This window comes from Eleutherodactylus coqui, chromosome 3 (genome assembly GCF_035609145.1).
Source record: "Eleutherodactylus coqui strain aEleCoq1 chromosome 3, aEleCoq1.hap1, whole genome shotgun sequence".
Taxonomy (NCBI): Eukaryota; Metazoa; Chordata; class Amphibia; order Anura; family Eleutherodactylidae; genus Eleutherodactylus; species Eleutherodactylus coqui.
This window is the reverse complement of record NC_089839.1, coordinates 250,499,266-250,643,444: the sequence shown is the minus strand read 5'-3', so window position 1 is coordinate 250,643,444 and position 144,179 is coordinate 250,499,266. Positions and strand designations below refer to the sequence as shown.

The 144,179-nt window shown below is 46.3% G+C and overlaps 1 protein-coding gene across 2 annotated transcripts; it reads right to left on the bottom strand.

The window, feature by feature from the left end:
• Positions 1-36,549: 36,549 nt before the first annotated feature.
• On the bottom strand, positions 36,550-108,743 carry LOC136621636 (flavin-containing monooxygenase 5-like). 2 transcript variants are annotated; one of them, XM_066597271.1, is made up of 9 exons: positions 108,686-108,743; positions 69,639-69,789; positions 67,623-67,811; positions 65,980-66,142; positions 55,303-55,445; positions 52,591-52,787; positions 49,077-49,432; positions 48,918-48,990; positions 36,550-37,034 (listed from the first exon to the last, which is right to left on the bottom strand). In XM_066597271.1, exons 2-9 carry the CDS (start codon positions 69,768-69,770, stop codon positions 36,689-36,691), a joined length of 1,599 nt encoding a protein of 532 aa, XP_066453368.1. In that variant the 5' UTR covers positions 69,771-69,789; positions 108,686-108,743; the 3' UTR covers positions 36,550-36,688. The 2 variants fall into 2 exon arrangements, with proteins under 2 accessions (XP_066453368.1, XP_066453367.1); XM_066597270.1 differs by lacking the exon at positions 108,686-108,743 and adding an exon at positions 81,009-81,112.
• Positions 108,744-144,179: the final 35,436 nt, after the last annotated feature.

The following is a 144,179-nucleotide window of genomic DNA, read 5'->3' as shown; positions in this document are numbered from 1 at the left end:
GGGAGCACTGTAAGAAGATGGTGATGGAGTACGCAGCCGATCGTACCACCGTCCTTCGTGACGCCTCTGCTCCCTACAACTACTGGGTGTCAAAGCAGGACACGTGGCCGGAACTCACGCTGTATGCCCTGGAGGTGTTGGCGTGCCATGCGGCTAGCGTCTTGTCAGAGAGGGTGTTTAGTGCAGCTGGGGGAATCATCACGGACAAGCGTACCCGCCTGTCAACCGACAGTGCCGACAGGCTTACACTCATAAAGATGAACAAAGCCTGGATTTCCCCAGACTTCTCTTCTCCACCAGCGGACAGCAGTGCTACCTAAAGAACTTTGTCAATCTGTGTTTGGTATTCGTCCTCCTTCTGAAGCCTCTCGTAATCATCGCGAATGGGCAATTTTTCTGTGGGCCAAAAGGCTCATATAACTTTTCTAAATAATATTTATCTGTTTCAATTCTCATTAAAGCATTGAAACTTCCACCTGAACCAATTGTTTTTTAGACTGGGCTGCCTCCAGGCCTATTTAAAAAATAAAGCCACAGTACGCTAAGCGATTAATGGGTTTCACCTGCCCTCTGGGTTGGGTATGGGCAATTCTTCTGGGGTACATTTGTACTGTCGGTACAACAATTTTTCGGGCCCTCGCCTACAATGTAATCCAAGTAATTTTTATGGGCTTCGCCTGCACTCATGGTACACCACTGTGTCTGGGGTTGGCCTACACATTTGCTACAGAAATGTAACTCTGTTTTGCCTACCTATACTTCTGCCACAGTAATGCTACAGGGGTCTGACTATACTTCAGCAACAGAAATGTTACTTCGGTCTGCCGATACTTCTGCCCCTGAAATGTTACCTTGGTTGGTGTATACTTTTACTACTGTAATTTTACTAATACTGGGCTCTGCCCATAATGCTTCAGCGAAAAAGTTACTGGGGCAGGTCTATACTGCTATAACAGAAATGTAACTAATAGTGGGCTTTGCCCATACTGCTTCTACGTTACTGTTGCTGGGGCCTGTCTATACTCCTACTACTGAAATCTTACCAATACTACGCTCTCCTTACACTGCTGCCAAGGAAATGTGAATCTGCTGCTTTGTCTCTACTGCTTCTACGTTACTGTTGCTGGGGCCTGTCTATACTGATACTACTGAAATGTTACTGGGGTCTCTGTATACTGCTGCAAATGAAATGTTAGTGGGGTCTGTTCTCACTGCTGCCAATGAAATATTATGGGGGTTTGTGCATACTCTTACCGCTGAAATGTTACTAATTTTCGGCTCTGCCTATACTGCTGCTACTGCAATGTTACAGGGTAGTGGAACCGGAGGCTTCCCAAAGACATGATGGTGGTGAGGCCACGCTAATATGTTCCACAGGCGCGACAACTTTTCAGCGACGAGGTCACTGGGAAGGTACATATAACCACGGACACGGGGACAGGACACGTACTGCCTCAAATCTTCCCCGTCCTCCTCCTACAACAATGAAAACATTCTTGGCCGAAGCCCACCTGCATTTAATCTGGCGTTAGCTCTGCTGTCCAGGGCACTGCAATGGGATATATTTATGTACCGCCAGTGGCTTCCAGGGAGCCACCCATGCTGTCGGTCCACACGGAATTCACATTAGGGAGATGTACCTGCCTGCGTATACTCATAAAAAAATCAAGTCTGACTGAGGCATGCAGTGTGGGCCGAAGCCCACCTGCATTTAATCTGACGTTAGCTCTGCTGTCCAGGGCACTGCAATGGGATATATTTATGTACCGCCGGTGGCTTCCTGGGACCCACCCATGCTGTTGGTCCACACGGAGTAGTAACTGCATGTGTCTACTTATAAAGAACCCCAGTCTGACTGGGGTATGCAGTGTGGGCCGAAGCCCACCTGCATTTAATCTGACGTTACCTCAGCTGTGCTGGGCACTGCAATGGGATTTATTTATGTACCGCCGGTGGGTTCCAGGGAGCCACCCATGCTGTCGGTCCACACGGACTTCACATTAGGGAGATGTACCTGCCTGTGTATACTCATAAAGAACCCCAGTCTGACTGGGGTATGCAGTGTGGGCCGAAGCCCACCTGCATTTAATCTGACGTTACCTCAGCTGTGCTGGGCACTGCAATGGGATATATTTATGTACCGCCGATGGGTTCCAGGGAGCCACCCATGCTGTTGGTCCACAGGGACTTCACATAGGGAATTTGTACCTGCCTGTGTCTATGAATTAAAAACCCCGGTCAGTTTGGGGCATGCAGTGTGGGCCGAAGCCCACCTGCATTTAATCTGACATTACCTCAGCTGTGCTGGGCACTGCAATAGGATTTATTTATGTACCGCCGGTGGGTTCCAGGGAGCCACCCATGCTGTTGGTCCACACGGACTTCACATTACGGAGATGTACCTGCCTGTGTCTACTGATAAAGAACCCCAGTCTGACTGGGGCATGCAGTGTGGGCCGAAGCCCACCTGCATTTAATCTGACGTTACCTCAGCTGTGCTGGGCACTGCAATGGGATGTATTTATGTACCGCCAGTGGGTTCCAGGGAGCCACCCATGTTGTCGGTCCACAGGGACTTCACATAGGGGATTTGTACCTGCCTGTGTCTATGAATTAAAACCCCGGTCAGGTTTGGGCATGCAGTGTGGGCCGTAGCCCACCTGTATTTAATCTGACGTTAGCTCTACTATCCGAGGCACTGCATTGGGACAAACTAGAGGAGCAATACAGTGCTAATGAGACGTGCACAGCTACGCTAGCATAGGAGTTCGCTGTAGGCCCGCGATTGCTGAGGGTTTGTGCAGAGGCCTATGTCCTTGGTGCAGTGAAAGTCCGCTTCCTGTCTAGGATTGCTGAAGCTGTGGGCCGAGGTCTATGTCATAGGTGCGGTGCAAGTCTGCCATGTTTGGCCGCTCAGATCAATTTTTTGTTCATGTCTTGGGCTTCCTAGGACCCCCCTATGCTGCTGGTGCAAACTTAGTTCCCATCGCGGTGTTTGACCTGTCTGGCACAAAGACAGTGACTGACATGGGTAGAGGGCAGAGCGCTGACGGCTTTCCCTTTGCAGTGTGGATTGAGCTATGCGAAACCTTGACAGAATGAATACTGTGTGGCACATGGATTCCCCATTGCTATGCCCAGGTTTAAAGCTCCTGATGGAGGTGGCACAGGATTGGATTTCCCATTGCTTCTGTGAGAAAGAGAGAGAACCATGCAGCATGGAGTGCCTGTTATCCAAATGTGAGTGTTGACTATTGGAGAACTGGAGAGAGTGAAGGAGATTGCCCGGGAACAGAACCCCGCAGATAACGTGGACTGTGGAGTCATCTGTCATCCCGTGAATCCTCCATGTCACACCACTTTGTGTTCTGCACCATTTTACCTGCTGGCATGTATATGACTGTTGAACTGTTATTTTCAAGTAAAGGAGCACTGCCGACCATTCCCAGCTTTCCTTTAAACGTTTCCCTGTGTGTGAACTACTTATTTTTCTCCCATCTGGATTCACCGCAGAGGAAAGAATGGTGGCGTCACGAGTGCCAAAAGGAACCTTCAGGTAATCTACATCTTGGGTTACCCCCATGAAACTCCCCTAGCGGTAACTTGGAAGAGTCCCGTGCTAGCCCCAGGGGAGGAATTGGTAGAGCCCCATGACAAGGTTTTAATCCATTCTGCTAGTTCCTCAGCTGTGGGCCCGCTCCTCGAATGCTGCACTTTATATGCATGCTTAAGTTTTAAAGATATGTGAATGTTATTTGTTTAGGAGTGAATAATCCCCAGAGAACTGAACAGATTTTAACAGGATTTGATAGTATCATAATTAAGAAATTGTTTTGCAACATGTTTTACTGAGTCATTTAAGTTTCACACACAGGTTCTTCTATTTTTGTAAAAGCTGCAGTTTGTGTGGCAGTTTTTCATGATTTTTCTGAAAGCAAAGCCAGAAGTAGATCAAGCAGGTAGAAGTATAAATCCTGCCTTTTATATTTCCAATAATTTTTGAATGCACTTTCGCCTTTTCAAAGCATCTGATTTTCAGATGTGGAAATTACATCCCAAGTGGATGTTCCCATAAAGGAAGTCTTTCACTCAATTTTAGCATTACTATGTAATGTTATCATAAGATGTGTGAGTCAAAGCTTGAAGAGAAGCCATTACCAGCTATGAGCGCCATAAATAAGGTCATGGTGCTAATAGGGCAAGTTCCCTGCAGCCCATGGAGGAATTTTGTAAACTTACCCGCCTTCCATTGCCCGTGCTGCTAGCCTCAAAAGTCAGATCACAGACTGTGCATTAAGTGCTCGAACTATTTCATCAGACTCAAAGCTACAAGCTATGCATGCACAGCCCCATAGTGATCATTGAAAGCATGCGTACACAGCCTGGAGCTTTGAGTCTGATGACACAGTCCCAGGCTGCATGCCAATTTTCAAGGTTGACAATACAGGCATCAGGAGTTGGAAAAGTATAACAAATGCCTTACCTGGCCTTGAGAACCTGCCCTATGGGCACTATAACAGTTTATGCTGCTCATAGCCAGTGACAGGTTCCCTTTAAACTATTTCCCATCCCTTGGCGTGAAGGTGAGTCCAGGTGGTGCTGATCCCCTTAAAGTGTATGCAAAACACCTCAGTCTTATAAGCCACTGCATAATATTTCTCCCCCATCATGATATGCCTACAGAAGAGGGGAGCTGTCGTGACATATATGAGACTGAGAGCTGTCAAATTTCAAAGATGAGTAAATGGGCCATTTGTTACATTACCAGTATACTGAGTGGGGAATCACTGTAAGCAACCAATATGACACCGGGACATGTAAGTGTCATTGGGAATGGCACACAAATCACTAGAGTTGCAGTACATCACCGGAAGTGATGTTGGCAGAATCAGAAGTGGCATAGTAGCAATTACACAGAAAGTTAATTGCTCGAAGTAATGCACAGACTGGAAGTATTAATAAGGTGATCACTAGAGATGAGCGAGCGTACTCGGAAAAGCACTACTCGCTTGAGTAATTTGCTTTATCCGAGTACCGCTGTGCTCGGGGCTAAAGATTCGGGTGCCGCTGCGGCTGACAGGTGAGTCGCAGGGGGGAGCAGGGGAGAGCGGGCGGGAGAGAGGGAGAGAAAGATCTCCCCTCCGTTCCTCCCCGCTCTCCCCTGCAGCTCCCCGCTCCGTGCCGGCACCCGAATCTTCAGGAACGAGCACAGCGATACTCGGATAAAGCAAATTACTCGAGCGAGTAGTGCTTTTCCGAGTACGCTCGCTCATCTCTAGCGATCACATGTAAACTTTGCAACTTTTTAAACAAGTTATACAATTATTTTGAGAAGAGACATTGCTTTACCTGTCCGCTCCCCATCCCTCTTAGTTCTCCTTTGGTATCCGATGGTTACAACCTGTACTATCTTATTGGTCAGGCATGTTCAGCGCCTTCAAATTGTTAATTTAATGACCACACAGTTTGTATAGTCATGAATGCGTACTTGTCAGTAGCTGGCATGTGGCATTGTAGGAAATGCAGTTTTTGCTTTCTCTGGAGTTCATTTTAAATAACAAAACTTTTAAATCTGAAGCTGTCTGGAAAGCAGCAGTGGTGTAGGTCGGCAAAAAAGGACTGGAATTCAATTTGATGTCTTAGATTGGTGTTTGGAAATGTTAGGGAAATTTTGCCAAGTCTCCAGAATACCCCTTTAAGTTGCATTTAACTTCATTCTGCAGTTTCTTATGTAGTTCTTTTTAATTTCTTAGAATGTCTGCTCTTCGTAAAGAAAGTATAAAAAGAACCAGAAAGTCTAAACACAAAAATTGCGATGAGTGTCAGCAACATCCATACAGGTTTGTTCTCACCATGACAAAGCGAAAAGTTTTATTTTCTGGTTTAAAATTCACGTATCAGAGGTCTTTGAAGAAGTAAAAGCTCCTTGGAGACATAAAAAGTGCAAAACAAATTTTCACCTCTCCTCTTTGGCCACATTAGACACTTCAGACTCATCTTCGTCGGAAGGTGGAATATATTCCAATATATCAGATTTGTATGAATCAAAGGAATATTTTATTCTTCACAGAGAAAAAATATATGCTCTGCTAAAGACTGTAAAATCTATAGTAGAGTCAGAGAAAGATTCACCTCATAATTAAAAGAAAGAAAAACTCTTATTTTCCACAAACAGAAGCAAGAATTCTACCAGGGCATCCAATAATACAGGAGTGGATCAAATATAATTTGGACAGATCAGAAAAAAATGTGACCTATTGTAGGCCTTACATTTAAGGCAATCTGTAAAATAGATGACAAAGTATCAATAGATACTAAGAAAGCAGTGAAGGAGAAATCCCTTCTAAAAGATACAATGGACTACAAAGCAGAGTGATTTTGTAAAAGAGCTTCCCCTACAGTCAAGGTGACTATGTCATATGTTCCGGTTGTTAAGACATTAAGAGTCTGGTTGAAGGATTTAAAGGTAGATTTAGATGGGATGAATGTTGGGCAAACAATGCCCGATACTCGTCCCCACACACACTCACTCCCGTGCTATTGCACGGGAGCTAGTATCGCTTGCTCTCCCATAGAGTGGCCAGCAGAGGGGCAGGAGGCTGCAGAAGATTTATCTCCTCATGCTCCCCTGCCCCTCTCCAGTGAGTTAACATAGCAGCCATTCAATACTGAACGGCTGCTATTTACACTGAACAATGACAGTTCAAGTCATTGCCCATCATTTATGCAGCATAAACAATAGACCATGAGCTGAACGATCATCGTTCAGTGTAAATAGCAGCTGTTCAGTACCGAACAGCCGCTATGCTAAGTCAATGAACAGGGGCAGGGGAGAGCAAGGAGAGAAATCTCCTCCAGCCGCCCCACTGTGAGCCAGCAATACTAGCTCCTATGCAGAAACACGAGATCGAGTATGTGCGGGGATGAGTGTCAGGCATCGTTTGCCCGATATTTGTCCTGTCTAAATGGGCCTTAATAAGAGACTTAGAAGAAGGTGTACCCAGAAAGGAAATCCTTCAAAAAGTCCTATGCTAAAGTCAGCTTTGGAATTTCTTTGTGATTCTTCACTAGATCAATGGTGTTGATCAATTATCCTAAAACTCATCTCTGCATAAAACAATGGACAAAAGAAAAATCATCTAAAAATTACATTTGCAGCCTGCCATTCCAGTCACAATATCTGTTTGGCCCTCCATTAGCCCCTTCCCACAATAGGTCATACATTTACGCCCTGCAGCATCAGGGTATGTATGAAAAGAGATTGCAGGTCGATCTTTCTTCATATAATGCGGGTGCCGACTGTTTCTTACAGCCGACACCCCGTGCAAACAGCTCTGATAAGCAGCTCATCTGATTTTTTTATTTTTATTTTACTCCATTTAGAACTTTTTAAAAGTTTTTTAGTACATTATATGGTACATTAATTAGTAGCATTGAAAAATACGACTCATACCGCAGAAAACAAGCCCTCATACAGCTATGTAGATGGATAAATAAGGAGTTCTGATTTTTAAAAGTGGGGAGAAAAAAACGAAAATGGAAAAAAAAAGGGCGCATCATTAAGTGGGTTAGAGAACATCCTCGAGACTCTCAATGAAGCCAAAGGATTAAAGTTTCTGGAAATAAAAAGTAGCAACTACACTCTTTCAAGGCCACATAGGAAATTCCTTAGATTCTCTGTCAGAAGAAAATGTTAGAAATATCAACCAAGACATCTATTTACCGGTCTTTTTTCCTAACCTACAAAATGACGATCAAGAGAAATGACACATGCTATTCTATTCTTGCAGCATCAAGGTCTCAATAATGGACATAAAGTTAGTAAAGCTAAATTAGCAAGATGAATTGGGGAAATAACAATCAAGAAGTGCTATGAACTTCCAGAGTTTCCATCTCCGATGAATATTAGAGTTCACTCCACATGCACTATGGTAACTTCTTGGGCAGAAATTGGGTATATACCTTTGGAGAAAACCCATAGATTGGCTACCTGTGTATCTTTGTTTATCAACCATTACAGATTACACACAAAAAAGAAGTAATGGTCAGCTCACCTGCATACAGCATACAACCAAGTATAGCGTATAGCGAGGTTCCATGTAAGGACACACTCAGGATAAAGCTATGTTGCACTACAGGATTATTTGCCTAATTCCATACAGAGAAGCTCCAATTGTGAAAGGGCTGGTGTCAAAGTAGGAGCACATCTCAAGACATAATTATAATTATGTCCCCTTCCCGCCTCCAAGACTTCTTCAGAGCAGCACCTGTCCTCTGGAACGTGCTACCCTAAACTATCCATGCAATCCCTGACACACATAATTTCAGGCGTGCTCTAAAAATGCACCTCTTCAGGGAGGCATACCATATCTCCTAAGCCAAACTCCTCTGTAGTCGCCCTGATAACATGCTCCCTGTCCTACTGATTGCTACCCTTTGCTAGCCGCCATCAAACGCCCACTGAAGTCATACCAATTGGGCTACTACATGGCTCAATTTGACTATTGTCTGTGTATAGCATCCCTCACTCTCCACCTCGCCATACCGTACACATCTCCAGCCCCTTTACCTTCTGTATCACCCCATTATTTGTAGTATGTAAGCTTGTTGGAGCAGGTCCCTTACCCCTCACTGTCTCCATCAACTGATTACTACATGTAACTGGTTTTGTTTCTGTTCCTCCTGTTTTGTAAGCGCTGTGGAATATGTCAGCGCTATATAAATAAAGATTATTATTATAATGTCAATTAGTTTTTCAAGATTCCTTGTAGAGTCCTATCATGGTGATGAACAGGAACATATTTTTATATTAATAATGTCAGAATATTATAAATTATAGGTTGTGGGAAAAGTTACTTTTCTAGATACAGGAACTCCAGAAATTCTCCAGACCCTTTCAGTAGTTTTATTATTTTGTGGCCTTATGCAAATTAAATAAATAATTTCAGGATTTTCCTAATCATTCTGCACTCAATATACCCCATATTGAGAAATAGCGCTGTGGAATAATTTGGCGCTATACAAATAAAGATTATTATTGTTAAATTGAAAGCAGAATGTTGCATTTACATAGGTATTCAGACTTTTTGACCTGAAAAACTTGATTTTTTTATTTGCACAAGGCCAGAACATAACCAAATATTAAAAACATAAAAGGGTCCAAAAGACTTTCCAGACCCACTGTACATCATGAGAATAATTAGAAATGATTGTTAAGGATATTTTATCTGTAAGTCGGGTATCTCTATTTATGTGTGCAACGATATTTGTTGTTTTGTTTAACATCCAAGTAGGATCATGTCATTTGTTGAGATTATGAAATGCAATTTTAGATTATGTTGTACATAAGTCTCATCCTGTGTGCAATGTTCTTTTTTAAAAACAGAAGTAGCTGTTTTTTTTGTAAAAATTGCTTAGGGAAATTGCCCACACAGAAAGTTGCCTACATGGAAAATCGCCAACATAGACAACATAGCAGTTAATTAAAGAGGTCTAATAACAACGACTCCAGTTTATTGAACAGTCATTGCACACATGAAGAAATACAATTCTTTTCTGCAAGAAAATCTATCTGGTCATTTTCCCCATATAAACACAATATACTGGCATATGTGGAACTTCTTGAGAAATACAACTGTACCTTTATTTGCTGTAACACAGGCAACCATCTAGAGAAATAGCTTGAGAAAGCCTTCCCACGTCATATGCTAATTAGCGGTGGACTGTCCAATTGGGGGTTGAGCTCTCCAAGCAGACGAGGCTGTTTAGTTCCCTCTTCTATTCTCTCCCTCCCTCTTCCATTGATAAACACTGCATGATGTCTCTAGCTCCACCCATTGGTGATGTAAAACAGCGCACGCACAGGACATCATTCCAGAGGAAGACATAGTGCATGCTGCTGCTCCCTCAATGTGGTGCAGGTGACCCATATGGGTGACCCGTAGAATGCATGACATCAGCAGCAGGGACAGAGCTTGAGAAATCATGCAGTGAACAAGGGGGTGTACCAAATCTCCGACACTGCGTCCTGTTTACAGTATTAGTATATCTTGACGCCACCAGGAAGCTAGGGGTTTGACAGGAGGAACGCCCCTGTCAGACCCCTAGATCCCGATTGGCTCAAGAAGCAAAGGTACTGGAAGGAGGTAAGAGCCGGGGACGCTACTTACATTGCGGGGGTGCCGAAGCGGGAGTCATGCAGCAGGAGGAGTGGGACCCGGGGACGGCACTTACAACTATGCCAGCTGCTTTGGGCGCTAGGGGAGCCAAAACGTCTTGCAAGATTTCTATTCCTGCAAGAGTCCTATCCGGGAACAGCAGTGGCAATGCCAGTAGCAGATGCTCTGGCCGCAGGGCCAGTGGCGGCTTAATAGTCTTGTGCAGATGCTGGGTGAGTGACAGGAGGGGACAGCTGCGGAGACACCACTGACACGGCTCCCGCCTGCTTTGGCCACAGGGGGAGCGGCAGCGGAATAGTTCTGTGGCTGTGCTGGGTGCATGACAGCAGGGGACAACTGCGGGGATGCCACTGACACTGCTCCCGTCTACCTCGGCCGCAGGGGGAGCGGTAGCGGGAGCAGACACTGCCGGAGAGTGGGGAGGGGAGCGGGAGACACAACTCATAATGCTGCAGTCTGCTTGGCCCTTTGGTGCACTGCAAAGGAGGAGGCAACTTTGCCGGGAGTGCAGGACTGCCACCCGGGGACACGATCGCCAAGGAGACTTACACCGGTACCGGCTGCTTTGGCCGCGGGCGGAACGGCAGCAGGAGTGGGGCAGAGCAGCGTGCCATCTTTTATTATTTATGTCAGGGATGGAGGGTTAGGGTGAGGAGTAAGCATCACATTAGGCTTATGTTTAAACTATAAGGCTAACTGTGACACTTACCCCTTACCCTAACCCTCCATCCTGGACAACAATTAAAAATGACGCCACGCTGCTCTCTGCCTCCACAGCTGGCCTTAGTGCGCTGCAAACACCAGCAGCACAGGCCGTTGTGGAGCCAATCAGGTACAGGGGGCGTCACCCCCTGTCAATCTTGACCCCACCAGGACTTCCTGGTGGCGTCAAGATACACTAATACCCCTGCATACTGCCCGGCGTTTGTTCGGCAAGAAGCAAATTCAGAGGAAGGAAATTTGAAAACAATACTGCCAGCCTTCAGGGCCGCCCCTTCATAGCTGGATACTCTAGGAACTGGTCCTTTAGAGCCCAGTGGCAAATGTTATCTCACACAGGGATAACTCTATGAGCACAGATAATGTAGCAGATGTTACCTGCAGTCCTCTGTAACACCACAGATAACACAGTGATAACCCTTTGAGTACAAATAATGTAGTACAAGCCTGCACAACTTGGCGGTAGGGAGAGGCCAAAATTAAAATTGGCAAATCTCTTGGGGCCCCAACAATTTAATGATTAAACTATTTTGTAAACTGCTTTGCTAAGCAATACATGTTTTAAAACACATTTTATGGTTTTGCAATTTTAAAGCCAAATTATCTTGTGATTAAGGGGTCAATAAGTGAAAACATACAAAAGGATTTCTAGGTCTTTTTCTGCCATCATGACTTTGTGTTCCTAAGCCCTTCTGTATGAAAAACTAAAAGTTTACATTTAAAACGTACTTTTTAACCTAAAAAAAGCCCAAATGGCATCACATATAACTTTTCTCCCTGCAATACACTTAGTGAAACATATACACCTGGCTTCAAATACTGAAAGATTCTGCCACACCCCCGGTCCTGAGGCTTACAGAACCTTCCATGACTGTCATTCACTGAAGGTCTTTTACCCTGCACAGTCATATCGCTAGCTGCTAGTGGTACATTTTAGGCTTTACTACTAGTGGCTAGCAGTGGTTAGTATGACATGACTGCCACAGACTGTAACATGACTATAATATCAAGCGTCTAGCTACTAACCTCTTGAGATCGTATTAATGTCACGGTCTGTGGGCTGCCAGAAATTCTCTGCTCATCTGCATCTGGTACATGGGCTACATGTTGTGCAAGCCTGATGTAGTAGATGTGACCTGCATTTTTATGTAACCTCAAAGATAACACAGAAAGATAACATTGATACATACCCTTTGGATCAAACTGCTGGCTGCCTTTCCCTGACCTCAGCATGTGCTGCAATGTGTTGGGTTCCAGGAAAGTCAGGCACAAGCAGGAGCAGCCAGTGATTAGACCAGACTGTATGTATCTATTGATTATAATGACAGGCTATTACAAACATCTGTTTGCAAAGCACAGATTCTCATAACTTTTCCGCCAGGACATCCTTACCTTGCACCTCAAATATCACAGATCTTTAATTTTGTGGTGCTGCAATGATGCAAAAACACGAGGGAAGTTTTTCTGTGTGGGCAAATTCTTCTGTGGGCATTCATGGTAGTAAGCTTTTTTTTCTGTGGGCATTTTTCAAAGAACATACTGTTAGACAGTTTTGCTAAATAAAACCTTTTGAGTAGAGATGAACGAGCACCAAAATACTCGGGTGCTCGTTGCTTGAGTCGAACTTCCCACGATGCTCGAGTGCTCGTTTCGCGTAACGAACCCCATTGAAGTCAATGGGCGACTCGAGCATTTTTGTATGTGACTGATGCTCTGCTTAGGTTTTCACTTGTTGAAATCTGGAAAACCTACGAAACTGATGGAAACGCCACAGAAATGGATAGGGCAGGGGCAGCATGCAGGGCTGCATCTCAGGCTCCCAGGTCTCACTATTAAGCCACAATAGCGGCAAAAGTGTGCCCCCCCCATAACAATTTTTACTTCGGACAAACCCTCATTGGCAAGGCACACCTTAGCTAAGCACCACACTACATCCAACCAAGCACATTCACTGCCTGTGGGTCACACCGCTGCCTCTTCTCTAGGGTTACATGCTGCCCAACCCCTGCACACGACCCAGCGTCCACAGCGCACACAAAAGTGTCCCTGCGCAGCCTTCAGCTGCGCTCATGCCACATGCTCGCTTCATAGCCACACCACCCTCATGTCTATTTATAAGTGCATCTGCGATGAGGAGCAACCGAAGACACACACTGCAGAGGGTTGGCAGGGCCAGGTAGCGACCTTCTTTAAAGGGGGGGGGGGGGGGGGCGATAGCCCACAATGCTGTTGAGAATCAATGAGAAATTGACGTTCGATGTTCATTCCAATAAAGTGCCAACCTCCGTCAGGAGCTGCAAACGTGGGCATGAGTTACATAGCTATGGGGAATCCATGTGCCCACACAGTATTCATTCTGTCTAGGTGTCGGATAGCTCAATCGACACCGCAAGGGGAAAGCCATCTGCACTCTGCCCCCTACCCAAGTCAGTCAGTGTATTTGTGCGAGACAGGTCAAAATCCGCGATGGGAAGTCTGTGTGCACCCACAGCATAGGTGGGTCCTAGGCAACCCAAGACATGAACAATACAGAAATCAGAGTGGCCAAACATGGCAGACTTACACTGCGCCGACGACATAGGCCTTGGCCCACAGCTTGAGCAATCGTAGGCATAAAGCGGACTTCGATGCTAGTACACCTGTGAAGGTCTCATTAAATCAGTTATGTTTTCTTTCACCGCTCCAAAGACTGGATTAGCCAGGAAAAAGTTCCACAGGCCCAACCTGGCGCAGTTGCAGTTCCCCCGGGACATAGGCCTCGGCCAACAGCTTCAGCAATCGTAGGCATGAAGCGGACTTCGATGCTAGTACACCTGTGAAGGTCTCATTAAATCAGTTATGTTTTCTTTCACCGCTCCAAAGACTGGATTAGCCAGGAAAAGGTTCCACAGGCCCAACCTGGCGCAGTTGCAGTTCCCCTGGGACATAGGCCTCGGCCCACAGCCTCGGCAATCGCGGGCATGAAGCGGACTCCGACGCTGCTAGTACAGCAGTGAACTTCTCATTAATGCAGTTACGCTCCGTCCTCTCCTTTGGCCCAAACGAGTTTCTCAGATAACTGTGGTAACACGAGAGAAAATACATGATGCACATTGCTGATCCCCTGACACCAAGCAGGAGGAGGGGGTGGCCTTACAAGGCCAAGAAACCATGACCAGGACTCGCTGTAGCCTGTGTGGGAAGGATGTGAGGGGGCCCTTGGCCAGGCTCGGTCCCAGCAAACACCTTGTGAGACCCAAGGTGCCGCGACTGACATAGCAATGGGAAGTCCATGTGCCCACACAGTATTCATTCTGTCTAGGTGGCGGATAGCTCTATAGACACTGCAAGGGGAAAGCCATCTGCACTATGCACTCTACCCAAGTCAGTCAGTGACTTTGTGCCAGACAGGTAAATCACCGGTATGGGAAGTCTTTGTGCACCCACAGCGTAGGCGAGCCGAAGGAACCCAAAAAGAGTAATAAAGATGAAGAAATGATAGTGCTCAAACATGCCAGACTTTCACTGTGCCGAGGGCATAGGCCTCTGCACACACCCTCAGCAATCGTGGGCATAGAGCGGACTCCGATGCTAGTACAGCTGTGAAGGTCTCATCAATGCAGTAACGCACCTCTTCTTTGGCCCAAACCAGTGTCTCAGATAACTGTGGTAACACAGGAGAAAATACATGATGCCCAGTGCTGATCCCCCGACCCCAAGCAGGAGGAGGAGGTGGCATTACAAGGCCAAGACACCATGACCAGGACCCGCTATAGTCTGTGTGGGAAGCACCTTAGCGGGCCCAGGGTCAGGCTCGGTTCCGCGCCTCCACCTTGAATTTTGCCTCCATGGGCAAAATCAAACCTTCAGATATGAATATGAGCCAATGGATAAAAGTAAAGCCACAGAACAAAAGTGGAAGCGACAACAGCTATGTGGAAAAGCTACTATTTTCTGAGACAAGAGGGGCATTTGATAGCAATGAAAAAGGATATTCTAGGTACTAAAAGTCAGAACTCCTCCGCATCTCAATCTGAAATATGGAAAGGCTTCATTCATATGTTTTCTATTAAGCATTTCAAAGTGTTTGCAATGCAAGTTTCTGGCTATACCACTCATCTTTGTCAGGAATTACCAAAGATGATCACAAGTAAAGGCTTCATCAGTCCAGAATCAGTCTGGGAGTATGTGGATCTCATCAGGCCTGCTTCCACCAAGGATATGTGCCTGCTGTAACTCTGTCCCCAGACCTCCAGGGATGCTGTGTTCTATAGTCGGCTCTATTCCTACCTCAGCTGTAAACTAAAATATGTAATTATCAGTACCAACAAGATGGAAGCCTTCATTATTCCACTGGCAGCATGCCAACCATTACTTTCCAAACTTCAATCCTTGGGGGGGGGGGGCAGGTCTTGATGATGATCATCCTAATATTTTATTGGTCCTACTTCTTCCAAACCATCCATGTTGGTCTTCTTGTCCCAGAAAAGTCCACAAGATACAAAGAGAGAAGGAGCTGGATGTTCCCGATGACATATTCTTATCTATATTAGAAGATGTCCAAAGAGAGGAGAACTTGATGGCAGAACAAGGGCTTCCAGCTGTAGGGCAGCAGAGCACTGGGGTGGCAGAAGTGGATATGCCAGAGCAGAAAACCTTCTGTGTTTACTGTCAAATAACCTGCAGGAGATTGCAATCCAGAACAACAATAATTTTCATAGTGTGCCCCCAGCTAACCAGCCAAACCCCACACAAGGAAGAGCCCCTGTTTGGCCATCATATCCTTTGCAACCTAGTTTTCAGGCTCCTGCCTCCTATGACAATAACCCAGCTGCCATGTTTGATCCATTGACCATTTATAATCCATCTGCTTTTAACCCTTATACGTTTTAAAACCAAAATAATTGTACCGTTATGTTCTTAGTGAAGGGTATTCATATCTACAGTGTTAAAAAAGTAATAATAATCCAAAGTTCTTGATTCTAACAGTTGTTTCCCTTTTGCCGGAAGGCACCCATTTAAAATTAACATGAGTACATTTTTAAAGATTGTTTCTATATTTTTTCGTTTGTGTGTTTTTAAATACTGTTCAGTGTTTTTATTGTTTATACGCAGACCCCTCTAACATTTCTGTAGCAGCAGTATAGGCAGACCCCTGTAACATTTATGTAGCAGAAGTATAGACCAACCCCAGTACCATTTTTGTAGGTGCAGTATACGCAGACCCCAGTACCATTTCTGTAGAAGTATAGGCAGACCCCAGTAACATTTCTGTAGCAGCAGTATAGGCAGACCCCTGGAACATTTACATGGCAGAAGTATAGGCAGACCCCAGTAACATTTTTGTAGCAGAAGCATACGCAGGCAGACCCGAGTTACATTTCTGTAGCAAGAGTGTAGGCCAACCCCTGACACATTGGTGTACCATGAGTGTAGGCGAAGGCCAGAAAAATTACTTGGATTACAGTATAGGCAAGGGCCCGAAAAATTAGTGTACCAACAGTACAAATGTACCCCTGAAAAATTGCTCAACCGAGAGGGCAGGTGAAACCCATTAATATTTTAGCTCGCTGTGGCTTACTTTGTGACAGAGCCTGGAGGCAGCCCTGTTAAAAAAAAATTGGTTCACGTTAAAGTTTCAATGCTTTAGTTAGAAACTAAAAAATTGTTTAAAAATAGTTAGATGAGCCTTTTGGGCTGCAGAAAAATTGGCAGTTCAGCGTGATGACATGATGTTTCAGGAGGAAAGCAGGAGGAGGAGGACTAATATCATACTCAGATTGACAAAGGTAAATGTCCCTTTTTTTCCCTGTGATAGAGAAGAATGCTTGTATTCGCGGTAGCAGCGAAAAGAATCTTTAGCTTACGCTACTCTCCACTGGTGGAGAAGAGATTTCACTGGTGGGAAAATCCAGGCTTTGTTTATCTTTATGAGTGTAAGCATGTTGCACTGGCAGTTGACAGGCGGGTACGCTTATCCGTGATGATTCCCCCAGCTTCACTAAACACCCTCTCTGACAAGACACTAGCGGCAGGGCAAGCAAGCACCTCCAGGGCATACAGCGCAAGTTAGTGCCACGTGTCCAGCTTTGACACCTAGTTGTTGTATGGAGCAGAGGCATCACGGAGGATGGTGGTACGATCAGCTACATACTCCCTCACAATCTTTTTACAGTACTCTCTCTGACTCAGCCTTGACTGGGGAGTGGTGACACAGTCTTGCTGGGGAGCCATAAAGCTGGCAAATGCCTTGGGGAGTGTTCCCCTGCCTGCGCTGAACATGCTGCCTGATCTCCGCGCCTCCCCTGCTACTTGGCCCTCGGAACTGCACCTTCTGCCACTAGCACTGTCAGATGGGAAGTTTACCATCAGTTTGTCCACCAGGGCCCTGTGGTATTGCATCACTTTCGAACCCCTTTCCTCTTCGGGAATGAGAGTGGAAAGGTTCTCCTTATACCGTGGGTCGAGGAGGGTGTACACCCAGTAATCCGTAGTGGCCAGAATGCGTCTAACGCAAGGGTCACGAGAAAGGCAGCCTAACATGAAGTCAGCCATGTGTGCCAGGGTACCAGTACGCAACACATCACTGTCCTCACTAGGAAGATCACTTTCAGGATCCTCCTCCTCCACCTCCTCCTTCACAGCCCATACACACTGAACAGATGAGAGGCAAGCAGCATGGGTACCCTCTGCAGTGGGCCCAGCTGTCTCTTTCCCCTCCTCCTCCTCCTCCAAAACGTGCGATATAGACATCAGGGTGGTCTGACTATCAAGCAACATACTCTCTTCCCCCGTCTCCTGTTCCGACTGCAAAGCGTCAGCCTTTATGCTTTGCAGCGAACTTCTCAGCAGGCATAGCAGAGGAATGGTAAGGCTAATGATTGCAGCATCGCCGCTCACCATCTGGGTAGACGCCTCAAAGTTTGCAAGGACCTGGCAGATATCTGCCATTCAGGCCCACTCCTCTGTAAAGAATTGAGGAGGCTGACTCCCACTACGCCGCCCATGTTGGAGTTGGTATTCCACTATTGCTCTACGCTGCTCATACAGCCTGGCCAACATGTGAAGCGTAGAGTTCCACCGTGTGGGCACGTCGCACAGCAGTCGGTGCACTGGCAGATTAAACCGATGTTGCTGGGTCCGCAGGGTGGCTGCGTCCATGGTGGACTTGCGGAAATGTGCACAGACCCGGCGCACCTTGCCGAGGAGGTCTGACAAGTGTGGGTAGTTTTTCAGAAACCGCTGAACTACCAAATTGAAGACGTGGGCCAGGCATGGCACGTGCGTGAGGCTGCCAAGCTGCAGAGCCACCACCAGGTTACGGCCGTTGTCACACACGACCATGCCCGGTTGGAGGCTCAGCGGCGAAAGCCAGAGGCCAGTCTGCTCTGTCAGACCCTGCAACAGTTCGTGGGCCGTGTGCCTCTTCTCTCCTAAGCTGATTAGTTTCAGCATGGCCTGCTGACGCTTGCCCACCGCTGTGCTGCCACGCCACGCGACACCGACTGCTGGCGACGTGCTGCTGACACATCTTGAGAGGTTGCGTAGGAGGAGGAGGGGGAGGGTTTAGTGGAGGTGGCATAAACTGTCGCAGATACCAGCACCGAGCTGGGACCCGCTATTCTGACGGTGGGTAGAACGTGAGCGGTCCCAGCCTCCACTAAATTCACCCAATGTGTCGTCAGGGAGATATAGTGGCCCTGCCTGCCTGTACTTGTCTACATGTCCGTTGTTAAGTGAACCTTCCCAGTAACCGCGTTGGTGAGGGCGCGTATAATGTTGCGGGAGACGTGGTCGTGCAGGGCTAGGACGGCACACCGGGAAAAATAGTGGCGACTGGGGACCGAGTAGCGCGGGACAGCCGCTGCCATCATGTTTTTGAAAGCCTCCATTTCCACAAGCCTGTATGGCAGCATCTCCAGGCTGATTAATTTGGCAATGTGCACGTTTAAAGCTTGAGCGTGCGGGTGCGTGGCGGCGTATTTGCTCTTTTTCACTCCAACGCTTGCGCTAGCGACAGCTGAACGCTGCGCTGAGAGACATTGCTGGATGGGGTCGAGGACAGCGGAGGTGAGGGTGTGGGTTCCGGCTTGGGAGGCGCTCGTGCCTGTGTCCTGAGAGGGGGCGTTGGATCTGAGTGGCAGGTTGGGGCCCAGGGGAAGAGGCAGTGGTGTGACCCGGAGGCGGTGAACGGCCTTCGTCCCACCTTGTGGGGTGCTTGTCCATCATATGCCTGCGCATGCTGGTGGTGGTGAGGCTGGTACTGGTGGCTCCCCGGCTGATCTTGGTGCAACACAGGTTGCACACCACTGTTCGTCGGTCGTCCGGGCTCTCACTGAAAAACATCCACACCTTTGAACACTTAGCTCTCTGCACGGTGGCTTGGTGCGAGGGGGTGCTTTGGGAAACACTTGGGGGATTTTTCGCTCTGGCCCTACCTCTACCCCTGGCCACCCCACTGCCTCTTCCAACCTGTCCTGCTGCTGCACTTGCCCCCCCTCTAAAGACCTGTCGTCAGTAGGCTTAGCAAACCAGGGGGGGTCAGCTGCTCTTCCTCCGAATCCTCTGTGCGCTCCTCCCTCGGACTGACTGCTCTTACTACTACCGCACTGATAGACAACTGCGTCTCATCATCATCATCGTCCTGCTCACCAACTGAAAGCTCTGGAGACAGTTGGCGGAAGTCCCCAGCCTCCTCACCCGCACCCAGGGAACTTTCCAAAGGTTGGGCATCGGTCACGACAAACTTCTCAGGTGAGAGAGGAACCAGGTTTTCCCACTCATGGCAGGGACCCGAGAACAGTTCCTGGGAGTCCGCCTGCTCAGATGATGTCATTGTCATGGAGTGAGGAAGGAGGAGCAGCAGCCAGAGGATTCAGATTTTCAGCAGTGGACTGCGTAGAAGACTGGGTGCCCGATACATTGCTGGATGCATTTTCTGCCATCCACGATAGGACTTGCTACACTGCTCTGTTTGCAATAAAGGTCTACCACGTGGACCCATAAATTGTGATATGAAGCTGGGGACCCCAGAAACTTTCCTCTCTCCTAATCCCGCAGCAGCCGGCTGGGATTCACCTGGACCAGGAACTCGGCCTGTGCCCACACCCTCACTTGGAACTCCGCATCCTCGCCCGCGTCCGCGTCCACGTCCTCGACCCATACCCCTACCCCTCAGCATGGTGGATAGAGCAGACACAGACCGCTGTAAATAATTAAGGAAATATGTGCATACACTTTCAAGCTGAGAGCGGAATTGCAACGCTGACTCCTGGCAGAAAAAAATTGTAAGGAAGGCCGCAAACAGGCCTAGCAGTGCAATATTGATGCACCAAAAATCCCACCAGGCACCCAGTAAAATGCAGATGTTCAGAGGTAGCCCAACGAAGCCGTATTGTAAATCAAACGCCAGGCAGAAAAAAAAAGTAAGGAAGGCCGCAAACAGGCCTAACTGCAATACTGATGGACTAAAACTCCCACCAGACACCCAGTAAAATTTAAATGGTGAAAGGTAGCCCAACGAAGGGGCTTTTTTTTTTTTAATAGAATACAGGCTGTATAGTGTGTATATCACTTTCCCTCTATAAGTGGCTGCGTAGGCCGTATGCTGTGTGTCTCAAATTCACTGCGGACAAAGACCGGTGTAAATAATTATGGAATTGTTTGCATACACTTTGTCACTGAGAGCGGTGTTGTAAGGCAAACTGCAGGCAGAAAAAAATAGTCAGCAAGGCCGCAAACAGGCCTAACTGCCATACTGATGGACTAAAACTCCCACCAGACACCCAGTAAAATTTAAACTGTGAAAGGTAGCCCAACGAAGGGCCTTTTTTTTTTTTTTAATACAATACAGGCTGTATAGTGTGTATATCACTTTCCCTCTATAAGTGGCTGCGTAGGCCGTACGCTGTGCGTCTCAAATTCACTTCGGACACAGACCGGTGTAAATAATTATGGAAATGTTTGCGTACACTTTGTCGCTGAGAGGGGTATTGTAATGCAAACTCCAGGCCGAAAAAAATTAGACGGAAGGCTGCAAACTGGTCTAGCTGTGCTATAATGATGAACTACAACTCCCATCAGTCACCCTGTAAATTTCAGACGGTCAGAGGTAGCCCTAAAAAGGGTTTTTTTTGTGTTTTTTTTTAAAGAATACAGGCTGTATAGTGTGTATATCACTTTCCCTCTATAAGTGGCTGCGTAGGCCGTACGCTGTGCATCTCAAATTCACTTCGGACACAGACCGGTGTAAATAATTATGGAAATGTTTGCGTACACTTTGTCGCTGAGAGCGGTATTGTATTGCAAACTCCAGGCCGAAAAAAATTAGACAGAAGGCTGCAAACAGACCTAGCTGTGCAATAGTGATGGACTACAACTCCCACCAGACACCCTGTAAAATTCAGACGGTCACAGGTAGCCCTAAGAAGGACCATTGGGGTTCTTGTAGACAGGATTCTACACTACCACTGTCCCTATCTCAGCAGCACTTTCAGTATACTCTGTATAATTGACTGCAGACTGAGAACGCTATAGCTGTAATGGCCTGCACAGCCCTAGATTAAAAAAAAAAAAATTTGTGCAAAACTAAGAAGGACCGTTGGGGTTCTTGAGGACAGGAACCTACACTAACACTTTCCCTATAGCAGCAGCAGCACTCTCCCTGATCTCTCCCAGTGTGTGTCTGAGGCGAGCGGGCGGGACCGCTTTAAGTACTCGGCTGTCACTTGATCTCGCCAGCCACTCACTGCAGGGGGGTGGAATAGGGCTGGAACGTCACAGGAGGAAGTTGTTATGCCTTCCCTGCATGTCTATTGGCCAGAAAATGGCGCTAAACATGCAAGGAAGGAAATAGAATTGACTTGAGAACCGCGTGGTGCTCGGCTCGAGTAACGAGCAACTCGAGTACCCTAATACTTGTACGAGCATCAAGCTCGGACGAGTATGCTCGCTCATCACTACTTTTGAGTTTTTGTTTCCATTTATATCAAATTTATGTATCTGTGTGTCAATAACATGAGTTATGAGTAGAGATGAGCGAGCGCACTCATCCGAGCTTGATGCTCATTCGAGTATTAGGGTGTTCGAGATGCTCGTTACTCGAGACGAGCACCACGCGGCACTCGAATCCATTACATTTCCTTCCCTGAGAAATTTACGCCCTTTTCTGGCCATAGAAACACAGGGAAGGCATTACAACTTCCTCCTGTGACGTTCCAGCCCTATCCCACCCCCCTGCAGTAAGTGGCTGGCGAGATCAAGTGACCCCCGCGTATTTAAATTAGCCCCACCCGCGGCTCGCCACAGACACACACTGGGAGAGGTCAGGGAAAGTGCTGCTGATGCTGCTGCTGCTATAGGGACAGTGTTAGCGTCTTCAAGAACCACAACAGCCCTTCTTTGGGCCACAGCTCACCTAGTGCATTACTGTTGTGGCTGCTGTGAGCAGTTTTGCACAATTTTTTTTTTTTTTATGTATATCGGGCGTGCAGGCTGTAGCGTTCTCAGGCTGCAGTCGGTACTTCAGTATAGGGGCAGTATTGGTCAGACAGGGACAGTGGTAGTGTAGAATCCTGTCTACAAGTACCCCAATGGTTCTTCTTAGGGCAACCTGCGACCGTGTGCATTTAACTCCATGGTTGCTGGGAGTTGTAGTACCTGTAGTGGGTGCTGTGATCACTTTTGCACCAATTTTTTTTTTATGTATATCGGGCGTGCAGGCTGTAGCGTTCTCAGGCTGCAGTCTGTACTTCAGTATAGGGGCACTATTGGTCAGGCAGGGACAGTGGTAGTGTAGAATCCTGTCTACAAGTACCCCAACGGTTCTTCTTAGGGCAACCTGCGACCGTGTGCATTTAACTCCGTGGTTGCTGGGAGTTGTAGTACCTCTGAATTGCACAGCATAGCCTGCGTGCAGCCTTCATTTAGAAATATTTTTCTGTCCGCACTTCGCGTAGCCTCACTGCAGTCTGCCTCTAAGTGTACGCCAAGAAACCACACATTTTCTACAACGCTCTGTTATACGTGTGCTGTCTCAGACGTTCACGGTCTGCCCAACGCCCATAGATTGAAAGTGCAATACACACTGACTAGCCTCAGACTGCATTGCAGAGTAAAATAAGGAGATTTAAAAAAAAAATTCCTTTTTACGGCTAACGGTTACCCAGTGCATGTGCCTGCGTTGCCTGTGGGACTTTACGTCCATCCAAACTGCATAGTTCACAGCCTAGCCTGCGTGCAGCCTTCCTTATAATTTAATTCTGGCCTAATTTAGCGTTATATTACCGCTGGCAGCCAGCAACTGCGCGGCAATAATTCACACACATTTTTACACCGCTCTGTCTCGGCTCGATTCTTAATCCAGCATGCTGAGGGATAGGGGTAGGGGCAGAGGACGTGGACACTGTCGCGGTCGAGGACGCGGAGTCCCAAGTGAGGGTGTGGGCATAGGACGAGTTCCTGGTCCAGGTGAATAACAGCCGGCTGCTGCGGGAGTAGGAGAGAGGACAGTTTCTGGGGTCCCCAGCTTCATATCGCAATTTTTGGGTCCACGTAGTAGACCTTTATTAAAAACCGAGCAGTGTGAGCAGGTCCTGTCGTGGATGGCAGAAAGTACATCCAGCAATCTATCGACCACCCAGTCTTCTATGCCGTCCACTGCTGCAACTCTGAATCCTCTGGCTGCTGCTCCTCCTTCCTCCCAGCCTCCTCACTCCATGAAAATGACATTCTGAGGAGCAGGCAGACTCCCAGGAACTGTTCTCGGGCCCCTGCCCAGATTGGGCAACAATGGTTCCTCTCCCACCGGAGGAGTTTGTCGTGACCGATGCTCAACCTTTGGAAAGCTTCCGGGGTCCGGGGGATGAGGCTGGAGACTTCCGGCAACTGTCTCAAGAGCTTTCAGTGGGTGAGGAGGACGATGACGATGAGACACAGTTGTCTATCAGTGAGGTAGTAGTAAGGGCAGTAAGTCCGAGGGAGGAGCGCACAGAGGATTCGGAGGAAGAGCCGCTGGACGATGAGGTGACTGACCCCACCTGGTGTGATAAGCCAACTGAGGACCGGTCTTCAGAGGGGGAGGCAATTGCAGCCGCAGGACAGGTTGGAAGAGGCAGTGGGGTGGCCAGGGGTAGAGGCAGGGCACGAGCGAATAATCCACCAGCTGTTTCCCAAAGCACCCGCTCGCGCCAAGCCACCGTGCAGAGGCCAAGGTGCTCTAAGGTGTGGCAGTTTTTCACGGAGACACCGGACGACCGACGAACAGTGGTGTGCAACCTTTGTCGCGCCAAGATCAGCCGGGGAGCCACCACCACCACCAGCATGCGCAGGCATATGATGGCCAAGCACCCCACAAGGTGGGACGAAGGCCGTTCACCGCCTTCAGCTTGCGCCACTGCCTCTCCCCCTGGGCCCCAACCTGCCACTGAGATCCAACCCCCCTCTCAGGACACAGGCACGACCGTCTCCTGGCCTGGACCCACACCCTCATCTCCGCTGTCCTCGGCCCCATCCAGCAATGTCTCTCAACGCAGCGTCCAGCTGTCGCTAAGAGAATCGTTGGAGCGAAAGCGCAAATACGCCGCCACGCACCCGCACGCTCAAGCTTTAAATGTCCACATAGCGAAATTGATCAGCCTAGAGATGCTCCCCTACAGTCTGGTGGAAACTGAGGCGTTCAAAAACATGATGGCGGCGGCAGCCCCGCGCTACTCTGTCCCCAGTCGCCACTATTTTTCACGGTGTGCCGTCCAGCCCTGCACAACCACGTCTCCCGCAACATCGTACGCGCCCTCACCAACTCGGTTACTGCCAAGGTCCACTTTACAACGGACACGTGGACAAGCACAGGCGGGCAGGGCCACTATATCTCCCTGACGGCACATTGGGTGAATTTAGTAGAGGCTGGGACCGAGTCAGAGCCTGGGACTGCTCATGTACTACCCACCCCCAGAATTGCGGGCCCCAGGTCAGTGCTGGTATCTGCGGCGGTGTATGCCACCTCCACTACATCTTCCTCCTCCAACGCAACCTCTACCCTGCAATCAAGACATGTCACCAGCAGCACGTCGCCAGCAGTCGGTGTCGCGCGGCGCGGCAGCACAGCGGTGGGCAAGCGTCAGCAGGCCGTGCTGAAACTACTCAGCTTAGGAGAGAAGAGGCACACGGCCCACGAACTGTTGCACGGTCTGACAGAGCAGACCGACCGCTAGCTTTCGCCACTGAGCCTCCAACCAAGCATGGTCGTGTGTGACAACGGCCGTAACCTTGTGGCGGCTCTGCAGCTCGGCAGCCTCATGCACGTGCCATGCCTGGCCCACGTCTTTAATTTGGTGGTTCAGCGGTTTCTGAAAGGCTACCCACACTTGTTAGACCTCCTCGGCAAGGTGCGCCGGGTTAGCGCACATTTCCGCAAGTCCAACACGGACGCTGCCACCCTGCGCACCCTGCAACATTTAATCTGCCAGTGCACCGACTGCTTTGCCACGTGCCCACACAGTGGAACTCTACGCTTCACATGTTGTCCCGGCTGTATGAGCAGCGTAGAGCTATAGTGGAATACAAACTCCAACATGGGCGACGAAGTGGGAGTCAGCCTCCTCAATTCTTTACAGAGGAGTGGGCCTGAATGGCAGATATCTGCCAGGTCCTTGGAAACTTTGAGGAGTCCACCCTAATGGTGAGCGGCGATGCTGCAATCATTAGCGTCACCATTCCCCTGCTATACCTGTTGAGAAGTTCCCTGCAAAGCATAAAGGCTGATGCTTTGCGGGCGGAAACGGAGGCGGGGGAAGACAGTATGTCGCTGGATAGTCAGAGCACCCCCATGTCTATATCTCAGCGCGTGGAGGAGGAGGAGGCGGAGGAGCCTGAGGAGGAAGAGACAGCTGGGCCCACTACAGAGGGTGCCCATGCAGTTTGCCTCTCATCCATTCAGCGTGTATGGCCTGAGGAGGAGGAGGATACTCAAAGTGATCTGCCTAGTGAGGACAGCCATATGTTGCGTACAGGTACCCTGGCACACATGGCTGACTTCATGTTAGGATGCCTTTCTCGTGACCCTCGTATTAGACGCATTCTGGCCACTATGGATTACTGGGTGTACACACTGCTTGACCCACGGTATAAGGAGAACCTTTCCACTCTCATTCCCGAAGAGGAAAGGGGTTTGAGAGTGATGCAATACCACAGGGCCCTGGTGGACAAACTGATGGTAAACTTCCCATCTGACAGCGCTAGTGGCAGAAGGCGCAATTCCGAGGGCCACGTAAAAGGGGAGGCACGGAGATCAGGCAGCATGTTCAGCGGAGGAAGGGGAACACTCTCCAAGGCCTTTGCCAGCTTTATGGCTCCCCAGCAAGACTGTCTCTCACCTCCCCAGTCCAGGCTGAGTCGGAGGGAGCACTGTAAGAAGATGGTGAGGGAGTACGCAGCCGATCGTACCGCCGTCCTCCGTGACGCCTCTGCTCCGTATAACTACTGGGTGTCACAGCTGGACACGTGGCCCAAACTCGCGCTGTATGCCCTGGAGGTGTTGGCGTGCCCTGCGGCTAGCGTCTTGTCAGAGAGGGTGTTTAGTGCAGCTGGGGTAATCATCACGGACAAGCATACCCGCCTGTCAACTGACAGCGCCGACAGGCTTACACTCATAAAGATGAACAAAGCATGGATTTCCCCAGACTTCTCTTCTCCACCAGCGGACAGCAGCGCTACCTAAAGAACTTTGTCAATCTGTGTATGGTATTCATCCTCCTCCTCCGGCTCCTCCTCCTGAAACCTCTCGTAATCACCGTGAATGGGCAATTTTTCTGTGGGCCAAAAGGCTCATATAACTTTTCTAAATAATATTTATCTGTTTCAATACTCATTAAAGCATTGAAACTTCCACCTGAACCAATTGTTTTTTAGACTGGGCTGCCTCCAGGCCTAGTTAAAAATTAAGCCACAGTACGCTAAGCGATTAATGGGTTTCACCTGCCCTCTGGGTTGGGCAAGGGCAATTTTTCTTGGGTACATTTGTACTGTCGGTACAACAATCGGGCCCTCGCCTACAATGTAATCCAAGTCATTTTTATGGGCTTCGCCTGCACTCATGGTACACCACTGTGTCTGGGGTTGGCCTACACTTTTGCTACAGGAATGTAACTATGTTCTGCCTACCTATACTTCTGCCACAGTAATGCTACAGGGGTCTGACTATACTTCAGCACCAGAAATGTTACTTCGGTCTGCCGATACTTCTGCTCCTGAAATGTTACCTTGGTTGGTGTATACTGTTACTACTGTAATTTTACTAATACTGGGCTCTGCCCATAATGCTTCAACGGAAATGTTACTGGGGCAGGTCTATACTGCTATAACAGAAATGTAACTAATAGTGGGCTTTGCCCATACTGCTTCTACGTTAATGTTACTGGGGCCTGTCTATACTCCTACTACTGAAATCTTACCAATACTATGCTCTCCCTACACTGCTGCCAGGGAAATGTGAATGTGCTGCTTTGCCCATACTGCTTCTACGTTACTGTTGCTAGGGCCTGTCTATACACCTACTACTGAAATCTTACCAATACTATGCTCTCCCTACACTGCTGCCAGGGAAATGTGAATCTGCTGCTTTGTCCCTACTGCTTCTACATTACTGTTGCTGGGGCCTGACTATACTCCTACTACTGAAATCGTACCAATACTACGCTCTCCCTACACTACTGCCAGGGAAATGTGAATCTGCTGCTTTGTCCCTACTGCTTCTACGTTACTGTTGCTGGGGCCTGACTGTACTCCTACTGCTGAAATCGTACCAAAACTATGCTCTCCCTACACTGCTGCCAGGGAAATGTGAATCTGCTGCTTTGCCCATACTGCTTCTACGTTACTGTTACTGGGGTCTGTCTATACTGATACTACTGAAATGTTACTGGGGTTTGTGTATACTGCTGCAAATGAAATGTTAGTGGGGTCTGTCCTCACTGCTGCCAATGAAATGTTACAGGGGTTTGTGCATACTCTTACTGTTGAAATGTTACTAATTCTCGGCTCTGCCTATACCGCTGCTACTGCAATGTTACAGGGTAGTGGAAACGGAGGCTTCCCAAAGACATGATGGTGGCGAGGCCACGCTACTAGGTTCCACAAGCGCGACAACTTTTCAGCAACACGGTCACTGGGAAGGTACATATAACCACGGACACGGGGACAGGACACGTACTGCCTCAAAAACTTTTCCGTCCTCCTCCTCCAACAGTGAAAACATTCTTGGCCGAAGTCCACCTGCATTTAATCTGACATTAGCTCTGCTGTCCAGGGCACTGCAATGGGATATATTTATGTACCGCCGGTGGCTTCCTGGGACCCACCCATGCTGTCGGTCCACACGGAGTTGTAACTGCATGTGTCTACTTATAAAGAACCCCAGTCTGACTGGGGCATGCAGTGTGGGCCGAAGCCCACCTGCATCTAACCTGACGTTACCTCAGCTGTGCTGGGCACTGCAATGGGATATATTTATGTACCGCCGGTGGGTTCCAGGGAGCCACCCATGCTGTGGGTCCACAGGGACTTCACATAGGGGATTTGTACCTGCCTGTGTCTATGAACTAAAAACCCCGGTCAGGTTGGGGCATGCAGTGTGGGCCGAAGCCCACCTGCATTTAATCTGACGTTACCTCAGCTGTGCTGGGGAATGCAATGGGATTTATATATGTACCGCCAGTGGCTTCCTGGGACCCACCCATGCTGTCGGTCCACACGGACTTCACAATAGGGAGTTGTACCTCCCTGTGTCTACTTATAAAAAACCCCAGTCTGACTGGGGCATGCATTGTGGGCCGAAGCCCACCTGCATTTAATCTGACGTTAGCTCTGCTGTCCAGGGCACTGCAATGGGATATATTAATGTACCGCCGGTGGGTTCCAGGGAGCCACCCATGCTGTGGGTGCACACGGAATTCCCATTGTGGAGTTGTACCTGCCTGTGACTATTTATAAAAAACCCCGGTCAGACTGGGGCATGCAGTGTGGGCTGAAGCCCACCTGTATTTAATCTGACGTTAGCTCAACTATCCGTGGCACTGCAGAAGCAATACAGAAGCAATACAGCGCTAATGAGACGTGCACAGCTATGCTAGCATAGGAGTCCGCTGTAGGCCCGCGATTGCTGAGGGTTTGTGCAGAGGCCTATGGCCTGGGTGCAGTGAAAGTCTGCTTCCTGCCTAGGATTGCTGAAGCTGTGGGCCGAGGCCTATGTCGTGGGCACAGTGCAAGTCTGCCATGTTTGGCTGCTCAGATCAATTTTTTGTTCATGTCTTGGGCTTCCTAGGATCCATCTATGCTGTTGGTGCAAACTTAGTTCCCATCGCGGTGTTTGACCTGTCTGGCACAAAGACACTGACTGACTTGGGTAGAGGGCAGAGCGCTGACGGCTTTCCCCTTGCAGTGTGGATTGAGCTATGCGACACCTTGACAGAATGAATACTGTGTGGCACATGGATTCCCCATTGCTATGCCCACGTTTGCAGCTCCTGACGGAGGTGGCACAGGATTGGATGTCTCATTGCTTCTGTACAGCATTGTGGGCTATGGCCCCGCCCCTTTTAAAGAGGGTCGCTGCCTGGCCCTGCCAACCCTCTGCAGTGTGTGCCTCCGGTTCCTCCTCATGGCTGACGCACTTATAAATAGACATAAGGGTGGTGTGGCTGTGAGGCCAGTGTGTGGCATGAGGGTAGCTGAAGGCTGCGCAGGGACACTTTGGTGTGCGCTGTGGACACTGGGTCCTGCGGGGGGGGGAAGGGGTTGGGCAGCATGTAACCCAGGAGAAGAGGCAGGGGTGTGTCCCAGAGGCAGTGCTTGTGCTTAGTTGGAGGTTGTGTGGTGCTTAGCTAAGGTGTGGCTTATTAATGAGGGTTTGTCCGAAGTAAAAATTGTTAGGGGGGGGGCACTCTTGCCGCTATTGTGGCTGAATAGTGGGACCTGGGAACCTGAAATTCAGCCCAGCATGTTGCCCCTCGCCTGCCCTATCTGTTTCTGTGTCGTTTCCATCACTTTCTTGGGTTTTGCAGATTTTCACCAATGAAAACCGTAGCGGAGCATAGCTGATATACAAAAATGCTCGAGTCACCCATTGACTTCAATGGGGTTCGTTACTCGAAACGAACCCTCGAGCATCGCGGAAAGTTCGACTCGAGCAACGAGCACCCGAGCATTTTGGTGCTCGCTCATCTCTAGTTATATGGGTTTAACCCCTTAATGACATGGCCTGTTTTGGGCTTAAGGACGCAACGATTTTTGGCGCATTTTCATCTCCATTTTTCAAAACCCATAACTTTTTTATTTTTCCGACAACGCGGCCGTATAAGGGCTTGTTTTTTGCATGGCGAGCTGTAGTTTTTATAGGTGCCACTTTTGGGTACATAGACTATATCGTAAAACTTTTATTATTTTTTTATAACAGGGAGAGAATCAATCAATTCTGCCATAGATTTTTTTTTTTACAGCGTTAACCATGCAGCATAAATGACACAATACTTTTTTTCTTCGGGTCGGTACGGTTACAACGATTCCAAAATTCTTATATTTTTTTTAGGTTTTTACACTTTTTTGCAATAAATACCCTTTCTTTTGGAAATCTTTTTTTCTTTCTCTATCGCTGGATTCAAAGTCCTGCAACTTTTTTATTTTTCTATGTACGGAGCTTTATGAGGGCTTATTTTTTGCGAGACGAGCGAGAGCCGGCTGGAGACACAGAGGGAGCGCACTCCCTCTGTGAACTCTTTCCCTGCTGCGATCTTCTTAGATCGTGGCAGGGAAGGGGTTAACAGCGGGGGGGGGGGCATCTCTGATGCCATGATCCCCCCCCCCCCCGCTGTTGCAGCGGGAGGCCGGTTATCATTGACTGCCGGCTCCCACTGCGGGAAAGCGCGAGATCATGACTGATCATGACTATCCCGATGACGTAAGGGTACGTCATTTTGCGGGAAGTACCAGCCCGCCATGACATACCCTTACGTCATAGGGCGGGAAGGGGTTAAAATCTGGAAGATCATTTGAAATAACCCTGTATACATTGGCTAGCATAACCTTTGTTAATAATTCCTTTCTATCTGAAACTTCCTGGAGTTCTTCTCTTCAGGTGGGTCATGTGAACTCATTCTGACCACCTGAGATTTACTTGGCCTTATTTTCTCTACAAAAAGTCATTTTTACACAGATATAATGAAGGTGATAGTTCTGCATCCTAACTGTATAATTATGGTCTGTAGCTTATTTAGGTGAATATACAGAGAGGTGATAATCACATTGTCCTCCCAGCAGGCAGAGAGGGTACAGGCTCTAGTTGGTCATCTGATGTTGTGCTGATGCATCATGGAATTGATAGCACAGGCTAGTGAAAAGGAAGGAAGAGAGATATTTCAACATAGTACCTGAAAAGCATCAGACAGGAGGCTGCACTGCATTGAAGTGACTGCATTATATATAGGAGATTTCTAGAATGTGATAGAAAATCAGGTGAGGGGTACAGGGATGGAAACGTGTTTTTGCTGGAGTGGCCCTTTAAGGTTATCAAGATAGTGGCATGTCCTGTGCACACAAGCTATCCCAAAAATATTGATGACTGCAACAGATTTGAAGGGGGCAATGATCCAAAATTTCTACTCAATATTGTGCAAATCATATTTGCAGCTACAGGAAATGTTTGTTGAGATAATTGCTGCTTAAGTGGGATTTATAGGTAAATAAATTAAATTGTCACATTTCCTCCCTGCAATGTGGATGTTTACTCAATGTGCTCAGTAAAAGACATGAACAGTACAATTCTTTGTGTGTTATTCGATTAGGGCCCTTTTACATGGGTCAATAAGTCATAACGATTCCCACATCCAGCATACCCCGACTAAATGACAAACAAGAATTAGTTTGCTTCTCGTTTCTTGTTCAGTTTCTTTGCTGGATCTGATCGGCCTGTATAAACAGGCAGTCCTCAATCCATGAATGATTACTGTGTACTGTCAATGGAGGCCGGTGGGCTGGAATTATCCCCTTAAAGTAAAGAGTTTAAAGCTCACAATTCATTAGCAGTTTATTTTTAATTAAACACTGAAAAATGCTGCTTGTATAATTAGAGCCTTGCACGTATATGACACAGAGCTGCTGCAAAGTCAGTTACCACATTCTGCATAGATCAGGCGTAGCGAAAAGTCAGAGTTTATTAAATGTGCCTTACTGGGAGAAATTGTGAAGTGATGTCTGGTGTATAATGCTGGATATTGTAAATAACCGTTTGGATTTCAGCAAAGATTTGGTTACTGTTGCTTTAAGAAGTGCAAAGTTTGGATGCAACGTTCACATACATTCACCCTCCTATGGACCGTTAATGCAAATGAGCTCTCTGTTTAGAAAAATGTATTTTGCTCCAACAAGCTGCCACGCTCTCCATTTGTCACCAGCATGCCATCACATACCATCACCCTAATCATTTGCATTAGTTTTCAGCCCCTTCAGACCCAATAGAACTGAATAGATAGAACCACCGTTGCCTTCAATAACCACTCATTCTTCATAGCAGATTTGCTGAAGCTTAGTTAAATGTAGCTTGTGGACTGCAATTTTCAATTTGTGGCACAGACTCTCAGTTGGATTGTGATTTGGACTTTGACTTGGCCATAGTAGTACATTCACCTCTATGTAATTCACTTCACCCATTCCTATGTTACTTTGGCCTTGTGCTTCAGATGATAAGAGGTGTCCTGATGATAGGTGAACTTTCCCCTAAATGTTTGTTTTGTCGAGCTACAGCAAATATTCCAGTAAAGTACTCTTGATGACCTACTATTTCCTCAGGACAGGTTACCCGCTCAGTACCTCGGCCAATCAGCTGACTGGATACTTGCTGTCAGCCTCACAATACAAAGGGGTACAAAGTGGAAGCTGCTACAACCCCTGTGTAGTGGCCAGCGCTTGTAACTGCAGGAGCAACTCCCATTGATATTAAAGAGAACTGTGTCTGCAATAGCAAGTGTCAAATACATAGGGGTTGGAGCAGCAACTTCCACTCTGTAGCCCTGTGTGTAATGGTGCTGACCGTGGATATCCAATCAGCTGATTGTCTGGGGCTCGCAGTGGCGGACGTCAGACAATCAACTATTGATCACCTTTCCTGAGGATACGTCATCCATTGTATTTCCCTGGAAAACCCCTTTAACTCAGTCCCTATTGAGGAAAACCATCCCACAGCATGATGCTGCCACTCCCATACATCAATGTTAGGATTGTACTTGTTGATGAATTGGCAGTGTTGGGTTTTGAATCTTGGCGACTAAAAGTTCAATTTTTGTCTCATCTGACCACAAAGCTTAGAAAGTTTAGAATTCCAGTTGCCCAGAACCCCTCCTAAATACCAGTGGTCCCTTTAAGCCGGCCAGCAGTGGCGACTCTCAGCTAGCAGAAGAAGGAAAATCTTTATTCACATATTGATGCTAATGCTGCCTGAATGCCATCTGCTCTGTATAGATGCTGCTAGACTCCCTCCCACCTCGGGCGCTGCCATGGGCTTCCATAGGAGCCCATGCAGCGGCCAACGTATTTCGGACCAAAAGATAGTTCCAGGACTATCTTTTGCACCCGACGTAAAAACGCCTGATGCTATGTTGGCTTGGCCGGGTGTTTTTACCTCTCAGAAATACGCCAATGTGATTTTTAGTTGCTTTAACTCCTCGTCTAAAAAATATACTTTTAATTCCCTGTGCAACAAAACATTCTCTCGAATCAAGCTCTTTCTAGTTGACAGATGGACCCTTCCAATAATCCTAGCATCATAAATAGGCATGACCACTTAGTTGGACCATTCACCTATATATTTGAAACTTAAGTTAGGGATTCCCCAAGGTTTTTCTAAGTTTTGGTGTTACAATGTAACTCTACTCAAAACCCTGAAATATCAGAAAGTAATTAAGGAAGCCCTTGGAGAATACTTAAAAATAAACTCTAGCCCAGAAATTACCATCTTCGTATTGTGGAATGCCCACAAGGTGGTAATTAGAGGAGTAATGGTAAAATTAAGCTCTCCGCACAAAAAGCATACAGTTGCAGATTGATGGCCTTCTAAATACAGAAAACATGCAACACTGTTCTTCTAATGATTACCTGGGGGAACTAATGGCATCACAATGTGCCTTGAGATCAATCCTGGTAGAAGAATATAGCAAAAGGCGTGACTACTTGCGGGCTAACTACTATTCCTTTTTTGATAAACCTTCAAGGTTAATGTCTAATCTCACAAAACATTGCATCAAAGCTAAAATTCCATACCTTCTCAAACAAGATAACACCAAGAATAAAGTATTTCATCCCACCCAAATAGCAGAGGAGTTCAAGTACTTCTATGCCAATTTTTACAATCTAAAAGATAACCCCCCCTACTTCCCAACCTAATTTAACTGTTATAAATAATGTTCTTAGCAAAATAGACCTTTCCAATATAGACAACAAAAAGAACTAGATAAACCCATATCGCTGGCCGAAGTATTTAATTTTTTTAAATCTCTGGGACTGGATGGGTTCACAAACATATACTACTAAATATTTTCCCAGGTTTTGGCCCCACATCTTATGTCTGTTTTCAATGAAGCCATGATTGAAGGAAACCTCCCAGAAGAGATGCTGCAAGTGTTAACATGCGGTGGTTGCTGGTCCTCCTGGGGCAGCGGTGAGCAGGGTCTTGCGGTCGGGGCGCATCCCCCCAGCTTGTTGTCTGGCTGCCGGGGGCGCGGATGGCGTGCAGCACCGTGCGCACCTGTGAGTGCAGATGCCATGCAGGAACTCCCTTTTATTATGCTCTGTTGGGAGTTGGCTGTCTCCCTCTTTCCGCCCCTGGGCAGAGGCTTTTGTTTAAAGGTTGGGAAGAAACTTGCAATCACTGCCAGTTATTCGTTTTCCTCAGTGTGATAGCTAGTCTGCCTCTGTTGGTCTCCTGCTTTTGTCACCTTGTCTGCTATACTTTGCTATTATCCGCCAAGTTTTTTCATCTGCCTCAGCTCAGCTTAGTATTGTTCATGTTGGTTATTTACATCTGCCTTTTCTGTCCATTCCTAAACTGGAGTAACCCTTTATATTGAGAAGTGATATCAGTCTATAGTTGGCTGGATTTTCAGATACTACAATTTATTCAAAAATTTTAGCTACAAGACTTCTCGAAATATTGCCAGATATAATGCATAACGATCAGGTCACATTTACCAGACATAGACAAGCGGCTGATGGCACGAGAAAGACACTGAATTTGATTGCAGCTATAGGGTTACGTCGGGCGCCTTCTCTCCTCCTTGCCCTGGATGCAGAGAAGGCGTTCGATAGAATACATTGGGGGTTTTAATTTGCCACCCTGCAGAGATTTGGCATTGTAGAACAATTCCTACAGGGAGTTGGGGCAGTTTACTCGTCTCCACCAGCCAGGATTCTGGTAGATGGGGCCTTATCCATTGCTTTCTGTTTTACAAATGGAACTCACCAGGGATGCCCTCTTTCCTCACTATTATTCATAAGGATTATGGAACCCTCGACAGAATTGCTTAGAACTACTCCCAAAGTTAAAGGCTTCTCACTTAGACTTAGACAGCATAAAATTGGCCTTTCTGTGGACCACGTGCTCCTCTCACTAACTTATCCCCTAAACTCCTTAAGGAAGGTGAGAGAAATTATCTCCCTATTCAGCAAAGCTTTGTATTACGGTTTAAACATACATAAATCACAAATAATTGGTATTAATGTAGCAACATCTCTAAAAACAGAAATGTCATACTTAGGTATGATATTTGACAGTGGGCAACTTGGGTCCCCGGCTTGCCTGTACTCAAAATGAACTAGACTGGGAAGAACAGAACCATCTTGGTTTGGCAGAGTGGTATTATACAAAATGGTAATATTACCCCAAATCATATTTTTTCGCACCCTAGTATACCCAATCCCATAATGTACTTTAGCAGGATTTCAGTAACAATGGGTTTTATCTGGAACAAAAGGCCTAGAGTTGCAGCCGCCATTTTATATTTGCACAAGAAACAAGGAAGAGTGGGAGTCCCAAATCAATTATATTACCAAACAACTGTTTTGAATCAATCCTCTCCATGGTGGATTGACTCTCCAAAATCGTCTGAGTATCATGAAGAAGTTTTACAACAAAAATAGACCACTAGACTCCCTTCTCAAAGCCTCAGTGCTTAGTTTTCTATACCCGAAGTTATCTTCCCCCATGCTTTCGACACTCTAGGCCTGGAACCTGTGTGGTGTCAAATTTAAAAATCTCCCTGGGCAACAACATCTTAAAATGCCCATTGAGACCCTCACATGTTTTATCACAAACCTAAACATTGGAGGATGGGACAAGGAGAGTATTAAATTTATTTCAGATCTCTTAGATGGAAAAAATATGTCAGTTTAGTAGATTAAGTTCTCTGTTTGGTTTCCTTCAATAAGAGGGTTTATTGCTTCCTCTCAGTGGATAAAAATCTGTCCTGGTCCTGGTCCTGTGAAAATACAGAGCTGCACATCTCTTTATAGTTACTGTAAAGTTTTCAGAGCCGAACAACTGTCTTCATTACATGACCTGGACAGATTTTATTAAATGGCTGCAAGCAGAGATCAGGTAGATGCATGACACAAGTTTCTTCCAAAAAGTTGCACATTTCATAGTAGAATGTATAATGTTTATTTGATAAAAATGTAATGTTTCTTTGATTATGATTGTAAAATTGAATCAGTAAATTTAATCCGAATATTCATCATTTAGGTAAATACTGTATTAGCTCTATACTATAATACAGCTACATTGCAAAATATATGGCTGCAAACAGAATCAGAATGCCAAGAATCTTAAAAGCGAATCTGAATGAGCCGTGAGAATCGTTGGCGCTGGTACATCGTGTCTTTGTTGGCTTGATGATACGTTCACGCTGGGTAAGAATTGCTTTCCTTGCATCCTTCCACTTCCCTGGCCCACTCAGGCGGTACTGGTATGGAGAGCATGGACCAAAGAGCACCTCCCAGGCCAGTTTAGGATCCGACAGAAATAGCTTCTTCACATTAGGCTTGCAGCCTATCTCTTCTGCCACTTCATCCATATGATCCACGTAATCGACTTGTATGGTATGACGCTCACTTTCAACATACCTGTACAAAACATGCAGCAGATATTTTTCCTTTAAATCAGCTATACACACACATGAAAAGGTTCATCTCTGAAGTCAAACAAGAGGTGCAGCAGAAGTGATACAATGATAAGACGGAAAAGACTATTAGGCCTAGTTTGACAAGGTAAGATTTGAAATTCCCATTAGGCCAGATAGGGGCAATATAGTGTTTTCTAAGATCAGGGAAAGTTCTGGTGGGGTAGGTCAACTTTATCAGGACAGAGGCTTCATGGGTAGGATTCATAGCCCAACACTTAGGGCAAACTGATGACAAGCACTAACCCCAAACCTCCAATTTTTCCCACCCTTAGGTGAATATATTATGGGTGGATTTTTGTGCCAGTATTAGGAGTGTCCCTGCCCAACCCTGGGTCTACTGACCTGAACTCACAGCATCATAGATATCAATGATACTGTGTTTGGGTCAGCACATCGATGATTGGCATGAGACACTTTTTCATAATATGCCTGTGTAACAGTGGCCTTATGCTATCCTAGGAACCATTCAGATAAATGGCCAGAACACTTTGCAGCAACCTTCTGAGATAAGACCATTTTTTAAATATTTAAAAGTATGCTGCCATGTGTCTTGCTGTGCTTTCCTAAAACTCGTGTAGAGAAGTATTTTGGTTGCGTTAGTACTTTCATAGTTTCCATGGGAATCTATGGAGAATTTAGGGCACAGATAACAGATGGTTACTTTTGGATTCTGTTAGCTCTTTGTTAACATCATTTTTTTAACAGCTATATCAACAGTTTCAATATAAATAATGTTTCAATCCTGGTACACCCGCTCTGCCACTCTATTTCTTTCAATGGGGCAGACAGATAGTTGAGTGCAGCATTCGGCTATGTGTCTGAGCTATAGCGTGGAATGGAGCTGCTTCTTTGCACATGCTACCACTGGTTTCATTCCCCACTACACTACAGAAATGGGAGCCTGTGTCTTCAACTGTAAAAAAGAGGGGACACTGGTCCCCCATTCTTGGGATTGGTGAGAGTCCCAGCATTCAGACCCCTTATTGATCTATGCATATTCGCCCATCCAATGGATGGGTGAAAACTTAAAACATCCTATAACCGACATATCCCTTTAAGCCATAGCCAGACACCTCGGGTGGCAGTTTATCTTCCAGGGAACCAAAGGATTGAGCATGTAAATACAATACAAAGCAGTTGCTTTGTAGACATTAAGTTATATAGAGTCCACTTATCATGTGGAGCATTTTTTTCAGCGTTTCAGAAACGCCCATTGTTTCCTATGGGAGGAAAAACAATTGCACCGCAGTCACTTGTAAACGTGAGTTTCGAGAGTGCAATGTGATTTTTCTATTCTTATTAAACATGCGATTTTTTTTTTTTAAGCACGTGAAAGTCTCATGTGCAGCAGTGCGATGCTTATTTCTCACAAAATGCATTGCAATCCAGGAAAAATCTCTGATTTACAAGTGCGATACCCCTATGTGTAGCAGGGGCTGATCAACTCATGTGGGCAGCACTGGTTAATCAATCAAAGCAACATGCAGTGTCTTAGGCATACTAAGGGTTTAGAAGTGGTGTTGTGTGAAAATGGGGATGGTATGGTCTCTCCCCAAGGAGAGCACCCAGAAGGGGTGTGGGGACACCTAAAATCTAAGTAAGGAGACATATAAGGCCATGCGCCTCTGGGAAATTTATGCAAATCAAAAAGATGGAAAAATACCTCTACAGCGCCATCTATTGGATGGCAGCATTGAAGGAATGCTGCCATCTAATACATGGCGCTGTAGAGGTATTTTTCCATCTTTCTGATTAGGCATACTAATGCACAATGAACATCAGATAGTCAAAGAAGTGATGCAGCCACCTGTTATATCCAGGCCCGGAGGGTAACTTTAAAACCCTTTCACAACTACAACTTCACAAGTTTTTAAAGAAACTCTGTCAGCTCCATAAATCAAAATTAGGAACTGGGGCAGAGAGTCTGGGGAATGTCACTCTCATACTTTTTCCTCCCCATTCCTCTGCTGTCCTCCCACAAAGATATCACTCCTTGTATATAGTGGACTACTTATACATGTACTCATAATGAAGAGGACTAGCTGCATCATTATGAGCACACACATAAGTTCATAGCTGTATACAACAAATGGCAGCTTTGGGGATGGACAGCGGGGGAATGGCAAAAAAAGTGTGAAATCCCTGGATTCAGCGCTCCAACCCTTGTGAGCCTATTCTTTTAGTTTATGGGTTTATAGGAGCTGACAGACTTCTTTTAACTAAGGTGACCAGATTTTCCCAGGGTCAAAGTGGTCCTTGTTGTCTTCTCAGTGCTGCTGCCGGCAGACATGTGTATGCCCACAGCAACACCTCCTCCCTTCTCCTCTCCTCCTGCAGAACCAAGAAGGAGAGATCCAGAGAGGAGGGGAGGATGCACACACTGCCTTCAGTGTGTGCATCTGACCGCGGCACTGCTAAGTGATTAGCAGCAGGAGAGTTGCGGCACCTTGGCTGGTAATCACCTTCATGGCGTCCCATAAGCAGGACAAAAGCAGGACAGACATCCGGAAAGCGGAATACAGGGTCCCAAAGTGAGACTATCCCGCCTAAATCATGATGTCTGGTCACCTGGCTTTTACTCCTCTCCAATATGTGCTGTGCATATATGCCCAGAAGGTCAGTAGTTCCTGGATCCAGATGAACATGTACGGAGCTGGTTACCAAGAGGCTCAGAAGGGGCTATAGATATCGCTGTCAATGCAGATATTGGCATCTGTGGGGTTTGAAGAGAGGGGGTTCTTTTCTTTACCCATCAGTACCCTTGCAAATGGATCGTGGGGCGCTGATGGTTGCTATTGCTTGCTTTTCACATCATTTCTAGCTTATGAGCGACTACTGCCACCTTGTGGGACAAATAAATAAGTGCACATGAAAATGATTTACACCTCAAAATGGATACTCCTGTTAGTTCTGTGTTCAGAAACATACCCAGTGTGGCCCTAGTTTTATGTGTGTATGCTCTATGGGGCCTAAACTGAAAGGAGCAGCCGGTGGCTTTCAGAACATACATTTTACTTGATGATTTAGGCCCCATTGCCCACTTGTAGAGCCATTGAGTGGTAAAAATGATAAAGAACCCCCACAAAATGACCGAATTTTAAAAATTAGACCCCTTAGTGAATTCATCTGGAGGTGTATTGCGTATTTTCACCACACAGTTTTTGAATAAATCTAAGCAAAGAAGAAGAAAAAATTACGATTTTCATTTTTTTAGCAATTGTGTCAATTTATAAAGGTTTTTTTTTTGTACTGCACACATATGAATGAAGACTTTCACCCCAAAATGGATACCCCTGCTGGTCCCGTGTTCAGAAAACATATTCATTGTAGTCCCAATCTGCTTACAGGACACATGGCTAGGCCTATAATGGAGGGAATACCCATTAGATTTCAGGGCACAACTGAATAAATTCCAGGCCCCACTGCACACTTGAACAGAAAAAAAAACTAAAAATAATCCACATCCTGTCCCCCCCACCCTTTTTGGCATTCCATAAATCTTTGATAAAAGTAATAATGTAAACTGTGTGGTTTGTCCGAAGACAGGGGTAATTATGGAGGCTTGGTTGGATTTGGGCACATGGGGCAATAAAACCAGGTATCCCTCCTCCTCAGTTGTACTTTTTTGGGGGGTATATCTTGATGGACTGTAAAAAATGGTGCTCTGTGAGGCTTTGAACGCTTGCTGAGATGCAGTGGTCTCACACAGAAGGCACTAAACAAGCTGCTCCTGGAACTGCAGGAAGGTGAGCGTTCTCGGGGACTTATGTAAATTACGTATTACAGGTAGGGTTTCTTAATAATGCCGGGCTCACATGCCTGTATGTGGAATCCACATAAATGCATCCTCACACAGGCGGTCATACGCAGTTCACCTTTTGTTTATATTTCCTGCGCTGCTGCTTAGTGATTACACAGGTACCCACAGCCTGTACACAATGTAGTTGCGTATGGATTGTTGGTATATCCACGACCATAAGCACAATCAGCTCTAGGTTGCTGATATCTGCGGTAAAATTGAACATGCTGTGTTCTGTTTGCTGCTAGTGGATTACTTCATTCTGACCCACTAATGGGAGCGGAATTGTGTAATCCAATGCATTTGATTGATCCACATATTAGTGCAGATCAAATGCTTGCAGAATCCGTAATTCCTATCCGCTCTTGTGAGACCGGCCTAAGGTAGATCGCTACCGTTTTATCTCGTGACTCTGGACCACTCAACAAGGCCGTCGGTCACTGCTCCAGGCTCCGGCTACCTTTGGTAGCTGAGAAGAAGGAGATTTTAAATTTCCTGGGCCCTCGCCAGATCCTGCGCATGTGTCTGACATTTTGCTGGCAGGTGCATGCATAGAAGCTAGGGAAGGTCTGTGAAGGATAATCGCATCGGTGTTCAAATGCAGAAGCCTCCGGGAAGATGTTTCATCTCCTCTCACATTGGTGAGTAGAGCTGAAACTTCACCTTTTTTTAACTTTTACGTGATCATCATTATCCATAAACCCCCCCCCCCCCCCCCCCCCCCGTGACATCTGTAGGCTCTCGGCTACCTTTGATTTTTGTACACGCGCTCACCATCTTGCTGGTGAGTGTGAAAAGGTCCTCGGATAAAGATTTGATCAAGAGACAAATCTGGGGACCTTAGGTAGTTAATTTATCTCTCCTCGTGGATATGATTCATAAGGGGAGATGAAACTAACTTTTAAACTTCTTTTAATGCATTTTTTTACATGATTTAAATTTCCATTGGATAACAGCGAACACGTGACCTGAAGTTGGATATCCTGGCCCCCATGATAGTTTCTGGAGGTAGCTGATAACTGGGAGAGCTGACAGCAGGGAGTTGCCAAATCCACAGGCACAGCAGCTTTAATCCCCAGAGTGAGCGTGTTTTTACAGCACTGGGAATTAAAGCCCACTTAGCCAGGATGTAAAAACACTTTGGGGTGGACACTAAGGGCTTTGTTACATCTCCTGCTAGTATAACTCAGGATCTACCATATCTAATTTTTAAAGGCGGCTTTTATGATGGCTGGAGAACACAGCATTCTGATGAATGCGACTATTCTTTCTTCCCACCCCTATAAAATATATTCATGCATTGATTATTTTTTTGGTAGATAAATTGTTATTGTAGAAAATGCTCTCTCCTAACATAGACATGTCTTGATCTAATCATGCCCCTACATCTAGGTTTTAAAGAAGAGTTCAATCTATCTCCTTCATATCCTTGGAATCTTAACTCCCTCCTTAACGGATTTAAATTGCTCATTAGAAAAATTTGGAGGAATATTTCCATTTAAATATTAACGATGCCTTGATTACATCTATATGGTGCACAGAAAGCAGTAATGAGAGGGCATTTAATTAAAAAAAATGCAGCTTATGAAAAGAGGAAAAGGCTAAAAGAAATAGATGACTTATAAACACATATTAAATGCCTAGAAATCGTAAATTAAAAACAGTTTCTCTGATAAATCCTTACTAGAACTGAAAAAGGCATGCTTCCAGCCGCACAACCTCATGTAATATAACTACGAACTGCACCTTCGTAAATCGAAGCTTATTAATAACGGCCAAGAGAATAAGGCTTGCAATAGGATTTAAGCCAAAGAAGTTGTTAGAATTCCATTTCTGTTTGACTCCTGTGCCAAAATTAACCCCTGCAAATAAGCAGAAGGATTTGCTTACTACTATAACTCTCACTACAACAAAAGATGACAGCCCAAAATGGCTCTTTCCCTTCAGAAATGCTAAATGCTTCAATTATCACACTTCCTAAAGTGGGTAAACCATATACTATTCCTGAAAACTTTAGGCCCATTTCATTACTAAATTCTGATATAAAAATCTTTGCTATGATTTTGGCCTCACGATTCATAAATATTCTATCAAGCTTAATCCAAAATGATCAAGTAGGCTTTATTTCAAATAGACACTTCTGATGTGTCCAGGTGATTCATTAATACAATAGAGTTTACTGGGTCCTGTTGGTTCCTTCTATTCTACTGTTGCTGAATGCAGAGAAGGCATTTGACATCGTGCATTGAGGATACCTTGAGAAATGGGGCTTCCAGGGGAACTTTTTAACAGCAACCATGTCCTTATACTCCTCCCTTAATGCCCATGTTTAATCTTCAGGCTTCATATCAAAGCCTTTTTCAATTAGCAATGGCATTAGACAGGACTGTCATGTTAATTTGTGACTGAATGGAACCCCGTTTCGGAATATATAAGGTCTTCTTAGGATATCTCTGGAATTCAGCTAGGAAATGTAGAATAGAATATAGGCCTATATTCTAATGATGTTATCTTAGCCTTAACAAATCCAGCCCCTTTATTTTCTGCTATAACTACCATAATCAATAAATTTGCTGAAGTTTTATATTGCAGAGTTAATACATCTCAAAATCCTAAACCCTTAGCCTTGGTGTTAAAAAATCCATGTTATCCTTCCTTGCGAATAAGAACAAATTTAGCTGGGTTGATGAAGCTTTCTCCTGCTTGGGTATATACATACTTCCTCAAAATATAAGATATATGACTTCAATTTTAAACCCCTTTCTCAATTATTAAAACAGAGTTAAATAAGCTTAGTACATCTGGGATTTCTTGACTGGACAAAATTTCAGTGATTAAAAAGATGATTCTTCCCATGATACTTTATTTCATTTGAAATGTTATTTTCTTACCAATTTCCTATCCTAAAAACAATCTAGTCTATTTTTCGTCTGGGAAAAAATAAACCTTGGGTCAAGAGATATACTTTACATACATCGAAAAATGGAGGCCTTAGTTCTCCCTCAATCATACACTACTATACAGCCACCATTCTAGACAAACCACCAGTCACCATTCTAGACTCAGATTTTTATGATTAAATGACTCCTCAAAAGATTGGGTGGTCATTGAAGACTTTGAAATCCCTCTTATTAGCTCAACTTTTCTTTTAACCCCGCTATCCTTCTTGCTATTGCCAATGTCTGGAATGCAGTTCAAAAAAAAAAAAAAAAAGAACCTGATCTCCTTCTCCCTATACAAAGCTGATAACCTGCTAGAGGTTGCAATTGAAAATCTCTTTTTTTTTTCGTAATGGAAAATACTAGGCCTAAATTAATTAAATTTGGGTTAACAAGCACGTTTTAGTGTTTTCCAGAGTTGACTATAAGATTCAACATACCTGTGACTTTAAATATTTCTAAAAATAGAGTTCCCCTCCTATAAGAATTATTATTCCGTATAAACTTGACGTCTGTATTTCATCTCTCCTGGGCACTAATAAAGGCCTCTCCACTTGCTACAATATTTTAAACCATCTTTTGATAAACCCTATAGAAAACACCAATAAACAAAATGGGAAAATTACCTGAAAATTCAGCTCTCAGATGACCAATGGAGGGAGGCATATTCCTCAATTAATTCTGTATCCAAATGTATGAACCACTTTGAGAATTCAAGAAAAGTATTGTATAGATGGTATTTTACTTCTTATGCTCAAAATGTATCTGTTGAAGCCTTTCAGAGGCCTGCACCTTGCTTGCAGGCCAGACCAGGTTTTGGGTGTGCCCTTGCCCCTCCGGGAGCTGAGGGGTGTGGTAGCTGCAGGAGTATTGTCAGTCAGCACTTGGTGCTGAGTAGCCTGGTTCCTACTTAAACGGTGCCAGCATTATCTCCTGTGCTGGTCAATACTTCAGTTGCCTTTGGACAGTGACGGAGCAACACATCTTGGCTGAAGCTCTCCATGCTAGCTAAGTTCTTTTCTGTTTTGTTTGGTTTTCTGTTTCGCTTTTCTTTTGTGCTAGGGCTCCCTGATAGGGACTTGCCAGTGGCCCAGGCATGCGTGCGGGCTCGCACTTGTCAGAGCGATCGGTCCGCTGAGTAGGCAGGGCCCCCTCCCGGGCTTGGGGACTATAGGGAGAGAATTCCCCATAGTTTTATGTTTCCTTTGCACAGTTGTGCCTTTTGTTTGTGTTTATTGAGGTTGCACATCTGGTGGACGCAACAGTATCCTAGATTTTCTGAATGCTGTTGAAGATGTGGCTCAAGAAATGGTACCCTAATGCATTTATGGTAGGATTGTCTATTTGTTTCAAACATCCAGAGTCAAATTTTTCAACTAATTTCCAACTTTAGCAACATCCAAATTCAACCCAGTCCTGCTTCAGCTTTGCTTAAAATAGATGCTGAACAATTTCCTTCTACCCTGCACACTACCTTACTCCATGTTTTGATTGCACGTAGAACCACCATTGGAATAGCAATTCAATTCCTTCCATTTCTAAAAAAAAAAAAAATCTAATCGGTAAATAATTGTTTGTTTGAAAGCATGCATTCAAGTGCCCTCAATAAAAAAGAAAAATTCTGAAGAGATGGGGCAGATTGGCTCCAGAGTTCCTACTGCCATATGATCAACTTAATGAATTGTTGATGTTTCTTACTTACACTCATTGTATGCCTAAGCCCCAAACTTTCTATTTTGAATTAGCATAATACCCACTTGTTTAAGGCCGCCTGCAGACGAGCGGGTCGAATCCGGCAGCGAGAATTCTCGCCGCGGGACCCGACCCGAGAGCCTGCAGGGACGAGCGCGTACTCACCCGCGCCTGGCGGCCCCGGCTCTTTCATGTGCCGGCTGTGGCGCAGCCGGCGCATACGCAGACCGGAGCCAGCGGCCGGGTGAGTGCGTGCCCCGCACAAAAATAGGACATGCCGCGGTTTGTTTGCCACGCGAGATTTCCGCGGCCAAACCGCGGCCGTCTGCATAGGAGTGCGTATTGTAATGCACTCCTATGCAAACTTTCTGTGGCGGAAATCCCGCGGGAAATCCCGCCGCGGGATTTCCGCCCGTGTGCAGGCGGCCTAATTCTCATTTGTTCAATACTGTTCTTATTGAAGTTTCTCATTTACTGATACCTACATTTTTAATTGCTATGCTTTATTTTACCTTAGTTATATTTGTTCAAAAACTTTCAATAAAAACTTAGTGTTCAGAACAAAAAAAATTAAACCAGTACTTGACAAAGCTACTGATTTTCACATTCCTTCTCCCCCTCACACAAAATTAAGCCCTAGTGTTCTCCACACAGCCTACGTATGCCCCCCATTATAAACTCACCTAGAATTAAGACTCCAAATACTACTACTTCTGATAACCTTAGAAGAATATCCTAAAATGTGTAGTGTCCAGAAAAGGGTCACTTTTGGGGAGTTTTACTATACTGGTATGTCATGAGCTCTGCAAATGCAACATGGCATCAGAAAATTATTTCAGCAAAGTTTGCGCTCTTTTCTTGCATCCAAGCAGCAGTTTATGCCCACATATGGGGCAATTCTCAGAAGAAACTGGAACAAATTTTGAGCTGCTTTGGGTCATATGAGCCCTTGTGAATTAAACAAAATGGGTGCTAAATGGACTTGTTTTTGAAGGAAAATTGTAGTTTTTTTTATTTTCATAGCCCTATGTTAACTACCAAACACCTATAGGGTCAAAACATTCAATGCATCCCTTGATATATTGTTTGAGCATTCTAGTTTCCAAAAGAGGAATCATTACTTGGGGTTTCCACTACTCTGGATACTAGCAAATGCCACATATCATCCAAAAATTATTCCAGCAAAATCTAAGCTACAAAACCCAAAAAGCATTCTTTGCTTTTTGGGCATATGGCAGGGCTCAGAACGAAGTTTACATCCACATATAGACCGTGTCCTTACTCGGAAGAGATTGGATAACAAATTGTTGGCAGATTTTCCTACTGCCCTTTGGAAAACTGATTCTTTTTTTTTATTCGTAATTATTCATCTTCAAAGCCTAATTCTAACACACCTGTGGGGCTTAAACAATCAATATACTGCTTTATGAATTTTTTGAAGGGGTGTAACTTCAAAAATGAGAAAGTTTGAGGGGTGTTTCTTACCTCTAGCACATCAAGGCCTGTGTAAGCCTAAATAGATGTCTGGAAAATGTCCCAATAAAGGCAGTTTTCACACCGCTGAGAAAAGCGTGTGAGATTTGTGCATAGCAAGATTCACAAATCTCGTATGAATATGAATCCCATTCTTTTGAATGGCGTCATACACAAAATGCGATACACATATCCTATCTTCGGGCGTGCTGTCACATCGCATTACTCATGGTCTTCAATGGGGTTGGCGACAGCATCGCACCACATGCTAGGTGCATGCAGTGCAATGCAAGGTTTTTCCATTGAAAACAAGGGGAGAAACTCTGCAATGCTCTGCTGTGGCTGACGGCCATGGTGGAGGATTACTACTTCCCAGCAGTGATGTGAGGCGGTTTTGAGATAAAAAAAACTCCTTGCATCCGTGGGGGAAAAAAATCACATGTTGGCGAGCACAATATTAGGCCGTGAGTCATGGCACAATATCGCATTCACCAGTGTGAAGTTAACCTAAAGGATAGGCCCCAAAATCCCCATGGTACCCCTTCATTTTTGAGCCCTGTGTTTGAGTCATGGTGCTCATTACGAACGCTTGTGGGATATTTCAGAAAACTGCAAAATCAGGGTACTAGTGAGATTTTTTTTAAGGTGCAGTTTTTAAAATAAGGTGATTTATGGGGATTTCTAATATTTCTCAAAGTCGCTTCAGAACTAAATTGGTATAAAAAAATAGATTTCATATTTTCTTCAAGACTGTAAAATCTGCTCTTATACCTATATGGGTTCTAACGGTCAAAGTAAATAAAATCCCCCTCCAAAGTGATGTCAAAATAACTCCTCAACCCCTGTTAAAATATCTCCTCAACCCCTGTTAAAATACCTTCTCAACCCCTGTTAAAATACCTCCTCAACCCCTGTTAAAATACCTTCTCAACCCCTGTTAAAATACCTCCTCAACCCGTTTTTTTTTTCTTCCTTCCTCTCATCTTTAATTGCATTTATTGCGCATTCATGTAATAAAAATGTTGAAAATAGAATTTCATCTGCATAGCAGCAGTGCAGTGATCGCAATTCTACGCAACAACATGTACATTTATGTTTTCACTGTTTTGTACTTGCAATCGATTTCAATTAAAAAAAGAATTTACCAAAAAAAAATACAGTAAACATATGATAAATATTACTGTGAGTATGAAAAATACCTCCCCAGACTTCCTCTTCCCTCAACTTTGAGCCCCATAACATGTGGTGATTACGGTTTCCCTTTAACTATTATATATATGTTATGAGTAGATATAATAGTTAAAGGGAAACCGTCTTACAAGCAGAAAAATTCAAAATTTCAAAAATTACAAGTTTTCAAAATTTTCTGCAGATGTAGGATTTTCTAACAAACCGAAAACATATTTACTAGAGATGAGCGAATATACTCGTTTCGAGTAATTACTCGATCAAGCATCGCGATTTTTGAGGACTTCCGTACTCGGGTGAAAAGATTCGGGGGGCGCCGGGGGGGCGGGGGGAGGCGTGGCGGAGCAGGGGGTAGCAGCGGGGAACAGGGGGGAGCCCTCTCTCTCTCCCTCTCCCCCCCACTCCCCACTGCAACCCCCCACTCACCCACGGCGCACCCTGAATCTTTTCGCCCGAGTACGGAAGTACTCGAAAATCGCGGCGCTCGGGCGAAAAAGGCGCGTGGCCGAGTAGGTTCGCTCATCTATAATATTTACCTAAATTGACCAATTACATGAAGTACAAAGTCTGCTGAAAAAACCCATCTCAGAGTCACTTTGATAAGTAAAAGCATTAAAAAATTACCACATAAAAGTAATACATGTCAAATTTGAAAGATAGGGACTTGATCAAGGAGGTCAAAACTGTCTGGAAGGGGTTAAGCATAAGCTGTATTTATACTACAGATACCAACCTTTTTTGCCGGTCTTCTATCCTCTTTGCGTTCATTTCTTTCATTTCACTCATAGATGGCAACTTATTTAAACCTGGAAAAACAATATTTGAAATCGTGCATCAGCAGTCATATTAATCATATATTTGATCATTACTATCTTATTAGATAAAGTATTACCTTTAAAGACTCTTGTTGCCCATCGAGCCTGCATCTCAGAAACTGGCATTATGGCTCCAATTGGTTGTATCAAGCCAATGAAAGCCACAGTTGGTTTTTCCAGCTCTGGTGGAAATACCATTTTATACAAGGAGAGTTTGTTTTTTACGACTTTTATGACAGATTCATCAAAAAAAGAGAAATCAAATCTGTATCCTGTGGCAAAAATCACAACATCTATGTCTTTCTCCACCGTCCCATCTTCAAATATCACGTCCCTCTCCAGAAACTGTTTAACGTTGGTCTTCATCACCACTTTCCCAGAGAGAATGCGATTGGGGAGATCATCACTGATTGTAGGATGTTGGCTGAGAATTCTGCATAGTTAAATAGCAAAGGCATAACTGGTTATTTTTAATTATAATTAGTTATCTAACATTATGACATGGAGCTGACATTTTCATGAAGTTCAAATTGTTCCATGAAAGAATATTCAATTGGAGGCATCAATATCATCCCTAGAAAGAGGAACCAAGCTTTAGGCTCTGTTTACATCTATGCCAGGCATTCGTTTTTTCTGCTTTGTCATAGGAACAAAAAAATGGAATGCAAGCCAGGCATGGGTCGGTCAAATTATTGACATGAAAAGCAGCCAATGCACCTCATTTATTATATAATAGGCTGCATTGGGTTAACAGTTTTCCTTTTCTTTATGTATTTGCAATGGAAGCTCTTAGCCTAGTGTCCAGCGCAGGTGTGAACAGAACCCCAGGTGGGTTGTCCCTGTACAGTCATTATCTATAATCCAGAGTGACTACAATTAGTATGTCTTAAATGGAAGACCTGATACATTCAAGTCTTACAGACAGCTAGTGGTGAATTGGAACTGTGTAATGCTTCACTTCTCCTGTGGTAGCACTGCAACACTTGGGACCACATAAGGCACATATTAGAGGTATTTCACTGAAGGGTTTAGCAGGAGGCCATCCCGTGAAGAGCTTTTATTAGGGTAATGGTTTTTAAAATAATTCTTTTATGACGGGCCTGTTACCATACAGTGCGGCATGGGGTCCCGCGGTCGGCGCGCGTCGCTCCGGCGTCGGCTCCAGCAGCCTGGAGCCCTGTGTCGAGGTCATCCCAGCAGCTTGGGTTGGCCAGTGGGCGGCGGCGTGGGCGTGCCCGCCCGTAGGGTGCCGCCCGCACTCCTCTGTGCTTCTTATACAGCAGTGGGTGGAGTTGCCTCCTCCCACTCTCCGCCCCTGGGCGGAACCTTGTGGTTAAAAGACTGGCAGTGAACTGAGCTCATGGCCAGTTATTGGTTCTGCATGCACCTAGCCAGTCTGTCTGCGGTTCTCCTCAGTCAGTCCCTAGTTGTCGGTCAGCTCCCTCTGGTCCCCTGTCACTCAGTCTGTTTTAGTTGGTTCTGTTTGCCTCTAATCTAGTCTGGCCCAGTCAGCACTAGTTGCTATCCAGCACCCTGCCAGTTTGCCTGTGAGTTCCATCTCCAGCCTTGTCAGTTTTGTTAGTCTGATTCATCTGCCTCCTCTGTCGGCACTCTGTTCCCCCCATTAGGTAGGTTCCTGCTTGTCAGTCGCCAGGTCCCTAGCCAGGGCAGGGACCGACGTCCAGTTGTCCGCCTGAGGTTAGCCAGGGCCGAGGCAAGTAGGCAGGGACAGTGGGGGTGCGGGAGATCAGGGCACCCCAACTGGCGCTCGGGGGGCAGAGTGCCATAACAGGGCCATTTGAAGGAAAGTTTTACATGGTATGATTGTTGGATATTTAAGCACCCGACAGCCGTCCCAATGACTATTGCTTCTATGCCTTCACACAGGAGTTAAAGTCATTCATTGAATGAAGATGGATTTCTTCCAGCAGCTCATCTACATTCACTGCAAACAGGCAATCATTAAATGATGAATGAATGCCTGTTTATACTGAGCAATCAGTCACTCACTAGACTTTTCACTCCATTCTCTATGGGGTGCTCTGTTTACATGGGCTGACATTTACCTGTAAATCGCTTGTTTGAGTGATTAGTCAAATGACTATTGGCCCATGTACAAGTACCCTTCATTCCTGATGACTAACAAAGTTTTTTTCATTGCCACATTCCTTAAGACAGAACTTTTTAATTTTTGCATCAACATAGACACATGAGCGTTTTCTTTTTCCTGAGAGAAGTTGTATTATTTATAGCATCATTTTGGGGTACATATAATGTATTGTATACGTTTTATAAATTTTTTGTGTGCGTCTGTGGTGATGGGGAGGGTGAGTGAATTGAACACGGCATGTACAGGGTTAAACGACACGGATCAGAAATTTATCTGCACTGTGCTATTAGAGCTGGAGCTAAGATCTCACTTAAGACCTAAAAAATGCTCATGCCAAATTTCCCACTTGTATGACACCGGGAAGTTACAATACATAGGGGTGCACTTACTTTTGCAATTAGCATTGAATAATCGAGTTGTGACCCCCTTTACTTTTCCTATATAGGACCTAAAGAATGCTCCTGTCAAATTTCACATTTGTATGACACGAGAAAGTTAGAGAGGCATAACTATACAGTGGCAGCCATTAGAAGTATATAAATTGGGAAATCCTCCAATGTATATTTCCAACGATCACTTCAAAATGTAGTGTCAAAATTACTTTAAAGTGGTATTACAGTAATATTTAAAAGGCTTAGCTACTTTACAATTATTAAAAATTGCTTTCTAAATGTAATTCTGAGTAACCAACATAATTTTAATCAAATACTACTCAGTTCTGCTGATTCTGTGAAGTCCCTCCCTCTACTTGTCCCCACTTCCTCATGCCATCTTCACTACTTTTCCATTCATAAGATGGTGGACTATAGAAGGGCATGTGACCATATACATCAATCAGCTTCCACCACTTTGTCTGTGTGCCACGTATTACTATGGATAAGGTTGAGTGATATGTATAGCCACACACCTCTCCATAATCAGCTGTACTGTGGACTGTTAGAACTGGATGAGGGGGCAGAGCTAACAAGGACATGGTTTCACTGATTTAGCAGAATTCAGCAGAATAAGGATAAAACTGCATTAGTAAGTTAGTCAATCAAATTTACAAAACATTTTTAATATAAATTGTAAAGTGGCCAACTACTTGAATGTCTGTTGATGGCCAGTGGTGGGCTGACTGTTCAGAATACCTTTTTAAAATATATACAGCTTGGTAGAAAAGGGGTCTCATGTCACACAGTGTGCAGCATTGGAATTTGACCTGCAGCAGCCACAACAGGGTATCTTTTTTCTTCTGATGGCGGGGGCACCAAAAGAACATTCTGTATAGATTACCATCCAACCTAAGGCCAGCCCTGGACTCAAGCAAAGTTGGCAGCTGTATTCGGTAAAGGCATCAATAGATTCTCCAAAGGTCTGCTCTGTTTACAAACCCTGGCTTCCAAATTCTATAGATGTTTAATTATGCCATATTTTGCTTAACAAATCCTCCACACTATGTACTGAGGGCTTCATATTCTTGTAAAAAAAATAGTTTTCACCTGTGCCGGGGTTTTAGACCAAAATTTTCATGGTCAACTCTGGAGTTGACTTTATATTCCAAAAGACTGTTTTCTAGAGATGGGAAAGCATCTTGAAGTATTGCATAGAATCGTGTAAAAAGGACAATATCGAGTGGAAAGCCACTATCAAAAACACGATTCCACAGCCACGCTCCTCTCCTGGTACTGAGATAAACCTGAAAGATGAAGAAAAAAAGAGCAGGAAATTATTACTGGGCCTTCAAATCGTGTACAGTACCTTCCCACAACACTGCAGTGATGTAGCCATCAATGAAGGTCTTACTCTATCCCCTTAACACTATATGATGTAAGTTTACGTGCTGGGCAGCTAATACTTGCCAAAACAGGTCATAAACTTATGTCCTATGCAGGAGTAGATGGTGGTAGAAAATAAAGAGGGAAAACGGAGCAACCGAGATAGGGAAAATGCATGTGTGGACTATATCTTCAGTGACTGTGTGTATCCTAGGTTTATATTGGGAGGAAGTATTTGCAATGCAGACAAGAGAGCTGGTGTAGTGATACAAGTTACAATATACATAGAGGAAGTGAAGAAAAATTATTTCAGACACTACATATCGTACCCCATTACATGTGATCTAACTGAGGACACAGAGAATACTAGCAGCTCTGGTCAAGCAGATTATTACTAAGAAAGATTAGAAATTTCCTAATTGTCAAAAACCCATGATTACCTATCCTTGTATTTTAACACAAGAACCTTGCTAATCCTCCTAGAACACACATGTCAAACACAAGGCCCGCAAGCCACCACATTTTATGTGGCCGGCTGGCTGTGCAGCAAGTTCCTTCACCCTTCATACTGCTGCCAGTATCAGATGGTCTATTGGCTTGTTTTGTCTAGCAGAGCAGACAAAAACAGATGAGTGCCAATAGCACACTGAAAACAGCCGTAGGGGAGGCATATATCTATATTACTCCCCAAATCCACACTATTCACAACCTGATTGGTTGTTTGGATTTACTCATTCCCGGTGATTGGTTATTTGGGTTGGCTGATTCCCGGTGATTGGTTATTTGAGTTGGCTGATTCACGGTGATTGGTTGTTTAGGTTGGCTCGTGCAGAAGTGGGAAGTAAAAGGCTAATATGCGTGGGGGGAGGGAAGAAGCCTGCAGAGAACATGATCCCTGGTGCAGGGAGAGAAGGACTGAGGAGGAGCAGCTGCAGGATGAGAGCTCTCACCGACCCTTATATTTAAAGCCCTTCCCTAAAAAATAATTCAGGGGTGCTGGCAGACCATTCTCTTCAATGGAGCCGCCAGCAGCATCCGCGACTCCATTGAAGACAATGCTTGCATTCCCTATTATGCAAGCATGTCCTATTTTTACAGGCTTGCACCTGTAAAACACTGACATGTGATCACACCATCAAGAATGCATTGCTTGCAATAGATGCGTGTTTTTGTGCGTGTGCATGTATGTACAAAAACACGCTCGTCTGACACCACCCTTATTGCTACTAAGGTATGTATCCTTTTTGTGGTGTGTGTAAATCAGAGGTGTATCCTATAGTGCTCTGGAACACCTTATATCACTGAAAACGGCCATATACTTGCTGACACAGAAGAGCAAATATACACCAACCTCAACATGCAGGCAGCCATACTGCCAGATGAGGGAGACAGTTACACCTGTGGAGGACACTGATGTGACAGTCACTCACACAACCTCCTAATATAGAGGGTGGTGGCTGCTTGGTGTATACTCCAACACAGAGTAGATACAAAGTGGCAGACCATTCTGATACATGTAGTGCACCATGCAAACAACCTATTAATGATGCCATAATAGTTTGGTTGGCTGTCCTGCACCTTAAAAGTGAACCACATTGGTATGGTCACCCTAGGCTCAGCCGGCGTTTAAAGCCACACTGCATGTGAATAATACATAATAAATGGAAAGTATTCATTGGATTTTGGCCACAATATTTGAGCTCACAAGCATATTGTCAAGGCTCCTTGCGTTTTGTGAGTCCCTACACTAATATAAATGTATCACAGAAGGGAAATATAAAAACAATCAATCACTGAAAACGGCCATATACTCACTGACACAGGAGGGTAAACATGTACACCAACCTCAGTATACAGGCAGCCCTACTGCCAATATTCCGTCTCGGCCGTGGACAGGCGGCCTCAGAATGAGCGCTGGTGGAAATATTTAGAAAAGGACTAGGATAGAGTAGAGTATTTCAAAACATTTACTCACAAGACACTCCTTTGATTCTGATCTGGAATCTTCATCAGGCCTAAATATGAATATCAATAAACTTTTTGAAATAATTTGCTCACTACTAGTCATTTCCTAAACAGCTCCAGTAGCACCCATTTGAACAGAGCATTTTGTGCCTTATATGTCTTGGCTGAACAGTCAGTATAGGCAGAAGTGGTGCCAGATCTCTGAATTGGTGCAGCAGCTGATTACCACGTGGAATACATTATCAAAGTTTTACAACAGCTTTTCGCCTAATTAACCACAACTGTGTCACATTTGTGTTCCTATGCCTAACTTTTCCTATCCTACTGGGAGGAACCTGCTTTTTATTTTTTTCTTTTCAAGACAAATAATTTGGGGTAACATATGGCTGCTGAACTACAGGAAGACAACCAGACAGCCGATTCACATACAAGATATTTTTCTGTCTTCTAACCTTATATTTTAATATTTACCTGTTTAGCCACAGCACTGATTTCCACGGCCAGATCAGCTCCTGTGTTTCCAATGCCGACCACAATTATTTTTTTGTCCTTAAAATCTTCCGGAGATTTATAGTCACGACTATGAAAGTACTGGCCTTTGAAATTTTCGATTCCTGCAAAAAAAGACATTAAAGTATTTTTTTTTGTTTATTTTCAGTCAGGAACTTTGGCTAAAATGACAACTACTTATATTATGTATTCAGTTTAGAGGGATAACATTATGAATTTAAAAAAAAAAGAGAGATCTAAATCTAAATTTCTTTCAAAGCAAATTGCATCTAAGGAGAGACAGTCTCTCATTGCAGAGACTGCCAACTGGTGCCCTGGGAAAAAGCATGTAAAATAGCAAAGATAGCCATGGTATGTGGTCCCCGATCACGTGATCGTCGTTATCCGATGGATAACGGCAATCAGGTAAAGTTAAGAAAAAGTTTAAGAAAAAAAAAAGTTTAAAAAGTCAGTTTCGTAACCCCTTACGGATCATATCCATGAGGGGAGTTGAAATTACTTACCTAAGGCCCCCTGATTTGTGCCACGATGGGATTTTTATTCACAGACCTCTTCCCAGCTTCTGCGCATGTGCAGGGCAAAAAGATAGACGAGTGTGCAAAAGCAGAGAATTGCCCTGGAAATTTAAAATCTCATTGCTCCTGGCTACCAAAAGTAACCAAGAGCCTGGAGGTTTCATGAGGTGCCACAGTATGCGGACCCCGTTTACATGATCGCCGTTATCTAGTGGAGAACGGCGGTCATGTAAAAGTAAAAAAAAAAAGGCTGAACTTCACCGTCCCTCACAGATCAGATCCTTGAGGGGAGGTGAAATAACCTAAGACCTCCGGTGATGTCCCCCAACAGGATCTTTATCCACGGACCATCTGAGCATGGGCCGGCGGCAAAATGGCGAACACAAGCGCAGAAGCTGGGGAGGTTCCGAAAAATGTAAAAACTCTTTGCTCTTGGCTACCCAAGGCAGTTGAGAGCCTGGAGTAGTGATCTGAGGCCTCGTTGAGGTCCCTGGTCACGGGATGGCTGTTATCAAATGGTATAAAAAGGTAGCGATCTACATTAGACCGGTCTCACGTAATCTGATAGGAATTGCGCATTCTGCATGCATTTGATCCTCGGTAAACCGTGGATCAATTAAATACCTTAGATTACACAATTCCGCTCATATTAGTGGGTCGGAATTATGTAATCCACTCTCCGAAAACAGAACGTAGCATGTTTTGTTCTACTGTGGATATCTGTGACATTTAGATCATTGTACTCTATGTTCGCAGATATACCTGCAGCCCTAACACAATTACATCACGTATGGGCTGTAGGTACCCGCATCTTTGCTAAGGGACGGTGCAGGAAATATAAACAAAAAAGGTATACTGTTCATGACCACCTACGTGAGAACGCAGTTATGTGCAGTACATTACGTGGCTGTATGCAAGGCCATGGCCGGCTCACAGCTGGGATCTCCTGCAGGCCTCCGCAAGAGAATTCCACATATGGCCATGTGATCCTGGCATTATTCAGATCGCTACCTGTAATGCATACATAATATACAAGAAATCCCAGGGAACGCTCACCTTTCTGCAGTTCCAGGAGCAGCTTGTTGAGGCCCTTTTGTTTGAGACCACTGCAGCTCAGCTAGTTAGTGAAGCCTCACATTGCCCCACTTTTTATACCCCATCCCTGCCACTGCGATCAAGAAATACCTCCCAAAAAAGTGTTGGGTATGCAGCAAGCATGGAAGGAGGAGGGGTACCTTGTTTTATTGCCCCATGTGCCCATCCCAACCATGTCTCCGTAACTACCCCTCTTTTGAGCACACAGTTTTACATTATTACTTTTATCTAACATTTAGGCCACTCACACATGCAGTCAGAAAAAAACACCGTGATTTGAATGCCAACATTTTGCCACAATTTTATTGCCGTTTTCGGATTCAGGTTACTGCATCCAACAGTGGGTTTAAATGCTCCTCATCATTCTGATGGGTGTTGAGGTGCATTAATCGTGGTAAAATAGAGCAGACAGCACTCGAAAATCGTGGCGCTCGAAAATAAGAGTCTTGTACAAAGATTTTGAACTCCGCAGTAATCATGGTAAAAAACATGTGAAAGTGGCCTTAAGGAATGCCAAAAACTGTAGGAGGGGTGGGTGGTGTGGGGGAAAGGGATTCTTTTTAGGGAGTCAATTCTTTTTTGCACGAGTATGCAATGGGGCCCCAGTTTTCCCTACTTGAAACAAATAAAAGGGACATGAAATTGACATTTATGAAAAAACAAAAAAAAACATTTTCACTTGTTTTAGAATCATTTTAGTGAAAAAATGTAGTCAGAATGCTCAGTACATACCTAGATAAATTGCTAGGGGGTCTATATTTCAAAATGAGGTCACTTGTGGTGCCATTCTATCGTTTTAGCACATTGATGACTATACAAGTGAGCAATGGGGCCTGGAATTTATTCAGTTGTGCCCTGAAAGCCAAAGGGTGTTCCCTACATTGCAGGGCTAGCCATATGTACAGTAAGCAGACTAGGTCCACAATGGGTATTATTCTGAACACAGGGCCAACAGGGGTATTCATTTTTTGGGTACAAGTGCAAATCCTCATTTTCATATGCACTATAGAAAAAAACTGTCTTTAAATTGACATTTGCAAAAATATGAAGTTTTATTTTTTCTCTTCTAAATTGCAACTCCTGAAAAAACTGTCGTCAAAATACTCATGACACCCCTCAGTGAATACATTAAGGAGTGTATTTTTTTTCAATTGGGTCATTTCTGGGGGTATCTCTAATTCTGACACCCATGAGCCTTTGCAATCTTGGCTTGATGTAGGAAAACAAAACATTCCTCAAAATTTTAATTAATGTTAAATTTTTCCAATGTGCTTCCAGAATAAGTAAACAGATGGAAATATATATCTTATCAAAGATTTGCACAGTAATTTTTCGATTCTGGTGCCTTTATTAAATACACACAAATTCTATGTCTATTTTACCACCAAAATGAAGTACAACATGTGATTAAAAATCTGGCACTCTGCATGCTAACAAGGAACACGATGATTGAGTCTGTGCTGCATCAGGGGATTCATATTTGGCTTCCTTTTCTGTAAGTTATGTCTTTGTACATTTTTTCTCTCACCACTGTGATTTTAATCTAGTTAATAGTGAAATAGTGTAAGTCAGGTTTAGTGTCTTGATCAAAATGCTAAGGAACAGCCAGATGTATTAGTATTTTTTGCGCGCAGTCTGCTATGGATGCTGAGGTAGCCCAGGGTATCACACCAGTGGGGCACACTGTGCTAATGCAGGGCAATCCGCTGTTTTTTCCAGTATGGTTGTTATCCTGTATAGTGTGGCACACTTATCTATGGCTGACATCTTTGGTATCGGTTCACAAGTGCAGACTATTGGCTACAGTCACCCCTCCCCAAATTTTGTTTTGAAGTGTGTGGCTGCACTTCTTTAGTCTGCACTGAGCAATTGCTGCCTCTTTTTTCGATATGGCCATCTGCATGCTATCAAGGATTATGGGGATTGAGCCTGTCCTGCAACATATCAGGGAATGCATATTTGGCTTTTTCTGTGAATTATGTCTTTGTACATTTTTTCTCACCTCTGTGTTTTTTATATATTAGAAAACAAGAAGCAACATAGACAATGCTAGGTCATATTAATGGGTCAGTTTGGTTAGGCATGAACATGTCTCCACAAGTTGGTGACCAGAGGATTAAACAGTTAGAGGTTCTTTTATTACAAGGACAAACCTAAATAACCTTTTGAGATGGGACTGACAGGGCCTCTAGATATTAGTATATTTACCAATAAGGGACCTTTTACACAGGTAAGAATTGTCCACAGGATACAGCACAGATGGGGATTTTGTCAGTCAGTGCAGATTTTGTTGTGCTTGAGGGCTCAGTCACACGGGCGCATCGGCACCCATACACCGGCGCCGATGCGCCTGTGTGACTGCAGGAAGGAGACGGACGTACCTAAAGATGGCCATCTTTCCGCAGCGCCGGAGGAAAGAACACATGACCGGCAATGTTATCTCCATTTTTTTACACAAATTTTAATTGTGAAATCTTATGTATGTTAGAAACCCGCAATAATTCAATAAGACGTCATTAATTCCGCAGCAGAAAGTTCTTCCACAATTTAATCTTGCACTTTTGAAGTAAAGACACATGGAATAAAACAGGCACAGAATTCAAGCCCCATAGAAAGAACATCGTGACGCAAAAATGTCGATGTGGACTAATTCTGGCCCATGTCAAAGGTCTCCAACATGCTCAAGTGAGCATGCATGTGTATGGGGGTGTTGGATGAGATAGCTGTAGAATCCAAGAAATGTTAAGGCCCATTTACATGCAAAGATAATCTTTCAAAAGGTCAAAAGACTGAATGTTTTAGCAATCATTTTGCATAAAGTACTAATGAGCACTAATGCCCATTAGCACTTTATTAGCTTCATTTGTGTGCAAATGAGCCTCCAGGAGCTGCTTGCAGAACTCAGCAGGTGGTAAGTGCTCTGCAATTAGCTTCATTGTTCTGGCAGGGGCTGCTAAGAGAAAACAATGTTATTTCTAGCTCCAATGGACATAACAGCCTGAGTTAGACTAAACAGTGGCACTGATTAACCCCGTATTGGGAAGTCTGGAAAGGTTACCACTGAATATCCTCACGGAAAACCATTTCTTTATTACCGAATCATGGACTTAAACTTAAATATTGTTGCATGGGAGCACTTGGAAAAATTGTCAAAAACCTGTAAGGTGTGAAGGAGTTCACAAACTGGTTATTGGACTTATAAGACTAAAGACTGTGGCCTGATTACAGCCCTGTTAATTCCTGTTGCATTTGTTAAGTTATCCCAACATACCGAACTTCAAAAAGCCATTTGTTGATTCATCCCAGTTTATGGGATTCTTGAGATATTCTGCAGCTGAACCGGCCTTGTTTTTTCTTTTCAATAGTTCTAGAGCAGCAACATGTTTGGCTATGAAAGTTTCCCATGACATCTACGATGGGTGCCATTACCAAGGAGCCACCATAGAGAGATGGCAAACTTGCCTGCCCCAGTTTTAACATGGCCAGATCCAGGGCATGAGGGGTTAATGACTTTGCTGCCAACTGTGGAAAACAAGAGTACCATAATTCCCTCCTTAGTGCAAGCCCAAACTGTTGTGAGCCTCTCGGTACTAGTCCTTCCAACAGCAGAAGATAAGAGATAATTAATCAGACATGGAAATAAAACACAGATAAACAGAATTTTAAAAAAGATAGATAAGTGAACTCCAAAGTGAGGATTCTTTTACACAGAGCAGTAGAGATGAGCGAGCATACTCATCCGAGCTTGATGCTTGTTTGAGTATTAGGGTGCTCGAGATGCTCGTTACTCGAGACGAGCACCACGCGGTACTCGTCTTGATTAAACGAGCACTGACCATTGAATTCAATGGAGCCGGTAATACAGCCGGCTCCATTGAAAGCAATGGGCTGCCGGCGAGCGCGGGATGAATTTTCGGGAAGGGCTTAAAAATATAAGCCCTTACCTGAAAATCATCCTAAAATGTGTAAAAATAAAAAAAAATATATATATACTCACCTTGTCCTGGCAGACGGAGTTCAGCCGCGTCTGGCCGGCAGTTCTCCTGAACTGCTCTGAGTAGTATTTAGCAGCCGGGGATCCCCGGCTGCTGAATACTACTCAGAGCAGTTCAGGAGAACTGCCGGCCAGACGCGGCTGAACTCCGGCTGCAGTGGAAAGGTGAGTATACATTTTTTTTTTTATTTTTACACATTTTAGGATGATTTTCAGGTAAGGGCTTATATTTTTAAGTCCTTCCCGAAAATTCATCCCGCGCTCGCCGGCAGCCCATTGCTTTCAATGGAGCCGGCTGTATTGCCGGCTCCATTGAATTCAATGGGCTAACATCGTTCTTCTCTGCCACGGCTGTTACAGCTGTGGCAGAGGAAAACGATCTTTATGCTGACAGTGCGCGCGCATGGGGGGGGCGGGGTGTCTCACTCTTGCCACTATTGTGGCTTAAGAGTGAGACCTGGAAGCCCGAAATGCAGCCCTGCATGTTGCCCCTCGCCTGCCTTATCCATTTCTGTGTTTTTTACATGACTTTGGTGATTTGCTAAGATTTTCACAAATGAAAACCTTAGCGGAGCACCAGTCATATACAAAAATGCTCGAGTCGCGCATTGACTTCAATGGGGTTCGTTACTCGAAACGAACTCTCGAGCATCACTGAAAGTTCGACTCGAGTAACAAGCACTCGAGCATTTTGGTGCTCACTCATCTCTACAGAGCAGTTAATTGTTGGAATGAGTGGATGAGTTGTTTGCTTTAAAACGACATCATGTTTTTATACATTGATAATCATTTAAAATTTTTCATGATTTTTTTTTTCATATCTCGTTCAGTCTGTTAAGGTAGTCTTTAGAGATGAGCGAACGTACTCGTCCGAGCTTGATACTCGTTCGAGTATTAGCGTGTTCGAGATGCTCGTTATTCGAAACAAGCACCACGCGATGTTCGAGTTACTTTCACTTTCATCTCTGAGACGTTAGCGCGCTTTTCTGGCCAATAGAAAGACAGGGAAGGCATTACAACTTCCCCGTGCGATGTTCAAGCCCTATACCACCCCCCTGCAGTGAGTGGCTGGGGAGATCAGGTGTCACCCGAGTATATAAATCGGCCCCTCCCGCTGCTCGCCACAGATGCATTCTGACATTGTTCAGGGAAAGTGCTGTCTTGCTGGAGTTGCTATAGGGAGAGTGTTAGGAGTTATTTTAGGCTTCAAGAACCCCAACGGTCCCTCTTAGGGCCACATCTGACCGTGTGCAGTACTATTGAGGCTGCTTTTTGCAGTGTTGCACATTTTTTTGTTTTTTTGTATATTGGCCGTGTAGAGCATTGCGTCCAGAGCATTGCGTCCTGCAGTAATTTTACATAGTCCAGGGCCAGTAGTGGTGAGGCAGGGACAGAAGACATATACAGTCTATATAGGCAGTGGGCTTTTCCAAAAAAATTTGGGAAAAAAAATCTATTTGGGCTGCCTGTGACCGTCCTCAGTGTACTGCGTCTCTGCTGGGGGTAGTTGTCCTAATTCATACGCAGCCAGCTAAGTGTTACAGCAGGCTTGCGCAAAATTCTTTCCTGGCTCTGCGTTGCCTGTCACATCACCGCTGTATTCCTGTCCAGTGAAACAGTCTGCAGTAATTTTACATAGTCCAGGGCCAGTAGTGGTGAGGCAGGGACAGAAGACATATACAGTCTATATAGGCAGTGGGCTTTTCCAAAAAAATTTGGGAAAAAAAAATCTATTTGGGCTGCCTGTGACCGTCCTCAGTGTACTGCGTCTCTACTGGGGGTAGTTGTCCTAATTCATACGCAGCCAGCTAAGTGTTACAGCAGGCTTGCGCAAAATTCTTTCCTGGCTCTGCGTTGCCTCTTACATCACCGCTGTATTCCTGTCCAGAGTGAAACAGTCTGCAGTAATTTTACATTGTCCAGGGCACTGCAATGGGATACATTTATGTACAGCCGGTGGGTTCCAGGGAGCCACCCATGCTGTGGGTGCACACGGAATTCCCATTGCGGAGTTGTACCTGCCTGTGACTATTTATAAAAAACCGCGGTCTGACTGGGGCATGCAGACACCTTGACAGAATGAATAGTGTGTGGCACATAGGTTCCCCATTGCTATGCCCACGTGTGCAGCTCCTGATGGCGGTGGCACAGGATTATATTTCTCATTGCTTCTGTACAGCATTGTGGGCTATCGCCCCACCCCTTTTAAAGAGGGTCGCTGCCTAGCCATGCCAACCCTCTGCAGTGTGTGCCTGCGGTTCCTCCTCATGGCAGACGCACTTATAAATAGACATGAGGGTGGTGTGGCATGAGGGCAGCTGAAGGCTGCGCAGGGACACTTTGGTGTGCGCTGTGGACACTGGGTCGTGCGGGGGGGGGGGGGGGGGGGTTGGGCAGCATGTAACCCAGGAGAAGTGGCAGTGGAGTGTCATGCAGGCAGTGATTGTGCTTTGTTGGAGGTAGTGTGGTGCTTAGCTAAGGTATGCATTGCTAATGAGGGCTTTTCAAAAGTAAAAATTGTTGGGAGGGGGGGGGCCCACTCTTGCCGCTATTGTGGCTTAATAGTGGGACCTGGGAACTTGAGATGCAGCCCAACATGTAGCCCCTTGCCTGCTCTATCCGTTGCTGTGTCGTTCCCATCACTTTCTTGAATTGCCCAGATTTTCACAAATGGAAACCTTAGCGAGCATCGGCCAAATACAAAAATGCTCGGGTCGCCCATTGACTTCAATGGGGTTCGTTACTCGAAACGAACCCTCGAGCATCGCGGGAAGTTCGACTCGAATAACGAGCACCCGAGCATTTTGGTGCTCGCTCATCTCTAGTAGTCTTTAAATACCTGGGAATGGTTTGCGAAATACTGAATGATCACTTTCTTTTGGCAAACAATTTATGCCTGCATAAAATGAACAAATGATAAGCAAACAAATTATTCATTGTTCAGTCCCTGGCCTTCAAAGAATTGGTTATCCAGATCCTAGGGTATCACACCACACCAGGGAGGAGATCCACAGACTGCTTCGACAGACAAGGAAATCCTATCTGCAGATACTGTCACCAAAGTGGACATGTGGAGTGTCCATGTTGGCAACTATAAAAGCATCCCCCAAGGCAGAGGACCACCCCTTGGATGAAAGAATAGTAGAAATTCCAAGTGGCTGTCTAAATATGTTGGGCTCTGTCCAGAAGTCAGCATCCATATTAATGGAGTCGTTCACTGCCCTACTGGACACAGGGTCACAGGTCACCACAATAAGAAAGGTTGCCTTTGAGAGACATTGAGTCCTTAACCTCCTGATACAGCCTTCAGATCAGCGGCTGGATAAAATAACCACCAATGGACAATCAGTACCCCTTGGTAGGTTGCTGGGAGCCCACTATTCATGCAGGTGAGGCATGTCCGGCTGGGAGTCAAAGTTCCTAGCCATCGTGATATTACCCAAACAGATTCCCCATGTACACTTATGTAGTTTTGATTTTGATTATTCTTTCTCTAAGCCCTTAATTTTATCTTGGCATCATTTTTAAGTGTTCTTTTTTATGTCAGAAAGCTTAGAAGTACATTGACAATGTTTGATTTTTTTTTTTAAATGTCCAAAACCTACTTTTTAAAAAGGGTCCAATTTAGTTCTGAAGTGACTTAGAGACCTATATATTAGAACTCCTCATAAAATTACCCCATATTAAAAACTTCACCACTCAAAGTTTTCAACACAGCACAAAGTCTGCAACCTTTTCAGATGTTTCACAGTAATTAAATCAAAGCTGTAGAAATTTAAATGTAATTTTCTTCCAAATCTTTAATTTAATTTTTTTTTTTCCTGTAACACAGCAAGAATTAGCGGATAAAGAAAGTGCTTTTGCTTGTATGCAATCTGTTAGAAGTCTACATCCACAATATCTAGTCTGTCTACCCTACCACTGCAACTGTTACTATGAAGGTTCCATTCTTTGACAGCATCCGAGGCTCAGAGAGACAGCCGAGATGTTATCTCGGCTTTGATATGCATATATTATCCTCAGTTCTTGTATTTGCCAGGCCATAGTAATCACTCTAAAGGAGCCAAACAGGCAAAGCGAGAATAATAATAATAATAATCTTTATTTGTATAGCGCCAACTTATTCCGCAGCGCTTTGAGAGGGAGAGTGTACACCGATCTCAAGCTCTGTCCTGTCATAATCTATCTTGGAGCAGGTATACAATGGACTTTACGTCTACTTAAGTAACGGCCGCCATTTTAATTCACCCAATGACTGACCACTAGATAAAACAAGTGGTAATAATTAAAGGGATGTAGGAATTAATTTATGGTGCTCCATTTATTCACCATTTCATTTTCTTTATTTCCTAGAGAATCATTTCAGTTACTTTTTGGGGATTGACGTCTGTCTTAATTTTGAAGAGCTGATAAACACTGGTGTACTCGAATACTATAATATATACATGCTTGACAAAGACCCAATCAGGGCTCAAATGTTGCATTTGTATTGGAGGAATAAAACGACTTTAGATTTTTTTGCTAATCCCATGGATACTGTCCCATTATTTGTATGCTGGAACACTGCCATACTTGTGATTCAAGGGCATTGGTAGAGTGCACATAAGGTGTGGCCTACTTCAAAGAGTGGGACATGTTTATGTAAAAATGTTAGGCTATCCGTGATTGACTCAGTTGTCCAGAAAAAAAATTGAAGAGGAGGTTGGCAACCCGGGGCCTAGACTACCTTGATTTCTAGTATTGTGCTCAAGTTACCTTATGGTTGGTATTGTTTGAGTATTATAGAAAATGCCTAAATACCAAAGAAAACTCTTACATTAATTACAAATACAGTGTCCAGCTTATATAGATCAAAATATGACAAATCTGAAAGGGTTGATTTTATGGATAGAATTGACACACTAGAAATGCAGAGTCCACTACTATATTTCCCTTGCACAATTTATCAAAGAACTGGTATAAAGAGCTTTGATTGATTCCCAATGATATATAACAGGATAAAATAGGATAGTACTCTTTGGCAGTTGGAAGTACCTGGAAAGGACTGAAGTTGTAGGTTTGGAGCGGTGTGATGACCAGTGCACACCAGTATGGCATCAAAGACTTGTGTCTCCTGTTTTCCCTCATGTTCTGTGGTAACATCCCACTGACCAGTATTTGCAAAATCTGGACGCTTCTTAATACTGCAGACTGATGTCTTGTAAAATAAGATAACAAAAATGTATCAGTGTTTGCAAACTTTCCCAAAAGTCTAGCTTCATTTCTAAAAAGTCTTTCAAAGATATAAAAAATATGATATTGTATGATGAGTGTATAAAAAAAAGTGTGATCGGGATCTAAGCACCCAGATCCCTACAAATGAAGCAAATTTAATTCTTTAACTTTGAATGGAAAAATGGCAGATTGAATCTTGTTGATCAACAGAAAGAAAAATAAAGTAATTCAATGTCCCAAAGAATTCTTTATACTAGACCCTTCTTTATCGTAGATTATACTTTACAGCAGCCTCGTGAGCCATAGAGACAATGGGCAGGAAGGGACCTTTGACCTCTTGAGATTGTTCTAGGCATGTTCAGTGACAGGTGCTGAGGTTATTGTGCATGGAGTGGGAGTAAATAAACTCTGAACATTACAGATTGGGAATAGTGGATTCTTTGTGTGTATATACTATACATTATACATACACCTTTCATTGTAATCCTGCTGGTGATGATAATGAGGTGATTACTGAAAAGTTCTCTACAAAACAAGTAGTATCTGACTATTATTAGACTTAGTGGTCAATGTGAATTCTACAGGGTTTTAGGATGTTTTTTAAATATACATAGTGACTTCAAAATTCAACAAAAAAATGTTCCACAATTCTTAAAACATGTTTAACATCAAAACTGTATTTATACACTAGGTCATTTTTTGATGATAACGCCCTTTAAGACTAGGGTTACATTAAAACTTTTGGTAGCAAAGCTTTTTTTCCATGGAGCAATCAAAATAAAAAGCAATTTCAAGACATTTTCAGAATATATGGAGGTAATAAGTCACTACTATTTTTTAAAATCACTCAGAAATCTCATATAGTGAATAAAAAAATTGATTAATTTGACTGTTGTAATTTACGAGTTTCAAGGCATTTCTATAGATGGCAATTTCTCAACAATTTTGTAATCTAGAAAGTCTCAGTGTAGCCCTAGCCTTAGGCCTCATGGACACGTTAAGTACAAAGTCACTATAGAGCACCAACTACATGCTGCAGGCCCCTGTGTAACTGTACCTCGGTATATATCTCCAGTTTCCTATACAACTTTCAAGTTCTGTAGGAAACTGTCAGAGCAACATGGCATGCTACATCTTGTGGCATACTGTACCAATGTAGCAGCAGTAACGCATCTCGCATTTCAAACTGAATGGCAGTAGCCATACTTTACAACATTGCGTATGATCGTTCATTGTGCCAGTGAAATCGCAGTGTGAGCTGTAGGTTACTGTGACGTCACAATCCGGTAGGATTTTTTGAAACTTCAATGGTGTGGTACCTCTAACTCGCACTGTGACTCTACTTTCAATGGCATTGCAGTGTTGCCACGCTATACAATAATCATGTAGCCATAGCTTAAATGTTTTTTTTGCCAAATTATTTCACTAGGCTAATGCTTATGGCAATTGATACTGATTACTACCTTGAACTTGATATATTTCTGGAGTTGAAAGTGTTCCATGTATTTATTAAAATATTCCAGCACTTTGGAGTTATGCATGTAGTTGGGATATTCTTCAGGCATTGGGTAGTCGCTGTAGCACATCATTTCCTTTGATGTATTTATAATAACGGACTTGTAAATGCTAGCTCTGGTTTCTTCAGGTTCTTTCTGCAAGGAAAAAAAATGGACATTTGCCAGATGTACAGTTCAATCAACAAAATACTAACCTGACAAAACTATGCCAAGATTGCAGTAACAGAACACAAGTACCAAAATACACAAAATGTAATAATTGATATAAGGGGTATAAAGCATTTAACACTAGTATCCATGCTGCTGTATTGCTACTTACACTTAAACAGGAGATTCTTGGTGAAGGAAAAAGGTGTGTGCTCAATAAATCTTGTCAACAATGGCAAATAAATTTGATCCCAAATGTGGGCGAGTGAACACTATTATAATACTGATAAAGGTTTCTATCCCATGGGGTTATGTAATGCTAAGGGGATCAGACGTCCCAATTTAGGTGGGACAGTCCAGCTTTGGAACCTTGTGTCCCGCTGTCCCCAGGGTCCCTAAACAGGGCAGCCTTATGTCCCATTTTCAGGACATCTGTCCCACTTTTGTCCCACTTTCAGAACGCTTGGTCACCATAAAAGTGATTACCAGCCGGGGTGCCGCGGCTCCCTGGCTGGTAATCATTTGGTGGCACTGCTGTGGGATGCACACACTGATGGCAGTGTGTGCACCTGGGTTCCTCCTCCCCTGTTCCGCAGAAGTCTTGCTGCACACACTTCCACCTGGAGCAGGGATGAGCTGAGGCGCTTTGAAGACAAGGAGGATGCAAGTATATTGGTCTCAGGGTGGCACTATTACTACTGGGGCTATTGGGGGGGTCACTTACTACTGAGGCTGATACATGGGACACTTAGTAGTGAGAATCCCAATAGAGAAAACAAAACCATTGAAATCAATGTTTTATCTTAAATTGTGGGCATGATTTTCACAGGAGCAAAATGACAAAATCACGGTCGTTTGAAGAAGCCCTAATGTGGAATCCACTTTAGGAATTCCTTATGTGGATTTGTCCTATGGAAAACAGCCAAATCTGCAGCTATGAATCTGCATAGTCGCTGCAGAAATCCAGATTCTACTGTCTGAGCATACCCTTAAGGTACTTCACATGTAGCGTTTTTATGCGCACGATTATACACACATAAACACGCTCGTGTGAATCCACTCTTAGGCAGAGAGTTCCACAGTCTCACTGCTCTTATAGTAAATAACCCTCTTCTACGTTGGTGTAGAAGCCTTCTTTCCACTAGACTTAGAGGATGCCCCCTTGTTACTGTCAACGTCTTGGGTAAAAACAGATTATGGAAGAGATCTCTGGATTGTCACCTAATATAGTCATATATAGTTATTAGGTCTCCCCTCAGCCGTCTTTTTTCTAAAGTAAATAATCCAGATTTTGATAACCTCTCTGGATATTGTAGTCCACCTATTCCATTTATTACTTTAGTTGCCCACCATTGCACCTGCTCAAGCTCTGATATGTCATTCTTGAGTGTCGGTGCCCAAAACTGCACACAATATTCCATGTGTGGTCTGAACAGTGACTTGTAAAGAGGAAGAACAATGTTCTTGTCGTGCGCCCCTAGACCTTTTTTGATGCACCCTGTGGTCCTATTTGCCTTGGTAGCAGTTGCCTGACACTAGTTGCTCCAGTTAATCTTAGTTAACCAAAATCCCACCAGCCTGTTTCTGTGTAAGTTTCGCACAGTGGTTTCCCATTTAGTGTGTAATGGTGATATGCATTTGCCCTGCCCATGTGCAGAACCGCACATTTCTCAGTGTTAAACCTCATTTGCCACATTTCTGTCCAAGCCCTCAACGTATGCAGGTCCATTTGCAATCGCATTCTGTCCTTTCTTGTCTTAATTACTTTCCATAGTTTTGTATCATCTGCAAATATTAATGAATGTGTGAAAATACCTTAAATCTCCAGAGTCCTCCAATATCATCACTCCTTTCAAAACATGTTGGCTCTAGACCTTCATCAAGACAGCACTTAATTGCAGGTAGTCCGCTGCAACCGGCGCCAATTACAGCAACTTTCTTAACCATGGTGATGTGTTGAGTTTAGCTAGACAGAACAGAACATTGTTAGAAAAGTGAGGACATCATATCAGGCAATACTTCTAATGCATATTGTCACAATGGCCACTCACTGCATGTGACTTGAATGCAATAACCTTTCCCATTAGGCTAGAAACTAGTTATGGACACCCCAAAACCAGTCCACATATCCATAAAAAATGTATTAAGCCGTGAAGAGGTTTCATTCTTGGAAATGTACAAGTTCACACAATGACAGACGGAATCTGTCTAGCAAATATGTTAACTTCCAGCACACTGGCATTCAAATGTCAACACAGCAAGGCTATACAACCAAGCTACTGTCTGGCCGTATAATTGGAGCTGTTTAGTCTTTGTTTACTGTGAATGGAGATGGACAGCCAGAACAATCCCCAGTTTATCTGTCACCCAGCATCACTGAACATGTCTGGTCAGTTTGAGCAACTCTAAAGGCCCACTTATTGAAAGATTGACAGTTTTAGCGATCGTTTTGCATAAACTGCTAATAAACACTAATGTCCATTAGCAGTTTATTACCTTCATTTGCATGTAAATGAGCCTCCAGCAGCAGTTTGAAAATCCCGGTATGTGGCCTGAACTTTGCACTCAGCTGCATTGTCTTCCCATGGGCTGCCGCGGGCTATCAGCTGCTCTCATGCAAATCACAATGTGCCGTCTGTGTTATCTACTCTCTGTCTGAACGATAGATTTTAAGCTTACCTAAAAATCATTTGTTGGGCCAAAGAGTTAAAGATGTAAGCATTTACACGCAATGATTATCGCTCGAAAGCCATATTTTGAAGGAATTTTAAGCGGTAATCGTTGTGTGTAAATGGGGCTTAAGGCCGCTTTTACACAAATTACAAAATCACGTCATTTTCTCGCAATGCGACAGCACTAGAAATCGCATGTATGTGAAGCCCATGCTTTCCTATATTTGGCGATTTTTTTTGTAGACTGCTACATTGCGAGAATACAGAAATCTCAGCAATTTATACAGCCGCCATTTGTGCTATTTTGTATCCTACGTTTCCCTATGGAGCCTTCCTTTGTGTTGCATCACATGAAAACGCGGTTTTTGTGCGGTGCAACTTTTATAGTAGGAAATCCTACTGTTTCCCCTAAAATAAGCCCTATCTGCATAAAAAAATTGAATGACTGATTTGTTCATCAAGCATCATTGGCTGAGCCGCGGCACTTGATAACCAACGCGCTTCCTGGTTTTTATACATCCAAACCAGGAAGCGCTGGCTGAAAACTACAAGCTGAAAACTACAAGCAAGCATGTCAGAGGTGCGGAGAGGAAGTGCAGCGGGGCGGACAGCGCCTGTTAGTTGTTGTATTGTTTTTTTCAATGCAATTATTATAGGGATAGGGCTCAAATTTCAAGACGCTCAATCCCCCTTCCCCCTCAAAAATCCTGGCAAAAGAGCGCTACAAAGTCACGCTACCTTGTTGTAGCACCACGTGCGACTTTGTAAAAACACAAAAATAGTGATATCGCCATGAGAAAATGCAGCGATATTGCACAGAACACAGATGCGATATCGCTGTGATTTTTTTCAGGGGCGATATCGGTGTTGCCCATGTGAAAGAGGCATCCAAAACAGGAAACCCTGGCTGGAAGCTACAAGCAAGTGTGACCGAACTGCGGAGGAGAAGTGCGGCGAAGCAGACAGCGCCTATTAGGTGATCTATTGTTTTTTGTTTTGTATGCAGGCATTAAGCTCATCTTTGGTTCTTTCCCCTCATCCGTGTACAGTAGGCTTCTGGTTGGCTAGTTGAGAGGCCATCTTTATTCACCTCTTCTGTAATTCCCTTTCATTCTCTTTACATCTCAGCAAGTGGATTAGAGGTGCACATGAGTGTCCACCACTGCAAGAAATCGAGATAAGCACTTCTGTACCCAGCCTTAGTATAGGCCAATTCATGCAACCATTCATCCCGCATAAAGAATCCTCTGTCGGTAGCACATATTCCCATTCACATAGAAGATGCAATAAGCTGACGAACAAGTCTTTGCTTCTTCGCCAGTTGATAGGGTGTGGCTTTACATGCACAAACAGTTGGGAAAACAAACATTCATATGAATGTATGTGCCTAATTACCACCCACATCTAAATGCCTTAAAAAAAACCTGGTTAATAAATTATTAAAGGGGTTGTCCCATCTTAGCTTTCCCACCCCCTTGCCAGGGGTTACTGAAACAGTCAAGGCATCAGTCTTACCCTATTTCCGTAGCTCCCACTGATGTGAATGGGCATTCCAAAAACAGCATAGCGCAGCACACTACATTTTTTCCATAACTCCCGTTCTACAGAAACAGTGTAGCAAGCTGTGTTATGCTGTTTCCGTAACATCCATTCCCTTGAGTTGGAGTTACAGAAACAGCATAAGGCTCCCAATGCCCCTCCAAACAAATCATGAAACCACTGGGCATAACTGTAGATCCTGTGATGTTAAGGAGTTAAAGGGGTTTTCCAAGTTTTAGAAATTGATGACCTATAGGATAGGTGATCGACAGGGCTCTGCCTCCTTGGACCCTGGGCGACCAGTTGTTCATTAGATTAGCTGTCACCCTGTAAAGAGCAGGAAGCAGATAGCTCTGTACATTGTGCAGTGGCCTGGTGTGGCATTGCAGGTATAGCTTCTATTAACTTCAATAGGATGTATGACTGCAATACTATGTCGGGCCACTGCACAATGTACCGAGCGAACAGCTCACCAGTCGGGCTTCCCTACCAAACAGCTATTGATGATGTATCCTATAGATAGGACATCAATTTTTGAGATCTAGGAAACTCCTAGATATAATTTCTCCACCACTACAGCATCACTAGTCCAGTCCATATGTATACTGGTATGACCACTGTAGATGATGATAGACTGGAGTAGTCACATGTCATTATGGAAAGTCTTTGCCTCAGGAAGATAAATTAGAGACAGACTGACTGGTTACATTGGAGGAGCAAGGTCTTTAAAAAAAAAAAAAATAGAAAAATTGATTTTTTTTAAGTATGTTATCACATTTCTGTCTTAAAACGCTGGAAATGAAAGTAATTTTAACCCTTTCTGCAAATATATTACAAGAGAAAATTCGAAGGGTGCTTTTACACATGGCGGTCTTGGTGTTTTTTAGGCTATATTCACATTGTATTTCTGGAACCCTGAGGTGAAGCCTGAAACATTATGAGAATGTAGCCAGAGGGGTTTTTTTTCCCAAAAAAAGAATGCAACTATTAGCTGTAAGGCTAAAGAAAATCATCATTATTGTCAACATTATTAACAGTTATTAACAATGGATTGTTTTGTGGTATTTCTCACTTTTGCTATGTTTTGAGTCAGTGAAATTTTTTCAAAAAGCTGCATGTTCTAGGTATGCCTTTTTCTCAGGCATTTTTCCAAAGCATTCTCTAAAGAAAAAAAAAGCTGCTTGGGAAATAAAAAACAAAAATGTCTGTATAAAAAAATGCCAAGAGAGTAACATAAAAACACAAAAATCAAGTTGTTTCTTTATAACAAGGCACAAAGTGGGTGTGAAGGAAGCCTTAGGACAGTAAGGGCTCCTGTCCACGGACGATAGTGCATTGCGTTACTCGTGGCGATAATCTGGCTGCGAGTAACGTGGTGCACGCTTTTCTTAGTGTTGCTGTGGAAAGCGCAGTCCCCTGTCCATGAGTGGAGAATCATAGCGATTCTCTGCTTGCGGGACTCAAATTGTGGCAGGCTGCGATTCTCTGCAATGAGCTTATCTGTCAGACAGGCTCACCGTAGAGAACTGTCTGTTCTGTCCCCTGCTCCCCGGCAGCGGAATATAACTAGCGATATTCCGCCTCGCCCGTGGACAGGGGGCCTAAATCATTATCATGAATGTTTAGCTTGGGGCTAGGCACATACTTCTAATTCTTCAGCTTCAGTTCCAGCTGTTACATAAATTACATTTGACAGCTTCAATAGCAACTCTTGTGGAATTTATACTCGATGAGCGAACAATCTGTTGGCTCAGGTTTCTCTTAGTTTCCACTCTTTTTTCCTTAAAATAAGTTGTGACCAGGTGTTAGTTGTTAGACAACAGAAAAATTTGAAACGTGCTGACTTTTTTTAAAACTTTTTTTTCTCACTTTAAGGGCTTATTCACACGAGCGTATATCGGCTGGCGTTTTCACGGCTGGTGGATATACACTACCACCTGATACATTGGATTCTAATGCATCAGATCACAGAGGCGTTTTTATGCCATGCAGGAAAGATCTTCCTGGCCTGACTATGGCCGCTGCCATAGATTCCTATGGGAGCCAATGAAAGCAGCCAGAGAAGGGAGGTGGGTACAAATAAACATAGCGTATTTGCTGGTAATTCATTGCAGTGGAATTGCCTGCAAAAAAAAAAACGTGTTTTATAGTACAAGTAATATGGATGAGATTTTAAGAAATCTCATCCACATGCTGCAGAAAAACTCAGAGGCATACATTGAACAACAATGCAGATTTTAAATCCGCAGCATGTTGGTTTATGCTGCAAAGCTTCAGCATGGATTTCATTACTTTGAATGCAACGTGTGACTTCTGTAACAAATAGAGATGAGCGAACGTACTCGTCCGAGCTTGATATTCGTGCGAATATTAGGGTGTTCGGGATGCTCGTTACTCGTAACGAGCACCACACGGTGTTCCGGTTACTTTCAGTTTCCTCTCTGAGACGTTAGCGCGCTTTTCTGGCCAATTTAAAGACAGGGAAGGCATTACAACTTCCCCCTGTGACGTTCAAGCCCTATACCACCCCCCTGCTGTGAGTGGCTGGGGAGATCAGGTGTCACCCGAACATAAAAGTCGGCCCCTCCCGCGGCTCGCCACAGATGCCTTGTGACTTAGCTGAGGGAAAGTGCTGCTGGTGCTGCTGTAGGGAGAGCGTTAGGAGTCAGTGTAGGCTTCAAGAACCCCAATAGTAGTGTGCAGTACTGTGTTAGCACAGTATTTTATTTTTTTTTTTGTCCAAAATTGGATCTGCAGAGCATTGCGCCCAGCAATAGGGACAGAAGTGGGGGTTAGGCAGGGAGAGTGTTAGGAGTTAGTGTAGGCTTCAAGAACCCCAACGGTCCTTTCTAGGGCCACTTCTATCCGTGTGCAGTACTGTCCAGGCTGCTGTTAGCAGTGTTGCATTTTTTTTTTTTTCTCAAAACCGGCTGTGCAGACCATTGCACCCGGCATTAATACTACAGGGATAGAATTGTGTAGGCAGGGCCAGAAGACATTTATTATTCATTGAATACACGCAGTGGGGTCTTCCCTTTGCTAAAAAGGACAAAAAATTATATTTGGCCTGCCTGTGTCAGTCCTAAGGTCTCCGTGTACGTGTGTGCTGCGTGTACAACGTACAAAAATCAGACGCAACCAGCTACGCTTTACTGCAGGCTTGCGCCATTGTCTTTCCTGACTGGCAAATACCTGCTCTGCTAGAGTTAATAACTCTGCTACACTATACTTGTGTGACACTTTTTGAGGGCCACACCACACATATTAAACTTCTTGTTTTTCATTGAATATACGCAGTGGGGTCTTCCCTAAGCTAAAAAGGAAAAAATATATATTTGGCCTGCCTGTGTCAGTCCTAAGGTCTCCGTGTACGTGTGTGCTGCGTGTACAACGTACAAAAATCAGACGCAACCAGCTACGCTTTACTGCAGGCTTGCGCCATTGTCTTTCCTGACTGGCAAATACCTGCTCTGCTAGAGTTAATAACTCTGCTACACTATACTTGTGTGACACTTTTTGAGGGCCACACCACACATATTAAACTTCTTGTTTTTCATTGAATATACGCAGTGGGGTCTTCCCTAAGCTAAAAAGGAAAAAATATATATTTGGCCTGCCTGTGTCAGTCCTAAGGTCTCCGTGTACGTGTGTGCTGCGTGTACAACGTACAAAAATCAGACGCAACCAGCTACGCTTTACTGCAGGCTTGCGCCATTGTCTTTCCTGACTGGCAAATACCTGCTCTGCTAGAGTTAATAACTCTGCTACACTATAGTTGTGTGACACTTTTTGAGGGCCACACCACAGATATTAAACTTCTTGTTTTTCATTGAATACACGCAGTGGGGTCTTCCCTAAGCTAAAAAGGAAAAATATTATATTTGGCCTGCCTGTGTCAGTCCTAAGGTCTCCGTGTACGTGTGTGCTGCGTGGACAACGTACAAAAATCAGACGCAACCAGCTACGGTTGAGTGCAGCCTTGCGCCAATTTCTTTCCTGCCTGGGAAATCAAATCACTGGTAATACAGCATGCTGAGGGGTAGGGGTAGGCCTAGAGTACGTGGACGCGGCCGAGGACGCGGAGGGCCAAGTGAGGGTGTGGGCACAGGCCGAGCCAGTGCGGTGGCCAGGGGTAGAGGCAGAGCCAGACCGAATAATCCACCAACTGTTTCCCAAAGCGCCCCCTCGCGCCATGCCACCCTGCAGAGGTCAAGGTGCTCTACGGTGTGGCAGTTTTTCACAGAGACGCCTGACGACCGACGAACAGTGGTGTGCAAACTTTGTCACGCCAAGATCAGCTGGGGAGGCACCACCAACAGCATGCGCAGGCATATGATGGCCAAGCACCCCACAAGGTGGGACGATGCCCGTTCACCGCCTCCGGTTTGCACCACTGCCTCTCCCCCTGTGCCCCAACCTGCCACTTAGATCCAACCCCCCTCTGAGGACACAGGCACTACCGTCTCCTGGCCTGCACCCACACCCTCACCTCCGCTGTCCTCGGCCCCATCCAGCAATGTCTCTCAGCGCAGCGTCCAGACGTCGCTAGTGCCACAGTTTGAGCGCAAGCGCAACTACGACGCCACGCACCCGCACGCTCAAGCGTTAAACGTGCACATTGCAAAATTGATCAGCCTAGAGATGCTGCCGTATAGGCTTGTGGAAATGGAGGCTTTCAAAAGCATGATGGCGGCGGCTGCCCCGCGCTACTCGGTTCCCAGTCGCCACTACTTTTCCCGATGTGCCGTCCCAGCCCTGCACGACCACGTCTCCCGCAACATTGTACGCGCCCTCACCAACGCGGTTACTGCCAAGGTCCACTTAACAACAGACACGTGGACAAGCACAGGCGGGCAGGGCCACTATATCTCCCTGACGGCACATTGGGTGAATTTAGTGGAGGCTGGGACAGAGTCAGAGCCTGGGACCGCTCACGTCCTACCCACCCCCAGAATTGCGGGCCACAGCTCGGTGGTGGTATCTGCGGCGGTGTATGCTTCCTCCACTAAAGCAACTTCCTCCTCCTCCTCCTCCTCCAACGCAACCTCTGTCTCGCAATCAAGATGTGTCAGCAGCACGTCGCCAGCAGTCGGTGTCACGCGGCGTGGCAGCACAGCGGTGGGCAAGCGTCAGCAGGCCGTGCTGAAACTACTCAGCTTAGGAGAGAAGAGGCCCACGGCCCACGAACTGCTGCAGGGTCTGACAGAGCAGACCGACCACTGGCTTGCGCCGCTGAGCCTCCAACCGGGCATGGTCGTGTGTGACAACGGCCGTAAGCTGGTGGCGGCTCTGCAGCTCGGCAGCCTCACGCACGTGCCATGCCTGGCCCATGTCTTTAATTTGGTGGTTCAGCGCTTTCTGAAAAGCTACCCCCACTTGTCATACCTGCTCGGAAAGGTGCGCCAGCTCTGCGCACATTTCCGCAAATCCCACACGCACGCTGCCACCCTGCGGACACTGCAACATAGGTTTAATCTGCCAGTGCACCGACTGCTGTGCGACGTGCCCACACAGTGGAACTCTACGCTCCACATGTTGGCCAGACTCTATGAGCAGCGTAGAGCTATAGTGGAATACCAACTCCAACTTGCGCGGCGCAGTGGGAGTCAGCCTCCTCAATTATTTACAGAAGAGTGGCCCTGGTTGGCAGCCATCTGCCAGGTCCTTGGAAAATTTGAGGAGTCTACCCAGGTGGTGAGCGGCGATGCTGCAATCATTAGCGTCACCATTCCTCTGCTATGCATCTTGAGAAGTTCCCTGCAAAGCATAAAGGCAGACGCTTTGCGCTCGGAAACAGAGCCGGGGGAAGACAGTATGTCGCTGGATAGTCAGAGCACCCGCCTGTCTATATCTCAGCGCGTTGAGGAGGAGGAGGAGGAGCATGAGGAGGATGAGGAGGAGGGGGAAGAGACAGCTTGGCCCACTGGTGAGGGTACACATGCTGCTGGGCTGTCATCCTTTCAGCGTGTATGGCCTGAGGAGGAGGAAGAGGAGGAGGATCCTGAAAGTGATCTTCCTAGTGAAGACAGCCATGTGTTGCGTACAGGTACCCTGGCACACATGGCTGACTTCATGTTAGGATGCCTTTCTCGTGACCCTCGCGTTACACGCATTCTGGCCACTACGGATTACTGGGTGTACACACTGCTCGACCCACGCTATAAGGAGAACCTTCCCACTCTCATTCCCGAAGAGGAAAGGGGTTCGAGAGTGTTGCTATACCACAGGGCGCTGGTGGACAAACTGATGGTAAACTTCCCATCCGACAGCGCTAGTGGCAGAAGGCGCAGTTCCGAGGGCCAGGTAGCAGGGGAGGCGCAGAGATCAGGCAGCATGTACAGCGCAGGCAGGGGAACATTCTCCAAGGCCTTTGCCAGCTTTATGGCTCCCCAGCAAGACTGTGTCACCGCTCCCCAGTCAAGGCTGAGTCGGCGGGAGCACTGTAAAAGGATGGTGAGGGAGTACGTAGCCGATCGCACGACCGTCCTCCGTGACGCCTCTGCCCCCTACAACTACTGGGTGTCGAAGCTGGACACGTGGCCTGAACTCGCGCTGTATGCCCTGGAGGTGCTTGCTTGTCCTGCGGCTAGCGTCTTGTCAGAGGGGGTGTTTAGTGTGGCTGGGGGAATCATCACGGATAAGCGTACCCACCTGTCAAACGACAGTGCCGACAGGCTTACACTCATCAAGATGAACAAAGCCTGGATTTCCCCAGACTTCTCTTCTCCACCAGCGGACAGCAGCGATACGTAAGCAATACGTAGGCTGCACCCGCGGATGGAAGCTACGTTCTCTCTCACCATCCAAAACGGGGACATTTCTGCTTCATCAATCTGTGTCTAATATTCCTCCTCCTCCTCCTGCTCCTCCTCCTGAAACCTCACGTAATCACGCTGAACGGGCAATTTTTCTTAGGGCCACAAGGCTCACTCATAATTTTTCTAAACAATTTTTAGATGTTTCAATGCTCTGAAAAGCGTTGGAACTTTAACTTGAACCAATTTTTCGTTAAACTGGGCTGCCTCCAGGCCTAGTTACCACTTAAGCCACATTAACCAAAGCGATTAATGGGTTTCACCTGCCCTCTTGGTTGGCCATGGCCAATTTTTTTCAGGTACATTAGTACTGTTGATACAGCAATTTTTGTGGGCCCTCGCCTACAGTGTAATCAAATAAATTTTTAGCCCACCTGCATTAAGCACGACATTACTACCTCAGCTGTGTTGGGCAATGCAATGGGATATTTCTATGTACCGCCGGTGGCTTCCTGGCACCCACCCATGCTGTAGGTGCACACGGAGTTTTTACTACATCTGTACACTTGAAAAGAACCCCAGTCTGACTGGGGCATGCAGTGTGGGCCGAAGCCCACCTGCATTAAGCACGACATTACTACCTCAGCTGTGTTGGGCAATGCAATGGGATATTTCTATGTACCGCCGGTGGGTTCCAGGGAGCCACCCATGCTGTGGGTGCACACGGAATTCCTACTGCGGAGTTGTACCTGCCTGTGACTATTTATAAAAAACTGCGGTCTGACTGGGGCGTGCAGACACCTTGACAGAATGAATAGTGTGTGGCACATAGGTTCCCCATTGCTATGCCCACGTGTGCAGCTCCAGATGGAGGTGGCACAGGATTGGATTTCTCATTGCTTCTGTACAGCATTGTGGACTATCAGCCCGCCCCTTTTATGGGGGGGTCGCTGCCTAGCCATGCCAACCCTCTGCAGTATGTGCCTGCTTTTCCTGTGGCAGACGCACTTATACATAGACATGAGGGTGGTGTGGCATGAGGGCAGCTGAAGGCTGGGCAGGGACAGTTTGGTGTGCGCTGTGGACACTGGGTCGTGCGGGGGGGGGGGGGGGGGTTGGGCAGCATGTAACCCAGGAGAAGTGGCAGCGGAGTGTCATGCAGGCAGTGATTGTGCTTTGTTGGAGGTAGTGTGGTGCTTAGCTAATGTGTGCATTGCTAAAGAGGGCTTTTCAGAAGTAAAAGTTGTTGAAAGGGGGGGGGTCCACTCTTGCCGGTATTGTGGCTTAATAATGGGACCTGTGAACTTGAGATGCAGCCCAACATGTAGCCCCTCGCCTGCCCTATCTGTTGCTGTGTCGTTCCCATCACTTTCTTGAATTGCCCAGATTTTCACACATGAAAACCTTAGCGAGCATCGGCGAAATACAAAAATGCTCGGGTCGCCCATTGACTTCAATGGGGTTCGTTACTCGAAACGAACCCTCGAGCATCGCGATAATTTCGTCCCGAGTACCGAGCACCCGAGCATTTTGGTGCTCGCTCATCTCTAGTAACAAATTCACAGCATTTCTTTTTCGAAATCTGAACAAAAAGCACATCAATTGGCGTTTTGTTGCTGTGGATCCGCTTTATGTAGCTGAACCCTTCCTACATTTTTTTAAAGGTCAGTAGTGTTTTTCTTTCAAAATGCAGTGATCAAGTTTTTTTCCTCCATAGGGAAAAAATGCCCATAACAAAAGCCTGAAAACAATGTCAACATAAACAATTAAATGCTTATGAAAACGAAAAGGGAAAAAGATGAAAATGATGGCTTTTTACAAGCAAAAAAAGTATGTGAAGGAATTTACTGACATATCTGTCCCATGGCAACTGCAGGAAAATCTCATGAACGATACATGTGCGTTCTTCTACATAACCTTTATGGAATACAAGTGTTACAACAAATATTAGAGTTGCAGCACAACAAAACATCTGCGTGCAGCTCCTTTACTGCAATAATTATAGCTTTTTTAATTCATCGTTAACATTCTGCAGGGAAAGTAACAAAAGTAAAATGACAGAAAAAGTACTAAAAACAAATACACAGCTACAATGAAATAAAAGAAAGGACCTTGTTCATAGCAACTTACAAAGTAGTCAGTTCTAAAACACTTTTGTACTGACCTGTAAATCCCAAATCCCTTTACTGGTAATATATTAATAAACTCAAGTCTCTTACCTCAGCAGTTCCAATAGTAAGTTCCTTCTGAATTAAGCTCTTTTTGACTAGTTGGCAGTTTTAATACTCCTCCCTCCACCTATGTCATGCAGAACATAAAGAAACTGGAGGGCTGTTTTATGTTAATATTTAGACAAACTGGTCAAACCAAACTGGAAAGGAAGGGACGTAACCTTGTACATTATGCTAACCTTACATAGTAAAGGTACAGGTAAAGTCCCCTGGTGCAAGCACTAAGTCATGAGTGACTCCTAGGGGAACATCACAGCGTGACATTTTTTTTTACAGACTGTTTTTGCTGGGTCGTTTGCCATTGTCTTCCCCAGTCATCTTTAGCCCCCGGCAAGCTGGGTACTCATTTTACAGACTTCGGAAGGATGGTTGAGTCAACCTTGAGCCGGCTAGCTGAACTCAGAGAGGATTAAACCTGCAACAAGGTCGTGAACGAGAGCATTTTGCTTCTCCTAACGCTCTGCACCACACAAATAGAGATGAGCGAGTATACTCGCTAAAGGCAATTGCTCGAGCGAGCATTGCCTTTAGCGAGTATCTCCCCCGCTCGAGGCGCGGGGGAGCGGTGAGTAGTGGCAGTCAGCAGGAGGGAGCAGGAGGGAGAGAGGGAGAGACAAATCTCCCCTCCGTTCCGCCCCGCTCTCCCCCGCAGCTCCCTGCCCGCTGCCGGCACCCGAACCTTCAGTCTCGAGCGGGGAGATACTCGCTAAAGGCAATGCTTGCTCGAGCAATTGCCTTTAGCGAGTATACTCGCTCATCTCTACACACGAACCTTACATAATACTGACTATAAACCTACTTGAACCGGATATATATGGTTATAATACTGCATATAGTTTTGAAATATCAGAGATGCTTGTGCTATGGACCACAATTATAAATTCATTGATGTACTTCATAATACATACAGTGAATGACTACTTTAATAGAGACACCTGCCCTTCCATAATTGACACTTTCCTGTGTGAAAATCGGACACGTGACTCTGTAGTGCAGCATAAAATCAAGTGAGCCATCTCAGGAACTTTGAATAAGGCATGGTCATCAGATTTAACCCCTTAGTGACCAGCCCATAGTGTTTTTACGTCCTGCCCAAGTGGGCTTTATTCCCTGAGGACGTAAAAACATGTGTCCTGCAGGGAATAAAGCCACATGGGCTCTGGACATGACAGCCCCATGCTGTCAGTGCCTGCAAGTAGCCGACAGCATGGAGCTGTCATTCCCCGACAATGCGATTGGCGCTATCCAATGGATAGCGCCGATCGCAATAAACTGAAATTTTAAAAAAAAAAGTTAAAGATTCAGCTGCCCTAATGGACCGGATCTATCAGGGCAGCTGAAATTACTCACCCGCTTTCTCCGGGGTGTTCTGCGGTGAAGGGGTCCTCCCGGACTCGCCGCTGCTCTTCTGCGCATGTGCGCCAGACAGATGACGTCACACTCATGTGCAGAAGCCCGGGAGCCCCCGGCAAATTCAAAATCTCCTGGCTGCCGGCTCCAGAAGGTAGCCAGGAACCAGAGGTGTTACTGGGCCCCGGGTCCCCGGGCCCATGATCGCCACTATCCAATGGATAGCGGCGATCACAAAAAAGTTTTAAAAAGTTTAAATGCTTACGTTCCATCTCCCCTCACGGATCCTATCCGTGAGGGAAGATGAAAGTATGTACATAAAGCCCCTGGATTTATCCGCGAACCTTACCCCAGCTTCTGCGCACACGCCCGTCGCCAAAATGGCGGACGCATGCGCAAAAGCTGTGGATTGCCAGGATAATATAAATTCTCCTTGCTCTTGGCTACAAAACTTAGCCAAGAGCCTGGAGATTTCACGGGGGGCCGCGGTGAGCGGTTACTGATCACGTGTTCGCCGTTATCCAATGGATAATGGCGGTCATGTAAAAGCTTTAAAAAAAATTGAAGTTTCATCTCCCCTCACCGAAGAGATCAGTGAGAGGAGATGAAACTTTTTACTGGAGGCCTCCGTATTTGAACCCTGACGCGATCCTCCTTCGTGAACCTTGCTGGATTCTGCACATGCGACCACCGGCAAAATGCCGAACACATGTGCAGGAGTCGGGGAGCACAGGAAATTTAAAATCTCCTTGCTCTCAGGCGACCAACGGTCGCCGAGAGCCTGGAGCAGTGACGGGTGGCCTCGTTGAGCGGTCCCCGATCACGCAATAAAAAAGTAGCGATCTAACATAGGTCGGTCTCACATGACCGGATAGGAATTAGATTCTGCATGCATGTGATCCACGGTATTACGCAGATCAATCGCATTGGATTACACAATTCCGCTCAGATTAGCGGGTCGGAATTGCGTAATCCACTCGCAGAAAAGAGAACGCAGCAGGTTCTATTTTACTGCGGATATCCGCAACATAGAGCCTATTGTGCTCCATGGTCGCGGATATACCCGCTGCCCATACGCAACTACGTTGTATACGGGCTGCGGGTACCCGTGTCATCGCTAAGCGATGGTGTGGGAAATACAAACAAAAAAAGGTGTACTGTGCATGACCGCCTGTGTGAGTAGGCAGTTATGCACAGTACATTACATGGCCGTACGCAGGGTCACAGTCGGGCTCACAGCTGGGATCTGCCACGGGCCTCCGCAAGCGGATTCCACCTACGGCTGCGTGAGCCCGGCGTTATTCAAACCGCTACCTGTAATATGTATTTTACAAGAAGCCCCGGAAACGCTCGCCTTCCTGCAGTTCCAGGAGCAGCTTGTTGAGCGCCTTCTGTGCGAGATCGCCGCCCCTCAGCAAGCTTACAAAGACTCACGGAACGCCACTTTTTACACCCCCATACCCGCCACTGAGGTCAAGAAATAACCCCCAAAAAGCATGAAAGGAGGGGGGATACCGGCTTTATTGCCCCATATGCCCATTCCAACCAGCCTCCGTAATTACCCCTGTCTTTGGAAATACCACACAGTTCACATTATTACTTTTATCTAAGATTTGGGGAAAGCCGAAAAGGGTGTGGAGGGGGGGATATTTTTAGGGATTCAATTTTTATTCCGTACAAGTGAGCAATGGGGCCTGGAATTTATTTAGTTGTGCCCTGCAATCCAACGGGTGTTCCCTCCATCTAGGAAAAAAAAACAGACTTTTTTCTAGTGGGTAAAAACAAAAATTGGATCACTGAGCAGCATACACTGTCAAGAGAACTGTAAAGCAAGCAAAGTTGAAACCCTACCACATCATAGTTACTCATGAACTAGTTGCCCAATAAAGTGAAGCGTGTGGAGTACGGAGAGTGGTTCCAGTGAAATTTAGGTAAACATTAGGGACTGTTTGACATCATGTGGTTCACAGACAAAGCGTGATTCCATCTGTGTGCCCACCATTCTGGTGGAGTGGAAGCAGTAGGGTATTTTTTGACCCAAAGAGGGACCCACTTGAGAGCGCATAATGCGCTATTGCTACAACTGCTGTCTTTCGTTCTTGAACACAACTACTTCCTCTTCGAAGGAAGATTCTTCCACCAGCTCAGGGGTACGGCTATGGGGAGCCCTTGTGCCCCCAGCTATGCCAACCTATACCTGGGCTGGTGGGAGGGGACGTCAGTGTTCTGCGAAGAGAATGACAAATGGACTTCATGTATCGAATTATGGTTGAGATATATCGATGATGTACTGATCCTGTGGACAGGTGGCACTGAGGAGTTTCATAATTTTGTGAAACATCTGAACAATAATAAACTCAACTTATTGTTGACGACGGAGATTGATCCGGACAAGATCACATTTCTCGATCTCCAGATCTCAAGGACGAAAGACAATCATTTGGAGACCACAATTTTCAGGAAGAAAACAGCTACCAATACCTTGCTACATTGGACCAGTGATCATCCATTATCGTTAAAAAAGGGAATCCCGAAAAGTCAATTCATAAGGGCCAGAAGAAATTGTTCCAGTGAAGAAGAATTCGGTCTAAAATCACAGGAAATGTGTGATAGATTTCATGACAGAGGCTATCCGGAATGTGTTGTAACAGAAGCACTCAGCTATGCGACACAATGTAAGAGAGAGAACCTCCTAGAGGTCAAGCCCAAACCAGTAGGCGAAAAAACGATCAGAGTAATAGGTTCTTATGATGATCGATCCCATGATGTAAGATCAATCTTAACTAAGTATTGGAGTATCCTGATGAAAGACCCGGATATTAAGAACCACCTATCTGAGAGACCGATGATAACGTATAGACGTGGGAGGAACCTAAAAGACCGATTGGTACATAGCCACATGCCACAAATATCAGCAGTTGGCACCTGGCTCCAAAGAGAACCCACTAAAGGCTCCTACCCTTGTTATAGCTGCAAGGCATGTAAATACATGCGCCGTTGCAGAACATTCACGAGCTCTGTAACGGGGAATGAGTACGATATACGAGACTTCATAAATTGCAAAACGTATGGAGTGGTATATATGACAACATGTCCTTGTCCTAAGGACTATATTGGAAAGACGAGGCAACAGCTGAGGCGCAGAATACTCGCGCACATAGGAAATATCAATCGCAACGAGCACACCAGCCTGGCACTACATATGAAGGAGAAGCATGGTGGTAACCCCGAGTTGGTCACCTTTAGGGGAATAGAGCTGATTAAAAACAACGGTAGACGAGGCGACACAGATAAAAAACTCCTGCAGAAGGAGTGTAGTTGGATCTACAGATTGGATACGTGTGTACTGAAAGGATTAAATGAGTGTCTATCGTTTGCATCTTTCATCTAACCATTAAATTGCCTGATGTTGCTTGAATAAAAGTTTAAACTATGAAAGAACTGACTAGATGTCATGAGATAACAGCTACGTTGCCTCCATAATCCTTAAAATATAAACTTGGGCTGAATTTAATAACTTGCCCTGGGACTTGACAACAATGTATAATCAAACATTTGCATCACCTATAAATGTAAGTTGCGACACATATAAGAATAAGATACCACAAACAGTTTTTATTATTGTACCATATCAACTTAGGCTGGATCTTGATGTGCATCTTATACCATTTATGATGCTACCTTGGTCTTTCCATATGGGTCTAATACACGAGCGAAATAATTTTAAGCAGTATATTATTGATGTGTACTCAAATATATGTGGATGGGTTGACCTGAATTAATGTCTGGTTACTTACCTGACTTTGCAGTCCTTATCATCACTCAGGGGAAATATCTAAAAATTTCCATATAAACCGTCCCCCCTGATACCCTAGGCTAGAGGATGCTGTTAATATCCACACCGATCCGCTATGTGCGGAGATAGGATTTGGAAGGCTCAGAGAGCCGATATTTGTACCGCATTGATAATCCATATTGAGCGAGATCGGGCGGTTACCAGCAGAGCATAAACGCAGGCTCAAAAGCATCCTGGTTGCTATAGCAATCAACGGAACAAAGAGAGAATGACGAGGAAGCGTCACATGACCGGCAAGAAGTCATGTGACAGCGCCGCACGACTACGCGGTGACGTCACGATGTGATGACGTCACGAAACCGCGTGATCACGCCGGGGGTGTGAGGTGAGACGACTAGCTGATTGGAGCGATGGGACCATCCCCTGTGAGAGAAGGGGAGGAGCTATCAGTACATAAGAACGAGCGGCAGACCCACTGACCAGCTCTGTCTATATGGTTGCGGCCAGGCTGGCTGCTGATTTACTAAAACGGCCAAAAAAAAGCCGCTGTTCACATCTGTTTCCCCCCCCAAAAAAACGGGGGCTTTATGCAGTCACTCTTAAACCTCTGACTCTATTCAAAAGCTACTGGTTAATATGTGCTAGAAGAGTCAGGCTATGTAGTTTAACTATAACCTAGGTGGTTTACCTGCTGGTAGTTAACTACAACTGATTGCCTGACAGGCTACACTGTGGTGCACATGTTTGATGTCTATCCTTATCAGTAGAGACGTCTCACACGTTTATTTGTCTAGCTCAAAGTAATAAGAGCGGAACGGTGACATGTGTTTTAACAATAGTCAGGCTCAGTTTGACAGAAGCCTGGCTACACTTTGGCAGTCAGTTTTAATGAATTACCTGATAAGTCTTACTAAGGTGGATTGAAGCACATACTTGGTGTCTATTTATATTAATATAGACATTACGTACCAAGAGTGAGGGAATGTGTCTTATTAAGGTGAATTGAAGCACATACTTGGTGTCTATTGATATCAATATAGACATCACGTACCAAGAGTGAGGGAATGTGTTATAGCCCATACTATTAAGAGGCTGTTAATGTGGCGCATAAATTCCACTTAATGTGGATTGAAGCACCACACTAATCAACTCTCTGAATACAAACCAGAGGAGTAATAAACATCCATCCTGATGAAATGGCACATTGATCGGTGTCACAGAAACGCGTCGATGGAATAACTGAGATGGAATGAATGTTAAACTAGATGGAGTATGAGGAATAGTAACCTTAACCCTATGAGGATCAGATATGATTAAAATCTGATGCGTCCGTCAATTTTGGACATTCATAGAGTGCTATATGGACAGTTCCATCAACAACATTTGATAGAAGGTGCTGTTTATAGATAAACATCACCTAATAACGTGGGTTTATCAATCAAAGCGGCAAGGGAAAATATCAGAGTGACCGCTTCTGAGTGTTTATGAGGTCTTAATGATATTTGACTGATACAGAGTGAAAAATCAAGGCAACAACATTGTATAAGAGAAGGGCATTTAATCATCGCCATACAAAACACTATACAATAAAGTGAGTCTGTGGCCCTGTTAAAACACTGTTTGAAATAGAGGATACCATTGACCCCACATAAACACTTTGTCCTCTTTTTTTTGAGGAGGAATTATTTTTAAGCATTAAAATTTTCGTTTGTGTATGTACATACTAGTTCTTTTAAGGAATACCAAATAAAGGTTATATTTTAAGTATCTAATAAGGTTCTTTTCGGTGATAATTATAGATAGCTCTGAAGAACTTAATTGCCACAGTGACTTCTTGATTACCACAAATGGCAGGCTTTCTGTCAGGGAACATTGACACCTTCTCCTGGCTTACTGAAGCAAAGACAGTTTTCTCTAACCAAGACTTAGACATAAATACCCAGGTCATTTCCATCAATCAGGCCTTTAAAAACCTTACAAAGGCCTATAAGGAATATGTACGGTCATGGTGGGAGGTCCAGGGACTCTCAAATTACTTGGAAAATAAGATTGTACCCCATGGTCTTAGAGTTCATGTTGCCCCCCCCCCCCCCCCCCCAAACTAAGAAACAGTTCGTTCATGATAAAATGGGAGCAGGAAGCGACAGAAAGCTCCCTCAGGTTCATGAACTTGTTGCTAGAAGAGGAAAAGCAGAATCTTGACAAAATAGCAAAGCCCTAGAGGATTTGATTAAAGAAACTAAGAAATTCTCAACTGAACAAGATTTTGAGAAAAAGGAGAATACCCTGAAAATAACAGTGGAAAAATACACGTGCTACTTAAAAGAACGTAAGCGCTTTCAGTTTAAAAGGGACTTGACTGATTTTAAAGAGAACAGAGTATACGACACAAGATCACACACCGAATCGGAGCTTAGCTCCTCAGAAGGGGAGCTTTCTAGCAACGAAACATCAAGAAGAGCGAGGTTTCCAGATAAATTTAGAGGAAGGGGTGGGAATAAATCTAGGCCACGAGGAAAGGGCAGATACCATCCAAGCGAGGGCCGTTTTTTAGGCCAACCAATCTCCAGCTATATGCTGAGAGATCGGGGCAATACAGGAAATCTCCAATAGCCAGGGGTGATCCAAGCTCTGGCATTCAGAACATACAAGAGAATCAAGCTAACCTAAAAGGGGATGAACTACAAATCATGAATCTCTCAACTAGAACCTTAACAGTCAATGAGTTATCGCTACTAAAAAGAAGTGTATCTTTCATACCAACAAATAGATATGAACCCTTTAACTGGACAAAAGAGGTCTCACTTTTTCTACGGAAGTTACGGTGGAAGAAGTATTTCGCCATAGAGGGGAGAAAGAAATGTAAAGAAATGGGTCTAGACCCTAGTGACCGAGAAGCCCTAGAAATCCTAGAATCTCTAGAACAAGAGATTGAGAAAGACCCGAGCCATGGTCCCTTCACGGATTTAAAATAAAAAAACACAAGCTCACCGTCAGGTGAATGTGCATTCATTGACCTTTTTGAATCCATGGTGAATAGGGACCTAAAGGAACTCTGTGTGAAGAAAAAAAGTTTCAGACATCAGAACTTAACAGCTGAAGAAAAAAACGCTCTGGTAGCCTTAGAAAATGACCCTGAGACCATAATTAAGCCATCTGACAAGGGTGGAAATATTGTGGTCTTGGATCGGGGACAATATCAGCAGATGTGTCATCGGATTTTGGATGACAGATCCACATATAAAATCTTCAGATATGACCCGACAGATCAGTTCTTGAAAGATCTGCGGGATATTCTGGTTTCCGCTAAAGATGACTTCCTGATTGGGGAGAAAGAATTTACCTTCATGTGTCCAAAAAATCCGCAGACAGCTGTATTTTACAGTTTACCTAAGGTACATAAGGGCCTGACACTTTCAAAGGGAGACCTATAGTCTCGGGCATAAACAGCTTGACCCAAGGTGTGAGTAAATATCTTGATCAAATTCTGAAGCCGTTTGTCGAAGCTTTGCCAGCGTACGTTAAAGATACAACAGATGTGCTAAAAAGACTGGAAAACATCTATGTGGCACCAAACACCATGCTGGCAAGCTTAGACGTGGAGTCCCTCTACAGCTCCATCCCCTATTCTGGTGGAGTGGAAGCAGTAGGGTATTTTTTGACCCAAAGAGGGACCCACTCGAGAGCACATAATGCGCTATTGTTACAACTGCTGTCTTTCGTTCTTGAACACAACTACTTCCTCTTCGAAGGAAGATTCTTCCACCAGCTCAGAGGTACGGCTATGGGGAGCCCTTGTGCCCCCAGTTATGCCAACCTATACCTGGGCTGGTGGGAGGGGACGTCAGTGTTCTGCGAAGAGAATGACAAATGGACTTCATGTATCGAATTATGGTTGTATACGGGCTGCGGGTACCCGTGTCATCGCTAAGCGATGGTGTGGGAAATACAAACAAAAAAAGGTGTACTGTGCATGACCGCCTGTGTGAGTAGGCAGTTATGCACAGTACATTACATGGCCGTACGCAGGGTCACAGTCGGGCTCACAGCTGGGATCTGCCGCGGGCCTCCGCAAGCGGATTCCACCTACGGCTGCGTGAGCCCGGCGTTATTCAAACCGCTACCTGTAATATGTATTTTACAAGAAGCCCCGGAAACGCTCGCCTTCCTGCAGTTCCAGGAGCAGCTTGTTGAGCGCCTTCTGTGCGAGATCGCCGCCCCTCAGCAAGCTTACAAAGACTCACGGAACGCCACTTTTTACAGCCCCATACCCGCCACTGAGGTCAAGAAATAACCCCCAAAAAGCATGAGAGGAGGGGGGATACCGGCTTTATTGCCCCATATGCCCATTCCAACCAGCCTCTGTAATTACCCCTGTCTTTGGAAATACCACACAGTTCACATTATTACTTTTATCTAAGATTTGGGGAAAGCCGAAAAGGGTGTGGAGGGGGGGATATTTTTAGGGATTCAATTTTTATTCCGTACAAGTGAGCAATGGGGCCTGGAATTTATTTAGTTGTGCCCTGCAATCCAACGGGTGTTCCCTCCATCTAGGAAAAAAAAACAGACTTTTTTCTAGTGGGTAAAAACAAAAATTGGATCACTGAGCAGCATACACTGTCAAGAGAGCTGTAAAGCAAGCAAAGTTGAAACCCTACCACATCATAGTTACTCATGAACTAGTTGCCCAATAAAGTGAAGCGTGTGGAGTACGGAGAGTGGTTCCAGTGAAATTTAGGTAAACATTAGGGACTGTTTGACATCATGTGGTTCACAGACAAAGCGTGATTCCATCTGTGTGCCCACCATTCTGGTGGAGTGGAAGCAGTAGGGTATTTTTTGACCCAAAGAGGGACCCACTTGAGAGCGCATAATGCGCTATTGCTACAACTGCTGTCTTTCGTTCTTGAACACAACTACTTCCTCTTCGAAGGAAGATTCTTCCACCAGCTCAGGGGTACGGCTACGGGGAGCCCTTGTGCCCCCAGTTATGCCAACCTATACCTGGGCTGGTGGGAGGGGACGTCAGTGTTCTGCGAAGAGAATGACAAATGGACTTCATGTATCGAATTATGGTTGAGATATATCGATGATGTACTGATCCTGTGGACAGGTGGCACTGAGGAGTTTCATAATTTTGTGAAACATCTGAACAATAATAAACTCAACTTATTGTTGACGACGGAGATTGATCAGGACAAGATCACATTTCTCGATCTCCAGATCTCAAGGACTAAAGACAATCATTTGGAGACCACAATTTTCAGGAAGAAAACAGCTACCAATACCTTGCTACATTGGACCAGTGATCATCCATTATCGTTAAAAAAGGGAATCCCGAAAAGTCAATTCATAAGGGCCAGAAGAAATTGTTCCAGTGAAGAAGAATTCGGTCTAAAATCACAGGAAATGTGTGATAGATTTCATGACAGAGGCTATCCGGAATGTGTTGTAACAGAAGCACTCAGCTATGCGACACAATGTAAGAGAGAGAACCTCCTAGAGGTCAAGCCCAAACCAGTAGGCGAAAAAACGATCAGAGTAATAGGTTCTTATGATGATCGATCCCATGATGTAAGATCAATCTTAACTAAGTATTGGAGTATCCTGATGAAAGACCCGGATATTAAGGACCACCTATCTGAGTGACCGATGTTAACGTATAGACGTGGGAGGAACCTAAAAGACCGATTGGTACATAGCCACATGCCACAAATATCAGCAGTTGGCACCTGGCTCCAAAGAGAACCCACTAAAGGCTCCTACCCTTGTTATAGCTGCAAGGCATGTAAATACATGCGCCGTTGCAGAACATTCACGAGCTCTGTAACGGGGAATGAGTACGATATACGAGACTTCATAAATTGCAAAACGTGTGGAGTGGTATATATGACAACATGTCCTTGTCCTAAGGACTATATTGGAAAGACGAGGCAACAGCTGAGGCGCAGAATACTCGCGCACATAGGAAATATCAATCGCAACGAGCACACCAGCCTGGTACTACATATGAAGGAGAAGCAGGGTGGTAACCCCGAGTTGGTCACCTTTAGGGGAATAGAGCTGATTAAAAACAATGGTAGACGAGGCGACACGGATAAAAAACTCCTGCAGAAGGAGTGTAGTTGGATCTACAGATTGGATACGTGTGTACCGAAAGGATTAAATGAGTGTCTATCGTTTGCATCTTTCATCTAACCATTAAATTGCCTGATGTTGCTTGAATAAAAGTTTAAACTATGAAAGAACTGACTAGATGTCATGAGATAACAGCTACGTTGCCTCCATAATCCTTAAAATATAAACTTGGGCTGAATTTAATAACTTGCCCTGGGACTTGACAACAATGTATAATCAAACATTTGCATCACCTATAAATGTAAGTTGCAACACATATAAGAATAAGATACCACAAACAGTTTTTGTTATTGTACCATATCAACTTAGGCTGGATCTTGATGTGCATCTTATACCATTTATGATGCTACCTTGGTCTTTCCATATGGGTCTAATACACGAGCGAAATAATTTTAAGCAGTATATTATTGATGTGTACTCAAATATATGTGGATGGGTTGACCTGAATTAATGTCTGGTTACTTACCTGACTTTGCAGTCCTTATCATCACTCAGGGGAAATATCTAAAAATTTCCATATAAACCGTCCCCCCTGATACCCTAGGCTAGAGGATGCTGTTAATATCCACACCGATCCGCTATGTGCGGAGATAGGATTTGGAAGGCTCAGAGAGCCGATATTTGTACTGCATTGATAATCCATATTGAGCGAGATCGGGTGGTTACCAGCAGAGCATAAACGCAGGCTCAAAAGCATCCTGGTTGCTATAGCAATCAACGGAACAAAGAGAAAATGACGAGGAAGCGTCACATGACCGGCAAGAAGTCATGTGACAGCGCCGCACGACTACGCGGTGACGTCACGACGTGATGACGTCACGAAACCGCGTGATCACGCCGGGGGTGTGAGGCGAGACGACTAGCTGATTGGAGCGATGGGACCATCCCCTGTGAGAGAAGGGGAGGAGCTATCAGTACATAAGAACGAGCGGCAGACCCACTGACCAGCTCTGTCTATATGGTTGCGGCCAGGCTGGCTGCTGATTTACTAAAACGGCCAAAAAAAAGCCGCTGTTCACATCTGTTTCCCCCCCCCAAAAAAACGGGGGCTTTATGCAGTCACTCTTAAACCTCTGGCTCTATTCAAAAGCTATTGGTTAATATGTGCTAGAAGAGTCAGGCTATGTAGTTTAACTATAACCTAGGTGGTTTACCTGCTGGTAGTTAACTACAACTGATTGCCTGACAGGCTACACTGAGGTGCACATGTTTGATGTCTATCCTTATCAGTAGAGACGTCTCACACGTTTATTTGTCTAGCTCAAAGTAATAAGAGCGGAACGGTGACATGTGTTTTAACAATAGTCAGGCTCAGTTTGACAGAAGCCTGGCTACACTTTGGCAGTCAGTTTTAATGAATTACCTGATAAGTCTTACTAAGGTGGATTGAAGCACATACTTGGTGTCTATTTATATTAATATAGACATTACGTACCAAGAGTGAGGGAATGTGTCTTATTAAGGTGAATTGAAGCACATACTTGGTGTCTATTGATATCAATATAGACATCACGTACCAAGAGTGAGGGAATGTGTTATAGCCCATACTATTAAGAGGCTGTTAATGTGGCGCATAAATTCCACTTAATGTGGATTGAAGCACCACACTAATCAACTCTCTGAATACAAACCAGAGGAGTAATAAACATCCATCCTGATGAAATGGCACATTGATCGGTGTCACAGAAACGCGTTGATGGAATAACTGAGATGGAATGAATGTTAAACTAGATGGAGTATGAGGAATAGTAACCTTAACCCTATGAGGATCAGATATGATTAAAATCTGATGCGTCCGTCAATTTTGGACATTCATAGAGTGCTATATGGACAGTTCCATCAACAACATTTGATAGAAGGTGCTGTTTATAGATAAACATCACCTAATAACGTGGGTTTATTAATCAAAGCGGCAAGGGAAAATATCAGAGTGACCGCTTCTGAGTGTTTATGAGGTCTTAATGATATTTGACTGATACAGAGTGAAAAATCAAGGCAACGACATTGTATAAGAGAAGGGCATTTAATCATCGCCATACAAAACACTATACAATAAAGTGAGTCTGTGGCCCTGTTAAAACACTGTTTGAAATAGAGGATACCATTGACCCCACATAAACACTTTGTCCTCTTTTTTTTGAGGAGGAATTATTTTTAAGCATTAAAATTTTCGTTTGTGTATGTACATACTAGTTCTTTTAAGGAATACCAAATAAAGGTTATATTTTAAGTATCTAATAAGGTTCTTTTCGGTGATAATTATAGATAGTTCTGAAGAACTTAATTGCCACAGTGACTTCTCGTGTGCCCATATGAATGTCCAAAACACAGTTTTTTTCCACAACTAAGGCCCCCTGTCCACGGCCGAGGCGGAATATCGCAAGCGATATTCCACCATGGGTGATGAAGTGGGAGAGCTGTGAGGTCTCTGCCGTGAGCCTATCTCATAGATATGATGTGATATCAGAGACTGAAAGACTGCATTGCTACCGATTCTGCTAAAACTTATACAAGCTTTGCAATCAGTAATGTGCCAACTGTCATGCAATGCAAGGTTATATGGGTCTGACAGCCACCAACCTATGACATACAGCACCCAAGGGCAGACACCATGATCAATCTATTTTCAGCTTCCTGGATCCTGCACTAGATGGAGCCCAAATTGTACCCAACATGGCCTCGCACACCAAAACTGTTCACTGCCACCACTGACGGTCTTTCAGGTAGGTCAGCCACCTCGGTTCTGCTTATAGAGTGGGTACGAACCTCCTGAAATTCTTTGCCTCTGGACACGAGAGTCTAGGAATTTCTTACACTACTATCCAAGCTGCCTCTTCACTCACAGCAAGTGTCAGCACAAGAATGCACCCAATACTGTACTGGGATCTTGCACATAGACTTGCATTCTTGCGGGGGAAATAACTACCTTGCTTGTGCACCACATCCTGCTTATATCTCTGTATAGTCCAATAACCCTGCCCGGCCAAATAACCGGTGAGGAACACAAACATGGCTGCCAACAGTTTCTGAAAAATTATTTTTTCCACAAAAACTCATTTTGGTTGATAGCTACAGCAGCAAATGATAAAAGCTTCATCTGCTCTACATGGTCTTGTCATTGAGATAACAGACCTAAAAGCAGGGTCCTTGGATAGATAACTGCAGCAGAGAACAACTAGTTCTCAAAACAAAAAATATAAAACTGCAATTTCAAAACTTTCCCAATAGTTTAAGAAAAACGAAAAACTTGTATATCTGCTACATATTCAGTTCAATTATTTCACTATAACTGGGCAAACTTTGAAGTTTGCCTGTTTGACTCACAAACATGACACTGAAGGCTGAACTCAGGCCTTGCAGTGCAATGCTGAGGTACTACAACTTCCAGCAACCACGGAGTTAAATGCACAGGTAGCCCTAAGAAGGAGTCAAAGGGGCATGCTACACTGGCCCGTCTATGCCCACAGTATGTTGATTGACAACTCCTCTCCCTGCTTGTTTATAAGAAGTCAAGCTACTGCCGGCAAGGATGGACCAACGCAGCATGCCTCTTCTATTCAAAAGCCCCATTCCAGAGTCAAATGGCACACTTCAAAATGTGTCTATTATAATATACTGCAGAATGTCAAGGCAATCACATAGGGGCACTGTGCAGATCTGTCCTGGGTTTACGCTGCCCATGGTTCTCATAAAGGGAATATGAACATTGTAGAAGTGGGTCACCCGGCTGAATCCTCTCTCTATGAGCCACAATAGAGAGTTGATCTGTATTAGGCATACTGCATCTTCTTGCAAATTTGAGCCTGGAAGGCCACTGTGTTATACTGCAGCTATTTAATGGGGATACTGGGAACATGACCCAGGGCAATCAGCAACAACATTTTAATAGGGGTTGCCTCTGATTAGACAATTCCTTTAACTGATGAAATAAGTTCATTTTTTTAAACAATTTATTCAGCATGGCTTGCACACCAGCACCATACATATATACACGCATGTACATCACCAAATGCAAACTGTACATAAGAGTAAAAGAGAAAAATGTGGAACTTGGGTTAGCATGTAGCTACTAGCTGTGCTCACAGCTCTGCATGCGTTAAAATTGAATTTAATGGAAAGTAGCTGTGCTTACATTTTTTCTTGTGTCATAGTCTTACTTTATATACCACCGTTTTTTGTATTCCCGTCTGCGGTGGGAGATAAAGGTTACTTTTAGATATTTCCCTTGATTGTGATACAGAAAGTCGACAATGCAAAAAATACTGAGTGTGCAAATCCATGCCCGCCACTCAATGTTTATCCCTGAGCTTTATTAATAATCAGTACAGAAAAAAATGTTTTATGGCCAATTGCAACAGTAGGGATAAACCATATTCTTGATAACAAGACCTTTTCTCCCTGACTATGACTAGTAAAATCAGTAGCTTGTATAAAGATTTTTTGCAGACTATTAACCCACAGGCGGGTGCTACTGTATCATTTGGGTGGATTGATGTTTCTTCGCAAAATTACTGGTGCTCAAACTCGGTTGCATTGGAGGTGAGCAGATTGTCGCAACAGTGGTTCAATAGAGGGGCAATTTTGCTTTTCTGTATAGGATTCTTGAGAGCGTTGAGAGGTATGCCTTTGTCTATCGATACAGACATAAGTCCCTTAGTTCAGAAAATTGTTTGCAATGATTGCATCTGTTTGAGAAATGACAAATGATCGATTTTGTATTTATCATTTATTCTTTATTATTGCCTTAAAGCAGATACATAGAAACTCTTATGAGAAAGCAGTTGGAATGCTCTGCAGAAACAAGACCTATTTTACCAAGAATGCAATTGTAGCTTTGTTCCTTATTAGAGATGAGCGAACGTACTCGTCCGAGCTTGATAGTCGTGCGAATATCAGGGTGTTCGGGATGCTCGTTACTCGTAACGAGTACCACGCGGTGTTCCGGTTACTTTCAGTTTCCTCTCTGAGACGTTAGCGCGCTTTTCTGGCCAATTGAAAGACAGGGAAGGCATTACAACTTCCCCCTGTGACGTTCAAGCCCTATACCACCCCCCTGCTGTGAGTGGCTGGGGAGATCTGATGTCACCCGAGTATAAAAATCGGCCCCTCCCGCAGCTCGGCTCAGATGCCTTGTGAGTTAGCTGAGGGACAGTGCTGCTGGTGCCGGAGCTGCTGTAGGGAGAGCGTTAGGAGTTAGTGTAGGCTTCAAGGACCCCAACGGTCCTTCTCAGGGCCACATCTAATAGTGTGCAGTACTGTGTTAGCACTGTAATTTTTTTTTTTTTTTCAAAATTGGATCTGCAAAGCATTGCGCCCTGCAATAGGGACAGAAGTGGTGGTTAGGCAGGGAGAGTGTTAGCAGTGAGTGTAGGCTTCAAGAACCCCAACGGTCCTTTCTAGGGCCACTTCTATCCGTGTGCAGTACTGTCCAGGCTGCTGTTAGCAGTGTTGCATTTTTTTTTTTCTTCTCAAAACCGGCTGTGCAGACCATTGCACCCGGCATTAATACTACAGGGATAGAATTGTGTAGGCAGGGCCAGAAGACATACATTATTCATTGAATACACGCAGTGTGGCTTGTCCTTTGAAAAACAAGGGAAAAAATTCTATTTCGCCTGCCTCTGACAGTCCTCAGGGCTCTGGGTACGTGTGTGCTGCGTGCAGAACGTTAAAAATAATCAGACGCAGCCAGCTACGTTTTACTGCAGGCTTGCGCCAATTTTTTTCCTGCATGGGAAATCCCTGATCTACTGTAGCGAATAACTTTGCATCACTGCAGTTCTCTGACACATTTGCAGGGCCACAACACAGTTATTAAACTTAGTAGTATTCATTGAATACACTTAGTGTGGCTTGTCCTTTTGAAAAACAAGGGAAAAAATTCTATTTTGGCTGCAGGCTTGCGCCAATTTTTTTCCTGCATGGGAAATCCCTGATCTACTGTAGCGAATAACTTTGCATCACTACAGTTCTCTGACACATTTGCAGGGCCACCACAACACAGTTATTAAACTTAGTAGTATTCATTGAATACACGCAGTGTGGCTTGTCCTTTTGAAAAACAAGGGAAAAAATTCTATTTTGGCTGCAGGCTTGCGCCAATTTTTTTCCTGCTTGGAAATCACTGGTAATACAGCATGCTGAGGGGTAGGGGTAGGCCTAGAGGACGTGGACACGGCCGAGGACGCGTAGGCCCAAGTGAGGGTGTGGGCACAGGCCGAGCTCCTGATCCAGGTGTGTCGCAGCCGACTGCTGCGCGATTACGAGAGAGGCACGTTTCTGGCGTCCCCACATTCATCGCCCAATTAATGGGTCCACGCGGGAGACCTTTATTAGAAAATGAGCAGTGTGAGCAGGTCCTGTCGTGGATGGCAGAAAGTGCTTCGAGCAAGCTATCATCCACCCAGAGTTCTGCGCCGTCCAGTGCTGCAAATCCGAATCCTCTGTCTGCTGCTCCTCCTTCCTCCCAGCCTCCTCACTCCACTACATTGACACATGCTCAGAAGCGGGAACACTCCCAGGAACTGTTCTCGGGCCCCTGCTCAGATTGGGCAGCAGTGGTTCCTCTCCCACCAGAGGAGTTTATCGTCACTGATGCACAACCATTGGAAAGTTCCCGGGGTCCGGAGGATGAGGCTGGGGACTTCTGCCAACTGTCTCAAGACCTTTCAGTGGGTGAGGAGGACGATGACGATGAGACACAGTTGTCTTGCAGTGAGGTAGTAGTAAGGGCAGTAAGTACGAGGGAGGAGCGCACAGAGGATTCGGAGGAAGAGCAGCAGGACGATGAGGTGACTGACCCCACCTGGTGTGCAACGCCTACTCAGGACAGGTCTTCAGAGGGGGAGGCAAGGGCAGCAGCAGGGCAGGTTGCAAGAGGCAGTGTGGTGTCCAGGGGTAGAGGCAGGGCCAGACCGAATAATCCACCAACTGTTTCCCAAAGCGCCCCCTCGCGCCATGCCACCCTGCAGAGGCCGAGGTGCTCTAAGGTCTGGCAGTTTTTCACAGAGACGCCTGACGACCGACGAACAGTGGTGTGCAACCATGGTCGCGCCAAGATCAGCCGGGGAGCCACCACCAACAGCCTCACCACCACCAGCATGCGCAGACATATGATGGCCAAGCACCCCACAAGGTGGGACGAAGGCCGTTCACCGCCTCCGGTTTGCACCGCTGCCTCTCCCCCTGTGCCCCAACCTGCCACTGAGATCCAACCCCCCTCTCAGGACACAGGCACTACCGTCTCCTGGCCTGCACCCACACCCTCACCTCCGCTGTCCTCGGCCCCATCCACCAATGTCTCGCACCGCACAGTCCAGCCGTCGCTAGCGCAAGTGTTGGAGCGCAAGCGCAAGTACGCCGCCACGCACCCGTACGCTCAATCGTTAACCGTCAACATAGCCAAATTTATCAGCCTTGAGATGCTGCCGTATAGGGTTGTGGAAACGGAGGCTTTCAAAGCTACGATGGCGGCAGCGGCCCCGCGCTACTCAGTTCCCAGTCGCCACTACTTTTCCCGATGTGCCGTCCCAGCCCTGCACGACCACGTCTCCCGCAACATTGTACGCTCCCTCACCAATGCGGTTAGTGGCAAGGTCCACTTAACTACGGACACGTGGACAAGCACAGGCGGGCAGGGCCACTACATCTCCCTGACGGCACATTGGGTGAATTTAGTGGAGTCAGAGCCTGGGACCGCTCACGTCCTACCCACCCCCAGAATTGCGGGCCCCAGCTCGGTGGTGGTATGTTCGGCGGTGTATGCTTCCTCCACTAAAGCACCCTCCTCCTCCTCCTCAACCTCTGTCTCGCAATCAAGATGTGTCAGCAGCAGCAGGACGTCGCCAGCAGTCGGTGTCACGCGGCGTGGCAGCACAGTGGTGGGCAAGCGTCAGCAGGCCGTGCTGAAACTACTCAGCTTAGGAGATAGGAGGCACACGGCCCACGAACTGCTGCAGGGTCTGACAGAGCAGACCGACCGTTGGCTTGCGCCGCTGAGCCTCCAACCGGGCATGGTCGTGTGTGACAACGGCCATAACCTGGTGGCGGCTCTGCAGCTCGGCAGCCTCACGCACGTGCCATGCCTGGCCCATGTCTTTAATTTGGTGGTTCAGTGCTTTCTGAAAAGCTACCCACGCTTGTCAGACCTGCTCGTAAAGGTGCGCCGGCTCTGCGCACATTTCCGCAAGTCCCACACAGACGCTGCCACCCTGCGGACACTGCAACATCGGTTTAATCTGCCAGTGCACCGACTGCTGTGCGACGTGCTCACACGGTGGAACTCTACGCTCCACATGTTGGCTAGGCTCTATGAGCAGCGTAGAGCTATAGTGGAATACCAACTCCAACATGGGCGGCGCAGTGGGAGTCAGCCTCCTCAATTCTTTTCAGAAGAGTGGGCCTGGTTGGCAGACATCTGCCAGGTCCTTCGAAACTTTGAGGAGTCTACCCAGGTGGTGAGCGGCGATGCTGCAATCATTAGCGTCACCATTCCTCTGCTATGCATCTTGAGAAGTTCCCTGCAAACCATAAAGGCAGCCGCTTTGCGCTCGGAAACAGAGCCGGGGGAAGACAGTATGTCGCTGGATAGTCAGAGCACCCTCCTGTCTATATCTCAGCGCGTTCAGGAGGAGGAGGAGGAGCATGAGGAGGATGAGGAGGGGGAAGAGACAGCTTGGCCCACTGCTGACGGTACCCATGCTGCTTGCCTGTCATCATTTCAGCGTGTATGGCCTGAGGAGGAGGAGGAGGAGGAGGATCCTGCAAGTGATCTTCCTAGTGAAGACAGCCATGTGTTGCGTACAGGTACCCTGGCACACATGGCTGACTTCATGTTAGGATGCCTTTCTCGTGACCCTCGCGTTACACGCATTCTGGCCACTACGGATTACTGGGTGTACACACTGCTCGACTCACGCTATAAGGAGAACCTTCCCACTCTCATTCCCGAAGAGGAAAGGGGTTTGAGAGTGTTGCTATACCACAGGACCCTGGCGGACAAGCTGATGGTAAAATTTCCATCCGACAGCGCTAGTGGCAGAAGGCGCAGTTCCGAGGGCCAGGTAGCAGGGGAGGTGCGGAGATCGAGCAGCATGTACAGCCCAGGCAGTGCAACAGTCTTTAAGGGCCTGGACAGCTTTATGGCTCCCCAGCAAGACTGTGTCACCGCTCCCCAGTCAAGGCTGAGTCGGCGGGAGCACTGTAAAAGGATGGTGAGGGAGTACGTAGCCGATCGCACGAACGTCCTCCGTGACGCCTCTGCCCCCTACAACTACTGGGTGTCGAAGCTGGACACGTGGCCTGAACTCGCGCTGTATGCCCTGGAGGTGCTTGCTTGTCCTGCGGCTAGCGTCTTGTCGGAGAGGGTGTTTAGTGCGGCTGGGGGAATCATCACAGATAAGCGTACCCGCCTGTCAACCGACAGTGCCGACAGGCTAACACTCATCAAGATGAACAAAGCCTGGATTTCCCCAGACTTCTCTTTTCCTCCAGCGGACAGCAGCGATACGTAAGCTATACGTAGGCTGCACCCGCGGATGGAAGCTACGTTCTCTCTCACCATCCAAAACGGGGACATTTCTGTTTCATCAATATGTGTCTAATATTCCTCCTCCTCCTCCTGCTCCTCCTCCTGAAACCTCACGTAATCACGCTGAACGGGCAATTTTTCTTAGGGCCACAAGGCTCACTCATCTAATTTGTCTAAACAATTTTTATATGTTTCAATGCTCTTAAAAGCGTTGAAACTTTAACTTGAACCAATTTTTCATTAAACTGGGCTGCCTCCAGGCCTAGTTACCACTTAAGCCACATTAACCAAAGCGATTAATGGGTTTCACCTGCCATCTTGGTTGGGCATGGCCAATTTTTACTGAGGTACATTAGTACTGTTGGTACACCAATGTTTTGGGGCCCTCACCTACAGTGTAATCATAGCAATTTGTATGTTCTTCACCTGCACTTATGGTACAGAAGTGTTTGCGGGGTTGGCCTACACTTTAGCTACATAAATGTAACTTGGGCCTTGGCTATACTGCAGCTACTGAAATGGAACTAAGACTGCGCTCCCACTATCCTGCTGCTTCGGAATTGTTCCTGGGGCCTGTGTAGGCTGCTACAATGACTTAAATGGAACTAAGACTATGCTCCTCCTATACTGCTGCTTCGGAATTGTTCCTGGGGCCTGTGTAGGCTGCTACAATGACTTAAATGGAACTAAGACTGTGCTCCCCCTATAATGCTGCTAGTGATATGTTAGTGGGGCCTGTCGCTAATGCTACGACTGAAATGTTACTAATTCTGGGCTCTGCCTATACCGCTGCTAATGGTATGTCTCTGGGGTGTGGAAACAGAGGCTTCCCAAAGACATGATGGCGGCGAGGCCATTTCCCACCATCGCTGTTACTATTAAGGTGCATATAACCACGGACACGTGGAGAGGACACGTAGTGCCTCCAAAACATCCCCCGCCACGGCCCACTTAATCCTGGCCACATTCCGAAAACCAACAAAATAAAACCGCGCTACTAGGACCGCAGTCACCACCACATTACCACCAACGCGGTTACTGTTAAGGTACATATTACCAGTCTGACTGGGGCATGCAGTGTTGGCCGGAGCCCACCTGCATTAAGCATGACATTACTACCTCAGCTGTGTTGGGCAATGCAATGAGATATTTCTATGTACCGCCGGTGGGTTCCAGGGAGCCACCCATGCTGTGGGTCCACAGGGAATTATAAATGCATCTGTTTCCACTTGTAAAGAACCACAGTCAGACTGGGGCATGCAGTGTGGGCCGAAGCCCACCTGCATTAAGCACATTACTACCTCAGCTGTGTTGGGCAATGCAATGGGATATTTTTGTGTATCGCCGGTGGGTTCCAGGGAGCCACCCATGCTGTAGGTGCACACGGAGTTTAACCTACATGTGTCCACTTGTAAAGAACCCCAGTCTGACTGGGGCATGCAGTGTGGGCCGAAGCCCACCTGCATTAAGCACGACATTACTATCTCAGCTGTGTTGGGCAATGCAATAGGATATTTCTATGTACAGCCGGTGGCTTCCTGGCACCCACCCATGCTGTGGGTCCACAGGGAATTATAAATGCATCTGTTTCCACTTGTAAAGAACCACAGTCAGACTGGGGCATGCAGTGTGGGCCAAAGCCCACCTGCATTAAGCACGACATTACTACCTCAGCTGTGTTGGGCAATGCAATGGGATATTTTTGTGTACCGCCGGTGGGTTCCAGGGAGCCACCCATGCTGTAGGTACACACGGAGTTTAACCTACATGTGTCCACTTGTAAAGAACCCCAGTCTGACTGGGGCATGCAGTGTGGGCCGAAGTCCACCTGCATTAAGCACGACATTACTACCTCAGCTGTGTTGGGCAATGCAATGGGATATTTCTATGTACCGCCGGTGGCTTCCTGGCACCCACCCATGCTGTGGGTCCACAGGTACTTCACAATAGGGAGTTGTACCTGCCTGTGTCTATGAATTAAAAAGCCAGGTCTGACTGGGGCATGCAGACACCTTGACAGAATGAATAGTGTGTGGCACATAGGTTCCCCATTGCTATGCCCACGTGTGCAGCTCCTGATGGCGGTGGCACAGGATTATATTTCTCATTGCTTCTGTACAGCATTGTGGGCTATCGCCCCACCCCTTTTAAAGAGGGTCGCTGCCTAGCCGTGCCAACCCTCTGCAGTGTGTGCCTGCTTTTCCTCTGGCAGACGCACTTATAAATAGACATGAGGGTGGCGTGGCATGAGGGCAGCTAAAGGCTGCGCAGGGACAGTTTGGTGTGCGCTGTGGACACTGCGTCGTGAGGGGGGGGGGGGGGGGTGGGCAGCATGTAACCCAGGAGAAGTGGCAGCAGAATGTCATGCAGGCAGTGATTGTGCTTTGTTGTAGGTAGTGTGGTGCTTAGGTAAGGTATGCCATGCTAATAAGGGCTTTTCAGAAGTAAAAATTGTTGGTAGGGGGGGGCCTACTCTTGCCGGTATTGTGGCTTAATAGTGGGACCTGTGAACTTGAGATGCAGCCCAACATGTAGCCCCTCGCCTGCCCTATCCGTTGCTGTCGTTCCCATCACTTTCTTGAATTGCCCAGATTTTCACACATGAAAACCTTAGCGAGCATCGGCGAAATACAAAAATGCTCGGGTCGCCCATTGACTTCAATGGGGTTCGTTACTCGAAACGAACCCTCGAGCATCGCGATAATTTCGTCCCGAGTAACGAGCACCCGAGCATTTTGGTGCTCGCTCATCTCTATTCCTTATCTAATGAGATAAAGAAGTTTCTAACAAACCTAGAGATACTGGTTTTACTTATAAGAAGAGGACTTATCTTCAGCATGTGATCTCTAGTCTACAGAAGAAGTCGGTTAGAACCAGTTGATGTAAAACACAACATAAACACTGTAAATTACATTAAGGCCCATTTAGACACAATGGGTCAATCTTGATTATCACTCAAGATTAGCTCAAAAAACAACAAACAACAAAAAAAAGGCTCGGCACACCAACAGGAGAACAGTGGAATCTTGGATTAGACAGAAAAAGTCTCCTTTCCTTTAATTCCGTAATCAAACCATTTAAAAGTCCTGTACAATGGGTTTCGTAGCGATCACCACAACTTTATCAAGTACAATACATCATACAACACAATTAACAATTTAAATGTAAAATCTGAGACTTACATATCAGCACGCCAATGGACCTCCCGCCACGGCGTCCCGGTCAGTCCAGATACCACTTCCGGGTGTCGAGATAGAGCCGGTGATGTAAAACATTCTGTACAGTGCACGAGATGCACTGGTGGAATGCATAATTCCCCATTTCCGGGTATCATGACTGAGCGGACGACGTGAACACATCCTTTGGAACGCACGTCACGTCCAGGTGGACTGCAGGAAACTCCAGCGCTGAGGCACTCCCTCCTATCCGCTCTATCTCGACACCCGGAAGACACCTCAAGGGTACCAAATTTCACACCATTTCTGATGCCATGGCTGCTACGGATGACTGATTTGAGGCACAACCGAAATCCATCTTTTTGCAAGGCTTACAGAGCTTGGAATACCGATGTAAGAAGTGTGTTGACATCAGTGAAGAGTATGTGAAATAAATGTAAAGTTTCATCTTCCTATCTCATTTCTTTCTGGGTAAAGCCAAAGACTTATCAGCACCCCCTCGTATATGCCACTAACTTTCGCCCACAGCTTTGTCCATGTGAAATTCGTATTATGCTTTCTAGATGATACAAATCGTAACTATCTTCATAATTATTTTGTTGCTAACTGATTGCTAACTTATAAACCTTCATCTTTCTTTATCACATATCTTTGTTGTTTCTTTATTATATAAATCATTTTCATAATATCCACATTATGAGATGTTCTTCACTAATCCTGATTGGTAAAGGAGCTCTTTGTAGACCACATTGGTAGTATTACCTGCAGGTGCAAGGATCACCAGACTGCTATTGGAACCCACACTGGAATAGGACACATAGAACTGACCATGTGAAAAAACTGTTCTCCATCAAGTGTATTCCGGCTACCTTCAACAATTGCCTGGCAATTTATTGATCCTTGCAAAGCAGACCTTAAGGGGGACTTCAGTCTTTTGACCTAAAATGGGTGCTCAGTGGCTATTAATGGTATTTGTGGTACATTTTCCCTTAAGCACATCCAGTGATTACTGTGCCTTTGATAACATTTCGATGGAGAACTTTTATTTGCAGTCTGTTTCCATTACATAATTTCTGAAAACAGCCATATACTTACTGACACAGGAGGACTCACAAAACATGAGGAGCCTTGATGATTGGCTTGTGAGCTCAAAGATTGTGGCCAAAATCCAACTAATACCTTGCATTTATTATGTATTATTCACATGCAGTGTGGCTTTAAATGCCGGGGGAGCCCAGGGTGACAGTAACAATGTGGTCCACTTTTTAAGGTACAGGGCAACCCACCAAACTATTATGGCATGATTAATAGGTTGCTTGCCTGCATGGTGCACTACATGTATTAGGATGGTCTGACACTTTGTATCTACTCTGTGCAGGAGTATACACCAAGCAGCCATCCACCTCTATACAGAAGGTTGTGTGAGTGGCTGTCTCATCAGTGTCCTCCAGAGGTGTAATTGGCTCCCTCATTTGGCAGTATGGCTGCCTGCATGCTGAGGTTGGTGCACATGTTTGCCCTCCTGTGCCAGTAAGTATATAGCCGTTTGCAATGATTGTTTGTTTTTATATTTCCCTTGCTATGATACATTTATATTAGTGTAGGGTCTCACAAAATGCGAGGAACCTTGACGATTGGCTTGTGAGCTCAGGTATTTTGGCCAAAATCCAATTAATACCTCACATTTATTATGTATTATTCACATACAGTGTGGCTTTAAATGCCAGGGGAGCCCAGGGTGACAGTACCAATGTGATTCACTTTTTAAGGTGCAGGGCAGCCCACCGAACCTATTATGGTGTTATTAATAGGTTGCTTGTTTGCATAGTGCACTACATGTATCAGGATGGTCTGACACTTTGTATCTACTCTTTGCAGGAGTATACACCAAGTAGTCACCACCCTCTATACAGGAGGTCGTGTGAGTGGCTGTCTCATCGGTGTCCTCCACAGGTGTAATTGGCTCCCTCATTTGGCATTATAGCTGCCTGCATGCTGAGGTTGGTGCACATGTTTTCTCTCCTGTGTCAGTAAGTATATGGCCATTTTCTGTGATAGTTTTTTTATATTTCCCTTTCTGTGATATATTACATACTTTCGGAGGATTTTGTTTCCTTAGTTACATAACTGGTGCACTAATCTTAAGAATGTGGAGTATGCGGGTGGGAGGGTGGCTGTGTTGAGGGCAATTAGAAATTCCACAGGATAGTTTACTGCATCATCAGTTTGTAGTACTGAATCTACAGACTCATATTGCATTTCTTCTCCTTCAAATGATTTGAACAAAAAATCATTAATAGCAGCTGCTTTGTATTTTTTAAGGAGTTAAAAATCGCTTTGATGTCAGAGATGTCAATTCTGTAAGACATGTCACCACTATGGTTAAGCTTGATGCTATGATGATCTTACCTTCAAGTGTAGAGTTTTCTCAGTCTCCTATTTTAAGTAACATCTCTGAAAAATTGCCATCAGAAGTGTCACCTCTTAAGAGATCTTACATTTGTTTTTTGGGTCGAGCTTCTGAATATGAGGTCACAAACAAGATTTTAAACATGACCTTACTTCATTGGCTCATGTTCCCCTGGTCATGACTGGTAAAATTTGTCAAACGTTTCCAGCTAAGAGAACTAGAACATCTCCCATTAAGCCATTATTTACCATTAGATCTTTTAGCATTCTACTGAGTGCTTCAGCTTCCCCTTTATGAGCCGTAGTGCATTCAGCCGATAGAGTTAGCTAAAGGCCCTTTTAGACAGGACGACTGTCGGGCAAACACTCATCCCTAAGAAGGTAGTGGAAGAGAAATCTCTTCTAAAAGATAGGATGAACTGTAAAGCAGAGTGTATTTTAAAAAGAGCACATGTGTCCATATCCACTACAGTCAAGGTGGCTATGTCATATGTTTCGGTTGCTAGGGCATTACGAGTCTGGTTGAGCGATTTAACAAGAGACCTAGAAGAAGGTGTATCCATCAGTGGAATTTCTTTGTGATTCTCTACTAGATCTATAGCGTTGATCAATTCAGTCATCTCTGCAAAAAAATGGGCAGAAAATAAAGCATCTAAAAGTTACATTTGCAACCTGCCATTCCAGCCAGAATCTTTGTTTGGCCCTCCGTTAGAGAAGATCGTTGAGTCTCTCAATGAAACCAAATGATTAAAATCACTGAAAATAAAAAGTAGCAACTAGATCCTTTCGAGGCCGATTAAGAGAATCCTTTAGATTCAGCCCAAGCAATAGATTCTCTGTGAGAAGAAAATGTTAGAAATATCAACCGGTCTCTTTCCCTAACCCACAAAGTGACGATCAAGAGAAATTACTCATGCTGGATGTCAGATGGGCAATACTGCTGTATATGTCTAGAACAGAGCATTTCAGAAATTCAGAGGCTCTTTTCTTGCAGCATCAAGATTAAAATAAGAGACAGAAAGTTAGTAAAGCTACATTTGCAAGATGAATCAGGGAAATAATAGCACTGATAAACAAAGATTTTGCTCCCAGGGAGTAAATCATGTTATTTAAATGAATTAGCGTGCGATGAATCCGAATCTGAAGTTAAAATTCACCTGCGATTTCTAGATCGTAAGTTATATGTCAACTACAGTTTGGCGACAGCTTGGTAGATTAGCCCACGCACTGATACATGGCAACATTATAATTGCTGCACCATTACCTGCATCATGCCTTCCAGCGTCTCGTGTGTAACACGTCCTGGCAGCAGTCGGTTCCTGCAGCATCTGGGCACATCTGAGCATGTTGGTAAGCTAATGTCAACAGTTGCAAGCCCTATATAATGTGAGATGGGCCGAGCACTTGCTTATAGTTGACAATGCTGTTTTCTTATAAGGCTAGTATGTCTGTTTTAGCCTAAAGATGAGTAGGCAGAGTTGTGTTAACAATCCAGACAATCTTTGTCACATTTGTTCAGTGCAAAAACCTGGCAATGAGAGTTAAGATTGCTTACAAGTAATATTTGGAGTGTAAAGTTGGAGATGAAGACAAAAGATAGGCACCTCGCATCTGCTGCACTGTGTAGTACTTTGGCCTCACACAGTGGCTGAAGGACAAGAGGACATTTGCTTTGCCTATTTGGCCTAAAGGCCTCAAAGACCTTTCTTAAGTCAATAGAATTGCATAAAAATGCAGTAAATACACAATACAAGCATATTTCCACATAAAATAAATGGACCTGCTTACGATCTTTTTTTGCCCACGTGAAAAACGCTATTACTTATGTAAAAGAAATGCAAGCAAGACTAGATACTCAGGGAACATGCAGTGTTTCGACCCATGAAAAAGCTGCATATTCATGACCAATAACTGCATACACCTGTGTTTATGAGCCCTAAGCCTCATGCTCTCTTTATTATGTATGCCTGTGCTGTCATATCTATTGATTGTGGCAGCGATTTATCCTCAAGTCGCTGGATCTCGAAAAACCCCTTTAAGGCTTACAGATGTAGCAGATATTAACTTGACACTTAACATGCTCTGATAACCCAATAGTAATGCACTACAATGCTGTTCATTGCGTTATTACAATGCAAGAGTCATGTTAGGAATTGCTACATCAGTAGGAACCTCCAGTAGGGGTGTGGTACAAAATCCCCAGAACAAATTAGCGCAGTATTTAACCAGACCTTTTGTTTGTGGTTTTGTGCAGGATCTGCATCGGAAGGTCTATGATCTATATATATAAAGACGAAAGCCCTCACTGACTGACTGACTCACTGACTCACTGACTGACTGACTGACTCGCCACTAATTCTCCAACTTCCCAATGTTGTAGAAACATTAAATTTGGCACGAGCATAGATAATGTGCAAAATAGGAAAATCTTATGGGTCCCAACTCGATTATTTAATTCTAAGTGCAAAAGAATTAGCGTCCATATTTTACATACGGAATCTAATTCTCTCATTTCCGGATGTCATAGAAACTTTAAATTTGGCACGAGCATTGATTATGTCATAAATAGGAAAAGCTAATGGGTCCCAACTCGATTATTCAATTCTAGCACAAAAGAATTAGCATCCAAATTTTACGTAGAAATCTAATTCTCTCACTTCCCGATGTCATAAAAGCTTGAAATTTGGCACAAGCATTGATTATGTCATAAATAGAGAAAGTTAATGGGTCCCAACTCGATTATTTAATTCTAAGCACCAAAGAATTAGCATCCAAGTTTTACGTACGGAATCTAATTCTCTCACTTCCTGATGTCACAGAAACTTCAAATTTGGCACGAGCATTGATTATGTCATTAATAGGAAAAGTTAATGGGCTCCAAATCGATTATTCAATTCTAAGCGAAAAAGAATTAGCGTCCAAATTATATGTACGGAATCTAATTCTCTCACTTCCTGATGTCATTTTATATAAAGGAAGCGTCGCATGGTTACCTCCCCGTGGTGTTTCCTGGGTAACGCAAAGAACCATGCAAAATGGTGAACATATTTTTTTCCTCGGTATTTCTAAAGTAACCACGACTTCATAAGATTTTCTGTGTGAACACCAGATAAACACCAGTACCAAAATAACTCGGGCTAAGCCCGGTATATCAGCTAGTAACTTTATATTTGTGTGGACTTGGCCACAATAAATCAATTGCTCTATATCTTGGACATGCTTAAGGAATAGAGATGAGCGAGCACCAAAATGCTCGGGTGCTCGTTACTCGGGACGAAATTATCGCGATGCTCGAGGGTTCGTTTCGAGTAACGAACCCCATTGAAGTCAATGGGCGACCCGAGCATTTTTGTATTTCGCCGATGCTCGCTAAGGTTTTCATGTGTGAAAATCTGGGCAATTCAAGAAAGTGATGGGAACGACACAGCAACGGATAGGGCAGGCGAGGGGCTACATGTTGGGCTGCATCTCAAGTTCACAGGTCCCACTATTAGGCCACAATACCGGCAAGAGTGCGCCCCCCCTCCCAACAACTTTTACTTCTGAAAAGCCCTCATTAGCAATGCATACCTTAGCTAAGCACCACACTACCTCCAACAAAGCACAATCACTGCCTGCATGACACTCCGCTGCCACTTCTCCTGGGTTACATGCTGCCCACCCCCCCCCCACGACCCAGTGTCCACAGCGCACACCAAACTGTCCCTGCCCAGCCTTCAGCTGCCCTCATGCCACGCCACACTCATGTCTATTTATAAGTGCGTCTGCCACAGGAAAAGCAGGCACACACTGCAGAGGGTTGGCACGGCTAGGCAGCGACCCTCTTTAAAAGGGGCGGGACGATAGCCCACAATGCTGTACAGAAGCAATGAGAAATCCAATCCTGTGCCACCGCCATCAGGAGCTGCACACGTGGGCATAGCAATGGGGAACTTATGTGCCACACACTATTCATTCTGTCAAGGTGTCTGCATGCCCCAGTCAGACCGAGCTTTTTAATTCATAGACACAGGCAGGTACAACTCCCTATTGTGAAGTCCCTGTGGACCGACAGCATGGGTGGCTCCCTGGAACCCACCGGCGGTACATAAAAATATCCCATTGCATTGCCCAACACAGCTGAGGTAGTAATGTTGTGCTTAATGCAGGTGGGCTTCGGCCCACACTGCATGCCCCAGTCTGACTGGGATTCTTTAGAAGTGGAAACAGATGCATTTATAATTCTCTGTGGACCCACAGCATGGGTGGGTGCCAGGAAGCCACCGGCGGTACATAAAAATATCCCATTGCATTGCCCAACACAGCTGAGGTAGTAATGTTGTGCTTAATGCAGGTGGGCTTCGGCCCACACTGCATGCCCCAGTCTGACTGGTAATATGTACCTTAAGGCCGCCTGCACACGAGCGGAAATCCCGCCGCGGGATTTCCCGCGGGATTTCCGCCGCTGAAAGTTTGCATAGGAGTGCATTAAAATACGCACTCCTATGCAGACGGCCGCGGTTTGGCCGCGCGAAATCTCGCGCGGCAAACAAACCGCGGCATGTCCTAATTTTCTGCGGGGCACGCACTCACCCGGCCGCCGGCTCCGGTCTCATGAAAGAGCCGGGGCCGCCAGGCGCGGGTGAGTACGCGCTCGTCCCTGCAGGCTCTCGGGTCGGATCGCGCGGCGAGAATTCTCGCTGCCGGATCCGACCCGCTCGTCTGCAGGCGGCCTAACAGTAACCTCGTTGGTGGTAATGTGGTGGTGACTGCGGACCTGGTAGCGCGGTTTAATGTAGTTGGTTTTCGGAATGTGGCCAGGATTAAGTGGGCCGTGGCGGGGGGATGGTGGTGGTGCTCTCTTGTTGTGTCGTTAAAGGTGAAATTCTTGGACTGCCACCAGACGGACCAATGCAACGGTATTTGCCAAGAATGTTTTCATTGTTGGAGAATGAGGGGGATGTTTTGGAGGCACTATGTGTCCTCTACACGTGTCCGTTGTTATATGCACCTTAACAGTAACAGCGTTGGTGGGAAATGGCCTCGCCGCCATCATGTCTTTGTGAAGCCTCTGTTTCCACACCCCAGTGACATACCATTAGCAGCGGTATAGGCAGAGCCCAGAATTATTAACATTTCAGCGGTAGCATTAGGGACAGGCCCCACTAACATATCACTAGCAGCAGTATAGGGGGAGCGCAGTCAAAGTTCCATTTCAGTAATAGTAGCACTCAAGACAGGCCCCAGTAACATTCCCATTGCAGCAGTTTAGGGAGATAACAGTCTCTTTCACATTTCAGTAGCTGCAGTATAGACAAGGCCCCAGTTACATTTATGTAGCTAAAGTGTAGGCCAACCACACACACCTTTCTGTACCATGAGTGCAGGCGAAGAACATAGAAATTACTATGATTACACTGTAGGTGAGGGCCCAAAAAAATTGGTGTACCAACAGTACTAATGTACCTCAGAAAAAATTGGCCATGCCCAACCAAGATGGCAGGTGAAACCCATTAATCGCTTTGGTTAATGTGGCTTAAGTGGTAACTAGGCCTGGAGGCAGCCCAGTTTAACGAAAAATTGGTTCAAGTTAAAGTTTCATCGCTTTTAAGAGCATTGAAACGTATAAAACCTGCTACCTGGCCCTCGGAACTGCGCCTTCTGCCACTAGCGCTGTCGGATGGGAATTTTACCATCAGCTTGTCCGCCAGGGTCCTGTGGTATAGCAACACTCTTGAACCCCTTAACTCTTCGGGAATGAGAGTGGAAAGGTTCTCCTTATAGCGTGGGTCGAGCAGTGTGTACACCCAGTAATCCGTAGTGGCCAGAATGCGTGCAACGCGAGGGTCACGAGAAAGGCATCCTAACATGAAGTCAGCCATGTGTGCCAGGGTACCTGTACGCAACACATGGCTGTGTGCACTAGGAAGATCACTTTCAGGATCCTCCTCCTCCTCCTCCTCCTCAGGCCATACACGCTGAAAGGATGACAGGCAAGCAGCATGGGTACCGTCAGCAGTGGGCCAAGCTGTCTCTTCCCCCTCCTCCTCATCCTCCTCATGCTCCTCCTCCTCCTCCTGAACGCGCTGAGATATAGACAGGAGGGTGCTCTGACTATCCAGCAACATACTGTCTTCCCCCGGCTCTGTTTCCGAGCGCAAACCGTCTGCCTTTATGCTTTGCAGGGAACTTCTCAAGATGCATAGCAGAGGAATGGTGACGCTAATGATTGCAGCATCGCCGCTCACCACCTGGGTGGACTGCTCAAAGTTTCGAAGGACCTGGCAGATGTCTGCCAACCAGGCCCACTCTTCTGAAAGGAATTGAGGAGGCTGACTCCCACTGCGCTGCCCATGTTGGAGTTGGTATTCCACTATAGCTCTATGCTGCTCATAGAGCCTGGCCAACATGTGGAGCGTAGAGTTCCACCGTGTGGGCACGTCGCACAGCAGTCGGTGCACTGGCAGATTAAACCGATGTTGCAGGGTGCGCAGGGTGGCAGCGTCCGTGTGGGACTTGCGGAAATGTGCGCAGAGCCGGCGCACCTTTCCGAGCAGGTCTGACAAGCGTGGGTAGCTTTTCAGAAAGCACTGAACCACCAAATTAAAGACGTGGGCCAGGCATGGCACGTGCGTGAGGCTGCCGAGCTGCCGAGCCGCCACCAGGTTACGGCCGTTGTCACACACGACCATGCCCGGTTGGAGGCTCAGCGGCGCAAGCCAGCGGTCGGTCTGCTGTGTCAGACCCTGCAGCAGTTCGTGGGCCGTGTGCCTCTTATCTCCTAAGCTGAGTAGTTTCAGCACGGCCTGCTGACGCTTGCCCACCGCTGTGCTGCCACGACGCGAGACACCGACTGCTGGCGACGCGCTGCTGCTGCTGACACATCTTGATTGCGAGACAGAGGTTGCGTTGGAGGAGGAGGAGGAGGGTGGTTTAGTGGAGGAAGCATACACCGCCGCAGATACCACCACCGAGCTGGGGCCCGCAATTCTGGGGGTGGGTAGGACGTGAGCAGTCCCAGGCTCTGACTCTGTCCCAGCCTCCACTAAATTCACCCAATGTGCCGTCAGGGAGATGTAGTGGTCCTGCCCGCCTGTGCTTGTCCACATGTCCGTTGTTAAGTGGACCTTGGCAGTAACCGCGTTGGTGAGGGCGCGTACAATGTTGCGGGAGACGTGGTCGTGCAGGGCTGGGACGGCACATCGGGAAAAGTAGTGGCGACTGGGAACTGAGTAGCGCGGGGCCGCCGCCGCCATCATACTTTTGAAGGACTCCGTTTCCACAACCCTATACGGCAGCATCTCAAGGCTGATAAATTTGGCTATGTGGACGGTTAACGCTTGAGCGTGCGGGTGCGTGGCGGCGTACTTGCGCTTGCGCTCAAACACTTGCGCTAGCGACGGCTGGATGGTGCGGTGCGAGACATTGCTGGATTGGGCCGAGGACAGCGGAGGTGAGGGTGTGGGTGCAGGCCAGGAGACGGTAGTGCCTGTGTCCTCAGAGGGGGGTTGGATCTCAGTGGCAGGTTGGGGCACAGGGGGAGAGGCAGCGGTGCAAACCGGAGGCGGTGAACGGCCTTCGTCCCACCTTGTGGGGTGCTTGGCCATCATATGTCTGCGCATGCTGGTGGTGGTGAGGCTGTTGGTGGTGGCTCCCCGGCTGATCTTGGCGCAACAAAGGTTGCACACCACTGTTCGTCGGTCGTCAGGCGTCTCAGTGAAAAACTGCCAGACCTTAGAGCACCTTGGCCTCTGCAGGGTGGCATGGCGCGAGGGTGCGCTTTGGGAAACAGTTGGTGGATTATTCGGTCTGGCCCTGCCTCTACCCCTGGCCACCGCACTGCCTCTTCCAACCTGCCCTGCTGCTGCCCTTGCCTCCCCCTCTGAAGACCTGTCCTGAGTAGGCGTTGCAAACCAGGTGGGGTAAGTCACCTCATCGTCCTGCTGCTCTTCCTCCGAATCCTCTGTGCGCTCCTCCCTCGGACTTACTGCCCTTACTACTACCTCACCGATAGACAACTGTGTCTCATCGTCATCATCCTCCTCACCCACTGAAAGGTCTTGAGACAGTTGGCGGAAGTCCCCAGCCTCATCCCCCGGACCCCGGGAACTTTCCAATGGTTGGGCATCAGTGACAATAAACTCCTCTGGTGGGAGAGGAACCACTGCTGCCCAATCTGAGCAGGGGCCCGAGAACAGTTCCTGGGAGTGTTCCCGCTCCTGAGCAGGTGTCATTGTAGTGGAGTGAGGAGGCTGGGAGGAAGGAGGAGCAGCAGACAGAGGATTCGGATTTGCAGCAGTGGACGGCGCAGAACTGTGGGTGGACGATAGGTTGCTCGAAGCACTTTCTGCCATCCACGACAGGACCTGCTCACACTGCTCATTTTCTAATAAAGGTCTACCGCGTGGACCCATTAATTGTGCGATGAATGTGGGGACGCCAGAAACGTGCCTCTCTCCTAATCGCGCAGCAGTCGGCTGCGATACACCTGGATCAGGAGTTCGGCCTGTGCCCACACCCTCACTTGGCCCTCCGCGTCCTCGGCCGCGTCCACGTCCTCTAGGCCTACCCCTACCCCTCAGCATGCTGTATTACCAGTGATTTGATTTCCCAGGCAGGAAATAAATTGACGCAAGCCTGCTGTTAAACGTAGCTGGCTGCGTATGATTTCTTTACGTTCTCCACCCACCACACACGTACCCAGAACGCTGAGGACTGTCAGAGGCAGGCCAAATAGAATGTTTTCCCTTTTTTTTCAAGGAAAGGCCCACTGCGTATATTCAATCAATAATAAATATGTCTTCTGGCCCTGCAAATGTGTCACAGAACTGCAGGGTTGCAGAGTTATTAACTACAGCAGAGCGGTGATTTTTCCCAGGCAGGAAATAAATTGGCGCAAGCCTGCAGGCCAAATAGAATGTTTTCCCTTTTTTTTTTAAGGAAAGGCCCACTGCGTATATTCAATCAATAATAAATATGTCTTCTGGCCCTGCAAATGTGTCACAGAACTGCAGGGTTGCAGAGTTATTAACTACAGCAGAGCGGTGATTTTTCCCAGGCAGGAAATAAATTGGCGCAAGCCTGCAGGCCAAATAGAATGTTTTCCCTTTTTTTTTTAAGGAAAGGCCCACTGCGTATATTCAATCAATAATAAATATGTCTTCTGGCCCTGCAAATGTGTCACAGAACTGCAGGGTTGCAGAGTTATTAACTACAGCAGAGCGGTGATTTTTCCCAGGCAGGAAATAAATTGGCGCAAGCCTGCTGTTAAACGTAGCTGGCTGCGTATGATTTCTTTACGTTCTCCACCCACCACACACGTACCCAGAACGCTGAGGACTGTCAGAGGCAGGCCAAATAGAATGTTTCCCTTTTTTTTTAAAGAAAAGGCCCACTGACTATATTCAATCAATAATATATGTCTTCTGGCCCTGCCTACACAATTCTGTCCCTGTAGTATTACTGCAGGGCGCAATGCTCTGCACAGCCGATTTTGAAAAAAAAAAAAATGCAACACTGCTAACAGCAGCCTGCACAGTACTGCACACGGTTAAATGTGGCCCCAAGAAGGACCGTTGGGGTTCTTGAAGCCTACACTCACTCCTAACACTCTCCCTGCCTAACCACCACTTCTGTCCCTGTAGTATTACTGCAGGGCGCAATGCTCTGCACAGCCGATTTTGAAAAAAAAAAAAAAGGGCAACACTGCTAACAGCAGCCTCCACACTACTGCACACGGATAGATGTGGCCCTAAGAAGGACCGTTGGGGTTCTTGAAGCCTACACTCACTCCTAACACTCTCCCTGCCTAACCACCACTTCTGTCCCTGTAGTATTACTGCAGGGCGCAATGCTCTGCACAGCCGATTTTGGAAAAAAAAAAATGGGCAACACTGCTAACAGCAGCCTCCACACTACTGCACACGGATAGATGTGGCCCTAGAAAGGACCGTTGGGGTTCTTGAAGCCTACACTCACTCCTAACACTCTCCCTACAGCAGCTCCGGCACCAGCAGCACTTTCCCTCAGCTAACTCACAAGGCATCTGAGCCGAGCCGCGGGAGGGGCCGACTTTTATACTCAGGTGACATCTGATCTCCCCAGCCACTCACAGCAGGGGGGTGGTATAGGGCTTGAACGTCACAGGGGGAAGTTGTAATGCCTTCCCTGTCTTTCAATTGGCCAGAAAAGCGCGCTAACGTCTCAGAGATGAAAGTGAAAGTAACCCGAACACCGCGTGGTGCTCGTTAAGAGTAACGAGCATCCCAAACACCCTAATATTCGCCCGAGCATCAAGCTCGGACGAGTACGTTCGCTCATCTCTATTAAGGAAGTTTTCCAGGCGCAAAATGGAAATTCTGAAAATGTTGGACTCCAGAAACTACAGCTAAGTTGTGGCAATCGGCACCTTTTATCTGCCGCTTTAGACTCTCTTCTTCATCCCATGAAACTGCTGATCTGCTGCTGAGTTTACATGCATCACTTCCACAGTAAACACAGCAACGGACTATTACCTACAACTTCCAGCATACATAGAGCTCATCTCCCGGCCAGCACTGTAGCTTCGCCAGCAGTTCAGCGATCCTACAACGTACTGGCACCAACCTTCCTCTCAGAATGCCAGAGAAAGCTGCTGAAGCAGACAGACAGGACCCTCCGGCACTCTGAACTGCACATGAGGAATACAGCACAGTGCTTGTGCTCCTGTCCTCCCATCATGCACTGCTCACAGGAAGTTGGAGGCTATGAACAGGGGAGGAAGTAGCAAATGTGAACAATATGTCAGAGAAAGTGGAGAAATTTTTCAAGTGGAAGGTGACATAAATAGAAAATGAAGAAAGCAACTAGACCATGTAAGTTAACCTATTAGAAAATGACTTATTGTGATGATGTACATTAGATTTTAATATGTTAGTCTGTGCCCGGAATACCACTTAAATCTCAGGATGTATCAAACCTGGAAATGTGTAGGTGTTAACGCTTTCCAATCCACTGTCTGACGTCTTCCTAGATTTTGATTGAAGCTTGTACAGCTACAATGTCAGAAGATGTCCAACAGGGTATTCTTACCCTTTATTGCCAGCTACTCCACTGTTAGAGCCTCTCTGGCACTTAAGAAGATATGGAATTGTGAAGGCTATGAGCATAAAACTTATATATATATATATATATATATATATATATATATATATATATATATATATATATATATATATATATATATATATATATATATATATATATAATTCATTCTGTCTCCTATGAACATCTTTGATATACACTTCTGAAGTTTTGGGTCTAAAACATACATATATATTTCATTCTGTCTCCTATGAACATCTTTGATATACGCTTGTACATTTATGTGCTGTTTGCACAGCAAGATTGCATTGTTACAGGAATTAGAAATAGAGAATAGTACTCAGCAAAAGTATATATCTTACATTCTTTCTTATCTTCTGTTACACTGTTTAAAGGTCAGTGTGCAATAGTGTCCAGTAAAGACAATGCCTTAATGTTTAGCTGCTATCTATTTAAAAACACATGACCGGCTGAAATGGACACTTATTTTTTTTTTTTTCAAATCCAAATTTTTATTAAGTTTTAACAATTTTAACATAAGGTACAGACAAAGTACAGGTCGACATGACCTGAGTTGACATCTCCTGGCTAATTAGCAGATAAGATTCACGGTAAACAACAATGTAACAATTTAGCTCTTTATACAGCAGCGTGGTCGTGTCTGGACATACGGGGAGACATACAATGACTTACGTATGTGGGGGGGGGGGGGGAAGGGGGGTCCGGGATGAGTAGGGGAGTAAGGGGGGTGTAGTAAGATTAGTGCAAGCCTGCACTCTCCAAAAAAGGGGGGGGGGGGGGCCCTCTCCGGAAGGGCCAAAAGAGAGGGCTCTGCCTCCGCCTCTCCTCACTCGGGGGGACTAGAGGGGGAGCTCTGAGCGAATTCTACGCCATGGTCCCCAGGTCTCAATAAATTTATCGTGTGTGCCATTAGACCAGCTGGACAGTTCCTCTAGGTTATAGGTTCGGTCCATTCTGTCCCTCCATTGAGAGAAGAGTGGAGGTGACTTCTGCAACCACAGGGGTGGGACAAGTGCCTTGGCCCCGTCAATCGCGTGTGCCAATAGTCTGTGCCTAGCAGGGCTAAAGTCCCCCGAGGGCTTCCACAAGAACATCACCTCTGGGGATAGAGTAAAGTTAGGGAGAATTTTTTTGAGCGATTCCGCTATTTTCTGCCAGAAGGTGGACAAAAGTGGGCAGGACCACCAGATATGTAAGTATGAGCCTGTGCCACTCTCGCATCTCCAGCATTTGTCTGTGGAGGCAAGCTTGTGGTCCGACAGCCACTGTGGGGTCCTATACCATCGGGCCAAGAGCTTGTAGTGCGCTTCTTGATTGATCACGCAAGAGGATAGACCATGTGCGAACCTTAAAATTAGTTGAATATCAGAAGAGGAGAGGGTTATATTTAATTCCTTCTCCCAAGAGGAGAGGAATGCCGGCTTACAGGTAGATGAGGGCGGGAAGCAAATCCTGCGAAGGCACGCAATTCCTCTGGAGGAAGGACTGCCCGCTCCCAGCGCCCTCTCAAAGGTTGTGAGGGGCCTGGTGGATAAGAAGGCCTTTCTGAAATCAACAAAAACACCTTCTATTTGGGCCCGTTGGAGGAAAGGCAGTGGCTGGCCGGGCAGTAGAGATTCCACAATTTCCCTGGGGATCAAATGTCTCCGCGATTGCAGCTCACTCAGGGGCTTATTGCCAAATTTTTGCCAGAGCTTGACCGTACAGGGGTCCGACGGGAGGCCCATAAGGCTGGGGAGAGAGCATAGTGGGGACACCGGGGAGGGCATTGGTGCCAGAACCTCTACCATGGAGTCCCAGGCCCCGCATGGTCCCTTTAGAAGCGTATTAAATTTCGGGTTTCTGTAAACAGCTTTTTTGGGATACCACAGGGTGTCTGACAGGGAAGGTCCGTACATGGCAGCGAGCATCCGAGACAGAAGAGGGTCTCCTGCTGGCGTGGCCAGTCTCGACCAGTAGCTAATGTGGGATGCGATATAAAAGTCAGAGATGTTCGGAAGACCCATTCCTCCCTCTTCCCTCCTCCTTGTCATAAGGCTATAAGGCAATCTAGAGCCCTTTTGTCTCCAGACAAATTTAGTAAACATCTTGCGGAGGGAATTGAAAAAGCTAGTTGGGAGGTGTATTGGTAACGATCTGATCTGGTAGAGGATTATTGGGAGTAAATAGGTCTTTATTATATTTTTCCTCCCAAACCAGGAGATATAGGGAAGGTCATAATTATGTAGTAAGGTTTTAATTTTGGTAATTAGAGGGAGAAAGTTTGCCTTGAAGAGGTCTCCTATCTTCTTTGTCAATTTCACTCCCAGGAAGTCTATTGCGTTATTGGACCAGGCGAACGGGGAGTCAGACGCCAGGTTTGCACAGCGAGCCTTAGGGATTGACACGTTAAGGACTATTGATTTATTAAAGTTTACTTTGAAGTTTGAAAGTAACCCAAAGTGTTCTAAACAGGCGGTGAGTCTGGGGAGTCCCGTTTCCGGGTTAGTAACTAAAAATATGATGTCGTCCGCGAAGGCGGCCGAGGATAGGGTGCAGTCTCCTGCCGTTAGTCCCCGTATCTCCTGGTCCTGTCTGACATATTGAAGAAGAGGCTCTAGGGCCAGGACGAACAGGGAGGGGGACAGCGGGCAACCCTGACGCGTGCCGTTTTTTATTTCGAAGGGGGGTGAAAGTATATTATTTATTTTCAAACGGGCGAATGGCTTGGCATACAAGGAGAATATGGCCGCGACAAAGGAGGAGGGGAAGTTAAAGTGAAGTAGGACAGATTTCATATATTGCCAATCTACTCTGTCGAACGCCTTTTCGGCGTCGGTGCTCACCAGTGCGAGAGGGATTCTTTTTTCTTGGGCATAATGCATTGCGTGTAGGACGCGAATGCAGTTATCCCTCCCCTCCCTCCCCTTCACGAATCCAGCTTGTTCCCTGTCAATCAGACCCGGGATGAGTCCCTCCACACGCCTGGCGAGAAGTTTAGCCCATAATTTGGCATCGAGGTTAATGAGGGAGATGGGTCTGTAGCTTCCACACATCTCCGAGTCCTTATTCTCTTTCAAAATCAAGGTGATGTGGGCCTCTTGCGTCTGTCTCGGAAGCTCACCGCCACTCAGGAGCTCATTGAACATCTCTGCGAGTCGTGGCACTAACGTGTCGCGAAAGGCTTTATAGTATGTGAGGGGGAGACCATCGGGGCCCGGGCTCTTTCCCGGGGGGGAGGAATTTATCACCTCTTCAACCTCTGCTTCCGTTACTGGGGCCAGAAGTTGATTGGCAGTTTCCGAGTCTAATTTAGGGAGATTTAGCTTTTTTAAAAATTCCTTTATTTGTTTATTAAGGTCGTTTGTTTCGTTTTGGTCTACCTGGGGGCGTAAGTTGTAGAGTTGGGAATAAAAGTGTTGGAATTCGGCAGCGATGTCTGGGGAGGAAGTAACTCGGTTGCCTGAGTGGGTTTTTATTGAATCAATTTGATTTTTGGTGCGTGCCTTCTTAATCATTGCCGTCATATATTTACTTCCTCTATTGCCCTGGGCAAAGGCTATATGCTTAAGGTATAGGCATCTTTTATTGAATCTTGTTTCTAGACAAAGATTTAGTTCCTTTCTGGTAGCAGAGAGTTTCGAAAGATTTTCTCCGCTAGCAGAGAGTTTGGCAGTGTATTCTAGCTTTGCTATCTGCTTCAAAAGTTCATCAATGTCTTTTTGTTGGTTTTTCTTTTTTCTAGATCCAAGGGCTATCAACACTCCTCTGATAAACGCCTTGTGCGTTTCCCACACCACTGGCGCCGACTGATCGCCGCCTCCATTAATTTCGAAGAATTCCTTCAGTTGGTTGGAAATCGCTTCTTTGTCCTCAGCGGAGTCTAGGAGAGAGGTGTTCAACCTCCATCTCCACTCCCTGGGGGTGCAACAAAGAGGACTTAGGTCCACGTGCAGTGGCGCATGGTCGGACACCGTGGTGGGGGCGATAGAGGAGTCCCTTAACAGGGGAAGAAGGGATGAGGCTATAAAGATATAATCCAGCCTCTGGAAGGAGGCATGGACATGCGAAAAGTAAGTATAGTCTTTAGTAGAAGGTGAGCGTTGACGCCATGCGTCCACCAGACCCATCTCGGAAAGGACTCGCTGCAGGTGTCTCAATTTAGGGTACGAGATTTGGGAGCGGCCCACCGATGAATCCAGTAAGGGGTTTAACGTGAGATTCAGGTCTCCTCCCAATATAATGGGGCCTACTGCGAATTCCTTAAGGAACTCCAACTGCCCCGCCAGCCAGGCCACTTGATTTGAATTTGGGGTATATAGGTTGGCTAGGGTAACCTGGAGGTTATTTAGGCGGCCTCTTAGAAAGATAGCTCTGCCCTCTCCATCATTGTGTTGTGCCTCACACTTAAATATGGTGGACCTGTGGAAAAGGATAGAGACCCCTTTAGAGGCTGATGTCGGGTGGGGGTTGTGGAAGCTCTGGGGAAACTGTCTACCAGGCAGAGAAAGGCACTTACCCTCCCTGTAGTGGGTCTCCTGTAGGAAGGCAATCTTGGTCCCGTATTTTTTCAGGAGCTGTGCTATGTTGTGCCTTTTAAAGGGAGAATTGAGCCCTCTCACATTGAACGAGGAGAGGCGGAAGCGGTCGTCCCCAGCACGCGGCGGGGGAGGCATCTCAGGTCCAAGATGTAAGCTGTTGTGAGAGAAGTCAGAATGTTAAGCACAACAAAAAGCAACACTTAATCAGTGGGGTGATAAGGGGTAACCGGAGGGGCAGGAATTAGGGACACACACTGCGGGAAAGCGGGAGACACAAAGAGGGTACAAACACTGCAAAGAAACGCAAAGTATTAAGGTTGAAAGACCGATTCGTCCTAAGACGGTCAGGGTGGGGGGTGTGCAAGACGGCGTCCTCCACTACAGTGGGTTCTGGGACTCGTAAGCTCACCAGATGGAGGCCGGGGTGCACTAAACCTGCCCTGGACGACTCCTAAGGACCATTTTAACAATAACAGTAACAGCAAGAACAAGTCTAAGCGGTAAAGGGTAAACGGGTTAGGAGGATGGAAGGAAAGAGTACATGAAAAGAAAGGCCTGATACTCGATGTCCGACGGGCGAAGAGTCCGCGGGGGGGTCAGCCAACGGGACGGCAGCCCTTCCGGACGATGGAAAATGGAGGTGGGAGCAGGACCCAACAGTCGCCGCCAACCCCGCGTGAAAACTGGGTACAGTCCAACCGACAGCATCTCAAAAAAGAAAGAAAAACTCTGTTTCCATAAACCCAGCCTGAAGAGAAGGAGGAATTTCTTATCCCGACAACGGGCAGGCTGGTGTTGCTCCTCATTCCCCCGCTGGGGTGGTGTCCCGGCTCTTTTTCTTCTTGCTCCTGGGAGATTTCGCCGGCTGAACCACACCCCAATCTGTGGAAGATGGCAGGTTTGGGAGTTTTGGCAACTCCGGAAGTGGTAGCCAGCACGGGAGGTCCAACGGTTCTATCTCCAGAAACTGCCAGCATGCCGGGAGATCCTCCGGATCACGAATATTCAGTCGGCGGCCCTTGTATGAAATGCCCAATCCGAAGGGGAATAACCAGGCGTATTTAATCCCCTTTTCTCTCAGAGCGTCTAAGAGCGGGTGAAACAGGCGACGCTTTGCCAAAGTAGACGGGGCCAGGTCCTGGAAGATCTGTATCGGAGCTTCGGAGTATTTCAGATCTCTGTAGTTTCTCGACGCCCTCAGAATAGCAAAGGCATCCTGGAAGGAGAGGATTTTACATACGACGTCCCGCGGGGGGTCTGTGTTAGCCGGGAGGGGTCTAAGGGCTCTATGCACCCTTTCAATCACAATGGGGGCTGCCCTCTCAGCACCAAGAAGGAGTGCAAAAATTTCTTTGGTCACCTTGTGCAGGCAGTCCGCCGCCCACGACTCCGAAAGCCCCTTGATGCGAACATTAGAGCGTCTATTCCTATTCTCTAAGTCCTCTTGCATCAAGAGGGCTTTATTGATCTGGTTCTGGTGTTCTTGCAGGATGCGTGCAACTTCTGTGGAATGAGTAACAATGGCGGACGAGGAGGTCTCCAGCTCCTCAACTCGCCTGCCCAGAAGCCTCATGTCCTCTTTTATTTCGCCCAGCTCTGTCATAATGGGGCTCAGGGCATTCATGATCAATTCCCTCATGAAGCCCTTAGACACTGCTTCATTATCTTCGCTGTCCGATACAGCCCCCTCCTCCCCCTCCTTACTATGAGCTGCAGCCGATAGTGGAGCCGGCGCCATCTTGGCTGGAAACAGCGGGGAGCGCGGGCTCTTCTCCTTCAGGTATTTCTGCATATCAGATTGCCCTCTGCTCACCCGCGGAGTCCCTGACAGTTCCGTGGCTCTCTCCTTCCCGGTCCTCCTCATTTCTGCGCTGTTAGTAGCCGCTGAAAGTCCTGTATTGGAGTCTTGCCGCGGGAGCAGTGAGTTCACGCGGCCATTCTCCTCAGCGGTCAGGCTCCGCCCCCGAAATGGACACTTATTGACAATAGACCACTCTCCTTTAAAAATACTATATAAAGAAAGAGGTTTTGTAATAAAGGTAGATAGCTTTAAGACACGGTCATGATGTCTGTGTCCATTGCTTTCTCATGGCGGCCGCCATAACCACCTCTGATTTGGAGCCTCACAGCATATTGGCGGAACATTGAATTTCCCTAACAGAATGCTTTGTAGGTTGGCATTTTGATGTTAAAATTATTTGACATAATTTACTAACAAAAAAGAATACATTTTATATATCTGTAGTTAATATTATCATCTGCCACAAGTCTATGGACAGTATTGATTTATATTGATTGAGCTGGGAAACTAACCGATTGCATAAAGTAACTATGGAAACATAGCTACAGTTAGGTTAGGTTCACATAACCATGTTGGCCTGCTGGCCGTGTGCATATGTCTCGCGAACACAAAGCAATTACGCAATGACATGCATACTTGCCGCATACCGCCAATCCCTATACACTATCTTGGCTTATATCCGTGCATTATATGTGCATTTTTCCTTGATCACACGATTCTCAGAGTAATCTCAACATCATTACATGAGAAAACTCTGCACAGATAGCAGTGAAATACTGCCCGTCTAGAACCATTAACCATGTCTTATTTGAAATCACTCACATTGCACAATTTTCCAATTCTAACGTGGATTCACACTGAAGCTGATTCACAAAAATGTATTCACTTGATTTTATGTTGCACTACAGGGTCATATGTCTAATTCCATATAGGAAAGAAATTGTGAAAGGGACGGTACTTGTTTTTACTTGGCCATTCAGTGTCATCGGAAAAAGGTGTTTCATGAAGGCGATGAGATTAGAAATGTGGATTTCATCTGTGCTTTGCCCATTAAATAAAGACACACAAAGCCTAATTACTGACAAATCTGTTCTCAGGAAAGATTGCATAATATGAAGCATACCTGGAAGGAACAATTTTCACAAGCTATGATATATAGCTGCTTGAAGACAGAAAAGGTTACGGCAGCATTGCTAAAGATCTGGTTGTACATTAGTCCATAGTTAGACAAATCATGTACAAATAAACAAAATTCAGGACTATTTCTACTCTTGCTAAGAGTAGATATCCTGTTAAGATCACTTCAAGAGCATAATGGACACGCCTGAAAGAGGTGAGAAGGGCCCCAAGGGTAGCAGAAAACTTTACAAACTGCAAAAACTTCTGTTCATGTATCCTCTATTAGAAAAACAATGTACAAGAATAGTGGTCATGGAAGGACACCACAAAGGAAGCTGCTGCTGTCCCCAAAAACATTGCAGTCCATCTCAAATTTGCTAGAGACCACCTGGATATTCCACATTTCTTCTTGTAAAATATTCTATGTACATGCAGTGTGCGGCCTATAAGAGCCAAGAATGGTACATGTGGGTTTTCTCTTCCCAAATTTTAACATTACATTTTGTAACTTTGCCCATAAGGTGGAAAACCACTTACCGTAATCACTAAATACTAACCATTCCATGAAATTTTCGATTTTCAATGCAGTTTTTTTATCCTCTCGCAGAAAGAACATCGCCCCACTTTGTTGTTCGGTTTCAGGACCTGTAGCTATTGCAATTGGTAAGGATAACATCACAAACGTTTGCACAGAATCTTTCACACAGCTGCTTGTAGGATGTCTAATTCTCAGCTTGCTCTGATGGTGAATTTCTGAGGACTTCATGTGAAACTTGCATGGACATACTTCACAGTTTCTATGCTTAATGGTGGACGGAGCGAAAATTTTTGCTTACAGATGCCACCTTTTTCCTTAGGGTGCCTTCACGCGAGCGTGTTTTATGTGCGTGCATACGTGCACACAAAGACACACGTCTACTACAACCACTACATTCCCTATTGTGTGTTCACATCTCCGTGTTTTACAGGCATGCACCTGTAAAGATAGGTCATGTGTGCACCATAGGGAATGCACGCATTGAAGGCAATGGTCTGCCGGCACCCCTGAAGTGATTTTCAGGTAAGAGCTTTAAATATAAGCTCTTCCCTGATAATCATCCCTTTTAGTGTATGCGGCAGATGTTTTCTTCATCCCTGTGGGGAATAAGACTTCCTTGCTGCACCTGTCACAGATGTGACAGATGCAGCAAAAGAGTTCTTCATCCCCGCGGGAAATAAAGAATTCCCTAGCGCAGCTGTCACAGATGACAGCTGCAGTAGAGGATCCAGCTGCCGGCTTCCCTTGATTGTTTTTTTAAGAAAGGGCTTTAAAACAAGCCAAACTGGTGTAACCCCCCCAATACAAACTCACCTTTCTTCAGCTGCTGGTGCTGTATCCTGTTTGTGCTGTGCCCGGCTCTACACTGAAGTTCTTTCAGCAGGTGGGGAATAAAAATCCCGGCCTGCTGAAAGAGCTGCTTCTGATTGGCTGAATCCCTGACTGCTTCTTTCACTGCCTGTGATTGGATGAGCGCATATGTGGGACGCGTGACATCAGCAGTGGGCGGAGCTGGAGGTGTCATGCAGTAAACAAGAGGCGTTCCAAACACCTGTAACTGTGCACTGCATACGGCATAGCGCCTGTTCGGCAAGAGGCTGGGTCGGGGAAAGGGAGTGAAATAAAAAAATGTAGGAAAAAAATTCTGCCTGCTTTCAGGGCCAGACCCTCACTGGTCCTTTAGTGCCTAGTGGAAAATTTGGCCCTGGTCATAGAGGCTTTCTTTTTCTCATCTACTTATTTAAAATAAAATGGCATGCTCTGAGTGTACATAATATACTGTATATGAATTGCAATCCCATGTACCATCACAGACAACACAATCCCTCTTTCTTCATTTTACTATGAAACATATCTGTAGGTCTATTATTTTGTACGCTCTGAGAATATATTGTCCAGAGCCCCTGCATGGGATTTAATTTATTAAACCTTTTATCCTGGCTGTTTAATAGTCTGTCCAAGATGATGACGTTTTACCTATCAGCACAGGATTGGACCTTTCATGTGACTGTTTGATTTACGTATCTGTTCAGGATGATGACCATTTCACTCCTCAGCACAGAATTGGGTCCTTTTTCTGACTTAAGTCTCCGTATTATGTAGTCGTTCCAGATATCAACCTCTTTACTATAAAGTGATAACTTTAGATATTACTATGACCATTCATCAGTCTTGAGGCAACAGTTCCCTGTATAATATAAACAGTGACCATATTATCGTTACTCCTACTCAATAGATGAACTGACTACCCCAGGACAGTGGCTCAAAATATTGTCTTCAACATGAGCCCATATCCCTGGATAGCCCATGCACACTGTGCTAGACCAGTTATAAACTGAGCTAATTCCATTGGGATAGAGTGATTATACTACTGATCTCTTTATTTTAGCCCTTAATGGTTTATATTCTAAGAACCTTTCTATAAACTAAGTACTAGCCGATAAATTAGGACATATAATCCCTATTTTGCTAGTTTAACTATCATTAGTAGCTTTCAGATTGTACTCCCGCTCCCCTTTTCCCCATCAACCCGTTTCTATAGCTAAATATAGAGCAGCTATTTCCTCAGGATGGAGTATGTGAGAGATAATAAACAGCCTATTCAGCCGTGATAGATAGAGATACTGAGTAGCCTTTATGGCCGTGATATGATAAGACACGTTGAGTAGCCTTTATGGCTGTGATAGATTTCAACAGAGATATGCAAACTTCCATCAAACTCACTATAAACAATTAACTAGGTGGTCGGGTCCTCAGCTATCAGACACAGCCGAGAACTCAAAGGAGAAGGCAGAAGTGGTTTTCAACTTTACAAGCTACCTAGCGTTCAGTGAACTCTATGAAGGGAATGCAGGAATTGGCAGTGCCATTTACTGCACAGTACCCATCGATAACGTGACCACAGGTCAGAGCTGCGGGGTCTTAGCAGACCCAGACCAGCTCTAACAGGGACTATTGACACACTACGGCAATGTTTTCCCCTGTAACCGGGGCTACAATTAAAGATGAGCGAACACCAAAATGCTCGGGTGTTCGTTATTCGAAACGAACTTCCCGCGATGTTCGAGGGTTCGTTTCGAATAGCGAACCCCATTGAAGTCAATGGGCGACCGGAGCATTTTTGTATTTCGCCGATGCTCGCTAAGGTTTTCATGTGTGAAAATCTGGGCAATTCAAGAAAGTGATGGGAACGACACAGCAACGGATAGGGCAGGCGAGGGGCTACATGTTGGGCTGCATCTCAAGTTCACAGGTCCCACTATTAAGCCACAATACCGGCAAGAGTGGGCCCCCCCCCTCCCAACAACTTTTACTTCTGAAAAGCCCTCATTAGCAATGCATACCTTAGCTAAGCACCACACTACCTCCAACAAAGCACAATCACTGCCTGCATGACACTCCGCTGCCACTTCTCCTGGGTTACATGCTGACCAACCCCCCTGCACGACCCAGTGTCCACAGCGCACACCAAGTTGTCCCTGCGCAGCCTTCAGCTGCCCTCATGCCATGCCACACTCATGTCTATTTATAAGTGCGTCTGCCATGAGGAGGAACCGCAGGCACACACTGCAGAGGGTTGGCACGGCTAGGCAGCGACCCTCTTTAAAAGGGGCGGGGCGATAGCCCACAATGCTGTACAGAAGCAATGAGAAATATAATCCTGTGCCACCGCCATCAGGAGCTGCACACGTGGGCATAGCAATGGGGAACCTATGTGCCACACACTATTCATTCTGTCAAGGTGTCTGCATGCCCCAGTCAGACCGGGCTTTTTAATTCATAGACACAGGCAGGTACAACCCCCTATTGTGAAGTCCCTGTGGACCGACAGCATGGGTGGCTCCCTGGAACCCACCGGCGGTACATAAAAATATCCCATTGCATTGCCCAACACAGCTGAGGTAGTAATGTCGTGCTTAATGCAGGTGGGCTTCGGCCCACACTGCATGCCCCAGTCTGACTGGGGTTCTTTACAAGTGGAAACAGATGCATTTACAACTCCCTGTGGACCCACAGCATGGGTGGGTGCCAGGAAGCCACCGGCGGTACATAAAAATATCCCATTGCATTGCCCAACACAGCTGAGGTAGTAATGTCGTGCTTAATGCAGGTGGGCTTCGGCCCACACTGCATGCCCCAGTCAGACTGGGGTTCTTTACAAGTGGAAACAGATGCATTTACAACTCCCTGTGGACCCACAGCATGGGTGGGTGCCAGAAAGCCACCGGCGGTACATAAAAATATCCCATTGCATTGCCCAACACAGCTGAGGTAGTAATGTCGTGCTTAATGCAGGTGGGCTTCGGCCCACACTGCATGCCCCAGTCTGACTGGGGTTCTTTAGATGTGCTTTCAGATGCATTTATAATTCTCTGTGGACCCACAGCATGGGTGGGTGCCAGGAAGCCACCGGCGGTACATAAAAATATCCCATTGCATTGCCCAACACAGCTGAGGTAGTAATGTCGTGCTTAATGCAGGTGGGCTTCGGCCCACACTGCATGCCCCAGTCAGACTGGGGTTCTTTACAAGTGGACACATGTAGGTTACACTCCGTGTGCACCTACAGCATGGGTGGCTCCCTGGAACCCACCGGCGGTACATAAAAATATCCCATTGCATTGCCCAACACAGCTGAGGTAACGTCAGCTGTAATGCAGGTGGGCTAAAAATTAATTTGATTACACTGTAGGCGAGGGCCCACAAAAATTGCTGTATCAACAGTACTAATGTACATCCAAAAAATTGGCCATGGCCAGCCAAGAGGGCAGGTGAAACCCATTAATCGCTTTGGTTAATGTGGCTTAAGTGGTAACTAGGCCTGGAGGCAGCCCAGTTTAACGAAAAATTGGTTCAAGTTAAAGTTCCAACGCTTTTAAGCGCATTGAAACTTTTAAAAATTGTTCAGAAAAATTATTTGAGTGAGCCTTGTGGCCCTAAGAAAAATTGCCCGTTCAGCGTGATTACGTGAGGTTTCAGGAGGAGGAGCAGGAGGAGGAGGAGGAATATTAGACACAGATTGATGAAGCAGAAATGTCCCCGTTTTGGATGGTGAACGAGAACGTAGCTTCCATTCGCGGGTGCAGCCTACGTATTGCTTACGTATCCTTGCTGTCCGCTGGTGGAGAAGAGAAGTCTGGGGAAATCCAGGCTTTGTTCATCTTGATGAGTGTTAGCCTGTCGGCACTGTCGGTTGACAAGCGGGTACGCTTATCTGTGATGATTACCCCAGCCGCACTAAACACCCTTTCCGACAAGACGCTAGCCGCAGGACAAGCAAGCACCTCCAGGGCATACAGCGCTAGTTCAGGCCACGTGTCCAGCTTCGACACCCAGTAGTTGTAGGTGGCAGAGGCGTCACGGAGGACGGTCGTGCGATCGGCTACATACTCCCTCACCATCCTTTTACAGTGCTCCCGCCGACTCAGCCTTGACTGGGGAGCGGTGACATAGTCTTGGTGGGGAGCCATAAAGCTGTCCAGGCCCTTAAAGACTGTTGCACTGCCTGGGATGTACATGCTGCTCGATCTCCGCACCTCCCCTGCTAACTTGCCCTCGGTACTGCGCCTTCTGCCACTAGCGCTGTCGGATGGGAAGTTTACCATCAGCTTGTCCGCAAGGGTCCTGTGGTATAGCAACACTCTCGAACCCCTTTCCTCTTCGGGAATGAGAGTGGGCAGGTTCTCCTTATAGCGTGGGTCGAGCAGTGTGTACACCCAGTAATCCGTTGTGGCCAGAATGCGTGCAACGCGAGGGTCACGAGAAAGGCATCCTAACATGAAGTCAGCCATGTGTGCCAGGGTACCTGTACGCAACACATGGCTGTCTTCACTAGGAAGATCACTTTCAGGATCCTCCTCCTCCTCCTCCTCCTCCTCAGGCCATACACGCTGAAAGGATGACAGGCAATCAGCCGGTGTACCGTCAGCAGCGGGCCAAGCTGTCTCTTCCCCCTCCTCCTCATCCTCCTCATGCTCCTCCTCCTCCTCCTGTACGCGCTGAGAAATAGACAGGAGGGTGCCCTGACTATCCAGCGGCATACTGTCTTCCCCCGCCGCCGTTTCCGAGCGCAAAGCAGCTGCCTTTATGCTTTGCAGGGAATTTCTCAAGATGCATAGCAGAGGAATGGTGACGCTAATGATTGCAGCATCGCCGCTCACCACCTGGGTAGACTCCTCAAAATTACCAAGGACATGGCAGATGTCTGCCAACCAGGCCCACTCTTCTGAAAAGAATTTAGGAGGCTGACTCCCACTTCGCCGCCCATGTTGGAGTTGGTATTCGACTATAGCTCTACGCTGTTCATAGAGCCTGGCCAACATGTGGAGCGTAGAGTTCCACCGTGTGGGCACGTCGCACAGCAGTTGGTGCACTGGCAGCTTAAAGCGATGTTGCAGGGTGCGCAGGGTGGCAGCGTCCGTGTGGGACTTGCGGAAATGTGCGCAGAGCCGGCGCGCCTTTACGAGCAGGTCTGACAAGCGTGGGTAGCTTTTCAGAAAGCGCTGAACCACCAAATTAAAGACGTGGGCCAGGCATGGCACGTGCGTGAGGCTGCCGAGTTGCAGAGCCGCCACCAGGTTACGGCCGTTGTCACACACGACCATGCCCGGTTGGAGGCTCAGCGGCGCAAGCCAGCGGTCGGTCTGCTGTGTCAGACCCTGCAGCAGTTCGTGGGCCGTGTGCCTCTTATCTCCTAAGCTGAGTAGTTTCAGCACGGCCTGCTGACGCTTGCCCACCGCTGTGCTGCCACACCGCGCGACACCGACTGCTGGCGACATGCTGCTGCTAACACATCTTGATTGCGAGACAGAGGTTGCGGAGGAGGAGGAGGAGGGTGGTTTAGTGGAGGAAGCATACACCTCCGCAGATACCACCACCGAGCTGTGGCCCGCAATTCTGGGGGTGGGTAGGACGTGAGCAGTCCCAGGCTCTGACTCTGTCCCAGCCTCCACTAAATTCACCCAATGTGCCGTCAGGGAGATGTAGTGGCCCTGCCCGCCTGTGCTTGTCCACGTGTCCGTAGTTAAGTGGACCTTGCCACTAACCGCATTGGTGAGGGCGCGTACAATGTTGCGGGAGACGTGGTCGTGCAGGGCTGGGACAGCACATCAGGAAAAGTAGTGGCGACTGGGAACTGAGTAGCGCGGGGCCGCCGCCTCCATGATACTTTTGAAGGACTCCGTTTCCACAACCCTATACGGCAGCATCTCAAGGCTGATGAATTTTGCTATGCGGACGGTTAACGTTTGAGCGTGCGGGTGCGTGGCGGCGTACTTGCGCTTGCGCTCCAACAGTTGCGCAAGCGACGGCTGGACGGTGCGCTGAACTACACTGGTGGATGGGGCCGAGGACAGCGGAGGTGAGGGTGTGGGTGCAGGCCATGAGGCGGTAGTGCCCGTGTCCTGAGAGGGGGGTTGGATCTCAGTGGCAGGTTGGGGCACAGGGGGAGAGGCAGGGGTGCAAACCGGAGGCGGTGAACGGCCTTTGTCCCACCTTGTGGGGTGCTTGGCCATCATATGTCTGCGCATGCTGGTGGTGGTGAGGCTGTTGGTGTTGGCACCCCGGCTGAGCTTTGCGCGACAAAGGTTGCACACCACTGTTCGTCGGTCGTCAGGTGTCTCTGTGAAAAACTGCCACACCTTAGAGCACCTCGGCCTCTGCAGGGTGGCATGGCCTGAGGGGGCGCTTTGGGAAACAGTTGGTGGATTATTCGGTCTGGCCCTGCCTCTACCCCTGGCCACCGCACTGCCTCTTGCAACCTGCCCTGCTGCTGCCCGTGCCTCCCCCTCTGAAGACCTGTCCTGTGTAGGCGTTGCACACCAGGTGGGGTCAGTCACCTCATCGTCCTGCTGCTCTTCCTCTGAATCCTCTGTGCGCTGCTCCCTCGGACTTACTGCCCTTACTACTACCTCACTGCAAGACAACTGTGTCTCATCGTCATCGTCCTCCTCACCCACAGAAAGTTCTTGAGACAGTTGGCGGAAGTCCCCAGCGTCTTCCCCCGGACCCCGGGAACTTTCGAATGGTTGGGCATCAGTGACGATAAACTCCTCTGGTGGGAGAGGAACCACTGCTGCCCAATCTGAGCAGGGGCCCGAGAACAGTACCTGGGAGTGTTCCCGCTCCTGAGCATGTGTCATTGTAGTGGAGTGAGGAGGCTGGGAGGAAGGAGGAGCAGCAGACAGAGGATTCGGATTTGCAGCAGTGGACGGCGCAGAACTGTGGCTGGATGATAGGTTGCTCGAAGCACTTTCTGCCATCCACGACAGGACCTGCTCACACTGCTCATTTTCTAATAACCGTCTCCCGCGTGGACCCATGAATTGTGCGATGACTGTCGGGACGCCAGAAACGTGCCTGTCTACTAATCGCGCAGCAGACGGCTGCGATACACCTAGAACAGGAGTTCGGCCTGTGCCCACACCCTGACTTGGCCCTCCGCGTCCTCGGCCGCGTCCACGTCCTCTAGGCCTACCCCTACCCCTCAGCATGCTGTATTACCAGTGATTTGATTTCACAGGCAGGAAATAAATTGGCGCAAGACTGCAGGCCAAATATAATTTTTTCCCTTTTTTGAAAACGAAACGCCCCACTGCCTCTAGTGAATGAATAATCTAAGTTTAATAACTGTGCTGTGGCCCTGCTAATGTGTCACAGAACTTGAGGGTAGCAGAGTTATTAACTCTGGCAGAGCAGGTATTTTTTTCCCAATTAAGGAAAGCAAATGGCGAAGCCAGCAGTAAACCGTAGCTGGGTGCGTCTGATTTTTTAACGTTGTACACGCAGCTCACACGTGTCCACAGCCCTTAGGACGGACAGAGGCAGGACAAATAGATTTCTTTTCCCTTTTTTTACACCAAAAGGACCCACTGCGTATATTCAATGAACATGAGAAGTTTAATAACTGTGCTGTGGCCCTGCTAATGTGTCCCAGAACTTGAGGGTAGCAGAGTTATTAACTCTGGCAGAGCAGGTATTTTTTTCCCAATTAAGGAAAGCAAATGGCGAAGCCAGCAGTACACCGTAGCTGGGTGCGTCTGATTTTTTAACGTTGTACACGCAGCTCACACGTGTCCACAGCCCTTAGGACGGACAGAGGCAGGACAAATAGATTTCTTTTCCCTTTTTTTACACCAAAAGGACCCACTGCGTATATTCAATGAATAATAACTGTGTTGTGGCCCTGCCTACACAATTCTTTCCCTATAGTATCAATGGAGGGTGCAATGCTCTGCAGAGGCGATTTTGAGAAAAAAAAAAAAATGCAGCACTGCTAACAGCAGCCAGCACAGTACTGCACACGGTTAAATATGGCCCTAGAAAGGACCGTTGAGGTTCTTGAAGGCTACACTCACTCCTAACACTCTCCCTGCCTATCCAACACTTCTGTCCCTAATGCCAGGTGCAACGCTCTGCAGAGGCGATTTTGAGAAGAAAAAAAAAGTCACTGCTAACAGCAGCCAACACACAGGTATTACTGGCCCTAATAAGGACCTTTGGGGTTCTTGAAGCCTACACTAACTGCTATTTCTCTCCCTACAGCAGCTCCGGTACCAGCAGCACTGTCCCTCATCTAACTCACAAGGCATCTGAGGCGAGCCGCGGGAGGGGCCGACTTTTATATTCGGGTGACATCTGATCTTCCCAGCCACTCACAGCAGGGAAGGGCTTAAACGTCACAGGGGAAAGTTGTAATGCCTTCCCTGTCTTTCAATTGGCCAGAAAAGCGCGCTAACGTCTCAGGGAAGGAAGTGAAAGTAACCCGAATACCGCATGGTGTTCGTTACGAATAACGGGCATCCCGAACACCCTAATATTCGCACGAATATCAAGCTCGGACGAATACGTTCGCTCATCTCTAGCTACAATGAATGCCCGAGTTACAATGGAAACACATGAAATAAAAAAAAGTCAGGGGGACAGAGATGTTAAAAAAAAAGATCTAAAAACAAGTAACAAATTACAAAGTAAAAAAAATACATGAAAAAAAGAAAATGACTCACAGACGACGTCAACATAAATAGTCACTATATCTGCTGTGTACTCTGAGATTATACAAATTATATATCAAAACATCCAAAACAAAATAGCAAACCCATTCCTGTACTTTATTTTATACATTTACATTTTTTATTTTACATTTTGTGCACATTACTCCTAATAAAATAAAAAAAATGGAAACAACTTTCAGAGAAAAAAAGCATGAAAATTAGCACTCTATGTGGCAAAAAAATGCAACAAAAATAATTTCGACAGACCAGGGGAAAAAATGGCCAAAAAACCAACCACATGCATAAAATTGCTAAAAAGTGTCTAGTCCTTTAGGACCAAAACACTCTGGTCTATAAGGAATTCAGGCTACAAATGTTCCACACTTTGGGTTGATTGCTCATACGTTTGTGATATGATTTTGAAATGTCTTACTATTGGAATTGGATTGAAAGGTATATTTACAATTTTCAAACTTTTTGTAATTTGTCATAATTCTTCATTATAGATGAGCGAGCATACTCGTCCGAGCTTGATGCTCGTTCGAGTATTAGGGTGCTCGAGATGCTCGTTACTCGAGACGAGCACCACGCGGTACTCGTCTCGATTAAACGAGCACTGACCATTGAATTCAATGGAGCCGGCAATACAGCCGGCTCCATTGAAAGCAATGGGCTGCCGGCGAGCGCGGGATGAATTTTCGGGAAGGGCTTAAAAATATAAGCCCTTTCCTGCAATTCATCCAGAAATGTGTAAAAACAAAAAAAAATTATACTCACCTGGTCCCGGCAGACGGAGTTCAGCCGCGGCCGGCAGTTCTCCTGAGCTGCTGTGAGTAGTATTCAGCAGGTGGGGATTTAAAATCCCCGCCTGCTGAATTAGCTGCCTCTGATTGGTCACAGCCTCACCAATCAGAGGCAGCTCTCACTCACCCATTCATGAATTCATGAATGGGTGACTGAGTGCTGACTCTGACTGGCTCAGCGCAAGGACCAATCAGGGGCAGCTCTCAGCTGTCATTCAGCTGAGAGCTGCTCCTAATTGGTCCCTGCGCTGAGCCAATCAGAGGCAGCACTCACTCCCCACCTGCTGAATACTACAGAAAGCAGTTCAGGAGAACTGCCGGCCAGATGCGGCTGAACTCCGGCTGCAGCGGAAAGGCGAGTATACAATTTTTTTTTTACACATTTTAGGATGATTTTCAGGTAAGGGCTTATATTTTTAAGCCCTTCCCGAATTTTCATCCCGCGCTCGCCGGCAGCCCATTGCCTTCAATGGAGCCGGCTGTATTGCCGGCTCCATTGAATTCAATGGGCTAACATCGTTCTTCTCTGCCACAGCTGTTACAGCTGTGGCAGAGGAGAACGATCTTTATGCTGACAGTGCGGGGGGGCGGGGTCTCGCTCTTGCCACTATTGTGGCTTAATAGTGAGACTTCAGAGCCCGAAATGCAGCCCTGCATGTTGCTCCTCTCCTACCCTATCCATTTCTGTGTTTTTTACATGACTTTGGTGATTTGCTAAGATTTTCACAAATGAAAACCTTAGCGGAGCACCAGTCATATACAAAAATGCTCGACTCGCCCATTGACTTCAATGGGGTTCGTTACTCGAAACGAACTCTCGAGCATCACTGAAAATTCGACTCGAGTAACGAGCACTCGAGCATTTTGGTGCTCGCTCATCTCTATTCTTCATGCATTCTCAAATTCTAATCTAAAGTTTTTGTGGTGTTCTGTAGGGAGACCATGGTATTACTCAAGGGATCCGTATACGACAGAAGCCATGAAGACATAGTTTGAGTATTTCTTATTAAATGCCAAATGAGTTTGAAACTAGAGATGAGCGAACGTACTCGTCCGAGCTTGATGCTCGTTCGAGTATTAGCGTGTTCGAGATGCTCGTTACTCGAGGCGAGCACCACGCGATGTTCGAGTTACTTTCACTTTCATCTCTGAGACATTAGCGCGCTTTTCTGGCCAATAGAAAGACAGGGAAGGCATTACAATTTCCCCCTGTGACGTTCCAGCCCTATACCACCCCCTGAAGTGAATGGCTGGGGAGATCAGGTGTCACCCGAGTATTTAAATCTGCCCCTCCCGCGGCTCGCCACAGATGCATTCTGACTTAGATCAGGGAAAGTGCTACTGATGCTGGAGCTGCTATAAGGAGAGTGTTAGGAGTTATTTTAGGCTTCAAGAACCCCAACGGTCCTTTATAGGGCCACATCTGACCGTGTGCAGTACTGTTGAGGCTGCTTTTAGCAGTGTTGCACTTTTTTTTTCCGGGCGTGGAGAGCATTGCGTCCTCAGTCTGCAGTCATTGTACATAGTATAGGGCCAGAACTGGTGAGGCAGGGACAGTGGGAAAGGTGAAAGAGATATACTGTCTATATAGGCAGTGGGCTTTTTCAAAGAAATTTGGGAAAAAAAACTATATTTGGGCTACCTGTGACCGTCCTCAGTGTACTGCATGTCTGCTGGGGGTAGTAGTCCTAATTAATACGCAGCTAAGCGTTACAGCAGGCTTGCGCAAAAGTGTTTCCTGGCTCTGCGTTGCCTGTTACATCACCGCCGTCATCCTGTCCACATTGAAACAGTATACATATATACGCTGCCTACAGTATCTGTCTACTGTCTCAGCTCTACCTTTCAAAAAATAGAAGCAAAATACTTAAGGCCTAATAGTGGCCTTTGGACACTTGACTGCTTCTGCGCTGTGAATTCCACTAGCTCAGTTATACGCACCTAAGTCTCACTGCAGGCGTGCGCAAAAGTGTTTCCTGGCTCTGCGGTGCCCGTTACATCACCGCCGTCATCCTGTCCACATTGAAACAGTATACATATATACGCTGCCTACAGTATCTGTCTGCTGTCTCAGCTCTGCCTTTCAAAAAATAGAAGCAAAATACTTAAGGCCTACTAGTGGCGTTTGGCCACTTGACTGCTTCTGCGCTGTGAATTCCACTAGCTCAGTCATACGCACCTACGTCTCACTACAGGCGTGCGCAAAAGTATTTCCTGGCTCTGCGGTGCCCGTTACATCACCGCCGTCACCCTGTCCACATTGAAACAGTATACATATATACGCTGCCTACAGTATCTGTCTACTGTCTCAGCTCTACCTTTCAAAAAATAGAAGCAAAATACTTAAGGCCTAATAGTGGCCTTTGGACACTTGACTGCTTCTGCGCTGTGAATTCCACTAGCTCAGTCATACGCATGTATGTCTCACTACAGGCGTGCGCAAAATTCTTTCCTGGCTCTGCTGTGCGTTCCGTAAGCGAAGTCAGCCTCCAACCACAGGCCAATAAGCGGCACATTTCATTACAGCGTTCTGTTTCTGCTCTACTCGTAATACACCATGCTGAGGGGTAGGGGTAGGCCTAGAGGACGTGGATGTGGGCGAGGGCGCGGAGGCCCAAGTCAGGATGTGGGCACAGGCCGAGCGCCTGATCCAGGTGTTTCGCAGCCGACTGCTGCGGGATTAGGAGAGAGGCATGTTTCTGGCGTCCCCAGATTCATCTCACAATTAATGGGTCCACGCGGTAGACCTTTATTAGAAAATGAGCAGTGTGAGCAGGTCCTGTCGTGGATGGCAGAAAGTGCATCCAGCAATCTATCGTCCACGCAGAGTTCTACGCCGTCCACTGCTGCAACTCTGAATCCTTTGGCTGCTGCTCCTCCTTCCTCCCAGCCTCCTCACTCCATTACAATGACACATTCTGAGGAGCAGGCAGACTCCCAGGAACTGTTCTCAGGCACCTGCCCAGAATGGGCAGCAATGGTTCCTCTCCCACAGGAGGAGTTTGTCGTGACCGATGCCCAACCTTTGGAAAGTTCCCGGGGTCCGGGGGATGAGGCTGGGGACTTCTGGCAACTGTCTCAAGAGCTTTCAGTGGGTGAGGAGGACGATGACGATGAGACACAGTTGTCTATCACTCAGGTAGTAGTAATTGCAGTAAGTCCGAGGGAGGAGCGCACAGAGGATTCGGAGGAAGAGCAGCAGGACGATGAGGTGACTGACCCCAACTGGTTTGCTAAGCCTACTGAGGACAGGTCTTCAGAGGGGGAGGCAAGTGCAGCAGCAGGGCAGGTTGGAAGAGGCAGTGCGGTGGCCAGGGGTAGAGGCAGGGCCAGACCGAATAATCCGCCAACTGTTTCCCAAAGCGCCCCCTCGCGCCATGCCACCCTGCAGAGGCCGAGGTGCTCAAAGGTCTGGCAGTTTTTCACTGAGAGTGCAGACGACCGACGAACAGTGGTGTGTAACCTTTGTCGCGCCAAGATCAGCCGGGGAGCCACCACCACCAGCCTCACCACCACCAGCATGCGCAGGCATATGATGGCCAAGCACCCCACAAGGTGGGACGAAGACCGTTCACCGCCTCCGGTTTGCACCACTGCCTCTCCCCCTGTGCCCCAACCTGCCACTGAGATCCAACCCCCCTCTCAGGACATAGGCATTACCGTCTCCTGGCCTGCACCCACACCCTCACCTCCGCTGTCCTCGGCCCCATCCACCAATGACTCTCAGCGCACCGTCCAGCCGTCGCTAGCGCAAGTGTTTGAGTGCAAGCGCAAGTACGCCGCCACGCACCCGCACGCTCAAGCGTTAAACGTGCACATAAGTATGATGGCGGCGGCGGCCCCGCGCTACTCGGTTCCCAGTCGCCACTACTTTTCCCGATGTGCCGTCCCAGCCCTGCACGACCACGTCTCCCGCAACATTGTACGCGCCCTCACCAACGCGGTTACTGTCAAGGTCCACTTAACAACGGACACGTGGACAAGCACAGGCGGGCAGGGCCACTATATCTCCCTGACGGCACATTGGGTGAATTTAGTGGAGGCTGGGACAGAGTCAGAGCCTGGGACCGCTCACGTCCTACCCACCCCCAGAATTGCGGGCCCCAGTTCAGTGCTGGTATCTGCGGCGGTGTATGCTTCCTCCACTAAACCACCCTCCTCCTCCTCCTCCAACGCAACCTCTGTCTCGCAATCAAGATGTGTCAGCAGCAGCACGTCGCCAGCAGTCGGTGTCGCGCGGCACGGCAGCACAGCGGTGGGCAAGCGTCAGCAGGCCGTGCTGAAACTACTCAGCTTAGGAGAGAAGAGGCACATGGCCCACGAACTGCTGCAGGGTCTGACAGAGCAGACCGACCGCTGGCTTGCGCCGCTGAGCCTCCAACCGGGCATGGTCGTGTGTGACAATGGCCGTAACCTGGTGGCGGCTCTGCAGCTTGGCAGCCTCACGCACGTGCCATGCCTGGCCCACATCTTTAATTTGGTGGTTCAGCGCTTTCTGAAAAGCTACCCACGCTTGTCAGACCTGCTCGGAAAGGTGCGCCGGCTCTGCGCACATTTCTGCAAGTCCCACACGGACGCTGCCACCCTGCGCACCCTGCAACATCGGTTTCATCTGCCAGTGCACCAACTGCTGAGCGACGTGCCCACACGGTGGAACTCTACGCTCCACATGTTGGCCAGGCTCTATGAGCAGTGTAGAGCTACAGTGGAATACCAACTCCAACATGGGCGGCGCCGTGGGAGTCAGCCTCCTCAATTCTTTACAGAAGAGTGGGCCTGGTTGGCAGACATCTGCCAGGTCCTTGGAAACTTTGAGGAGTCTACCCAGATGGTGATCGGCGATGCTACAATCATTAGCGTCACCATTCCTCTGCTATGCCTCTTGAGAAGTTCCCTGCAAAGCATAAAGGCAGACGCTTTGCGCTCGGAAACAGAGGCGGGGGAAGACAGTATGTCGCTGGATAGTCAGAGCACCCTCCTGTCTATATCTCAGCGCGTTGAGGAGGAGGAGGAGGAGGAGCATGAGGAGGATGAGGAGGAGGGGGAAGAGACAGCTTGGCCCACTGCTGAGGGTACCCATGCTGCTTGCCTGTCATCCTTTCAGCGTGTATGGCCTGAGGAGGAGGAGGAGGAGGATCCTGAAAGTGATCTTCCTAGTGAGGACAGCCATGTGTTGCGTACAGGTACCCTGGCACACATGGCTGACTTCATGTTAGGATGCCTTTCTCGTGACCCTCGCGTTACACGCATTCTGGCCACTACGGATTACTGGGTGTACACACTGCTCGACCCACGGTATAAGGAGAACCTTTCCACTCTCATACCCGAAGAGGAAAGGGGTTCGAGAGTGATGCTATACCACAGGACCCTGGCGGACAAGCTGATGGTAAAATTCCCATCCGACAGCGCTAGTAGCAGAAGGCGCAGTTCCGAGGGCGAGGTAGCAGGGGAGGCGCAGAGATCAGGCAGCATGTACAGCACAGGCATTGGAACACTCTCTAAGGCCTTTGACAGCTTTCTGGCTCCCCAGCAAGACTGTGTCACCGCTCCCCAGTCAAGGCTGAGTCGGCGGGAGCACTGTAAAAGGATGGTGAGGGAGTATGTAGCCGATCGCACGACCGTCCTCCGTGACGCCTCTGCCCCTTACAACTACTGGGTGTCGAAGCTGGACACGTGGCCTGAACTCGCGCTGTATGCCCTGGAGGTGCTTGCTTGTCCTGCAGCTAGCGTCTTGTCAGAGAGGGTGTTTAGTGCGGCTGGGGTAATCATCACAGATAAGCGTACCCGCCTGTCAACCGACAGTGTCGACAGGCTTACACTCATCAAGATGAACAAAGCCTGGATTTCCCCAGACTTCTCTTCTCCACCAGCGAACATCAGCGATACCTAAACAATACATAGGCTGCACCCGCGGATGGAAGCATTGTTCTCTATCACCATCAAATCGTGGACCTTTTAGCTTCATCAATCTGTGTATAATATTCATCCTCCTCCTCCTGCTCCTCCTCCTGAAACCTCACGTAATCACGCCGAACGGGCAATTTTTCTTAGGCTCACAAGGCTCAGTCATATAATTTTTGTAAACAATTTTTATACGTTTCAATGCTCATTAAAGCGTTGAAACTTGCACCTTAACCAATTTTTATTTTAACTGGGCTGCCTCCAGGCCTAGTTACAAATTAAGCCACATTAACCAAAGCGATTAATGGGTTTCACCTGCCCTCTTGGTTGGGCATGGGCAATTTTTCTGACGTACATTAGTACTGTTGGTACACCAATTTTTTGGGGCCCTCGCCTACAGTGTAATCCAATTAATTTTTTGCCCACCTGCATTAAAGCTGACATTACATCAGCTGTGCTGGGCACTGCAATGGGATATATTTATGTACCGCCGGTGGCTTCCTGGCACCCACCCATGCTGTGGGTGCACACGGAATTCCCATTGCGGAGTTGTACCTGCCTGTGACTATTTATAAAAACCGCGGTCTGACTGGGGCATGCAGACACCTTGAGAGAATGAATAGTGTGTGGCACATAGGTTCCCCATTGCTATGCCCACGTGTGCAGCTCCTGATGGAGGTGGCACAGGATTGGATTTCTCATTGCTTCTGTACAGCATTGTGGGCTATCGCCCCGCCCCTTTTAAAGAGGGTCGCTGCCTAGCCGTGCCAACCCTCTGCAGTGTGTGCCTGCGGTTCCTCCTCATGGCAGACGCACTTATAAATAGACATGAGGGTGGTGTGGCATGAGGGCAGCTGAAGGCTGCGCCGGGACACTTTGGTGTGCGCTGTGGACACTGGGTCGTGCGGGGGGGGGGGGGGGGGGGTTGGGCAGCATGTAACCCAGGAGAAGTGGCAGCGGAGTGTCATGCAGGCAGTGATTGTGCTTTGTTGGAGGTAGTGTGGTGCTTTTCAGAAGTAAAAATTGTTGGGAGGGGGGGGCACTCTTGCCGCTATTGTGGCTTTATAGTGCGACCTGGGAACTTGAGATGCAGCCCAACATGTAGCCCCTCGCCTGCCCTATCCGTTGCTGTGTCGTTCCCATCACTTTCTTGAATTGCCCAGATTTTCACAAATGGAAACCCTAGCGAGCATCGGCGGTATACAAAAATGCTCGAGTCGCCCATTGACTTCAATGGGGTTCGTTACTCGAAACGAACCCTCGAACATCGCAAAATTTTCGTCCCGAGTAACGAGCACCCCAGCATTTTGGTGCTCGCTCATCTCTATTCAGTACACAACAGGGTGGATGAAGGTAGCAACACTTCCAAGCTCAGAACAGTAGTGGTCCACCACTGAGAAGTTAAAGGATGATGTAGCTTCTTAAAAAAAAAATCATAAGAATTGATAAGGCACAATCTAGTAAAGCTAACCTAACACTATGAAAGCTGTAATTTAATAATGG

What these genes read in the sequence shown, in the direction of transcription:
- LOC136621636 (XM_066597271.1), bottom strand. Translation starts at nt 69,770, where the DNA reads ATGGTTAAGAAAGTTGCTGTAATTGGCGCCGGTTGCAGCGGACTACCT. An exon ending in AGAAATATATCAAGTTCAAG is followed by an intron (nt 66,143 to 67,622) that starts GTAGTAATCAGT and finishes TTATTTTACAAG; the next exon opens with ACATCAGTCTGCAGTATTAA. An exon ending in GGTCTAAAACCCCGGCACAG is followed by an intron (nt 49,433 to 52,590) that starts GTGAAAACTATT and finishes TTAACTATGCAG; the next exon opens with AATTCTCAGCCAACATCCTA.